We start from the raw sequence: 144179 nt of genomic DNA on the forward strand, positions 1-144179 counted from the left end.
TGGCAATGTTGAGACTCCGTGATAGCATCCACGGGGTAGCTAGCAGGAGCCGTGAAGACAGGCTCCAGCTGTTGAGTCTGCTTGGTGGAAGCCACACCGCTTCTCCGCTGAGATGGCAGGGTAGCTTCAAGGGAAGCTTCGGCAGGTCGTTTGCTACGATCTACTTCTCGTTCCTTTAGCCCTTGTACCCTTTCATGCAGCGCCTGCAGTTGGCTATGCTCCACTTTCTTCCTCCTCTCCTGACTTTTGTAACCCGCTGCATCCGGAAACCCAGAATTCCATGGAATGGAGCCTGGCGTTCCTCGTGTCCGTCCAGGGTGCTCAGGATTCCCGGGGGCCATTGTGAGCTCGTCCTTCTCTCTGTCTAGAACGAACGTCCCTTGTTGCGCTTTTTCGATATACTCCTGAAGCCTCTTGACGGGTATTCGCAGTTGCTTTTCCGTCCAAACACACTTCCCTGTTACAGGGTCCAAGGTTCCGCCAACCCCGAAGAACCAAGTCCGGAAACGGTCTGGCCAATTCAATGTCTCTAGTTCGACCCCTTTAGCAATCAGGTCATTCTCAGCCTTGTCCCACAAAGGTCGGGCTTTGAGGTAGCCACCTGACCCCGTGCGATGGTGATGCTTCTTCTTCGCAGCATTTATCTTGTTTGTCGCTGACATCTTCTTACTCTTTTTCGATGTCTTGTGGGCCACAAATGCGGGCCATTGATCTCTGATCTTCTCATACTTTCCGATGAATTCTGGTGTCTTTTCTTTGTCGACAAAATCTGTTTTCAGCTCATTCTTCCACCTCCTGACTAGTTCTGCCATCTTCTAAAGAGCATGAGACTTTATCAATTGCTCTTTAACTGGCTTCTCCGGATCCTCCTCTGGCGGTAGGGTGAAATTTTCATTAAGCGTTTTTCAAAGATCTTATTTCTGCATATCGGAGACATAAGACACCTCAGGGTCTTCTTTCTTAGGCTTTAACCATTGGTGGATACTGATCGGGATCTTGTCCCTAACAAGAACCCCGCACTGAGCACGAAATGCATCCCTTGTCCGGATGGGTTCAATCGGCTTGCCATCACGCGCGATTGCTGTGATCTCAAACCTTTCATCCGAGCGCAACTTTTTCTTCGGGCCTCGTTTCTTTACCGAAGTTGAGCTCGATCCGGAGGGCTAGAGAAAAGAAGAAAGACGAGAGTTAATTAATATGTGTACATATGAAAACAATGAATGCATCAATTATCTAGTCAGCACGGGCTTAACTAATATATATATATATATATATATATATATATATATATATATATATATATATATATATACCTGGCCGGACTCAGTTCGGTCACCGGAGCCGTCATCACGGTCTCCTTCTTGTACCTCCATTGGGTCACCGGAGCCATCATAATCATAGCCCTCTTCTTGTACCGGCATTAATGGGTCACCGGAGCCATCATAATCATAGCCTTCTTCACTACCCCGTCCTTCCAGACCATCGGTGTCGTTGAGAAACGACGCAATGACATCACTTCCTTTTGCGATTATGTCCCCCAACATCGCTTCTGTTGCTTCGTCTCGGGGGTGCTCCATAATTTCTGCAAATATTTACAACATGTCAATTATTATTCAAACATGACAGATGGATATATATTAGTGGCAAACATAGGACTAGCTAGCTAATCACAATAAGGAATCATATTAGTGGCCTCGAGGCTGCTACTCTAGGGTTTGGGGTGGCCTCGACAATGCTTCAAGGGTTTGGCGTGGCCTCGACACAACGCTTCAAGGGTTTTGGGTGGCCTCGACGACAATGCTCTTTTAACTTAGTAAATTTGGGTGGCCTCGAGAGAGTTCGTCGGGTAGGGGCGCGGAGGGAGGGGGTAGGAGACCAACATCGTTTTTTCTCCAGGGTTTGGGTGTCCTCGAGAGTTCTGGCGAGCGAGAGGGTCGGGGGGGGGGGGGAGGGGTGCTCCTGTGGTATAAGTTATCACGGTCGAGAGGGTGACCCTCGACCCTCTGCCCTAGTTCCCGACCCTCGACCCTCTGCCCTAGTTCGCGATAAAAAATAAGAAGAAAAAAAAGAGGAGAAGAAGAAGGAATAGAGGAGTAGAAGAAACAATTCTTAGACTCCTCTATTCCTTCTTCTTCTCCTCTTTTTTTTCTACTTCCTCTTCTTATTTTTTCCGACGCCCCCCTCATGTAAATGCAGTGGAAACACTTTATGAAAATGCGGTGGTGGCCGAGCCGGGCGGTTTTCTTTTCCTTCTTCATTTTTACCTTTGTTTTTTCTTATATGTTTGTTTTCGTGTTCACTCTACATTTTCGTACATATGAAAAAAATAAAGTTTCTATACAAAAATGCACAATTTTATGAACAAATTACAACATCTAAATTAACTACACATATAAATAAATATAATTACACATCTGAAATTTTCCTAATCTTAATACTGAACTAAACATAAACTAAAATAATCTATATATATGAACATATACATAAATTGACAAAAAAATACATTTATGAAAAAAAATCTATATATATGAACATATACATAAATTGACAAAAAAATACATTTATGAAAAAAAAATACTATGAACATGTACACACATATATACACATACAAACACATATACACAAAAAAATACATTTATGAAAAAAATGCTACGAAAAAATGTAGGGCAGGGGCGGCGGGGCGGCGCGCGGCGCTAGCGCGGGGCAGGGGCGGCGGCGCGGCGGCTGCGCAGGGCAGGGCGACGACGTGGCGGCCACGCAGGACAGGGCGCAGGGGCACGAGACAGGGGAGGGGCACGGGAGCAGGCTGGTGCTCACAGGGGGCGGCGGGGCAGGATGGGCGGCGCGTCGGGGCCGGCAGGGGCGTCGGTGGCGGCGGCGACGATGAAGGCGAGCAGCCTGACAGCGTCAGTGGCGGTGGCAACGGCAAGGTGGAGCAGGCGCGTCGGGCGATGACGGCAACGAGGAGGAGCAGGGGGCGTCGGGGGAGAAGTGGTGTATTTGGTCGAAACTACTAAGTGTTGCCTATATATTAAAGCCTTTAGTCACGGTTGGTGGCATCAGCCGGGATTAATGCCCCCCTTTAGTCCCGGTTGGTGCCATCAACGGGACCAAAGGTCACTTTTCAGCAGCCCAAAGGGCGGGAAGCAGAGGCCTTTGGTCCCGGTTGGTGGCACCAACCGGGACTAAAGGGTGGGCATTGGTCCCTGATGGTGGTGACCTTTGGTCCCGGTTGGTGGCACCAACCGGGACTAACGGATGGGCATTGGTACCGGTTGGTACCACCAACCGGGACCAAAGCACCCCCTTTGGTCCCGGTTGGTGCCACCAACCGGGAACAAAGGCCCCTGTGCTGCCCGCGTCGCGTTCAAAGTTTAGTCCCACCTCGCTAATTGAGAGGGGCGCGCAGTGATTTATAAGCCCCACTGTCGCACCCCTCTCGAGCGCCACCAACCGGGAACAAAGGGCCCTGTGCTGCCCGCATCGCATCCAAAGTTTAGTCCCACCTCGCTAATTGAGAGGGGCGCGCAGTGATTTATAAGCCCCACTGTCGCACCCCTCTCGAGCTCCTCTCCATTCCAGGCTTACGGGCCTAATTGTTACTGCTATGCCTGATGGGCCTTCTGGACCTACTGCGGGCCTGAATCCTGGCCCATGGATGGGTTTCTAGTCGTATTCAGGCCGTGGTGGCCCAGTTGGTGGCAAATTTTTTATTTTTTTCCAGTTTTTTGTTTTCTTTTTTGCTTTATTTATTTTGTTTTGTTTCTACTTACAACAAAATACTTATTTATTTTGTTTTATTTTGTTTATAATTACTTATTAAATTATTTTATGATAATTCTTTTTGCTATTAAAGTTTCTAACAAAAAAATGTTCTTTATGAAAATTCTTTTTGCTTTTAATGATTTTGAACAGAAAATACTTTGATAATTTTAGTTGCATCAATTTTATATAATTTTAGTTTCAATAAAACTAGAGGTTGCTTATAATGTTTTGAATAGAAAATACTTTGATAATTTTAGTTTCATAAATTTTATTTATGTTATTAAACTTTATTTTTTATTTTGTTTCTACTTATCTATTTTATTAAGGTTTATATTATTTTGTTTCAAATTACGTATTTATTTTATTTTATTTTGTTTCTGACTTCATTTGTTATTTTTCATGCATTTACTGATTATTTGGAGCTATAAGACCATGAAATTGAAAAAACATTTGAAATGAACTCTGAAAAGGTTCAAAGTTGGCATGGTATCATCATTTCACCCACATAGCATGTGCAATAAAGTACAGAGGCTTATGGCAAAAACTGGATGCAGTTCATGTACAAAACAGACAATCTCCTTCGAAGTATCATGATTTCATACGGAAACTCGTCTGTTAGAAAGGGATTTCATTTTTTTGAACTTATTTGAACTCCATAGTTTTTCTGTGTTCAAAATGCACCATTCAAAGCCACGTCATCAATTTACAACCCTTTCTGACTTCATTTGTTATTTTTCATGCATTTACTGATTATTTTGAGCTATAAGACCATGAATTGAAAAGCATTTGAAATGAACTCTGAAAAGGTTCCAAGTTGGCATGGTATCATCATTTCACCACATAACATGTGCAAGAAAGTACAGAGGCTTACGACAAAAACTGGATGCACTTCGTGTATAAGACAGACAATCTCCTTCAAAGGGTTTCATACAGAAACTCGTCTGTTAAAAAGGGATTTCATTTTTTTGAACTTATTTGAACTCCATAGTTTTTCTGTGTTCGAAATGCACCATTCAAAGCCACATCATCAATTTACAACCCTTTCTGACTTCATTTGTTATTTTTCATGCATTTACTGATTATTTTGAGCTATAAGACCATGAAATTGAAAAGCATTTGAAATGAACTCTGAAAAGGTTCCAAGTTAGCATGGTATCATCATTTCACCCACATAGCATCTGCAAGAAAGTACAGAGGCTTACGGCAAAAACTGGATGCACTTCGTGTACAAAACAGACAATCTCCTTCGAAGTATCAGGGTTTCATACGGAAACTCGTCTGTTACAAAGGGATTTCACCCACATAGCATGTGCAACATATAGCTCTCCGGAGCATCTAATTAGACCATACATTGAAATTATGAAAAATATTTATATGCAAAAACAAATGCGATAATAATGGCAACCAAGGTAACAACTGATCCAACTGCATAATGATACCACTAGTAGAAAACAGGGCATTTGTCCCGGTTCGTAAGGGCCTTTAGTCCCGGTTCATGAACCGGGACTAATGGGTCGTTACTAATACCTCCCCCCTTTAGTCCCGGTTCAAACACGAACCGGGACAGATGGTCCTCCACGTGGCTGGTGCGCCGAGCCCAGGCAGGGGGGCCTTTGGTCCCGGTTGGTGGCCCCAACCGGGACCAAAAGGCATCCAAGCGTCAGCATTCCAGTGGCTAGGGTTTTTGTTTTTTTTGAGGGGGGGGGGGTTGGGGGTTTTGGGGGGTTAATTTAGGTGTTTCATATATTGTGTTAGCTAGCTAATTAATAGAGAGAAGTGTCCTCTCTTTTGTCCGTGCTTGGTCGACGCTACGTACTATATACATAGAGAGGCCCTCGACACGCTAGCTAGTAAGAAAATGAAGGTAACCATTGAGTACAGAAGTTCGTCATGCATACCGAGAGAAGTGATCGATCGACCTCTCCTTCTCCGAGAGATTGGTCGAACAACAAGTTTTCGTATCATGTATCCGACGCTACTGGCTACATACATGTACAATATGTAAGATCTCTTAATTACAATCCCCTAGCAATTGAAATCAACTTCCACATGGTATTCTCCGGCTTTATTGATGACGTGGTCAGGAAAGAATCCCGCCAATTCCTCTTGAATTGCTTTCATGCCATCTGGTTCTAGGAGTTCATTCCGCATCTGCCACGTCTAATTTGAAGAAGGGGGTTAATTAATACATATATACGAATGAAACTCAACAGAAATGATGGTGTAATAAAATGAAATTGTGAATATTATTGCTTACGCACTTCAAATTGTCTTTTAGAGTAGCCCCGCTTGTTTTTTAAAGTCGCTTTGTGGATGAACTCGCACACGTAGTATCCACAGAAACCATTCCCTTGTTCCTGCCACAAGCACTTTACGAGAAATAGAGGTTAATAAAAATGATAATGAAGCATTATAAATGACATTGATGAAACTATAGCTATAGAATCAACGGGAGATGCGCGCAACTAGCTAGCCAGTAGTACTTACTTTCGGGTATGTTTATCGCAGCTCCTTCGGTAGTCCCGGAACTTCTGCGGCAAACTGTTTCCAAACCCTGCAAGACAAAGAAAATAATTATTATTACTTGAGATATCAGGAAATGAACAAGAAGTTGCCGATATGGTGTGATAATGATCGATTGAACATACTTGTTGAGCAATTCAGTCATGTCCGCATAGGTTTCAGGATCTTTTCATCTTGAGTCTAAGACGGTTACTAGTCCCCGCCCAAGCTTAATCTCCAGAAGAATATAGTGGTACCTGCGCACGCATGCATAACTCATCAATTACATTACTATAACCTCGCTCGAGTAATAAGGGAAACCGAATATGCACAAGACAGTAACACTCACTTGTCGTTGTAAGGAAAGAGTATGGTATCTTTGTTTTGATTTTTGATCAACGATTGTAGCAAGTTGTCCTCGGCCTCTTTGGCGTGCTTTTTAACCAGAAATTCATCTATGATATTTGTGTTAATGAACCCAATATCATAAATTTCTTGTTTTTTGTACTCGACGATCTTCAATTTGCATAATATATTGAGGATAATTAATTATAAATACATGCAATGAAAGAGCCGAGCTATATATAGAGACTTAATGACATAAATAGTATTTACAGGCAGTAGCAGAAGACCGTTAATTTATCGAGGGCCTTTTGATTGAAGAACGCGAAGAACTCATCAAATGGAACACACAACAGATCACTTGAAACGAGGTTATGCTCCTCTTTAATGTTCACATACAAACTATTCGTCCCCTCAAACTCTCTGCAGGTTTTCATGTACCAATTATGGAATCTTCGCATCATCGTTGTTAGAGATTTTTCATCTTTGACGAGAGGCTTCCGGTACTCGTATCTGTGTTCGTCCACCTTCATGAAATCAGGAAGTTGATCGTCAGGCAGGTAATTATGTAGATTGCCATAACCGGCCACCATCCCCGGAGCATTAGCGACGATGTTGCCTCTAGACACATTGAGCGGGGGAACGATTGGTTTGCTTGTTCGCTGAGCTGGTCAATTTTTTTCGGAGCTGCTCGTTCTCTTGACCTTAGATGTCTGACAGTACTTCCCGACCGCTCCGCTTGGAGATATGTCTATTTAGTAATGCGCTCATAGTTGGTTCTCGGTGGAGACTTTGCCGATTTCCTTAGGGCATCGAGAGTGCGCTTTGCTTTCGCCGGATCTACCTTCTCCTCCGGAGGTGGATGTCTCTTTGCTTTCACCCCTTCAAAGAACTCCTTCATGTGGGTCCGCATGATCGTATCGTTTTCCTCCTCGGTCCTCTCATAGTAACTTCTCTAGAGGCTTGAGAGGTGGACCGTATCTATATTGCCTCCCGCCTCTGGTTGTGCTGCTAGACGCCGGAGCAGACGGAGCGGCTGCGGCGTCTGGCTTCTTTCGTTCTTGCTTACGAGGCGGAGGAGAAGGACTACGACGCGCCGGAGCAGCTGGGACGGCGGCGGGTCTCTTCCGTCCTTGCTGGCGAGGCGGAGAAGGAGGAGGCTGCTGGCTGCTCGGGAGCACTGGCATAGGCGGAGAAGGAGGCGGAGTGCCGCCACGCGCCGGAGAAGGAGGCGGAGTGCCGCCATGCGTGCCCTGATCATCACTCGCCGGAGGAGGAGGCGGTGAAGGAGGCGGGGTGCCCTGACTCACCGGAGGAGGAGGAGGAGGCGGAGGCGTCCAGTTCGGAAGGTTGATGAGCTCCTTCCGCCATAGGCATGGAGTCTTCAGAGCATAACCCAGCCTAGTCTCCCCTTCGCCGGTAGGGTGTTCAAGCAGGAGGTCCTCAAATCCCTCTGTTATTTCATCCACCATCACCCTAGCATATCCTTCTGGAATCGGCCGACAGTGATAAGTTGCGCCGGGTCCAGTAGGATAAATAGAGCCAACAGCCGCCTTGACCTTCAAATTGATCCATCGTGTCATAATGTGGCAATTTTGAGAATCCGTGGTAGCATCCACGGGACAGCTGGCAGGAGCCGTCAAGACATGCTCCGGCTGAAGCAGCTCGGTGGAAGCCACGCTGCTTCTCCGCTGAGATGGCGGGGTAGCTTCTGGGGAAGCTTCAGCAGGTCGTTTGCTGTGATCTGCTGCTTCTCGTTCTTCTTCTAGTTCCTCTAGCCCCATTACCCTTTCGTGCAGCGCCTGCAGTTGGCCCTGCTCCAGTTTCTTCCTCCTCTTGTGGGTTTTGTAACCCCCTGCGTCCAGAAAACCAACCTTCCACGGAACGGAGTCTGGCGTGCCTCGTGTCCGTCCAGGGTACTCAGGATTCCCGAGGACCATTGTGAGCTCGTCCTTCTCCCTGTCTGGAACGAACGTCCCTCACTGCGCTGCATTGATATAGTGCCGAAGCTTCTTGACTGGTATTTTCAGTTGCTCGTCCGTCCAATGGCACTTCCCTGATACAGGGTCCAAGGTTCCTGCAGCCCCGAAGAACCAAGTCCGACAACGGTCTGTCCAGATCATTGTCTCTGGTTCGATCCCTTTTTCAAGCAGATCATTCTCAGCCTTGGACCACTTAGGCCGGGCTTTGAGGTAGCCACCTGACCCCGTGCGATGGTGAAGCTTCTTCTTCACAGCATTTTGCTTTTTTGTCGCCGACATCTTCTTACTCTTTTCCGATGTCTTATGGGCCACAAATGTGGGCCAGTGATCTATGATCTTCTCATATTTGCCGATGAATTCTGGTGTCTTTTCTTTGTCGACAAACTTGTTCAGCTCTTTCCTCCACCTCCTGAATAGGGTTGCCATCTTCTTAAGAGCACAAGACTTGATTAATTGCTCTTTAACTGGCTTCTCCGGATCCTCCTCTGGTGGTAGGGTGAAATTTGCCTTCAGCTGAGTCCAAAGATCTTCTTTCTGCATATCATTGACATAAGACACCTTAGGGTCTTCCTCCTTAGGCTTATACCATTGCTGGATGATGATCGGGATCTTGTCCCTAACAAGAACCCCGCACTGAGCAGAAAATGCGTTCTTTGTCCGGATGGGTTCAATCGGTTCACCGTCGGGCGCAATTTCTCTGATCTCAAACCTTTCATCCGAGCTCAACTTTTTCTTTGGGCCTCGTCTCCTTACCGAAGTTGTGCTCGATCCGGAGGGCTAGACATTAAAAGGAAGAAAGACGAGAGTAATTAATATGTGTACATATACCAAAACAATGGATGCATCAATTAACTAGTCAGCATGGGCTTAACTAATATATATATATATACCTGGCCGGACTCGGTTTGGTCACCAGAGCAGTCAGCACGGTCTCCTTCTTGTACCTCCATTGTGTCACCAGAGCCATCATGAACATAGCTCTCTTCTTGTACCAGCATTAATGGGCCGAAGCCATCATGAACATAGCCCTCTTCTTCACCATCGGTGTCATTGAGATATGACGCAACTTCATCAGTTCCTTGTGCGATTATGTCCCCCAACATCGCTTCTGTTGCTTCGTCTCGGGAGTGCTCCATAGTTTCTGCAAATATTCACAACATGTCAATTATTACTCAAATATGGTACAGATGGATATATATTAGTGGAAAACGTAGAAATAGCTAGCTAATCACAATAAGGAATCATGTTAGTGGCCTTGATGTTGCTTCTCTAGGGTTTGGGGTGGCCTCGACACAACGCTTCAAGGGTTTGGGGTGGACTCGACACAACGCTTCAAGGGTTTGGGGTGGCCTCGACGACAACGCTCTTTTAACTTGGTAAATTTGGGTGGCCTTGAGAGAGTTAATTTGTCGGATAGGGGCGCGGCGGGAGGGGGTAGGAGACGACCAACATCGTTTTCTCTCTAGGGTTTGTGTGACCTCGAGAGTTTTGGTCGAGCGAGAGGGCCGAGGGGGCCGGGTGCTGCGGTGGTATAAGTTATCACGGTCGAGAAGGGGTATATATATATCGACCGCCCCCCATGTCGAAGTTATCTCAAGGGGGTTATATCGACAACGACGCGACATACATATACATGGGAAAAGAGGAGAAGAAGAAATGAATAGAGGAGAAGAAGAAAAAATAGTAAAAAGTTTTTATTTTTTTCTTCTTCTCCTCTATTCCTTTCTTCTTCTCCTCTTCTTATTTCCTTTTTCCTCTCATTTATTTTCTTCTTCTTCTTCCTTCTTCCTTCTTCCTCTTTTCTTCCTTTTCCTGATTTTCCTTTCTCCTCTACACTAACCTAAAATGCACTAACCTAAAATTACCAAAAAATCTATGAACAGAAAAAAATCTTAACTTTCCTAAAAATCTATCTTTTGCATATATGAAAACATTAATACACATATGAACAAAAAATACATATATGAACAAAAACATGCTCTGAACATTTTTTTATACATTTTGAACACCTACATACACATAGCCACATACATACACATATACATTATATATATATGTATATATGAAAAAAAATTAAACTAATAAAAATGAAAAAACAGAGCCGGGGCGGTGCGGCGGCTCACAGCGGGGGCGGCTAGTGATGACGATGGCGACGGTGGGGGCGGTGAGGGCGCCGGCCCGCGGGGGCGGGACGGGAGCAGGGGCTTGGGGCGGCACGCGGTGACGGGGACGGCGGTCTCGTGCGGCACACGGCGACAGGGACGAGGAGGGTGGGCTTGGGGAGGCACGTGGCGATGGGGACGAGGACGGCGGGCTCGGGGAGGCCGGCGACGAGGACGGCACGGGCTCAGGGAGGCCGGCGACGGGGACGGCGCGGGCTCGGGAAGGCCGGCGACTAGGATGGCGCGGGCTCAGGGAGGCCGGCGACGAGGACGGCGCGTGCTCGTGGGGGCGACAGCGGCGGCGACGGCGAGGTGGAGCAGCCTGGCGGCGTCGAGGAGGTCGGCATCGTCGGGGGCAACTGACGATGAAATTCTGAATTTTTGCAAAGTGCTTGCTTATATAGCAAAGCCTTTGGTCCAGGTTGGTGGCTCCAACCGGGACTAATGCACCCTTTAGTCCCGGTTGGTGCCACCAACCGGGACCAAAGGCACCAACCTGGACTAAAGGCCAGTATTCGGCAGCCTAAAGGGCGGGAAGCGGCGGCCACCAACCGGGACTAAAGGCCAGTATTCGGCAGCCTAAAGGGCGGGAAGCGGCGGCCTTTGGTCCCGGTTGGTGGCACCAACCGGGACTAAAGGGTGGGCATTGGTCCCGGTTGGTGCCACGAACCGGTACCAATGCCCCCCTTTAGTCCCGGTTGGTGCCACCAACTGGGACCAAAGGCCCCTGTACTGCCCGCGTCGCGGCCAAAGTTTAGTCCCACCTCGCTAGTTGAGAGGGCTCGAGAGTGGTTTATAAGCGCTGTTGCGCCCACCCTCTCGAGCTCCTCTCAACTGCAGGCTTTCGGGCCTAATCTCACACTTTGTTGCTGTGGGCCTATTGGGCCTTCTACGGGCCTGAATCCTGGCCCAGGTTGGGTTTCTAGTCGTATTCAGGCCGTGGTGGCCCAATAGGTGGCAGTTTTTTCCATTTTTTTTGTTTTGTTTTTTGCATTATTTATTTTCTTTTGTTTTTTGCTTTATTTTTTAATTCTTTTTTATTTTAGTTTTAGAAAAATTATAAACTTTCTGTTAGTGCCATTAGTTATCAAATTTGAAAACTTTTTTTTATTTTTTTGTTTCCTTTTTTGCTTTATTTATTTTATTTTGTTTCTACTTACAACGAAATACTTATTGTTGCTATTTTTTTATTTTTCCAGTTTTTTTGTTTTGTTTTCTGCATTATTTATTTTCTTTTGTTTTTTGCTTTATTTTTTAATTATTTTTTGCTTTTATTTTAGAAAAATTATAAACTTTCTGTTAGTGCCATTAGTTTTCAAATTTGAAAACACATTGTTTTGTTTTTTTGTTTTCTTTGTTGCTTTATTTATTTTGTTTTGTTTCTACTTACAACAAAATACTTATTGTTGCTATTTTTATTTTGTTTCCAGTTTTTTGTTTTGTTTTCTGCATTATTTATTTTCTTTTGTTTTTTGCTTTATTTTTTAATTCTTTTTGCTTTTAGGTCAGCAAAATTATAAACTTTTCGTTAGTGCCATTATATTTAGAAAAATTATAAACTTTCTGTTGAGAGTGTTCTTGGTGAGAACATAGTTGGCAAGGAGCGAAACGGGATTAATGGTATTACGAGGGTCGATCCATAATACATTAAAGCATTTCAAATGAACTCTAAAAAAGTTGAAAGTTGGAATGGTATCATAAATTCACCCACATAGCATGTGCATGTACAAAACGGACAATGGTATCATACTCGTCTGTTACAAAGTTAGCATGGTATCATCATAATAGTTGCGGGAGAAAGTCTTCACTTTTTCTTTGCTTGTGTCATTTGCTTATTGCATCGTAACCATGGATAATCTTCATCATTTATCAGGATGCTGGGGTCAGCCTTGACTTTGAAGGGAGGAATTTCATTAAACTTTTCATAATCTTCAGACATGTCTGTCTTGCCCTCCACTCCCACGATATCCCTTTTTCCTGAAAGAACTATGTGGCGCTTTGGCTCATCATATGATGTATTCACTTCCTTATCTTTTCTTTTTCTCGGTCAGGTAGACATGTCCTTCACATAGATAACATGTGCCACATCATTGGCTAGGACAAACGGTTCATCAATGTACCCAAGATTCTTCAGATCCACTGTTGTCATTCCGTACTGTGGGTCTACCTGTACCCCGCCTCCTGACAGATTGACCCATTTGCACTTAAACAAAGGGACCTTAAAATCATGTCCGTAGTCAAGTTCCCATATGTCCACTATGTAACCATAATATGTGTCTTTTCCCCTCTCGGTTGTTGCATCAAAGCGGACACCGCTGTTTTGATTGGTGCTCTTTTGATCTTGGTCAATCGTGTAAAATGTATTTCCATTTATCTCGTATCCTTTTTAAATCAATACAGTCAAAGATGGTCCCCTGGACAACAAGTACAGGTCATCACAAACAGTGTTGTCACCTCTGAGACGTGTTTCCAACCAACTGCTAAAAGTCCTGATGTGTTCACATGTAATCCAGTCGTTGCACTGCTCCGGGTGTTTGGAGCGCAGACTGTTCTTGTGTTCATCGACATACGGGGTCACCAACGTAGAGTTCTGTAGAACTGTGTATTGTGCTTGAGACCAAGAATATCCGTCCCTGCATATTATTGAGTCCCTTCCAAGCGTGCCTTTTCCAGCCAGTCTCCCCTCATACCGCGATTTAGGGAGACCTATCTTCTTAAGGCCAGGAATGAAGTCAACACAAAATCCGATGACATCCTCTGTTTGATGGCCCATGGAGATGCTTCCTTCTGGCCTAGCATGGTTACGGACATATTTCTTTAGAACTCCCATGAACCTCTCAAAGGGGTACATATTGTGTAGAAATACGGGGCCCAGAATGACAATCTCGTCAACTAGATGAACTAGCAGGTTCACGCAAAGGTTCTTCGTCACGTGCATCATGTCGATCGGAGAGCGGACCTCTAGGTCTTTCCAGTAGGGTAGGTCCCAAAATATAGATATCTTCTTCCACATGGGTGCGTGTCCCCCAACGTCACTCGGAACAGCTAGTCCGCCGGGACCCTTTCCAAAGATTATATGTAAATCATTAACCATAGCAAGTACGTGATCACCGGTACGCATGGCGGGCTTCTTCCGGTGATCTGCCTCGCCTTTGAAATGCTTGCCTTTCTTTCGACATTGATGGTTGGTCGGAAGAAATCGACGATGGCCCAGGTACACATTCTTCCTGCAGCTTCCCAGGTATATACTATCGGTGTCAAGTAAACAGTGCGTGCATGCGTGGTATCCCTTGTTTGTCTGTCCTGAAAGGTTACTAACAGCGGGCCAATCGTTGATGGTCACGAATAGCAACGCCTTTAGGTCAAATTCTTCCTGTTTGTGCTCATCCCACGTACATACACCGTTTCCATTCCACAGCTGTAAAAGTTCTTCAACTAATGGCCTTAGGTACACATCAATGTCGTTGTCGGGTTGCTTAGGGCCTTGGATGAGAACTGGCATCATAATGAACTTCCACTTCATGCACATCCAAGGAGGAAGGTCATACATACATAGAGTCACGGGCCAGGTGCTGTGATTGCTGCTCTGCTCCCCGAAAGGGTTAATGCCATCCGCGCTTAAAGCAAACCATACGTTCCTTGGGTCACTTTCAAACTCATCCCAGTACTTTCTCTCGATTTTTCTCCACTGCGACCCGTCAGCGGGTTCTCTCAACTTCCCGTCTTTCTTACGGTCCTCACTGTGCCATCGCATCAACTTGGCATGCTCTCCATTTCTGAACAGATGTTTCAACTGTGGTATTATAGGAGCATACCACATCACCTTCGTAGGAACCCTCTTCCTGGGGGGCTCGCCGTCAATATCACCAGGGTCATCTCATCTGATCTTATACCGTAATGCACCACATACCGGGCATGTGTTCAGATCCTTGTACGCACCGCGGTAGAGGATGCAGTCATTAGGGCATGCATGTATCTTCTGCACCTCCAATCATAGAGGGCATACGACCTTTTTTGCTGTGTATGTACTGTCGGGCAATTCGTTATCCTTTGGAAGCTTCTTCTTCAATATTTCAGTAGCTTCTCAAATCCTTTGTCAGGCACAGTATTCTCTGTCTTCCACTATAGCAATTCCAGTACGGTACCGAGATTTGTGTTGCCATCTTCGCAATTGGGGTACAACCCTTTTTTGTGGTCCTCTAACATGCGATCGAACTTCAGCTTCTCCTTTTGACTTTCGCATTGCGTCCTTGCATCGACAATGACCCGGCGGAGATCATCATCATCGGGCACATCGTATGGTTCCTCTTGATCTTCAGCAGCTTCGCCTGTTGCAGCATCATCGTGCACATCGTCGGGTTCCTCTTGATCTTCAGTAGCATCACCGTATTTAGGTGGCACATAGTTGTCATCGTACTCTTCTTCTTCGCCGTCTTCCATCATAACCCCTATTTCTCCGTGCCTCGTCCAAACATTATAGTGTGGCATGAAACCCTTGTAAAGCAGGTGGGTGTGAAGGATTTTCCGGTCAGAGTAAGACTTCGTATTCCCACATATAGAGCATGGACAACACATAAAACCATTCTGCTTGTTTGCCTCAGCCACTTCGAGAAAATCATGCAAGCCCATAATGTACTCGGAGGTGTGTCTTGAACCGTACATCCATTGTCGGTTCATCTGCGTGCATTATAGAACATCATGAATAGATAAGTGACCAAATTAATAGAAGTTCATCATCACATTAAAACCAAAGTACATACATAGTTCTCATCTAACAACATAAAGCTCTGCAGAGCATCTAAATTAATTAAACCATACATTGAAACTATGTAAAACATTTCAATGCGAAAACAAATGCGATCATAATCTCAACCAATGTAACAACTGATCCAACGGCATAATGATACCAAGCCTCGGTATGAATGTCATATTTTCTAATCTTTCTAATCTTCAAGCGCATTGCATCCATCTTGATCTTGTGATCATCGACGACATCCGCAACATGCAACTCCAATATCATCTTCTCCTCCTCAATTTTTCTTATTTTTTCCTTCAACAAATTGTTTTCTTCTTCAACTAAATTTAACCTCTCGACAATAGGGTCGGTTGGAATTTCCGGTTCAACAACCTCCTAGATAAATAAAATCTATGTCATGTTGGTCGGCATAATTGTCATAAACAATAAATGAACCTATAGTTATGAAAAGATAATATATACCACATCCGAATCATAGACAGGACGAGGGCCGACGGGGGCTGATACCAAAACCATCGCACTATATAAGATGCAATAATAAAAGTAAGAAAATTATACAAGTATCTATATAAACATACAAGTAAGAATTTTTTTCTTTCAGAAAGAAGATAAGAACAAGAGGCTCACCACGGTGGTGCCGACGACGAGATCGGCGCGGGCGATCGACGGCGATGAAGACGGGGACGGGACGTGACGGACCGCTAAAACTAGACAAATATTAAGGAAAATGGAGCTTGGAGGTCGAGCTTGGAGAGGAGAAAGCTTAAGTAGTGTGGCTCGGGCATTCCATCGAACACCTCGTGTGCATAGGAGGTGAGCTAGAGCACCACAAAGCTCTCTCCTCGCCGGCCACGAAAAACAGAGCAGTGGGAGTGCTCTGCTCGCGGGCGAGGGGTATATATAGGCAATTAATTGGTCCCGGTTCGTGGCTTGAACCGAGACTAAAAGGAAGCCTTTGGTTCCGGTTCAGGCCACCAACCGGGACCAATGGTGGTGGGCCAGGAGCAAGGCACATTGGTCCCGGTTCGTCCCACCAACCTGGACCAAAGGTCCAGACGAATCGGGACCAATGGCCCACGTGGCCCGGCCGGCCCCCGGGACTCACGAACCGGGTCAAATGCTCCCATTGGTCCTGGTTCTGGATTGAACCGGGACTAATGGGCTGACCTGACCTGGATCATTGCCCCCTTTTCTACTAGTGTACCAAGCCTCGGTATGAATGACATATTTTCTAATCTTTCTAATCTTTAACCGCATTGCATCCATCTTGATCTTGTGATCATCGACGACATCCGCAACATGCAACTCCAATATCATCTTCTCCTCCTCAATTTTTTTTATTTTTCCTTCAAGTAATTGTTTTCTTCTTCAACTAAATTTAACCTCTCGACAATAGGGTCGGTTGGAATTTCCGGTTCAACCACCTCCTAGATAAATAAAATCTATGCGACGTTGGTCGGCATAATTGTCATAAACAATAAATGAACCAAATAGTTATCAAAAGATAATATATACCACATCTGAATAATAGATAGGACGAGGGCCGACGGGGGCGGATACCAAAACCATCGCACTGTATAATAACAAGAAATAATAAAAGTAAGAAAATTAGACAAGTATCTATCTGAAGTAAGAATTTTTTTCTTTCAGAAAGAAGATAAGAACAAGAGACTCACCACGGTGGTGTCGGCGACGAGATCGGCGTGGGCGATCGACGGCGGTGAAGACGGGGACAGGACATGACGGGCCGCTAAACCTAGACAAATCTCGGGGGAAAATGGAGCTCGGAGGTCGAGTTTCGAGAGGAGAACGATTAACTAGCGTGGCTCAAACATTTCATCAAACACCTCATGTGCATAAGAGGTGAGTTAGAGCACCCAAATGCCCTCCCCTCGCCAGCGAGAAAAAATAGAGTGCTCTGCCGCGGCGATGGGTATATATAGGCAACTTATTGGTCCCGGTTCGTGGCATGAACCGGGACTAAATCCTCCCCTTCTATACCGGTTCATGGCACGAACCGGTACCAATGGCTGTGGGCCAGGAGCGTGGACCATTGGTCCCGGATCTTGCCTAAAACCGGGACAAATGAATCCAGACGAACCGGGACCAATGCCCATGAGGCCCCGGCCGGCTCGCTGGGCTCATGAACTGGGTCTAATGCCCCCCATTGCTCTCGGTTCATGAAGAACCGGGACTATTGGGCTGGCCAGGCCCGAACCAAAGCCCTGTTTTCTACTAGTGACATGTGAGGCTCGACCGCTCCATATTAGTTGACTTGATATTAATACGAAATCAAGAGATCAACAGGGAATGAAAGGTACAAATGAACCACAAAGTCGTCAGTCAGACTCCTTGTGACCAGTGAATCTCTATGGCGCCTTCCGAGATTAAAGATGATCAGTATGCATGCGCATGTCCTCAGCGTTGATCGGCCACTGGCACCCTTGTCACCTCATCTCTAGTTTTTCTTTTCGTTCAGTGAATTGTATTGCCATGAGATGATTATGCATTTCTACCTTGGCGAGTTGCGTGTGTCACCACCCCATCCCCACTCATATCCTACACTCGTAGTACACCAGTAAACACAGCCATATATGTCTAGACAGTAGCCGCAGCGCCGCGACAAACCTCCGATCTCCGGCCGATGAGTTCCTCCACCAAACCGTGACAGGTACCGTCAAAAGAACAACACAAGGAGACGGGGCAACGATCGGTCGAATCTCCCGGCGGCCTAACGCCATGCCGCGCCGCTTGCGGAAAAGACACATCCGAAATGCGGAAGACACTGTTGATGTGTGCGTTTGCCGCTCCACGACCGGGAAGCATACGTATCTGCGTGCTCCGCCACTCGCCGGCATCACGCTCTCGATCGACCGATGCTCTCGCTGGAGGATATCTGCATGCATGCGTGCTGGTCTCCGACTCCACGTGAAAATGTTTCGCGTAGCTTTGCTAGCGTCCTAGGTCCGGTACCGGCATAGTACGCGCGTGCATATGCTGCTACACCCTAGTCTAGTGACACACCATACCAAACATGCTAACAATATGGTCCTAGAGTCTCTACCATTTTGTGTTATCACTTAGAAAAATCCAGGTGGGAAAAGATAATACTACTGCTACGGGTTGGCAACAATTGAGCACTTCAACAGTCTTGTGAAATCACTTGATTCTCACTCTCTATATCTCTCTTCAAATTGTACTAGTACAGTGCTAATCACTTGCTTTGTTGACAGGACAGCTAAATCTCGCTCACCTCCTCACTCTCTCGCCTCCTCGCGCGCCGTACGAAAGGGACTACGGAACAGGCTGGAGCGGAAGGCGGTCCCGGCGCGAGCTCGAATCAATCCGATCGGTCGGAGCTAAACCGGGTGCGGGTTAAGGCGCTGCCGGGCCCATTCAATTCTCTCTCTGCTTGCCTGAAAAGAAAAAGAAGTCCCTGCCTGGCAGCCCTTGCTATGCACACACACATATGGTTACACTCACCATGCTCTTACTAGCTCTAACATGATCACTGAATAATAAAAGCACTTGCTGTGTAATTATATGAGGCTAAGACATTTTTATGTGTATATTCTAGTCCAAGGAAATAACAGCTAACTTCATTTTCTAGGACAATTTTGTTCCTACTAAATTGCGAGTTTAGTTATGGGGTGGTACTGTGGTAACTGGTAAAGAATCCACCAAAGTCATGACAAATAGAATACTGCTACTGTACCCTAAAAAAAAGAATACTGCTACTGTTTGAAAAATACGCCTTTACAGAGGGAGTATAATACAACCGTTTGTCGTTATTTTATGTTGGAACAAGCCGTTATTCATGGCGTGTTTTCTTGTCAACTTTAACCAATGTAACCAGTTACAGATTCGTATTCCCCAAGTTTGCGTCGATTTAGTATGAAAGGGGCGAATTTTAAAATGAGGAAGTAACCCCGTGTACCCGAAGCAGGCTGGCTGAATAGTGCCACATTCCATCCCGAGCAAAGAATCTGTAAAATACAAACCGAGAAAAATAATGGCAAAAGGACCTGTGCAACCCACAACCTCCAGCTCTCCCACTATATAACGAGCCACCGTGGCCGCCTCAGTACAAACGCCTTGTATCTCGAAAGTACCATTCTAAAGCCATGAGCAAATGCTCCTGATGTGAACAGTAAAATCAAAAAAATAAAAATAAAAATCAAAAAATTCTGAATTTTGTTTGTGACATACTTTCACAAGTGTTTCTTGTGCATTAAAATTTTCATCATGAAATCACATTCGTGAAAGTCGTGCCAAAAAAACAAAATCAGAGCTTCAAAATGCTTTTGTAAGTAACATTTTCAGAGCATCGATTTTGTTTTTTTACCACACCTTCCACCAATGTGATTTCGCGATGAAATTTTACGTGCACAACAAATATTTGTATAAGTATGTCACAAAAAAAAATCAATATTTTTTGACATTTTTTCGAATTTTTTATTTTACTGTTCACACCAGGAGCATTTGCTCCTGGGTGTAGAAACTTCACTTCCCTTGTATCCTCTCAACTCTAGTGTCCTCCATCGCCGAGAACCCGCCGCCGCCTCCCGGCCTCCTCTTCCAAGAGTCTCGAGGTCTCCAGCGTCGACCGAAGTAGCAGCAGCATGAAGCGCCTCCTCAGCCGGCTCTCCCGCGTGGCCGCGGCAGACGCCTGCGCCGCCGCCGCGTACCAGCCGCTCCGGCCCGACGCGGCCGCGAAGGACTCCTCCACGGCAGCTACGTCCTCGTCCTCTTTCTTCGGCGCGCGAAGGCTTGGGCGGGGCGCGAGGGTGCCGGAGGGGTACGTGCCGGTGTGCGTCGGCGAGGAGGGCGGCCCCGTGGAGCGCTTCGCCGTGCGGGCCGAGCTCCTGGGCCAGCCGGCGTTCAAGGCCCTGCTCCGGCGCGCCGCACAGGAGTACGGCTACGGCCACCTGGGCGCGCTCCGCATCCCCTGCGCCGTGGCCAACTTCCGCCGCGTCCTCCTCGGCCTCTCCGACCCCGGCTGCCAGGCCACCGACGACGACGACTCTGCGCTCTACTACTAGCCTACCCTAGCCCTTTTCCCCGTTTCACCCTCCTCGTTCGGCTGCCATAGAGGGCGTAGGGCTGCTGTGTTCTGACCAATCTGCCCCTGCGTGGAGTACATAAGGTCACACGTACGGGGTTGGTGGAGGATAGTGCAGCTCAACAATTTTAGGACCTGCTGTCTTGTGGGAACTAGGGCTGTAGTAGTTTTTTTTTCTTCATCTTCTTCTGAGTGTTCTTCTAGTTCTAGCTAGCTCTAGATCTAGCGCTGTAGCTGCAATGGAGCTTCTTCTTCCTCTATTTTGCTAGGGATTTTGAGGTCTTGATAACACATCATGTGAGTGAAATGGATGATTTTGCTACTGCAAAAGCTTGCTCCAAGATCTGCTGGTATACTAACTAAGTAAAAAGCAATGCACTTCCATGGATCTCTAGCAAAGTTTGCTTTTACAGTTCTCGAAGCCTATCATAGAATACAGTGGTGTGCTAGTATGATTGACCATTTGGTAGTATACTAAACTATTTAGGCTTGTGTATATTTTTTTCTGAACGTCTGGGCTTATTAAAAATCTCGGATTTATTGCCAGGTTCAGAATAGCTGACTGCATATAGACTTATAGAGGCATACGTGCGTGTGTATAGGAATTTCCAGACATTTTTTCAAACAATCTTGCTAAGTCCAAGTTGATTTAGACTTCGTTATGTCTCAGTCGGTGCTGTATTCGTTAGATCATACGTTGAGATCCGTGCAATTTTTTTTCCAGATTTCCATTTTCTTTCTTACATAGTATATCATTTGATTGAGATTTGGTTAAAGCTAAGTTGACTAAGACCTAGCCACACCCTTTTTCAAAACAGGAGCAAAATATGTGTCTCGTCCATTAATTAAGCAAAACAGAATTGTCAAGCTAATTAACAAAAAATTAGTTGAGAACTCAGTCCGTTGGACATCGCACACAGGATATTCCACATACTCTGTGAAGAGAGTCTGGTCGAGATAGCACATAGGCACCATCGTCATCACTTCCCTTCAAGCAGGAATCATCGACGTCACCTGCCCTTGCGCAAGGAACCGCTGCAAATTTTGGGACTTCTGAAAGTGTATTGCTTGAACCGATAACTGCCTCCAATTTTTGTTGTGTATGTTCCAGCTAATTGCAGGTAAAGTGGTGAGATGACAGTGTGCTTCTTGATCTTCGCTACTGCCCTAGCTGGCAACCCCGCCACTTGTCAAAAACTCTACACTCCCTCATCGAGGTGTCGCCATGTGCACACCCTAACATCATCATGCTCCGGTTCATTTGTCGAGAGAGGAACAGTAGAGTTTTCAACAATGTGGTGGCGTTGCCGTCTAGGGTAGTAGCGAAGATCAAGGCGGAGTTCAAATTGTGGAAGATAGCTCGAATGCGTGGGTACTTAGAGGTATGTAATAGTATGTGCGAGGGTGGGGTTCCCGCTGAATCTATGGCAGCGGGTTCCATTTTCTGTAACATAAACTCTCTCTTCCTCTCTCTTTTTTGACGTCTCGCTCTCTTCCTCTCTTAACATGTGCACCGGGCATAATAATGAGTCTCTGTTATGACAGTTCTCCATGCACAAAAGTCGTAGATACTGGCTTCAGAACCAGTCATCACATTCTCTTTTTCGTTGTGAAGTCATCACATTCTCTAAGAAATAAACGATTGTGTACCCTAATTCACCATATCTGTCCAGTGTTGTACTTATCAGGATCAACCATTCGGGGTCGGATAGTGTTAGCACCCCAAATACAGATGCATCGAGGAGCAACAGAAACGCTGCCATGGCAGTGAAAGGCACGGCAGCTGCCCTGGGCAGCAAAGACTGACACGTCGACAACAGATTAGCCGCAGGCAGCCAATCACAGAAGAGAGCGCATCATCACCAAGCCACGTAGCATCATGCATCCAAGCTGCCGATTCATGGCCCCCAAGTGGCTGAATGCTATATAAGCAGACTCGACCGAAGGAAAGGCATCCTGGCTTGGATCACGGCATCGACACGACACCGGCTTTCTTTCTTATTTCTTTCGTGTTTCGTATCTGTAAAATGAGACTCCATTAGTCGGTGGTCGTAAACACGGGTGAGGAGAGAAAGTGGATCCGCGTACCTAACATCGTGGTATCAGATAGCCACCTACCACCCTTCGCCGCCGCCACCAGATTGCCGCACTGGAAACTCACCACTAGAAGCAAGCGCGCGACGCCCATCTAGGGCCCAGATCATCATTGGAAGGTCCCTGGACCACATGCGCATTCGGATGCGTGCCACTGGAAATCCACTAGGATACACCGATAGCAGTCGGACGTCTTCCCTCCACTCGGCCCATCCAACAACACTCATACAGAGGAGGCGTACAAACGATGTGGGAGCCGCAATGGTCGAGTAGCTTGATGTCGGACTTCAAGTGTAGTCATAGCTGCCGTTACCTGTAACTGTTGTAGTTATGCTCATTCAACTCCCTTGCGACGTGGCATTGATAGGACGAGGCACACTCTATATAAGCCTCCCCTCAGCTCTATGGCAATGTTTCAACATCTATTGTAATCATGCTCCCCAAGAGAAAACACAAGCCTCCAGGCACGAGATGTAGGGTTGTTACCTGCGGAGAGGGGTTCGAACTCGTAAAATCCGAGTGATACACTTGCGCCGTAGCGCTCTGCCCTTTGTACATACCCCTAGTACTCATTATCAGGTTCGTTGCCTCGACAGGCGCTGCCGGACCCACCCCACCGGCTTCTTGCCCCTTGTACTTTCCGGGTACTCCAACTGTACCCACACTCGTACCTCGCCAATCCATTCAATTGTTTCTCTGCTTGACTTAAAAGAAAAAAGAAGTCCCTCCCTGCCAGCCCTGGCTGTGCACACACACATATGGCTGCACTCACCATGTTCTCAGCTCTAACATGCTCACTGTTGTGGCATAGATGTCATCAAACATGCTTGTGGTGGTCTTGTTCCACGCAACCGAGTGGCGCTTCTTGACGAAGTTGAAGCGAAGTCAAAGTCGTCGGGCCGTGAGTGTGGTGGGTGATGTACGATGACGCCACTTTTGTATGTGTCCCTTCTCTTCGTGGTGTGGTAGGCGCTCGTGTATGCCCTGTTGCGCTCTAGCCCTAGCTTTGCTAGGCGTGGTGCGCCAGTTGTAAAGGTTTTAGCTCGGTTTTCCTTAATTAACCGAGCATCGGTTTCTTCACCGCTTTCTTTTAGTGAATAGTAGCAGCTCTCCTTCTATCTTTCAATAACATGCACACTGCATAAAAAAAGGTACTTGCTATGCAATTACATGAGGATAAGACATTTTTATGTGTATATTCTAGCTAGTTCAACGAAATAACAACTCACTTCATTTTTCTAGCACAATTTTGTTGCTACTAAATTGCAAGTTTACTTGTGGGGGTGGTGTTTCTTAAGCATCTACCAAAATTATTTAAAATACAATACTATAGCTGTTTGAAAAACTCAAATGATAAGTATCATACGTATGGCATGAAGCACTGTGACCCTGACACTGTGGCAAAGTAGTACTCCCTCTGTAAAGAAATATAAAAGTGTTTACTTCACTATTTTAGGAAATCTTCCAGAAAAAAGCTCTGTCGTAAAAAAACTAAAAATGGAAATTGGATTTTCCAGGCAGCCGATAAAGCAAACAAGCTCTGCCGTAGAAAAAACCAGTGAAAAAGTAAACTGAAACAAAGCACCTTGCTAATCACTTGTGTGAATTCAGGTTGTGGCTGCGGCAGTGGCGTTACCACGTCTGTATATTCTGCCCACGCAAATTTCTATTTCATCTTCAGGAGGGGTACATTTTTGTATTCACCGTCATATTGACATTGATTTCCTCCTCTCACTGACGCATGGCGGTGCCCCACTCCCCCGCATGTGGCTCAAAGTCGTGTTCGCACTACCCTTGACATTGCTTGAACTGAGATGATAAGATAAGAAGAATCTCATCAACCTCCGAAAAGCGAAGCATCACCAAACACAGCTAGACCACTGGAGAATCGGTTACCATATCATGATTCACCGTATTCGTCCAGTGTTGTGTTGTCTGTATCACAGAATTCATCAGCCATTCAGGTTCGAATCGGGTAGACGAATGGCAGGCTGGCGGGGGCATGTGCAGCGCAGCCATGCGTAGGCGCCGTGTCGTGCTTGATTTGGTTATAGTTAGTTTAGTTGGTCTGATTCACTCGCTTTCGGTTGGGCTTCAGGACAAGCTTTGCTCCGCGTGTGAGTAGCTAGGCAACCACATGGACATGGGGGGACGTACTGTACGGGGCCCTAAATGATTGGGATTACTGATTAAGACCCAATGATACGGCGTACCATACCGTACGTACCACGGCACCAGCGCTGCCTGTCAGTTACGCGCTTCGTTGACTCGACCACGCTGGCTGGCCTAGCTGGCATCCTACGTGTACAGGTGTGCTACATCGGCGTTCCCATGGAGCTGGAGGCTACAACAAGAGCATGGATGCTGTCAATCAGTCTGGACTTTGGACTTAACTAACTGCCCTATCATCAGAACTAGAAGGGTTGGACGCGCTTTGGTGTGTCGTTGGTGTTGCTGGGTTTCTTAAAAAAAAAATGCACTCTTGTTCAATATATAAAGTTATTTGAAAAGTCAAACATTTACATTTTAAGTTTGATTAAAAATTGTAGAGAAATATATCAAAAATTTGTAATATCAAATTGGTATGATTAGATTTATCATGAAATGAGTTTTTCATACCTTTTATGTGTAATATTGTTGATATCGATTTTTTTTCTCCGAGCTTGGTCAAAGTTAAAGAAAATTGACTTCCCAAAAAACTAATATCCCTTATATTTTGGAATAGATAAAATATTTAGTTTGGCAGGTGGGGAAAATGATGGAGTGTATTTTATTTATATTTATATAATGCGGTGATTTAATGGGCCTTTTGTGGTCTGGTTCTGTTTTATCCACTAACCAACGTATATTTACGTGGGGAAATTTCGGCATCGGTGGCTGCATGAACTATATAGGTGCTACAGTATCACATAGCGGCACTTTTTTCCTAGGTGGTGGGAGGGTGCGAGAGATTGATATGTTTTTATAGGCTGGCTGATTGATTTGAAAAATCGTTAGCCTGGTCAATAGCCAGCTCAGGGACCAGCCTTCATAGCCAGCTCAGGGACTAGCCTTCGACGATGTCGGTGGATCGGTCCGGGGCACTAGTAGAAAACAGGGCTTAATCCAAGCTCGATCTACACATTTGTCCCAGTTGCATTACGGACTAGGACTAATATGAGCATTAGTCCCGGTTCGAGCGGGTAGGGCGTCGGGCAGGCATCGATCCCGGTTCAAATGGACCTTTAGTCCCGGTTGGTGACACCAACCGGGGACTAAAGGGTGTGATGCCCTTTAGTCCCCGTTGATGTCTCCAATCGGGACTAAAGATTAGACCTTTAGCCACCAACCGGGACTAAAGGGGTTGAGGCTTTAGTCCCGATTGGTGCCTCCAACCAGGACTAGAGGTTAGACCTTTAGTCCCGGTTGGAGACACCGACCGGGACTAAAGGTGTTCTGAAATTTGTTTTTTATTTTTTATTTTTTGTTTCTGTTTTACACTACTTATATCTTTTAGGATATTTGATATTTTTGAGTGATTATTTTTGCATTAGATTCAAAATTTTGTCTTGTGTCATTAATTTTAAAATTTAAATGTTTAAAATTTGAATTTTTGCAAATTTGCTTCAAACCCATGATTGTGAATAATTTGAGTTTAAAAATAGTTTTTAATTTAATTCTTTTTGCTCTTAGTCACATGTTAGATTGTTGTCACAGTAAGATTTATTTGGTTATTTTTAGAATAATTTAAAGTAGGATTTTAATTAAAACGGTACTGTTTTGCTTATATAGTTATTTTAGTCCTTTAATTGTTGTTTTCAATTATTTTTAGTTAGTTATTTCTGTAGATTTTAACATGTTGTAGTATGCTTCTGTTAGACAACAGTAGATGAATTTTTATAATTAATTAATTTTAGTTTTATTGTTGTTTTGTATTAATAGTTGTTTAGCCTTTAACAATAGTTGGTAGAATTAGTTTTTTATATTATAAAGTAATTTTTTGCCACTTTAATAGAACATGACTCTGGCTTGGTTAGCCTTAGTTGTGACTCTGGCTGGGACGGTGCTATCATATGTAGTCGATGGTAGGATTGGAAGGACACCATCCCGGACTAAAGGGGCTCTGCAGTTTTCAAACTCTACCCCCCCCCCCCCCCCCCGGAATCGCCATTTCATTTTTTTAAATGATAAAAACTTCAAAAATTAAAATCCTTCGAGATGTAGTTATGTTACTACATCTACTAGTTGAGAAAATTAAAAAACATAAATTTCGACATGTTTTGTAAAAAAGTGTTATGAAAAAGTAAAACAACTATAACTTTTGCATACGATGTCGAAAAAAATGTATAATATATCAAAATGTTCAGCAAGAAAAGCTGGTTCCGATTTCGATGGCCACAGGCCATTTTGCAATTTTTTGAATCATCAAATTATAAAAGGAAAAAATTTATCCGCAAATTTAAGTTTTTTTGAATTTTTGGTCAAACTATATTCAAACTACTAATTCAAGAAATATTAGTGTTACTAAATAATTATTGTTTTTTAGAATAATAGTTTCAAACTCAAACGGTGAAACATGTGACTTCATGCTCAAGTTCAACTCCTAAGGGTTAATAGGATTGACAGCTTACTATTGTCAGGAAAACAACAAGTGCAGACTTTGAAACTAGGGGGAATAGAACTCGAAAGTTAAGCATGCTTACGCTGGAGTAGTGAGAGGATGGGTGACCGGCCGGAAAGTTAGACAATTTGGAATGAGTGCTCTGCACTTGAGCAGTAACGAGGGCTGATTAGAGATTAAATTGTCACATAATTCAGAAAATTGAAAAATCAGGAAAAAAATAAAAACAAAAATTCAAAAAAAATTCCTTTAGTCCCGGCTCCAGGCCCGCTATAGAGAGCGGTCATGTGGAGCTCCTTTAGACCCGGTTCGTAAGCCAATCGGGTCTAAAAATAATGGGCATTAGTCCCAATCATTTTGTTCCGGTTGTAGAACCGGGATTAAATGCCCATTTTCTACTAGTGAGGTACATGTAACATGCACGACAAGTCCAAGGCAGTTGCTTAATTAGACAGAGTACGAGGTTGAAAGTGGATATATAGGACGAAACTGGAAGCAGAATACACAACTACATCCTCCGTCTGATGATATAAAATGATTTTTCACACTAAAAATATAATAAAATATCATTTTCAAGCGAAAAACGATCTTATAATATTGTGGGATGGAGGGAGCAGTGTGCGCCACAAACATCATCATTGCATGAATGTCGGTAAAACCCTACAAGTGATGAAACTGAAAATCCAGTCGTCGTAGTGTCTATAGTTAGTTCCTCTTGATTACCAACTTTGGCTTGTCTATAATTGGGTGCGAACGCACTGCTCACTAGTAGAAAACAGGGCTTTGGTTCAGGCGGGCCATCCCATTAGACCCGGTTCATCACAGAACCGGGACACATGGGGGCATTGGTCCCGGTTCGTGAGGCCAAGGGGCCGGCCGGGCCATCGTGGGGCATTGGTCCCGGTTCACCTGGCACCTTTGGTCCCAATTCGAGGCTCGAACCGGGACCAATGTGCCTCGTTTCGGGCCCACCACCATTGGTCCCGGTTGGTGGCTTGAAGCGAGACCAAAGGGTGTCCTTTATTCCCCGTTTCAACCACGAACCGGGACCAATGAGATGCCTATATATACCCCTTGCCCGCGAGCAGAGCAGTGGAGTGCTCTGTTTTTTTGTGAGAGGTGTGGTGTGCTCTAGCTCACCTCCTATGCTCATGAGGTGTTCGATGAAATGCCCGAGCCACACTTAAGCTTTCTCCTCTCGAAGCTCCTTGTCCAAGCTCCATTTTCCTCTAGATTTGTCTAGGTTTGGCGGTCCATCCTGTCCCCTCCCCGTCCTCACCATCGTTGATCGCCCACGCTGATCTCGTCGCCTGCACCACCGTGGTGAGCCTCTTGATCTTATCTTCTTTCTAAAATAAAAACAGTTCTTACTTGTATCATTTAGATAGATACGTGTGTAGTTTTCTTACTTATTATTGTTTGTTATTATATAGTGCAATGGTTTTGGTATCCACCTCCGTCGGCCCTCGTCCTGTCTATGATTCAGATGTGGTGTATATATATATATATATATATATATATATATATATATATATATATTCTTTTATAACTATTATTTCATTTAGTGTTTATGACAATTATGCCGAGCAATGTGACATCGATTTTTTTTATCTAGGAGGTATGTGAACCACAAATTCCAAACGACCCTATTGTCGAGAGGTTAAATTTAGTTGAAGAAGAAAAAACAATTACTTGAAGGAAAAATTGAAAAAAAATTGAGGAGGAGAAGATGATATTGGAGTTGCATGTTGCGGATGTCGTCGATGATCACAAGATCAAGATGGATGCAATGCGCTTGAAGATTAGAAAGATTAGAAAATATGCCATTCATACTGAGGCTTGGTATCATTATGCCGTTGGATCAATTGTTATCTTGGTTGCGGTTATGATCGCATTTGTTGTTGCATTGAAATGTTTTACATAGTTTCAATGTATGGTTTAATTAGATGCTCTGGAGAGCTATATGTTGGTCAATGAGAACTATATACGGTTTAGTTAGACGAACTTCTATTAATTTGGTCAATTATCTATTCATGATGATGTATGCAAAGATGAACCGACAATGGATGTACGGTAACAGATGCACCTGCGAGTACATTAAGGGCATGAATAATTTTCTCGCAGTGGCTGGGGCAAACAAGCAGAATGGTTTTATGTGTTGTCCATGCCCTATATGTGGGAATACGAGGTCTTACTCTGACTCGAAAACCTTTCACACCCACCTTCTTTATAAGGGTTTCATGCCACACTATAATGTTTGGACAAAGCACGGAGAAAGAGGGGTTATGATGGAAAACAGCAAAGAAGAAGAAGATGATGACAACTATGTGCCCCCTGAATATGGTGATGCTGCAACGGGGGAAGCTGAAGATGCTGCAACGGGGGAAGCTGAAGATCAAGAGGAACCAAACGATGTACCCGATGATGATCTTCGCCGGGTTATTGTTGATGCAAAGAGACAGTGCGAAAGTGAAAAGGAGAAGCTGAAGTTCGATCTCATGTTAGAGGATCAAAAAAAGGGGTTGTACCACAATTGCGAAGATGGCAACACAAAGTTCGGTACTGTACTGGAATTGCTGCTGTGGAAGGCAGAGAATGATGTGACTGACAAAGGATTTGAGAAGCTACTGAAAATATTGAAGAAGAAGCTTCCAAAGGAAAACGAATTGCCCGACAGTACGTATGCAGCAAACAAGGTTGTATGCCCTCTAGGATTGGAGGTGCGGAAGATACATGCATGCCCTAATGACTGCATCCTCTACCGTGGTGCGTATGAGGATTTGAACGCATGCCCCGTATGCGGTGCATTCCGGTACAAGATCAGACGAGATGACCCTGGTGATGTTGACCGCGAGCGCCTGGGGAAGAGGGTTCCTGCCCAGGTGATGTGGTATGCTCCTTTAATACCATGGTTGAAACGCCTGTTCAGAAACAAAGAGCATGCCAAGTTGATGCGGTGGCACAGAGAGGACCGTAAGAAAGACGAGAAGTTGAGAGCACCCGTTGACGGGTCGCAGTGGAGAAAAATCGAGAGAACGTACTGGGATGAGTTTGCAGGTGACGCAAGGAACATATGGTTTGCTGATGGCATTAATCCTTTTGGGGAGCAAAGCAGCAATCAGAGCATTTGGCCCGTGACTCTATGTATCTATAACCTTCCTCCTTGGTTGTGCATGAAGCGGAAGTTCATTATGATGCCAGTTCTCATCCAAGACCCTAAGCAACCCCGTAACGACATTGCTATGTACCTAAGGCCATTAGTTGAAGAACTTCTACAGCTTTGGATTGGAAATGGTGTACGTGTGTGAGATGAGCACAAACAGGAGGAATTTAACCTGCATGCGTTGCTGTTTGTAACCATCAATGATTGGTCTACTCTCAGTAACCTTTCAGGACAGACAAACAAGGGATACCACGCATGCACACACTGTTTAGATGACACCGAAAGTATATACCTGGACAAATGCAGGAAGAATGTGTACCTGGGACATCGTCCATTTCTTCCGACCAATCATCAATGTCGAAAGAAAGGCAAGCATATTAAAGGCGAGGAAGATCACCGGAAGAAGCCCGACATGCGTACCGGTGATCACGTACTTGCTATGGTCAATGATTTAAAAGTAATCTTCAGAAAGGGTCCCGACGGACTATCTGTTCCGAATGACGCTGAGGGACGCACACCCATGTGGAAGAAGAAATCTATATTTTGGGACCTACCCTACTGGAAAGACCTAGAGGTCCGCTCTTCAATCGACGTGATGCACATGACGAAGAACCTTTGTGTGAACCTGCAAGGCTTCTTGGGCATGTATGGGAAGACAAAAGATACACCAGAGGCATGGGAGGACCTACAACATTTGCACAAAAAAGATGGCATGCCTCCAAAGCAGTATGAAGGTCCTGCCAGCTACGCCCTTACCAACGAAGAGAAGGAAATCTTCTTTGAATGCCTGCTCAGGATGAAGGTCCCGTCTGGCTACTCGTCGAATATAAAGGGAATAATAAATATGGCAGATAAAAAGTTCCAGAGCCTTAAAGTCTCATGACTGCCACGTGATTATGACGCAACTGCTTCCGGTTGCATTGAGGGGGCTTCTACCGAAAAACGTTCGATTAGCCATTGTGAAGCTATGTTCATTCCTCAATGCAATCTCTCAGAAGATGATCGATCCAGAAATCCTACCAAGGTTAAGGAATGATGTGGCGCAATGTCTTTTCAGTTTCGAGTTGGTGTTCCCACCATCATTCTTCAATACGATGACGCACGTCCTAGTTCATCTAGTCGACGAGATTGTCATTCTAGGACTTGTATTTCTACACAATATGTTCCCCTTTGAGAGGTTCATGGGAGTCCTAAATAAATATGTTTGTAACCGTGCTAGGCCAGAAGGAACCATCTCCATGGGACATCAAACAGATGATGTCATTGGGTTTTGTGTTGACTTCATTCTTGACCTTAAGAAGATAGGTCTCCCCAAATCGCGTATGAGGGGAGACTGAGTGGAAAAGGCATGCTAGAACGTGACTCAATAATATGTAGGGATGGGCATTCTTGGTCTCAAGCACACTACATAGTTCTACATAATTCTACCTTGGTGACCCCGTATGTCGATGAACACAAGAACATTCTGCAGTTTACACGATCGGACTAGTGTGACGACTCGATTACATGTGAACACATCAGGAGTTTCGGCAGTTGGTTGCAAACACGTCTCAGGGGTGACAACACTATTTCTGATGAGCTGTACTTGTTGGCCAGGGAACCATCTTCGACTGTAATGACTTACAAAGGGTTTGAGATAAATGGGAATACATTTTAAACGATCGCCCAAGATCAAAACAGCACCAACCAAAACTGTGGTGTCCGCTTTGATGCGGCAACCAAGAGGGGAAATGACACATATTATGGTTACATAGTGGCCATATGGGAACTTGTCTATGGACATGATTTTAAGGTCCCTTTGTTTAAGTGCAAATGGGTCAATCTGTCAAGAGGCGGGGTACAGGTAGACCCACAGTACAGAATGAGAACATTGGATCTGAACAATCTATGGTACACAGACCAACCATTCGTCCTAGCCAATGATGTGGCACGGGTTTTCTATGTGAATGACATGTCTACCAAACCGAGAAAAAGAAAAGATAAGGAAGCGGGTACATCATACGATGAGCCAAAGCGCCACATAGTTCTTACAGGAAAAAGAGACATCGTGGGATTGGAGGGCAAGACAGACATGTCTGAAGATTATGAAAAGTTTCATGAAATTCCTCCCTTCAAAGTCAAGGCTTACCCAAGCACCCAGTTAAACGATGAAGATTATCCATGGTTATGGCGCAATAAGCAAAGGACACAAGCAAAGAAAAAGTGAAGACTTTCTATCCACAACCATTATGATGATGCCTTTGATCTAGAATATCACTGCAGTTACATGTGACCAAATGAAATCCCTTTGTAACAGATGAGTTTTCGTCCGAAACCCTGATACTTCCGAAGAGATTGTCTGTTTTGTACACAAAGTGCATTCAATTTTTGTCGTAACCCTCTCAACTTCTTAGCACATGCTATGTGGGTGAAATGATGATACCATGCCAACTTTCAACCATTTCAGAGTTCATTTGTAGTGATTTTCAATTTAAAGTTCATTTAGCTGAAATATTGAACTAATAGCAAAAAGTATGAACTAATAGAAAAAAGAATGAACTAAAAAAATCAATTAAAATATTCTGTTATGACCAACTGAAACAACACTATAATATCCTTCAATAGCAAAAAGAATCAACTGAAAAGCTTTTATAAAACTCCAATAGCAAAAGGAATCAACTCAAAAAACTTTTATAAACCTCTAGTATTATTGAAACTAAAATTATATAAAATTTATGCAACCAAAATTATCAAAGTATTTTTTGTTCAAAACATTAAAAGCAAAAAGAATTTTAATAAATATTTTTTTTGTTAGAAACTTTAATAGCAACAAGAATTATCATAAAGAATTTTTTTGTTAGAAACTAAAATAAAAAAATCTATTTCTAAATATAATGATAAAACACAGTAATATTAAATAGCAGCAAAAAATCACTCAAAAAATCTATTTTTATAGTAAAGTTATTCAAAAACTAGTGATTCACACAAATTTCAAAAAATTCAAATTTATACTATTCAAATTGGAAAACAAATGGCACTAACAGAAAGTTTAAAATTTTTATTACCTAAAAGCAAAAAGAATTACATGGAAAACTAGTAAGTATTTTGCTGTAAGTAGAAACAAAATAAAATAAATAAAGAAAAAAGAAAAAAAAGAAAAAAAGTGCCACCTACTGGGCCACCAAGCCGTGAATATGACTAGAAACCCAACCATGGGTCAAGATTCAGGCCCGCAGCAGGCCCAGTTGCCCACACACACAACGTTACACAAATTAGGCGAAAAATCCTGCAGTTAAGAGGAGCTCAAGAGGGTGGGCGCAGCAGCGCTTATAAACCAACCTCGAGCTCTGTCAACTAGCAAGGTGAGACTAAACTTTGGCCGCGACGCGGGCAGCACAGGGCCTTTTGTCCCGGTTGGTGGCACCAATCGGGACTAAAGGGGTGCATTGGTACCGGTTCGTGGTACCAACCGGGACCAATGCCACCCCTTTAGTCTCGGTTGGTGCCACCAACCGGGAATAAAGGCCCGTGCTTCCCGCCCTTTGAGCTGCCAAAAAGAGACCTTTGGTCCCGGTTAGTGGCACCAACCGGGACAAAAGGGGGGCATTGGTCCCGGTTGGTGCCTCGAACTGGGACCAAATCTTAGTGTATATAAGCAAGACTTGTGAAAATTTTCAGTTTTCATCGCAGTCCCCCCTCCCACCCCCCGACGGCCCCGACCTCCTCGACACTGTCAGGCTGCCCGACGCCGTTGCCATCGCCCGTGCCTACGCCGCCCCCGAGCCCACGCTGACGCCGTCCGCCGCCCACACCTCGTCGCCGTCGCCGTTGCCAACTCCTCTGCGCCCCAATGGCGCCTGCTCCTCGTCGTTGTCGCCGCCCCCGTTGTCGCACCCTCGCTGTTGTCGCCCTGCCTCTGCGACCTCTCCATCATCTATTGCCTCCCTGACCTTGTCATAGCCTCCGCCTTCCTGTGCCGGCCCCTGCCCTGCCCCGCGCGCGCCGCCTCTGCCTTAGGCCAACCCCGACCTCGCCGTCGCCGATGCCGCCCCTAGTAAGCCCCCGCGCCCCTGCCCTGCCCCCCTGCCGCCGCCGCCGCCGTGGATATATGATTTTTTTTGCATATATATATGATGTTTTTTTCATGTATGTTGATGTAATGTTGATGTATATATATATATGATGTTTTTTTTGTTCATAGATGATCGTATGAATTTTTGTTCACAGATGTGATTTTTTGTTCATATATCATATGATGTTTTTATTGTTCATAGATGATCGATCATATTTCATATGTATGCAAGCGAAGTCATTGTCGTTAGTTGTACTGTTTAGGGTTAGGGTCGTCGAGGAAGAAGGAAAATAAGGAAAAAGAAGAAAAGAGGAAGAAGGAAGAAGGAAGAAGGAAGAAGAAGAAAAAGAAGGAGAGGAAAAAGGAAAATAAGAAGAGGAAGAAGGATAAGAAGCAGGGGAGAAGAGGACAGGAAGAAAAGGAGAAAAAAATAAGAAGAGGTAGAAGAAGAAAAAAAGAGGAGAAGAAGAGGGAATAGAGGAGAAGAAGAAAAAATAGAAAATTTTATATTTTTTATACTTCTCCTCTATTCCTTCTTCTTATCCTCTTTTTTCTTCTTCTTTTTTTCCTCTATTTTTTTCTTATTCTTCTCCTCTATTTTTTCTTCTTCTTCCTCTTCTTATTTTTTATCAGGAACGAGGGTGTCGGGAACTATGGTGTAGGAAACTAGGGTAGAGGGTCGAGGGTCCTCGAGGGGTCGAGGGTCCTCGAGGGTTGAGTGTCGTCGAGGGGTCGAGGGTCATCGAGGGTTGAGGGTCGAGGGTCGAGGGTCGTCGAGGGGTCGAGGGTCGAGGGGTCAAGGGTTGAGGATCGCCGAGGGTCAAGGGTCGCCGTTTAACAAGAATGCCCCCATTATGGATGTGCCCAAGTTGATCAATTTTTTTTATTCTGATCTCATATATATATATTCTTCTATACATCATGTTGCTTGTCAAAGTATTGAAGAAATCCATGGCTACATCATTTGCTGGAAGTAACAGGCGTATGACGCTACGAAGCTCTACAAAGTTGTTTTGTAACGGAGTTCCTGATAGAATGATTCGCTTTTTGGTACTAATTTTAGCAAAGGCCTTCCAAATAGCGATATTTAGAAGGCTCTTGCTGAACTTCATACCAAAAAGCTAATTATCCTATCCGGGACTCCGTTCCAAAACAATTTGGAGAGCTTCGTACCGTTATGCGCCTGTTACTTTCGGCAAATGATGAAGCAATGGTTTTCTTGAATCCTTTGACACTAAACAACATGACATATAGAACGGTAGATGAGATCAGGAAAAATATGGACCATTTTCTACACATATAGAATGGCGCCATCTTGTTAAATCCCTTAAAGGTTTAGAGAATCCGAGCGGTCGAGGATTAGAACTAGCTAGGGTAGGGGCTCAAGGGTCACCGAGGGGATGAGGGTCGAGTGTCGTCGAGGGGTCGACAGGGGGACGTCGATCAACCCCTTCTCACTCGACCAACAAACGAGGACACCCAAACCATAGAAAAAAATGTTGTCGATATCGTACTCCCTCCCGCCCCTACCCGACAAACTCTCTCGAGATTTATAAGAGATTTATCAAGAATGCCCCCATTATGGATGTGCATAATTATGTTGATCCCTATTTTTTTTCTGATCTCATCTACCATTCTATATGCGGACATTCTCTTGTGTCAAAGTATTGAATCCTTTGACACTAGACAACGTGACATATAAAAGGGAAGATGAGATTAGGAAAAATAGGGACCATTTTTTCTGCACATCCAAAATGGTGCCATCTTGTTATATCCCTTGTTTGACATGCATGAGAGAGGCGGTCCGGACGTCGGACATTCATGAGAGAGGCGGTCCGGGCAAAACCCTAGAAGCATTGCCGAGGCCACCCCAAACCCTAGAAGCGTCGAGGCCACCCAAATTTACCAAGTTAAAAGAGCATTGTCGAGGCCACCCCAAACCCTAGAAGTGTTGTGATTAGCTAGCTAGGTCTATGTTTGCCACCATTAATATATCCATCTCTCATGTTTGTATATTAATTGCCATGTTGTAATATTTGCAAAAACTATGGATCAACAAAGAGACTTCGACCAAGAAGATATATTGGGGGACATAATCCACGACGGAGGTGATGTCTTGTCGTTTCTCAACGACATTGATGGTCTGGAAGGAGAGGAAGTAGGCTACGGTGATCGAACAATGGAGGAGGAAAGTCATGATCATGATGGTGGCTCCGGCGACCGTGATGACGGCTCCGGTGACCGAACGGAGTCAGGATCTGCTGTTCCAAAGTCCGGCGAGGTATATATATATATTAAGCCTGTGTTGACTAGCTAATTGATGCAATAATTGTTTTGGTATGTACATATATTAACTCTTCCTTTTCTTTTATAGCCCTCCGGATGGAGCAAAATTTCGGAAACGAGATGAGGCCCGAAGAAAAAGTTGCGCCAGGATGAAAGGTTCATGATCACAGAAACCCCGTGCGATGGCCGACGAATTGAACCCCTCCGGACCAAGGAAGCGTTTTCTGCTCAGTGTGGGGTTCTTTTTAGGGACATGATCTCGATCGCATCCACCAATGGTATAAGATTAAGAAGGAAGACCCTCAAGTTTCTTATGTCGAAGATAGACAGAAAGATGATCTTTGGACCGTGCTAAAGGAAAATTTCACCCTACCGGCAAAGGAGGATCCGGATAAGCAGTTATAGAGCCATTGGTCAAGGCTCATGCTCTCAAGAAGATGGCAGGTCTATTCAGGACGTGGAAGGAGGAGTTGAAATCAACGTATGTCGACAAAAACAAGACTCCAGAATTCACCGGCCGATTTGAGAAGATAAGAGATCACTGGGACGAATTTGTGGCCCATAAGACATCGGAGAAGAGTACGAAGATGTCAACGACAAACAAGATAAATGCTGCAAAGAAGGAGCATCACCATGGCACGGGGTTAGGTGGCTACCTCAAAGCCCGACCATTGTGGGACAAGGCTGAGAGTGACCTGATTGCTAAAGTGGTCGAACCAGAGATTGCACTGGCCAGACCGTTCAAGGACTTGGTTCTTCGGTGTTGGGGGAACTTTGGACCCTGAAAAAGGGAAGTGTTGTTGGACGAACGAGCAACTTGCAACACCCATGATGAAGCTTTAGGAAGCAATCAAGGCAGCGCAGGAAGGGACATTCGTTCCAGACAAAGAGAACGATGAGCTCAGACAGGCCCTCGGGAATCCTGAGCACCCTAAATGAACACAAGGCACGCCAGGCTCTGTTGCGTGGAAGGTTGGGTTTCCCAACGCAGGAGGTTGCAAAACCCAAGAGAGGAGGAGGAAAGTGGAGCTGAGCGAACTACAGAAGCTTCAGGCAAGGGTACAAAAGCTAGAGGAACGACAAGATGTTGAGAACCAGTGAGATCCTGCCCAAGCTACCCCACCATCTCAGTGGAGAAGCAGCATGGCTTCCACCGAGCTCGTTCAGCAGCCTAACTTCACGGATCCTAGCTACCCCATCGATGCTATCACGGAGTCACACCAGTGTCAGCTTATGATGCAATGGTAGAACCTCAAAGTCAAGGCGGTTGTTGGCTCTGTGTTCCCTCCTGAACCCGACGCAACTTTTCACTGCCTTTCGATTCCACAAGGCTATGCTGTTGTGATGGTGCGTGAAATAACGGAGGGATTTGAGGACCTCCATCTTGACCACCCTACAGGTGAAGGGGAGACTCTGCTGGACTTTGCTCTGAAGACTCCATGTCTATAGCGGAAGTAGCACATCAAGCTTCTGAACTTCACGCCTCCGGTGAGTCAGCTAGGCACTCCGCCTCCTCTGCCTCATCCTCCTCCTCCGGTGAGTGATTAGGGCACTCCGCCTCCTTCTCTGGCGCGTGAGGTCGGCAGTATTCCGCCTCCTTGAAAGGATCAAGAAGAGGTGTCTAGAGGGGGGTGATTAGACCCCCAACAAACAAAGTTGGCAGTTTTAAAGTTTTTCAAGTTGAGGTGGTAGATTAACACAATTTCAAGCATACACAATACAATTCAAGCAAGCATGCAAAGAGTATATGAGCAGCGGAAAGTAAAGCATGCAACTTGCAAGAAAGTAAAGGGATGGGATTGGAGTGTGCAAACGCAATTGGAGACACGGAGATTTTTGGCGTGCTTCCGATAGGTGGTGCTATCATACATCCACGTTGATGGATACTTCAACCCACGGAGGGTAACGGTTGTGCGAGTACACGGAGGGCTCCACCCACCAAGGGTCCATGAATAAGAAACCTTGTCTATCCCGTCATGGTCATCGCCCACAAAGTACTTGCCTCACTAGGGTAGATCTTCACCAAGTAGGCGATCTCCTTGCTCTTACAAACTCCTTGGTTCAACTCCACAATCTTGACGGAGGCTCCCAAGTGACACCTAACCAATCTAGGAGACACCACTCTCCAAAAGGTAATATATGGTGTGTTTAATGAACTCCTTGCTCTTGTGCTTCAAATGATAGTATCCCCAACACTCAACTCTCTCACACAGATTTGGCTATGGTGGAAAGATGATTTGAGTGGAAAGAAACTTGGGGAAGGCTAGAGATCAAGATTCATATGGTAGGATTGGAATATCTTGGTCTCAACACATGAGTAGGTGGTTCTCTCTCAGAAAATGAGTAGTGGAAGTGTAGGTTTGTTCTGATGGCTCTCTCCACGAATGAAGAGTGGGTGGAGGTGTATATATAGCCTCCACACAAAATCTAACCATTACACATAGATTCCCAAACTCGATGGGACCGAATGAACAAACTCGGTCAGACCGATCCAGGTAAAAATCTGAATGTTAGAGTTTTCAATGGGATCGATATAGTCATCTCGGAGAGACCGATATGCTAGGGTTAGGGCATAACGCAATCTCGGTGTGACTGCTCGCATAAACTCGGTGGGACCAATTTCAGCAATAGGTACACAGAGTGTTGGTCAGGCAAACTCGGTGGGACCAATTCGTTCACTTCGGTGGGACCGAAGTGTTACGAGAAGGAAACACGGAGTTTGCAATGCAGACTCGGTGGGATTGATTTGCTCATTACGGTTAGACCGAAATGTTACAAAAAGGAAAAGGAGAGTTTGCAATCCCATCTCGGTGATATCGAGATCCCTATTGGTGAGACCGAAGTAACTAGGGTTTGTGGCAGTGGCTATGTCAAATGAAACTCGGTGGCGCCGGATAGATCAAAGTCGGTGGGGCCGAGTTTGACATTTAGGTTTAGGACATATGTGGATCTGAGAAAGTGGCTGAGGGTTTTGGAGCATATCACTAAGCACTTTGAGCAAGAAAGCCATTAAGCAACACCTCATCCCCTTTTAATAGTATTGGCTTTCCTATGGACTCAATATGATCTTGGATCACTAAAATAGAAAATGTAGAGTCTTGAGCTTTTGCCAATATTTGTCCTTAACATCTTGAAGGTGTTCCACATCCTCTTGTCCATGTCCATGCCACTCCAATGTTGAACTTATCTAAAATGCACTAGGTAGAAGTATTAGTACAACAAGATATATGTTGTCATGAATTACCAAAATCACCCAGGGAGTACTTGTGCTTTCAATCTCCCCCTTTTTGGTAATTGATGACAACATACATCAAAGCTTTAGATGAAGATCTAAGTAAATAGCAAGTAAAGTTGTGGAAAGACAAGCAACATGCATTGGCTCCCCCTACATGTATGCAATCATGTGATGATAGATCATAAGAGTATGAGAATGCATAAACATGTCAGAGCAAGCAATGAGTTACATGTGTCTTGGCTATATGCATCATAGAAAATGATATACATACTGGAAATATACCTTCATGTTATGAGTCTCTCTTTCAAACAATATGTACCATAGGAAGAGATCTTCATGCACATGAGTGTGATTCATATACTTACCTTGTGGTCTTGAGCTAGCTTGAAGAAGTTGTACCTGGGTAAGCAAGGTTAGATAACACAAGAACATCTACTAGACAGAGCAAGAACTAACGAACACAAGAATACCAAGACTGGGATGATATGTAGAGTGTGAGTACTAGGTACTCTATTTGGATATTGACATGTTCCCAAGAATAAAGATATGCAATGAATTCCAAAGATTTTCTTCCCTTAGATGTCTTTCTCCCCCTGAATCTGACATGGGATAATGGGAGTAGATAGGGTAGTAGAAAATCAGAACAAACAAGAAAGTAACCAGAGCAGATAAAGTCATAACATATACTATCATGTCTTTCCCCTCTTGAAGACATGAGACAACTTCCCTATTAAGAATAAGAGCATCAGGAGAAGCTCTTATGAGTGAATTCTCTCTTATGTGATAAGCTTTGATGTTCTCTCTCTCTCTCTCTCCCTTCGACATCAATTTGCAAGAAGGGACTTTTGGAGCATGAGTCAAGTAGGTTTGGTCCTGGAGTCACATTTCAAAGCCACGTGTAATATTGATGCTGGTAGAGGACAAGTTACAAAGAGTGGAGCTGGGACAAATATGCAGAATGCAAGTGAACTAGATTTTGTTTTGGGACTGAAATCGGTAGCACCAAGTGGTTGCAATCGGTGGCAGCGAGTTTATTCGGCTCAGCCAAAGTAATCAATCCGGTGAGACCGAGTTTAACCCAGAGAGTGACTTCTTGTCACCTCAGCTCACTAGGCAAATAAGATCTCACAAGGATATGCAAGGAATTAATTGAATGATTTGCAATGAATTGGATGCTGGGAAATGCATAAAATAACAGGAAAAAAGAGAAATCTAGATGATTTTTTTGAATAAGGGGAACTAGCATGCATGAGACAAATGCAAGGGCACAAAGACACAACAGAGAACTTCATCAAGAATTGGTCGGCAACAAAGTCACCTATGTTAGAGTATATTGACTTAGGAGTCAAGTGAAGACACTTGATCATAGGTCATACTCATTGTTTCAGCTCAAAATGGGATTGCCATTTTTCATTTAAGCATTTTGATCTATTATCATCTTCTTGAGTTGCTTTGAACCATGTCTTGGGGTTACGCTTCTCTAAGATGGAATGACATACCTTGGGTGGTGGGGATGAACTTGGTCATGTAGTTGAACTTGTGTAGGGTGCTCAAGTTGATGTATATCATCAAGAGTTGGGAGCACCACTAGTAGTTGAGGTTCATCTTCCTACATCGGTTAATCTTGCAAGGAAGAGCACTTGTGTATCCAAAGTGACAATCATGAAATTTGATATAGGAATTTATGAAAGGATATATTGAATGGATTTGCACTTCCTTGTCTTCATCTACCATTGTAGAGACTTAGAGATGTAGAGATTTCTTAAAATGTGATTGAGTTGCAATCTCATAGAATTGGGCTTATCCAAGTACCTACAAGGGTTAGATAGCATGCAAGAGTACAAGAGTATCCAAGACATATGATCATCATCCTAAGAGAATGGTCAAGGACTAGTCATAGTAAGGCTCATGCCCTTCATGCATCCACATGGATTTTCTACTCCAAATTTGAGGCATCAATGATGTTCAATTCACCTCTCAACCTGTAAAACACTTTCTCATCAAGTGGTTTAGTGAATATATCCACCAATTGCTTGTCGGTACGAACATGCTTAAGTTTGATATCTCCCTTAGAAACATGATCTCGAATGAAATGATGACGAACTTCAATATGCTTAGTTCGAGAATGTTGCACGGGATTATGAGCAATCTTAATAGCACTCTCATTATCGCAAAGCAATGGAACATGTTTCACATATATCCCATAATCTTTAAGAGTTTGGGTCATCCAAAGTAATTGAGCACAACATGAACCAGCGGCAATGTATTCTGCTTCGGCGGTGGATAAGAATACTGAGTTTTGTTTCTTGGAGGACCAAGACACAAGAGATCTAACAAGAAATTGAAAAGTACCCGAAGTGGACTTTCTATCAACCTTCTCACCGGCATAGTCCAAGTCGGATTAGCCAACAAAGATCAAAAGAAGACCTCTTAGGATACTAAATGCCAAAATTTAGTGTATGTATTAAGTATCTCACTATCCTTTTCATAGCCTTAAGATGACACTCTTTGGGGGCTGCTTGATATCGTGCACACATGCACACACTTAGCATGATATCGGGACGGGAGGCACATAGATATAACAATGAACCAATCATAGAGCAGTAAACCTTTTGGTCAACCGGTTCGCCATCCTTTGTCAAGTCAAGATGTCCACTAGTAGGCATGGGAGTATTTATACCTTTGCATTCTTGCATGTTGAACTTCTTGAATAAGTCCTTGGTATACTTTGTTTGAGAGATAAAGATTCCCTCCTTAGTTTGCTTGATTTGTAAACCAAGAAATAACTTGAGTTCACTCATCATAGACATCTCAAACTTCTCCGACATAAGCTTCCCAAAATTCTCACTAAAATGAGGGTTAGTTGATCCAAATATGATATCATCAACATAAATTTGGCACACAAATAATTCTCCATTAACCCTTTTGGTGAAGAGTGTAGAATCAATTTTACCAATTTCAAACCCTTTATCAAGAATAAACTTAGTGAAGCATTTATACCAAGCTCTAGGAGATAGCTTAGGACCATAAAGAGCTTTGTGAAGTTTGTAAACATGGTTGGGTTTATTAGCATTAACAAAGCCGGGAGGTTGTTTAACATAAACTTCATCCTCAATTTCACCATTAAGAAAAGCACTTTTGATGTCCATTTGATATAAGGTAATGTCATGATGATTGGCATACGCAAGTAAGATGCGAATGGACTCAAGTCTAGCAATGGGGCATAAGTCTCACCATAGTCCATACCTTCGACTTGAGTGTAGAGTTGAGCAACGAGACGAGCCTTCTTGCGTACAACTTGTCCATCATCATCTTACTTGTTCTGAAACACCCATTTGGTTCCAATGACATTGTGCTTCTCATCGGGCTTCTCAACCATTGTCCATACTTGGTTCCTCTCAAAGTTGTGTAGCTCTTCGTGAATGGCATTTATCCAATCTGTATCTTCCAATGCTTCTTTAACCTTCATAGGTTCAATGCTTGAAATGAATGAGTAATGTTCACAAAAGTTAGCCAAACGAGTTTTAGAGCGAGCAATTCTCCCGGTTTGAATGTCATCAAAGATCTGTTCGACGGGATGATCTCTTGAGACTCTTGCTCAAACTCATGATAGCTTTTGTTTGGGTCAGGGTGGAACATCCTCTTCTTCGTCTTCTTCTTGTCCTTCTTCGTTGTTGTTGGCGTGGTTGTTCTCCCATGGAGGTGGAGAAGGAGGTCGTTGAGGTTCATCTTGTTGTACATCCTCGTTCTCATTGTCTTGACGTGTCCCGCTTGTGGATGCCTCCAAGTCAACTCGTGGTTCACCTTGGCGTGAGGTTCAGGCTTCCACTTGGATAGACGAGGTACTTTCCTTCACCTCCGTTGGGTGAATCTTGCTGATAGACAAGTCTTGGATTGCTTTCGAAGGATCTTCGTCGCCTATATCAATTGGCAATTTCTCTACTTGCGAGCCGTTAGATTCATGAAACATCACATCTACCATCTCTTCAACCTTTTGGGTGAAATTGTTGTAGACACGGTAAGTGTGAGAGTTTGAGCCATAACCGAGTAGGAAACCTTCATGAGACTTAGGAGCAAATTTCGAACGATGTTGCTTGTCAAGAATGTAACACTTTGAGCCAAATACCCAAAAGTATCTAACTTGGGGTTTGTTACAGATGAGGAGTTTGTATGCCGTCTTGCTGAGTAGCTTGTGAAGATATAGATGATTCTTGCATGACAAGCTGTCTCAACCGCTTCTACCCAAAAGTAATTTGGCGTCTTGTACTGATCAAGTATTGTTCTCGCCATTTCAATGAGCATCCGGTTCTTCCTCTCAACAACTCCATTTTGTTGAGGTATGTACGTAGCCGAGAACTCATATGACATCCCTTCTTCGTCAAGAAAGGTGTCCACATTGGCGCTCTTGAACTCCGTTTCATTGTCGTTGTGAACCTTCTTGATCTTCACTTCAGATTGGTTTTGGGCCTTCCTAGCGAAGTTTTTGAAGATCTTTTGAACCTGCGATTTATCATTGAGAAAGAACACCCATGTAAATCTTGAAAAATCATCAACGATGACTAGTCCAAACGAGTTACCACCGAGCCTTTTGTAAGTGTTGGGACCAAAGAGATCCATGTGAAGTAGCTCGAGCGGTCTTCTCGTGGTCATGATGTTCTTCATGGGGTGGCTTCCTCCAACCTATTTTCCTTCTTGGCAAGCGCTGCAGAGTCTATCCTTATCAAATATGACATCTTTAACACCAAGGATATGATCACCTTTAATAAGATTGTCAAGGTTTTGCATGCCCACATGACCTAACCATCTATGCCACAACCAGCCTTTGGAAGATTTAGCAATTCAGCAAGTTCTAGGTTGATCCTTTTTAGTGGAGTCAACAATGTGTAGATCACCTCTACATACGCGGTAAAGACCATTTTATGATTATCTCTTCGAAACACTTGGCAATCTACTCTAGTAAATAGGACATTGAAACCAAATTCAGCTAGTCTAGATACAGAAAGTAGATTATAGCCAACAAATTCAACGAGCGTAACATTTTGTATGGAGTTGTCATGTGAGATGGCCACCTTACCGAGGCCAACCACCTTACCCTTTGAGTTATCACCAGAAGTGACATACTTTCGAGGGCCGTCGTTTTCAGCAAGCTCACGAAACATATCTTTATCTCCGGTCATGTGATCGGTACATCCACTATCAAGGACCCATTCCTTTCCTCCAACCATGTAGCCGTGAAGATTAGCCATAAGACCAAAGTGTCTCATAGACTCTACAAGATCAAATTCATTATCATCATCTTCATCATAGTATCCATGTTCAACATCATCTTGCAAATGATCATTTCCTAGAGAGAGTGATTCATTAGATATATGATTTTAAAAATGTTCATCTCTATGAATTCTAATAGCTTCGGAAATAATATTGCTAATGATTCCAACATCTCCTTTGGCACGCATAAGATTGGTAACCTCAAATAAACAATCTCCAAACTTAGGATCATTGGGATTCATCTTATTCAAAGCAATAGACTTGTGAAGAATCTCATCTAAGTTTTTCAAGGAATAGTTAGGAAATCGTTCCTCAAGAAATCTCCATATAGTATAAGCACAATCAAGAGTAGGCAAGTGACCAATCAAATTTCTAGGCAATCCTCTAATGATAAGATTGATAGTTCTAAGATTGCGAATCATGTCAAGAGACTCATCATGGGTAGGATGCAAGGGATCAACAAGGGGTTCACAAGGGGTAGTAATGTACTTGTTCAAGTGATATTCATGAAAGATTCCAAGCATCTCATTTTTCACTCACTAAAGAACTCTCCATCAAGCATAGGCACTCTATGTCTAAGACTCCCCAATGTAGACTCATCCATCTTCCTCCAATGGTGATTAAACCAAATCAATGTAGATCAATGCTCTGATACCAATTGAAAGGATCAAGAAGAGGTGTCTAGAGGGGGTGACTAGACCCTCAACAAACAAAGTTGGCAGTTTTTAAGTTTTTTGAGTTGAGGTGGTAGATTAACACAATTTCAAGCATACACAATAGAATTCAAGCAAGCATGCAAAGAGTATATGAGCATCGGGAAGTAAAGCATGCAACTTGCAAGAAAGTAAAGGGATGGGATTGGACTGTGCAAAGGCAATTGGAGACATGGAGAATTTTGGCGTGGTTCCGATAGGTGGTGCTACCATACATCCACGCTGATGGAGACTTCAACCCACGGAGGGTAACGGTTGCGCGAGTCCACGGAGGGGTCCACCCACGAAGGTCCACGAAGAAGAAACCTTGTCTATCCCATCATGGCCATCGCCCACAAAGGACTTGCCTCACTAGGGTAGATCTTCACGAAGTAGGCGATCTCCTTGCCCTTACAAACTTCTTGGTTCAACTCCACAATCTTGACGGAAGCTCCCAAGTGACACCTAACCAATCTAGGAGACACCACTCTTGAAAAGGTAATAGATGATGTGTTGTTGATGAACTCCTTGCTCTTGTGCTTCAAATGATAGTCTCCCCAACACGCAACTCTCTCACACAGATTTGGCTATGCTGGAAAGATGATTTGAGTGGAAAGCAACTTGGGGAAGGTTAGAGGTCAAGATTCATATTGTAGGATTGGAATATCTTGGTCTCAACACATGAGTAGGTAGTTCTCTCTCAGAAAATGAGTAGTGGAAGTGTAGGTTTGTTCTGATGGCTCTCTCCACGAATGAAGAGTGGGTGGAGGGGTATATATAGCTTCCACACAAAATCTAACCGTTACACACAGATTCCCAAATTTGGTGGACCGAATCAACAAACTCGGTCAGACTGATCCAGGTAAAAATATGAACGTTAGAGTTTTCGGTGGGACCGATATAGTCATCTCGGAGAGACCGACATGCTAGGGTTACGGCATAACGTAATCTCGGTGTGACTGATCGCATAAACTCAATGGGACCAATTTCAGCAATAGGTAGACAGAGGGTTGGTCAGGCAAACTCGGTGGGACCGATTCGCTCACTTTGATGGGACCGAAGTGTTACAAAAAGGAAACACGGAGTTTGCAATGCAGACTCGGTAGGACCGATTTTCTCATTTCGGCGAGACTGAAATGTTGCAAAAAGGAAAAAAAAGAGTTTATAATCCCATCTCGGTGATACCGAGATCTCTATCGGTGAGACCGAAGTAACTAGGGTTTGTGGCAGTGTCTATGTCAAATGAAACTCGTGGCGCCAGATAGATCAAAGTCGGTGGGGCCAAGTTTGACATTTAGGTTTAGGACATATGTCGATGTGAGAAAGTGGCTGAGAGTTTTGGAGCATATCACTAAGCACTTTAAGCAAGCAAGCCATTAAGCAGCACATTGTCCCCTTCTATCAAACCTCTAGAGAAGTTACCATACGAGATGAGCGACGAGGAAAACAAGAAGACATGTGAAGCCCAAGTGAAGGACTTCTGTGAAACGCAAAAAGCTAAGGAACATCCTCTTCCGGAGGAGAAGATAGATCCAGTGACAGCGAAGTGCACTTTGGATGCCCTCAAGGAAGCACCAGCGCCTCCGTCGCAAACGAACTATGACCGCATTATTGAAAGTACATATAAGGAAGCGGAGCGGTCGGGAAGTACTTGAAGTGATCGAAGATTAGCAGAAAGAAGAAGTGGAAAAAAATTCCCCACCTCGGAGAACAAGCAAAGCAATCGGGCTTCCCGCTCAAGGTGTCTAGCGATATCGTCGCTAATCATCCGGGGATGGTGCCCGGTACCAATCCTAGAGATTACATGCCCGACAATGCACTTTTTGATACAATGGAGGTGGACAGATTCAAATACCGGCACGGGAAGCCTCTCGTCAAACCTGGTCATCCTCCTCTAACAACGATGATGCGAAGATTCCATGATTGGTACATGGACATCTGCAGCAAGCCTGGGAAGGATAATTTGATGCTGAGAGTTAAAGAGGAGCACGACCTTGTTGGAATTGATCTGTTGTCTGTTCCATATCAGGAGTTCTTCCAGTTTTTTAATCAAAAGGCCCTGGACAAAGTAATCATCACTTGCTACTGTCTATAAGTACTACTTCTGTAATTAAGTCTTTCTATATAGCTCAGCTCTTTCATTGCATGTATATATAAGTATCCTCACTATATTATGTAGATTAAAGATCGCCGAATGCAAGAAAAGACAAATCGGTGCTACTGGGTTCATTAACACAAATCTCATAGATGAATGGAATGTTAAACATGATGCCAAACAAACCGAGGCCACTTCGAAATCAAAATAAAGATACAATACTCTTTCCTTACAAATTCAAGTGACTGTTACTGTCTTGTCCATATTCGGTTTCCCTTATTACTCGAGGTTATAGTAATGTAATTGCTGAGTTATGCATGCGTGCACAGCTTCCACTTTATTCTGCTAGAGATTAAGCTTGAGCAAGGACTAGTAACCGTCATAGACTCGAGACGGAAAGAACCCTAGGAGTATGCGACCATGACTAAAATGCTCGAGAAGTAAGTTTAATCAATCATTATCGCACCATATCGGCAACTTTGTTCATTTCCTGATATCAAGTAATTGTTTTCTTTGTCTGGCAGGATTTGGTAAAAGTTCACCGCAGAAGCTCCGGGACTGCCGGGGGAGCTGCGATTTAAACACCCGAAAGTAAGTACTACTAGCTAGTTCCGCGCATCTCACATTGATTCTAGCTAGTTTCATCAATACCATTAAGCATGCTTGCTTATCAGTTTGATTGACCTCTATTTCTTGTAAAGTGGTTGTGGGAGGAACCCGGGAATAATTACTGTGGATACTACATTTCCGAGTTCATCCGCCACACGATCTGTGAGTGGGGCTACTCTAAAAACAATATGAAGTGCGTAAGCAATAATATTCACAATTTTATTTTATTACCATCATTTGTGTTGAGTTTCATTCATATATATGTATTGACCCCCTTCTTCAAATTAGATGTTTCAGATGCGGGATGTGTAAATATTGGAGGAAGCGTTGAACCCTTTGGTCTCGGGCCGCTGTATATATTGATAATCTGTCGTGGGTTACAAGTTTGGGAGATCGCTAGGACTCTCCAGAATTCCACGAGAGAGAGAGAGATAGAAGACTGCACGAGAGAGAGAAGAGATAGAAGTTTGAATACAACATATAACTCTAATCTTCTATCTAACATCCTCCCTCAATCTAAACCTATGAAACTCTGTCAAGATTTAGATTGTATATGAACTCGTTCATCCTCCTCATGGACAGTGGCTTAGTAAACCCATCAGCAAGTTGATCTCATGTTGGAATAAACCTGATGTCAAGTAGCTTCCGAGCGACTCGTTCTCTGACAAAATGGAAATCAACTTCTATATGTTTTGTTCGTGCATGGAAAACAGGATTTGCTGAAAGATAGGTTGCACCAATGTTGTCACACCATAACCTTGCAGCTTGTGGAAATTTTATCCCAAGTTCACATAACAAAGTCTGAATCCACATGACTTCAGCAGTTGCATTTGTCAGTGCTTTATACTCCTCTTCAGTACTGGATCTAGAGACAGTCGCCTGTTTTCTTGCACTCCATGATATAAGATTTGGGCCTAAGAATACAGCAAATCCACCTGTGGATCTTCTATCATCAACACATCCTGCCCAATCTGCATCAGAATATGCACTCACTAGCATAGCTGGTGACTTAGTAATCTTAACTCCAAGCCCCATTGTATACTTGAGATACCTCACAATCCGCTTAACAGCTGTCCAATAAACTGTACTAGGAGCATGCAAATACTGACATAACTTGTTCACATAATATGAAATATCTGGACGAGTTAAAGTCAAATACTGAAGCGCGCCAACAATGCTTCTGTAATTTGTTGCATCCTCTGGACCAAGTACCTGTCCTCCCTCAACTGAAAGTTTTTCTGAAGTTGAGAGTGGTGTACTTACAAGCTTGCAGTACTCCAGACCAATCCTCTTTATAATATCAGAAGTATATTTTTCTTGCGTCAAAAGTATTCCATCTTTCACCTGTTTTACTTCAATACCAAGAAAATAGTGAAGATTGCCCAAATCCTTCAATGCAAAGTCCATATAAAGATCATGAAGAAGACTTGTAGTGGCATCTGGATTGGAACTAGCAACAATAATAACATCAACATAAACAAGAACAAATATTGTTATACTGCCTTTGTTATAGAAGAAGTGAGGTATCTGCCTTTGATGAGTAAACCCAAGTCGTTGTAACTGAGTACTTAACCTTGAGTACCAGGCTCTATGTGCCTACTTTAATCCATACAAGGCTTTATCTAGCTTGCAAACATGATGTGGCATGTTTTTGTTTTCATGCCCTGGTGGTTGCCGCATGAACACTTCTTCCTCAAGAACACCATGAAGAAACGCGTTCTGTACATCTAGCTGTCGTAAACTCCAACCTCTAGAAATAGCAATAGACAGTACACGTCTGATGGTTGCTGACTTAATAACATGACTGAATGTATCCTCATAATCAATTCCAAATCTCTGCTTAAAACCCTTTGCAACTAGCCTAGCCTTGTATCTGTCTATGCTTCCATCTGCCTTTCTTTTGATCTTGTAAACCCATTTGCAATCAATCACATTTTTACCTTTCCCTGGTGGAACTAAGTGCCAGGTTTTATTTTTCATGAGTGCTACATATTCTCCATCCATAGCCTCTTTCCACTCTTTATGTGCTAGTGCATCACTAAGATTTTCTGGTTCACCAACACTAGTAAGAAAAGCATATTTGCGTTTGTCATACCTTATCACTACAAAAAAAAGACACATCCATGACATTTTGGGCCGAACGAAAAAAAATTATGTCATACATATGACACTTCTATGGCGATAATTGTGACAAAACCCGGTATAATCATAGATGTGGTGGGCTCCTACTTCTATGACAAAAAATGATGACAGAAAATGGGCTTTTTATCCTGGGCGGCCGGAGACGCAGCTGCATGACATTCTTTGGGCCGTCCATGACGGAAAAAACCGTGGTAGAAGCGACGACGAGGAAAATTTCGGGGAGTTCCCGGTTATGGTGGGAGGTCCGGGGCCGAGCGATGCGCGTTTCTCTTGTACACGTACATGCGTGTGTGTGAGGCGTTGGCTCTAACTAAACCCAAGCGAGGCGTTGGGCTCTAACTGAACCCGATCGATTGCACTATAGGCTACGCGTTACTGAACCCGAGCGATCAATCGATGGGTGTTAACTGAACCCGATCGAGCGATTCCTTCGCTACTGCTGCTAACTGAAGCCGATCGATTGGATGAACAGTGAGTGTTGCGGGGGGGTGGATGAACAGTGAGTGGTGCCGTTGCCTCTGGATGGACAGGACCCCGCGGTGTGGAGGGCTGGATGAACAGTAGACGGTGGAGGGGTGCCCATGGAGGGGTGGATGAATAGGACCCCGTGGTGTGGAGGGCTGGATGAACAGTAGACGGTGGAGGGGTGCCCGTGGAGGGGTGGTTGAACAGGACCCCGTGGCGTGGAGGGCTGGATGAACAGTAGACGGTGGAGGGGTGCCCGTGGAGGGGTGGTTGAACAGTAGCCGGTGGAGTAGCGCACGGTGGAGGCTGGATGATTAGGAGCCCGTGGATGAACAGGAGCCCGTGGAGGCTGGAGGAGATCGACGGTGGATGAACAGTAGCCCGTGGAGGCTGGAGGAGGTCGACGGTGGAGATGAACAGTATCCTGTGGAGTCCCGTTTTGCGGTACGCCACACCCCTCCCGATGAACAGGACCCCTGTTTCAACCGTAGCACTCCAACACAAGTCTGTTTCGTCCGTTTTCCGGTACGCCACACCCCTCCCGATCAACAGGACCCCCGTTTCAACCATAGGAGGTCCGTTTCCTCCGTTTTGCGGTACGCCAGACCCCTCCCAATGAACACGACCCCCGTTTTGAACGTGGCCTGTCGAACACAAGGCCGTTTCCTTCATTCTGCGGTACGCCAGGCCTCGTTTCCATCGCCTGTTCCGTCCAAGCCCTCCCGATGAACACGACCACGCATTCTGTTTCGACCCAGCCGTTTGGCTCCCACGCGTTCCGTTGCCTCCCGATGAACACGACGCATTCCGTTGCCTCCCCATGAACATGACGCATTCCGTTGCCTCCCTATGAACACTACGCGTTCTGTTGCCTCCCCATGAACACGACGACGACATTGTTTCTCCGTTCCGACCCAGCCATGTTCACGAGCCCTAGCCATACGTATGCGCGAGTAGGCGTTCGAGACCCCGCCCATATGTACGTACGTGGCCGTATTTTCTTTCTTGCATCCTGGCCATTATGCGTACATGTACATGCTACATGTGCGCCTCTACTACGACACGTGCGCGCCTCTACTACGACACGTGCGCGCCTCTACATCCACCAGTATGTATGTACATGTTCGCGACCAGAATGACAATGCTACGTACGCTTCGACCAGGTGGGTCCCGACTGTCAGGCAATTCCTTGCGTGCGAAGATGTAGCTGGTGGGTCCCAGCAGTCAGGGGTGTGAATCGTTTTGTTTTTTTGCCCGGACGCACTTCCTTGCGTGCGAACGTGTAGCTGGTGGGTCCCAGCAGTCAGCTGGCGAATTATTTTTTTGTTTTTTTTGCCCGTATGCACTTCCTTGCGTGAGAAGGTGTAGCTGGTAGGTCCCAGCAGTCAGGGGGGAAACATTTTTTTTGCGAAATATGGTGGCCCGTCCGGTGGGTCCCCGCTGTCAGGTGGAGGAATAATTATTTTGCACGCAATAAGGAGGCACTTCCTTGCGGCCGCCGTGGACCCAGCTGTCAGCCTCTCCATGTATAGTATTCTTCCGATGGAAGTTAGTCGTTGACCACATTGACCACGCTGCGCCGAGAGCACCAGGGCGGTGGACGACGGCGAGGCCTAGGAAGGGTACGACGCAGAGCCGGGGAAGATGCGGTAGTGGATGCCCACGCGGAGAGGAGTACGACTGTACGAGGGTTTACTGGTTCGTCTGCCATCGCCAGAGAATAACAGCAGGTGTGGGTCAGTAGAGGGATGGCTAGGCTAGTGATGGGAGTACGGTGGGGCGGTGAGGCCTGCGCGGTAGCACAGCCGGCCGCAGGGAGGAGGGAGCACGCAGTCCCGCTGGCGCTTGTTTGAGCGGCTGGAGTAGGAAGAGCAGAGATTGAAGAAGCATGACGGCCGTTGGATGGACATCCAACAGTCACTGCTTGTGCGTCAACCTTCTTTTTAGGAAAGCCTCAAATCTGTGGAAAACAACATACAGCCCATCTGCCATTATTTCTAATAATTTACAGCCCATTTGCTAATTCTTAAGGTTTTTTTGTAGCCCATATTCTTTTTGTTAGCATTATAGCCCATATTGTGGCCACGGTTAAAAAATTATACGAAATTTTGCATATTTCGGTGCAGTCCGAACTGTTTTTAATCCCGAAATTTCGACTCACATTCGAACTGATTTTAAAAATAAATGTATATCAATATAAGATCCAACAAATTCTCCATGCATAAAAATTAATGTAATTTAAAATCTCGAAATGCAACAAAGGATATTTGAAACTAATTGCCGGTTTGATGTGTTTTAAAAATGTACAGCCCATTTCTCATTACTGATGGGCCATTTTCTCGGCCAACCAGATGAAAGCTCTCCTCGTCTTGAAAGATTTGCAGCCCAACAGGCCTGACAAAGCGACTTACTTCGCAAATCACAAAAAAACTGGGCTGTGGCCGTGGACCCAGTTGTCAGCCTCTCCACATACAGTACTCTTCCGATGGAATGTTGTTGACCACATTGACCACGCCGCGCCGAGAGCACCAAGGCGCTGGACGACGGCGAGGCCTAGAAAAGGGACGACATGGAGCCGGGGAAGACGTGACAGTGGATGCCCACGCGGAGAGGAGTACGACGGTACGAGGGTTTACTGGTTCGTCTACCATCACCGGAGAATAACAACATGTGTGGGTCAGTAGAGGGATGGCTAGGCCAGCGATGGGACTACGGTGGGGCGGTGAGGCTTGCGCGGTAGCACAGCCGGCCGCGGGAAGGAGGGAGCAGGCAGTCCCGCGGGTGCTTGTTTGAGTGGCTGGAGCATGAAGAGCAAAGATTGAAGAAGCACGACAGCCGTTGGATGGACATCCAACAGTCACTGCTCTCGTGTGTTGACTAAGTTGACAGGGCGTTGCGTGTGTGTCAACCTTTTTTTTATGAAAGCATACGCGTCAACCTGTAGTAGGCTCACAAGTCAGCCTCAAATCTATGGAAAACAGCAGACAACCCATCTTCCATTATTTCTAATAATGTACAACCCATTTGCTAATTCTTAAGAATTTTTTTGGAGCCCATCTTATTTTTGTTAGCATTACACCCCATATTGTGGCCACGGTTAAAAAGTATACGAAATTTTGCATATTTCGGTGCGGTCAACTATTTTTAATCCAGAAATATCGATTCACATTCAAACTATTTTGAAAAATAATTTATATAAATATAAAATCCAAATAATTGTCCACGCATAAAAATCAATGGAATTGAAAATCTTGTAATGAAAAAAATTGAAACTAATTCCCAGGTTGATGTGTTTTAAAAATGTACAGCCCATTGCTGGGCAAACCGAATGAAACTCTCCTCGTCTTGAAAGATTTGCAGCCCAGCAGGGCCGATAAAGCAAGTAGGCCTTGTTTGGGTATTTCTTAAAAAAATAGAACTGCGCTAGCCATTTTCAGCAAGAAAAAAACACAACTGGTCTCATGCTGTGGTAAACATAAATAAAACCCTGGCTAGACAGGCCACGGCCCCCGCACAGCCCCGTTGTTACCCTGATTCGTCGCTAAAACTAGTATAAATAACAACTACTTGTTCCTAAAAAAAAACTGCGCGACCTGCTGGGTCCCTGGTGTCAGCCGCTCGTAGTGTAATTCTCTCGTTTATTGACTACGTTGACAATGGTGTGAGCCCCAGATGTCCAACCATTAGGAGGAACCATATTTTTGGGCTTGTAATACAGAGGCACTTGCTTGCGTACTGCCATGACGCTGGTGGGTCCCGACTGTCATCCTCTCCACGTACAGTCATCTCCTTGTTCCTCTTGGTTGTTGACGACGTTGACAACGCAAGAGGGAGGCACACCGCGCACGGCTAGAGAACCAAGGTCGCAAGCCGGAGGACGATGGCGAGGCCTCGGACGGAATGAACAGGAGCCGTGGAAGATGCGCCGGTCCAGTCGCAGGTGGAGGGGAGTATGAGGGTTGACTGGTTCGGGTGCGGGTGTGTGTTGGGGCTGACATCGCCGGAGAATAACAAGACGTGTGGGGGAATAGAGGGAGGGAATGGCCAACGTTGGAGGGTATGTACGGTAGGGGGCGGAGGCGCAGCCAGCCATGGGATGCGGGAGCAGGTGAAGCCGACGGGGTGGTTGGGTTTGGGAGGCTGGAGGAAGAAGACAAGAGATACAAGATACACGACATATGTTGGATGTCAATCCAACGACTGGTAGGCAGAATCGTTTGTTGACTGGCTAGGCTATTTCCTCGCGGGTCACAAATGTCAGAATCCAAGTCTGTCACGGTCAGGCAGCCTTTCCTATGAAAATTTATAGCCCATTTGATGTGCTATTTCGAAATAAGTTTGTGGGTGCTGGTGGGGGCTAATCGCTTGGCTTCTGTAATGCACAGTGAGCTCAAGCAGCCGGCGAGAGTGATGTTATGTCCCTTGGTTGGGATTTGTTACAATATTTCACTCTAAATTAAATGAATGGCAAGCCATGCCTTGTTTCAAAGAAAATATGACAGTCACAGCCGAGTTGAAAAGGGTAGGAACATCTAATTCCATCTTACAAACTGTACAAAAGCACGAGGGTTAATTGTTCATCACGTTTACAAAAAACCCAGGTTGAAAAGGGCAACAACATCTAACTCCAGCACTGTTTTTGGTAGTCATAGTCAAATGGATCGGTCAGGTCCATAGAATGAACATCCTGGGTCGTAAAATTTACTGGATTATGACCACAATATGTTGTAAATAGAAGCCCGGCATGTTTAGATGCTCTTTTTCCCACCTGAAACTCCTTTTTTTTGCTCTTTGACATACCCATCCGTCAAAACCATGTTGCTGATAAACTTAAGCCTGATGGACAATAGTAACCTCGCATTCAGCAGGAAGAATGTGACAAATCTAGTGTTTGCACGGTTGGCTACATATCGTTCTAGCGTTATTGTCTTCAATCGAATCTCATGAGAAGTGAGAAAATCCCGATGCTTACGAATCCACCGATTGGTTATAACTTTCTTACCCCGTCCTGTTGCCTAAATAGACATGAAGATTGAAAACAGTTAAGGTCTAAAAAAAGAGTGTCGAAAGAGCAACAGCTGAACGGTTAATTCTAGTACACTATATGCGGGCTTCCAATGTGCGTGTGAAATTATCACCTTTATATACAACTTCTCCAGACATGGAAAGCATTGCAGCAAGCCAATAATCTTGTTCAGATCAAAACTAATCATTTGGATATATAAGATCTTGACAGAATCCAGCACCATTGATAGGCCATCCATGGAGAAACTCTTCATTGAGCATAGAACATAATATTAGTACAAAATGTGTACTCCAAGATGATATATAACTTATGGGCAGAAATTTAAAATGCAGCTTATGGTTACAAGTGTAGATGATAATATAAAGTACCTGAAGAACTGTGGAGCCAAACACCATATTGAAATGAGCACAGAGATCATGTATTACACCCAAGGTCTCCAGTTTAGGCGCAGAGAGGACGGTTATTTGCAACGGTGAATAACTAGAATCAAGGATCAACCTTTGAAGTGAAGGGGCATCTTGGATGATGAGCTGCCTTCCGTCAAAAGAAATTCCAATTCTTACAAGGTTAGGCGACTTTATTTGGAGACAACCGATTCTAACTGTGAAAACAAGCACCAAGCACTCTAGGGCAGGGCAACTGGAGTGGATGATGTTGTGCAATGAGGCCTCCGATATACGAACCCGCACAAGTGAAAGTTTCTTGAGAAATGGGAGTCGAAGGTTTAGTACCAGATTGTCTGGTAGGTAGCACAGTGCAAAGGTGGTAGTGTGGAGAGAGGAGGAAAACCGCGAGATGGACATCGGTGCTGAGGGCACAAGTTCATGGCGTTCGGTATGTGGTATGTGATTTCCAAGCGAATAGTACACCTCAAGCAGCTGTAGTTCTGTGAATTTAGGGGATTTCAGCCGGGCGTCCACCGTGCAGGGCATGGTATGCTTGCTCAGGTAGCATGACGGGATGCAGAGGATTTGAACGGAGCCCTAGTGGGAGGAGATGATGGCTCTGGGGATTTCAAAATCATTGAAGAGAGATAGCTAACGACAGTCAAGATTAAGGGGCACGGCGTGCCATAGAGGGCGCCACCGAATTGAGAGGACTTGGGTGCGTCAGCAATCCTTGGTGGGGAGAAGCGAGATGATCTCCCCAAGGACGGCGTTCGGGAGATCGCTGATGCGGTCCACCCGAGATTCTACGGGTTCCTGGGATCCGGTGGGGGCGGGGTCGCCGCTTCTCCCCGCGCTGCGGGTGCGGGATCTACAACAGGCGTCACCGCTGGCAGGAGCCTCGTCTTCTTGTCGCTGGGGTCAGTCGACTCCATTTTCCTCAAGGGCGTCGCGTCGTGCTCATGGATTTGAGCAGAGTAACGAATGACGAGCCTAGTTGTAGTGCGAGTGAAGAAGAAGGGGGGCTGAGGTTTTTTCTGTAGTAGTGAGGAAGAAGGGGAGCTGGGGTTTTCTGTAGGAGTGAGGTGAGGAATTTGGGGGTATGAGTGGAGCGAGCTGACATGAGGTGGGTGCGAGCGAGGGGGAAGAAGAGCACCCAGGGTTTTTTGGGGGGCGGTGTGCTGGGTGTGGGTAGCACCTCTCATTCAGTAAATATAGGGCTTTTGAATTGATTTTACTATTTACCTAGTGTAGATGGGCTGTTTTGTCTTGGGCCCAGTGAAACAATTACTACTAGTACAGTGGAGACACTCTACAACTACCCAGAAAAACAATTACTACTAGTACAGTGGAGACACTCTACTGCTTCTGGCTCCTCCTAGGTCATTGAAATGTCTCCCTCTACTGAATGTCGTTATACTTTTGTTCACCGACATGCGGGCCATGCAGCGCGCGCGCTCTCCACCAAATTAGAAGGCAGTATGCAGGTGGAGAGTAAACCCGGTGGTAGCACGGCAGTAACGAGCCATCGAATCACAACCCCCCCCCCCCTGTAGTCTAAGTTTGACGGACGAAGCAACCATCATTTCACTCTTCGTTGAATCCCCTTCTCACTCACCGTCTTCAAGAAAGGCAACACTCGCATCTGCCACTTTTCTTCTCTCCCAACGAAGGGATGGTAAGCGGATCCGTGATGTTGGTATATTTTCGGTCAGAGAAAAAAAAGAACTTTTTCAAAGCAGTAACCGATCCTCACTCTCTTTTTTGTTTCATTGTCATTGCGATTGTGTTTTCCTTTCAGTGGTCTCCTAGTATTCGTCAGTTTCATGATGGACCAAGGAGAACCAGGCAAAGATCTGCCGATATTGGAGCAGACGCGGGAGGCTGAACCCCACGAGACAGAGAGCTCCAAGAAGATGGAGGCAGCCACCGAGCCAACCCCAGATACGCTCACAGCCACTACTGAGATGGCCAACGCCCCGTTTGAGGTTACAACCCCCGTGGCACTGCAGGAGCAGTTTTCCCCCTTCGAGGATGTGTCCCCCCCCCCCCGCTGAGCTGCCCAAGATGATTTTCTTCTTTGCCGATCTCGATTGTGGTTTTTCATCTAAGTATGTGGTGATTAATAAGGCAAAATTTTATTACCTTCGATGCCATGCGATACATAGTGGTTTAAATAACTTCTGGTTCTTATACTGAAAAGTAATTCAGAATTTGTTTATGTTTCAATTAGAACCCTGATGCAGACAAGGATTATGTGGTTGTACATGTCACTCGCTATGAGGCGGATGACCTGAATATACGCACTGGGAAAACAAAGTTCTTACGCTGTTGGATCCTGGAAGGTTTTTTCGGTTATACCAATGAAGAGTTGTATTCCAGCCTCACCGTTGTCAGGCGTGTTGTCTAGGGTGTACTGAAGCACAAGAATTTCAAAGCTACTCCTTCGTTTGTGAGGCATACTGTTCTTGTCAAGCTTACGCAGAAAGATGACGTGGCATGCCTCCACAAACAAGTTTATCAGTGGCAAGGCCACAAGGTTGTCTTCATGAAGGTTCACTGGATTGAGCTGCTGCCGGACGTCCTCGATGATGTTCATGGCAAGGTCCGTCTTGTGTCCAGCCCAAATTAGATCGAGGCATGAAATAGTTGCCCCAGCTAGTGTTTAGTAGTAGTTTGGATTGTGTCTAATTATCCGAACCTTGCCTGTTATCGACCCCTCTGGGGCTAGTACTCTGTTTGAATCCGTCTATGGGAACTGCTGCTACTTTTGTGTGCCCGTGAATCATGTGAGAACCATCGTAATTCTTGCCGAAACAGATGCGTCCTCACTAGTTTTTTCATGAATATGGCATGGTAAGACATAAGTTGTCACGGTTTATCATACGAGCAGTGTGTGTTTTGATGAAATAGAGCACTCATTCGAGAACTGTGCGCCGACGTATACATAAGTACTTGTAAACACCGTTGGTGCTACCCCACTTGTAAGCAGTTGTGCAAAACATGGCACATTGGCTCAGCTCGCTTCAACACTAGGCTATCGACCAGCTAACAATCAACAATCTGCTGTCTGCGTTTCAAAAAAAACAATGTGATGTCTGACATATAAGCAACTAGGTATCTTGTTACAGTGATTCATGCAGTTAATTGAGGCCACAATGTAATAAATTGCAAACATTCACACGCTAGTCCAGCGCTCATGTGGAACACTCACATTAAACTCGTCTTCATAAAAAACTTGAAAAGCATAAGTTAAGCAATTTTATACATCTCAATGATTCATAGAACATAAGAAACATATACTAGTTCACAGCAAAAGACAAAGTTGTGAGAAGGTTGACAAATCAGGAAAAAACAAGCAAGGCTTCTCTGAGCAAAGGGCCTCCCGGCAGGCTTAAATTTCCTGGAGTTCACTCTGGTTTTTTCTTGTTGCCACCATCCAGGGTTAGGTTCTCTCATTCCAGAATAACCAATTATAATTGTGGTCTTAGCTGGAATGCTGAACTGAACCATGCAGTGTACTGACCAGTTGAAATGCTTGTGCATTCCACTAAATTTAAGCACCATTATTTGCAGAAATAAGCAGACCACAATGCCTCTTGTCTGCGCACCTGTCCAAAAAACCGCCGTGCAGCCGTGCCAGCTAGTCCTCGGTCCGTGGAAGAACTGGCATAAAGTGCATTCCAGACTAGGATGCAGTTGTTTTTGCTCGTCCCTGCACTGCAACCAGGAAGTAAAACGTTACGAATTAGCTTCTTTTAGATTGCGTTGGTCATTCTACCTTAGTTACTACCAATGTAGGAATACCTTGAAGACTGGAGGTTAGACGATAGCAACAAGGGATGGCCATCTCATTTTGCGCAGTTGTACTAAAACTGAGGTGTGTTCTTTTGATTGCGCGGATAGAAACGATACAGATACAGACATCCCGAAACGATATGGAGACAGACATCCCTGTTTGCGCAAATACGAAATACGGTTATTTAAACAGTGACAGATATTTGCAGTGGCATATGATTAACAGCAGCATCTATTGTGTTATAATTGGCACTAGATTGACAGTGTGAAGAGTCCTTAAGTAAGTAGCATCACATCACATCAACAATGCCACCAGATTAACATGCAGAACAATAGCATTAATATTATTGTCATGAGAGTAGAACATGGTCAGTAAATGTGCAATCAAATTTGTGCAGTTCCACTAGGATGAAGCAATGTTAGCGGTGTGAGAGTTAAGTGTAACTGCAAAAACACAATTCATGGGAAATAAAGCAAGATAGAAGGACTTCATAAAATGGTGGTGGCATTGCTTCAATTTATCGACGGCACTAGACCATACTTATAGTGACATTAGGTGGCATTGCTTAATGCTTCATGTGATTTTACATTAACGGTAGCAATATGGGCGTAGGGACAGCAAGGGCATAAAGTGGTGAGGCAGATGTGGCTGCCAAGAGCGGCAAACACTCAGGCAGCATGTTTGCATTTGTCCCATTTTTTATCTCCTCGGCGACATTTTCCTATGTGAGCACAGGAAATCTAGACCTGCTCATTCTCATTTGCGTTGTCCCCGAACACCCGTCACTTTCTTTCCTTTTTCAACCAAGAGATAGGTCCACTTCCCCCACCCCTCGCCATCCACCATGCTTTCTTCATCTTTTCAACCAAGAGACCGGTTGGGTAGCCAGTATCTACTACTTTCCCCCGTTTCCTCTTAGAACCAAGTCCTAGATTCATACTACAGCTTTCCCACTTTCTTCCCTGTTTGAACCAACTCTTAGAGTCGATTGTATGAACTAGCTTTACCTCTAATAATAGTAAAAGTCTAGGTGGCTTTGGAACAGCGAACGGAAGTAGAAAAAGATCCACACGAAGGGAGCTGGGGAAGTAGAGCAAGGCAGGTTTCGAAGGAATATATACCTGAGGGTCGTCGGCATGTGGCAAAGACGGCGTCGGGAGGCTGCATCTTGGCAACGATACCGCAGGGAGGAAGAAGGGGTCGGAGGCACTCCCGAGCCGGCGCTCTCTCCGAGAGAACGGCACGGCCGCCGATCGGGACGCGCGGGAAGCCGTTGGTCTCCTCCCTCGCCACCGACGACAGCGTGAACGATGCACCTACACCCCTGCCCCGGTCGAGGTTGTCCGGCCGGATTTGTGACCAGCCGTGAGCTGCGAGAGAGTGTGGCCACCGATGTATTGCTTAGATGTGGAGAGCATGAGCGAGTGAACGAGAGGAACCCTAGTAAAGCAAGCGCTAAGGCTCCTGCTTATATATATAGTGGAGTGATTTTATTGTACCAGCTTCAAAAAAATGTGCTCCTACATGTACTAGTGAGTGGGTGTGAGAGAAATAGTGCGTGCGAGCACCACTTCTCTTCATGAGAGTACAATATTCTATGCCCAAAGAACGTTCGCCGCAAGAGTAATAGTATAAGTGTGTGACGTGTGAGCTAAAATAAAATGTGCGCGATGTCTTTTGTTTTTTAGAAGTTCTGAGGGTAGGGTGTGAAGAGCACATATGTGTGTGACGTCTACCTGCAGATAGACGGTGGGTGTGACGTGCGAGTCTGTGAGAGGACTCGGGAGAGTCGTGACTCGTGAGGGTGCGTGTGCATGAGAGGGAGGGGCACGTATCAATGCAATGCATGTGTCCATAAATCATTATCCGACAAACATTCGCCACAAGCCTTTTCCTGACGAACCAGTGCATATAGCTTTATTGAAAATTCAAACCTCGCAAACTTTTACCGAGTTTTCATGTACCAAATTACACATGTAGAATACCCTGTATATATCATTTCATTCATCTTCGAGAGGTAACTATAAATATGGGGGAGGAGTCAACAAAATAAGACCATCATATCACCCGAATCAATTTCAACCATCCTTTGGTGTCGAGGAATATCATAGGAACTCTATATGATACAATTTTTATAGGATTTTTTCCTTTAGAGCCAATTGGTTCATAGGAATAGATTCATATACTCCACATTTCAAAGGAAATAAACATGATATCATTTCTATAGCTTTAGAGCCACTTGGTTCAAATGAATGGATTCCTATACTCCCTTAGTTTCAAAGAAAAATAAACATTAGCGTATATTCAATAGAAAAGTTCCTATGGTCTGAACCAAATTACATATCTTTTCTAATCCCTCCTCATAGGAATTGAGATACATGTCATCTCTAGATTCAATAGAAAAGTTCCTATGATGTGACCAAATGACATCTCTTTTCCAATCCCTACTCATAGGAATTGAGATGCTCCATGTCATCTCTTTCCCTACAACTTCCATGTATACATCTTCTATTCCTAAATAGATAGTACAACCCACTAGTAGCTTTTTTCCAAAACATGCAACTATGGCACAAGAACTATATAGTGTGCCAATAACTTTGAAAGATGGTCGCTGGATGAAGCTAATTCGATAGTGCACAGATGGCGAATCCGAGCACTACTGGCCGTTGGATATCATCAACATTCCACCAGATCTGCCACATGTACAATTTCGAAGACTCCATGGTTGAACTTAAGCATAATGCGCAAACCTCAAAACACAAGCACTTCTCCTTTGTTCTAGAATCTTCTGTATCATAATTGTTTTTTTTCTAAATGAATTGCCATTATTTGTTTTTTACTTTATGCTTTACAATGCACAACCCCATGAATCTTAACTTTTTTATAAAACTAATTGATTTTAAATGAGATGAAATATAAGAACTAAACAAACATCTACATCATGCATATATGACTCAAAGCTTTACATGCTATAGTGTGTATTTACTCATAATTTGGTTTCAAAATCTCATGCGTTCAATGCATCATTGCCTTTCGGTCGAACCTACGTCCACAATTTTTTGTACGTACTATATCTCCACTGATCCCTAAACACAAAATGCTGCCTCGTTCCCGTAAAACCAAGCGGCCCACACATGTGTCGACTCGAACCCGTTTACTATGACATGGCCCCGCACGCCGTAGTAGTCCTACAAATCCTACCGCCGCACTCATCATCGGTTTTCTTCAAGAGGACGAGGGAGAAGCCGATTTGTAGTGGAGGCGCTTTCAAAAAAAGGATATGTAGTGGAGACCCCTACCCTAGGATGCCCTAGGTAGCTGCCGCAGGCATCATTGTTTTCTATTTTCTTTATGCTCTTGCGCCCTAGAGTGAAATGATGGTTGCTTCATCCGTCCAGCTTAATGTGGGCCCTAGAGTGAAATGATGGTTGCTTCGTCCGTCCAGCTTAATGCGGGAAAGGTGGGGCTTTGTGATTTGACCCCTCGTCGCTCATTTTCTACTACTGCATCGCTATGACAGGGGTGCCCCCAGTTCCAACCGCTGCTCTGAACTATAATTTCGTGCATCGCACGTGGAATAAGACGGTGGATGAGCCACATGTCGGCCAAAGGGGTCCTGTTAAGTGTGTCGCCATTTCGTGTGCGGACTGACCCTGCTTGAGTTGCTACGCCAACACGACTGGAGCAGCCTACCACTTGGTTTTGCTCCTTGGTGAACCCCGACTATATTGATCTAAAAAGATACGTGCTGAACTACCCTCTCCGTCTCGTTTTTTTATTTTTAGGCGTCTCAGTTTATAGGGCGTGCACGTAGTTCTAGGTCATCCATTTGACTAACTAAATATGAGTTACTAGTATGTCACAAAAAGTACTACCATATCATTGGATTCTTAAGCGGATGTAGTTGTATTTAAAAGTCGAGGGCGGGGCTTTTCTTGCGCGGTAGGCGGGGCAGTTCCACCTAGTCGGTTCGACGGAGACGCGGGAAGACGAGGGAGCAGGCTGCTGCAAATGTAGGGCCGTGTGATTTGACAGTGAGCTACTGCTGGACAGGTGGGGCCTCCTGATTTGACTTGCCATTATAATTTTAACTGCAGCGCTACAACCGGCGTGAGTCTCCCGATTCCTTACCACCTCCATACAGGTGCCTCTCCCAATGCTCCACCATGTAGTAGAGGTTGGCTCTTGCATGAAAGCCCACTTCTCCACTTTTTCCTTGCCTCTATTTCCTCCACATATGCAAAAATGCCATGTAAAGCGCACTATTGTACTTACTTTTACTTGCTCCTACAGGTGCTAAGCTTGCCACATAGGCATAAAGTCTGATGTGGCAAGTTAACAAGAAGAGAGAGACTAGTTTGGTGACCCAAGGAAGAAACAGTGCTAAGCGCGTGTACCTAGGTGAAAAGACAATTTTGAGTCTATAGCTAATTAAATGAAGCAAACTTAGCAACACCATTTCATTGGAAGAGGTCACTCCTTGGCAAATGCAATAAATACTAGTACTCCCTGTGTTCTAGTGTCAAAAACATTCTAATATTATGGGACGGAGGGAGTACGAAGAAAGAGATAGAGAGGAGTAAAAAATATACACTTATAGCCAACCTTATAGCTAACCTTGTTGTAGTATGAGTGACTAAGTGATGACTATGTATGACATGCCAACATCAGATAGCCTAACGCACCATGTTAAATCTCCAAAGGCGCGACCGCACGAGCGACGCGAGGGTCGTGGTAGGCGCGGACATGATACGGGCATTTGGCAGCCTTGGATCTGAGATCAAATGGTCGCATGCTAAGTTGCTGAAAATTTGCAGCATAACCCTCCAGGATAGGATATTCACCCATAGGTCTAGAATCACGCCATGCAACTGTTCGATCTCAGATCCAAGGGCTCTCGGAAGCCCGTATCATGCGAGAATGGAAAGCCACTACCCTGCCATTCGCACGCTGGCAGTTTGCTCTGGAGGACCTGTTCTGCCGGGGACACTTCCCTCTGGGAAGGGGAAATCATCACCAACGATCCTCTCATCGGAAGGGGGTCAATCTCCATCGACATCTTCACCAGCACCATCTCCTCTCAAAACCCTAGTTCATCTCTTGTATCCAATCTTGTATCAAAACCACAAATTGGTACCTATGGGTTGCTAGTAGTGTTGATTACTCCTTGTAGTTGATACTAATTGGTTTACTTGGTGGAAGATCATATGTTCAGATCCTTTATGCATATTATTACTCCTCTAATTATGAACATGAATATGCTTTGTGAGTAGTTACGTTTGTTCCTGAGGACATGGGTGAAGTCTTGCTATTAGTAGTCATGTGAATCTGGTATTCGTTCGATATTTTGATGAGATGTATGTTGTATTTCCTCTAGTGGTGTTATGTGAACGTCGACTACATGACACTTCACCATTATTTGGGCCTAGAGGATGGCATAGGGAAGTAATAAGTAGATGATGGGTTGCTAGAGTGACAGAAGCTTAAACCCTAGTTTATGCGTTGCTTCGTTAGGGGTTGATATGGACCCATATGTTTAATGATGTGGTTAGGATTACCTTAATCCTCCTTTTTGTAGTTGCGGATGCTTGCAATAGGGGTTAATCATAAGTGGGATGCTTGTCCAAGTTAGGGCAGTACCCAAGTGTCGGTCCACCCACATATCAAATTATCAAAGTACCGAACGCGAATCTTATGAACGTGATGAAAACTAGCTTGACGATAATTCCCAATGTGTCCTCGGGAGCTCCTTTCTCATTATTAGATTTTTCCAGGCTTATCCTTTGCTACATAAAGGATTGGGCCACCTTGCTGCACTTTATTTACTTTATTTAGTTTTTGCTCGTTACTATTTATCTTATCACAAAACTATCTATCACCTACCATTTCAGTGCTAGAAGAGAAAACCTTACTGAAAACCGCTTATCATTTCCTTCTGCTCCTCGTTGGGTTCGACACTCTTACTTATCGAAAGGACTACGATAGATCCCCTACACTTGTGGGTCATCAAGACTCTTTTCTGGCGCCATTGCCGGGGAGTGTAGCGCTTTTCGTGAGTGGAACTTGGTAAGGAAACATTTATATAGTGTGCTGAAATTTTTGTTACTTGTTACTATGGAAACTAATCCTTTGAGGGGCTTGTTCGGGGCATCTTCGCCCCGACCAGTAGAGCAAAGAGTTGCACCTATTACAGTCGAAGAAAAGACTATTACATATGGTGATCCTATTATTCCTACTGCTTATGTTGAAAAACCTCCTTTTCCTGTTAGGATAAAAGATCATGTTAAAGCTTCGACTGTTGTTTGTAAGAGTAATACTAGGACCTATACACCTCCTGAGCAAATTAATGTTGAACCTGATATTGCTATGATTAAAGATCTCTTGGATGAGGACTTAGATGGGCATGTTATCTCTTTCTTGGGTGAAACTGCTAATATTGCTAGACCCGATACTAAGACACGTAGACCTGTTGTAGGCGCGCCTGTTATTTCTGTTAAAATAGGAGATCATTGTTATCATGGCTTATGTGATATGGGTGCTAGTGCTAATGCGATACCTTATGATCTTTATAAAGACATTATGCACGATATTGCACCTGTTGAATTAGAAGACACTGATGTTACTATTAAGCTTGCTAATAGGGACACCATTAAACCTATTGGGATTGTTAGAGATGTTGAAGTCTTGTGTGGGAAGATTAAATACCCTGCTGATTTTCTTGTTCTTGGTTCCCCACAAGATGATTTTTGTCCCATTATTTTGGGTAGACCCTTCTTGAATACTGCTAGTGCTAAGATTAATTGTGAAAATAATATTGTCACTGTTGGCATAGATGGTATGTCTCATGAGTTTAATTCCGCTAAGTTTAGTAGACAACCTCGTGAAAGGGAACCACCTAGTAATGATGAAATTATTGGTCTTTCTTCCATTTCTATTCCTCCAACTGATCCAATAGAACAATATTTGTTAGACCATGAAAACGATATGTTTATGAAGGAAAGGGAAGAAATAGATGAAGTGTTCCTTAAATAAGAACCTATGCTAAAACATAACCCTCCCGTTGAAATTCTTGGGGATCCCCCTCCACCCAAGGGTGATCCAGTGTTCGAACTCAAACCCTTACCTGATAATCTCAAGTATGCTTATCTTGATGAAAAAGAAATATATCTTGTTATTATTAGTGCTAAACTTTCAGAGAAAGAAGAAGAAAGATTATTGAAAACTCTGGAGAAGCACCGAGCTGCTATTGGATATACTCTGGATGATCTTAAGGGCATTAGTCCCACATTATGTCAACACAAAATTTCAGTGGAGAAAGATGTTAAACTAGTTAGAGATCCTCAAAGATGATTAAAATCCTAAAATGAAGGAGGTGGTAAGAAAGGAGAATCTAAAACTCCTTGAGGCAGGTATTATTTATCCCGTTGCTGATAGTGAATGGGTAAGCCCTGTCCATTGTGTCCCTAAAAAGGGAGGTATTACCGTTGTTCCTAATGATAAAGATGAATTGATCCCACAAAGAATTATTACAGGATATAGGATGGTAATTGATTTTCGTAAGTTAAATAAAGCTACTAAGAAAGATCATTACCCTTTACCTTTTATTGATCAAATGCTAGAAAGGCTATCCAAACACACACATTTTTGCTTTCTAGATGGTTATTCTGGCTTCTCTCAAATACCTGTGGCCGCGAAGGATCAATCTAAAACTACTTTTACTTGCCGTTTTGGTACTTTTGCTAATAGACATATGCCTTTTGGTTTATCTAATGCACCTGCTACCTTTCAAAGATGCATGATGGCTATATTCTCTGATTTTTGTGAAAATATTTGTGAGGTATTCATGGATGACTTCTCCGTCTATGGGTACTCTTTTGATGATTGTTTGAGCAACCTTGATCGAGTTTTGCAGAGATGTGAAGACACTAGTCTCGTCCTGAATTGGGAAAAGTGTCACTTTTTGGTTAATGAAGGCTTTGTCTTGGGGCACAAGATCTCCGAGAGAGATACTGAAGTTGATAAAGCTAAAGTTGATGCTATTGAAAAGATGCCATGTCCCAAGGACATAAAAGGTATAAGAAGTTCCCTTGGTCATGCCGGTTTTTATAGGAGGTTCATTAAAGACTTTTATAAAATCCCTAGGCCTCTGACTAATTTATTGCAAAAAGATATTACTTTTGTCTTTGATGATGATTGTGTAGAAGCATTTGAAACACTTAAGAAAGCTTTGATCACAGCACCTATTGTTCAGCCACCTGATTGGAATTTACCTTTTGAAATTATGTGTGATGCTAGTGATTATGCTGTAGGTGCTGTTTTAGGGCAAAGAGTCGATAAGAAATTGAATGTTATCCAGTATGCTAGTAAGACTCTTGATTCTACCTAGAGAAATTATGCTACTACTGAAAAAGAGTTCTTAGCAGTTGTATTTGCATGTGATAAGTTTAGACCTTATATTGTTGATTCCAAAGTTACTTTTCACACTGATCATGCTGCTATTAAATATCGTATGGAAAAGAAAGATGCTAAGCCTAGACTCATTAGATGGGTTCTCTTGCTCCAATAATTTGACTTGCATATTATTGATAGAAATGGAGCTGAGAACCCCATTGCAGACAACTTGTCTAGGTTAGAGAATGTTCTTGATGACCCACTGCCTATTAATGATAGTTTTCCTGATGAACAATTAGCGGTTGTCAATGCTTCTCGTACTGCTCCTTGGTATGCTGATTATGCTAATTACATTGTTGCTAAATATATACCGCCTAGTTTCACATACCAGCAAAAGAAAAAGTTCTTTTATGATTTAAGACATTACTGCTGGGATGATCCACACCTTTCTAAAGAAGGAGTAGATGGTATTATTAGACGTTGTGTGCCTGAGCATGAACAGGAACGAATCCTACGCAAGTGTCACTCTGAATCTTATGGAGGACACCACACTGGAGATAGAATTGTACACAAGGTACTACAATCTGGTTTTTATTGGCCTACTCTCTTCAAAGATGCTCGAAAGTTTGTCTTATCTTGTGATGAATGTCAAAGAATAGGTAACATTAGTAGATGTCAAGAAATGCCTATGAATTATTCTCTTGTTATTGAACCGTTTGATGTTTGGGGCTTTGATTATATGTGACCTTTTCCTGCCTCTAATGGTTATGCACATATTTTAGTTGTTGTTGATTACATTACTAAGTGGGTAGAAGCTATTCCAACTTATAGTGCTGATCATAACACTTCTATTAAAATGCTTAAAGAAGTTATTTTTCTGAGGTTTGGAGTCCCTAGATATCTTATGGCTGATGGTGGTTCACACTTTATTCATGGTGCTTTCCATAAGATGCTTGCTAAGTATGATGTCAATCATAGAATTGCATCTCCTTATCACCCGCGGTCTAGTGGTCAAGTAGAATTGAGCAATAGAGAGCTCATATTAATTTTGCAAAAGACTGTGAATAGATCTAGAAAGAATTGGTCCAAAAAACTTGATGATGCATTATGGGCCTATAGAACTGCATACAAAAATCCTATGGGTATGTCTCCATATAAGATGGTTTATGGAAAAGTATGTCATTTACCTCTTGAACTTGAACATAAAGCATATTGGGCTATTAAAGAGCTCAATTATGACTTCAAACTTGCCGGTGAGAAGAGGTTGTTTGATATTAGCTCACTTGATGAATGGAGAACCCAAGCATATGAGAATGCCAAGCTTTTCAAAGAAAAAGTCAAATGCTGGCATGATAAGAGGATACAAAAGCGTGAGTTTAACGTAGGAGATTATGTGTTATTATTCAACTCTCGTTTAAGATTTTTTACAGGAAAACTTCTCTGAAAATGGGAAGGTCCCTACGTTATCGAGGAGGTCTATCGTTCTGGTGCTATAAAAATCAACAACTTCAAAGGCACAAATCCGAGGGTGGTAAACGGTCAAAGAATTAAACATTATATTTCAGGTAATCCTATCAATGTTGAAACTAATATTGTTGAAACCATAACCCCCGAGGAATACATAAGAGACACTTTCTAGAACGTTCCAGACTCCAAAAAGGCATAGGTACGTGGTACGGTAAGTAAACCGACTCCAAAACAACTCTAATGGCAATTTTTATCAGTTTTGGATTATTTAAGATTTTTAGGAAGAAAGAAGTAGTCCGAAAGGGACACGAGGCTCCCACGAGAGAGGAGGCCGCCCCCCCCCCTGTAGGGCGCGCCCCCTGTCTCGTGGGCACCTCGTGTGCCTCCCGGACTCCATTTTCTTGTATGTTATGTATGTTGGTTGGTAAAAATTCATTATATATACTCCCGAAGGTTTTTACCACCGTATCATGCAAATATCCTTTGTTTTCATTTCGAGTTGTTTCTGTTGCAGATTTAGAGCACCATGACTTCTCCCTCCTCCAACAACGAAGACAAGGATGCTTGGCTATTGAAGATAGAGTTGAAAAGAGAGGAACCAGAAGAAATCAACAAGGATGAAGGGATCAAGAAGGCTATGGAGGTTCAATCTCCGGTGGTGAAAGAAGAAGACATCCCTCAACCTTTACCTAACCTTTTCACTCCAATAGAGATTGAAGCTTTCAAGATGATTGAGTTAGCCCACATACAGAACAAGTATCTCACACAGGAGAATATTTTGTTGAAGGATCATATTGCTGGGCTCAAGGGCATTATCCGTAAGTTGGAGGAGCTTTTATGCTCGATGTGCGATTATCCACCATCATCATCACCACCTCCATCACCTCCGAAGAAATAATCACATGGGTATGGGCACTCCCCTTGGCAACTGCCAAGCTTGGGGGAGGTGCCCCGGTATAGTATCACCATCACACTCCTATCTTTACCGCTTTATTTCGTTTGATCCTTTTAGTAGTATCTTGATCTAATAGATTGAAGTTTTGATATCAAGTAGTTTTGAGTTTTGCATTGTGATGTCTTTATGTAAGCGAGTCCGTGTGCTATCTATAATAAAGATTAGTGTTGAGTCAACGGCTTTGCTATGTTGCTATGATCTTGAGAAACTAGAAAGAACAAAAGATTTCATATTGATCTTATGGATAGTGATAACTTCACACATAGAAAGTATGAGGCATAAAAATTGTTGAGAGTTGATGAACGTAGCCTTGGTCATCGTTGCAATTAAGAGGAAGTGATAAGGAAAGAGGGGTTCACATATAGATATATTATCTTGGACATCTTTTATGATTGTGAAGCACTCATTAAGTATGACATGCTAAAAGAGTTGATGTTGGACAAGGAAGACAACGTAATGGTTTATGTTTTCCGACATCTCAGTTAAAGTATATTGTCATTGACCTTCCAAACATGTTGAGCTTGCCTTTCCCCCTCTTGCTAGCCAAATTCCTTGCACCAAGTAGATATACTACTTGTGCTTCCAAATATCCTCAAACCCAGTTTTGCCATGAGAGTCCACTATACCTACCTATGGATTGAGTAAGATCCTTCAAGTAAGTTGTCATCGGTGCAAGCAATAAAAATTGCTCTCTAAATATGTATGACTTATTAGTGCAGAGAAAATAAGTTTTGTACGAACTTGTTGTGGAAGTAATAAAAGCGACAAATTGCATAATAAAGGTCCACATACAAGGGGCAATATAAAGTGACGTTCTTTTGCATTAAGATTTCGTGCATCAACCCTAAATGCGCATGACAACCTCTGCTTCCCTCTGCGAAGGGACTATCTTTTACTTTTTGCTTGAGTCAAGGTGATCTTCACCTTTCGCTTTTTCATTTTATCCTTTGGCAAGCTCCTCGTGTTTGAAAGATCATGATACATATATCCAATTGGATGTAAGTTGGCATAGGCTATTATTGTTGACATCACCTAAAGGTGAATACACTGGGAGGCAACACAATAAGACCCTATCTTTCTCATTGTCCGTCTGAAACTCTATAACCACAAGTATTGCGTGAGTGTTAGCAATTATGGGAGACTACGAGATAATTGAGTATGTGAGCTTGTTGAAAAGCTTTATTATTGACTCTTTCTGATATTACGATAAATTGCAATTGCTTCAATGACTGAGATTATAGTTTGTTAGTTCCCAATGAAGTTTATGAACCATACTTGACATTGTGAATTGCTTATTACTTGACCATAGGAAATCATAGGACAAAATCTATATGTGTTGCTGTTATTAGAATGATCATGATGCCCTCATGTCCGTATTTTATTTTTATCGACACCTCTATCTCTAAACATGCGGACATATTTTTCGATTTCGGCTTTCGCTTGAGGACAAGCGAGGTCTAAGTTTGGGGGAGTTGATACGTCCATTTTGCATCATGCTTTTATATCAATATTTATTGCATTATGGGCTGTTATTACACATTATATCTCAATACTTATGGCTATTCTCTCTTATTTTACAAGGTTTACCATGAAGAGGGGGAATGCCGGCAGCTGGAATTTTGCCTGGAAAAGGAGCAAACGTTGGAAACCTATTCTGCACAACTCCAAAAGTCCAGAAACTCCATGAAACAACTTTTTGGATTTATTAAGAATTTATGAGCGAAAGAAATAGGCCAGGGGGCCCACACCCTGTACAGGAGACAGGCGGGTGCGGCCCCCTGGTGGGCCTCCGGCATCCATCTTCTGCTCTATCATCACTCTTTCCCTGGAAAAAATCGTGGGCAAGCTTACGGGACGAAACTCCGCCGCCACGAGGCGGAACCTTGGTGGAATCAATCTAGGGCTCTGGAGGACCTGTTCTGCCGGGGACACTTCCCTCCGGGAGGGGGAAATCATCACCAATGATCCTCTCATCGGAAGGGGGTCAATCTCCATCGACATCTTCACCAGCACCATCTCCTCTCAAAACCCTAGTTCATCTCTTGTATCCAATCTTGTATCAAAACCACAAATTGGTACCTATGGGTTGCTAGTAGTGTTGATTACTCCTTGTAGTTGATACTAATTGGTTTACTTGGTGGAAGATCATATGTTCAGATCCTTTATGCATATTATTACTCCTCTAATTATGAACATGAATATGCTTTGTGAGTAGTTACGTTTGTTCCTGAGGACATGGGTGAAGTATTGCTATTAGTAGTCATGTGAATTTGGTATTCGTTCGATATTTTGATGAGATGTATGTTGTCTTTCCTCTAGTGGTGTTATGTGAACATCGATTACATGACACTTCACCATTATTTGGGCCTACAGGAAAGCATAGGGAAGTAATAAGTAGATGATGGGTTGCTAGAGTGACAGAAGCTTAAACCCTAGTTTATGCGTTGCTTCGTTAGGGGTTGATATGGACCCATATGTTTAATGTTGTGGTTAGGTTTACCTTAATACTCCCTTTTGTAGTTGCGGATGCTTGGAATAGGGGTCAATCATAAGTGGGAGGCTTGTCCAAGTTAGGGCAGTACCCAAGTGTCGGTCCACCCACATATCAAATTATCAAAGTACCGAACGCGAATCTTATGAACGTGATGAAAACTAGCTTGACGATAATTCCCAATGTGTCCTCGGGAGCTCCTCTCTCATTATTAGATTTGTCCAGGCTTATCCTTTGCTACATAAAGGATTGGGCCACCTTGCTACACTTTATTTACTTTATTTAGTTTTTGCTCGTTACTATTTATCTTATCACAAAACTATCTATCACCTACTATTTCAGTGCTTGAAGAGAAAACCTTAGTGAAAACCGCTTATCATTTGCTTCTGCTCCTCGTTGGGTTCGACACTCCTACTTATCGAAAGGACTACGATAGATCCCCTACACTTGTGGGTCATCAAGTACAAGGTTAGAACCATCACCGGCGATGAGTTCGACGTCATCTACACCCGTTCTTCCGCGATGGTGAAAGGATGCCTTTCTCGCTTCAGACGCATGTTCGAAGACTCAGATGATGAGCGGGTTGCTGGGCTAGATGTTGAGTACACCACAGTCTTGGGACGAGAGAAGGATCTAAAGGACGAAGAGAGGAAGAAGCACGCCGTGATCCAGGTTTGCGTGCATGACTTATGCTTGGTCTACCACATATGCCATGCGGACGTTGAATGCCTGGATTTTAAGGACTTCCTCGAGAGCAACCTAGTCAAATTCGTTACTGTAGACTTTGGTAACGACAAAGAAGTCCTGTGTCGGATAGGCCTCGTTGTAGGCAACACCTTCGACCTCCAGAAGAATCGCTGGTGTCCTCTCGTCAGCCTTCAATGCTGACCCTGGCAGGAGCCATGGTTCATCCTTCGTATGGTAAACTAGAGAAACCTCATTACACGTTTCATCGTTATGCATGGCAGCAAAATGTACTAGATATAGACCACATCCACTACGCTGCAATGGATGGCTACCTTTGTTTCAATATCTACAAGGGTTGGATGAAGAGCAAGAGCCAAGTGTGTGGTTCAAGCAAAGATGTATCGGCCAAGAGGAAGAGGGACAAGGACGGAGTCGAGGACGTGGACGAGGACTCCTCCGAGTGAGTAAGGTCTCAGTATCGTTGCTCATGGTGGTTCTAATGCAGTGTCTATCGGATTAGTTGCATAGTTTAATTTTGGGTGTGCTTAGTTGAATTTGAGGGGTGTGTTGTGCTGAGCCCCAGCAGAACTATGTTATGTTTCTTCTCGTTACTTTAACTCCTCACTATGATACATACTACTAGTATTTCTTTAATAGAATTTAGCACCCCAATTAAGCACGTACTAGCTTTTTTAATAGTACCATACGCATAATTTGGCGACGAGCGCTCTCTATATGTACCACCTTTTTTTTAATTTCAATTTTTGCTCCACGGCGCAATCCATCGATAATACTACTGTACAAAAGTATACATTTTTTAAAAGGCTGGAGTACTGTTCATCACATATATAGCCAGTTAAATTATCAACCTAGAACGACGTGCATGCCATGTAGTAAACCGATATGGAGGAAGTATTATAAAAATGAGGTGATTTTACCGAGCGATCAGCAGGGGAGCATGGCTTGTCATGCGGTCCCATGTGTCATGATGTACCAAGGCGATGCGCGTGTCCCTCTTGAGGCAGAAGCAATACTACGTGGTTTGAGATGATGGCGAACTGAAGTGTGAAATAATGGTTTCTTCGTCCGTCTGGGAAGGTGCGGCATTGTGATTTGACGTCTCATTGCTCATTACTACTACTGGTCCAGTACGAGTGGGGTGCGTCCCCTTGCTGTTCTGCACTGTTATTTGGTGCTTAACACGTCGACCCGGTTACTATATGTCCCACATGTCGGCGACGGGAAGTACAGAATTCATGAAAGGGAGCATCGACGGAGGAGTATACTACAGAATTCATGAAAGGGAGCGACTTAGTTTTGGAAAAATATGTTTTTACGGAGTACGTACCCACTAGGGTTTATAGGGCTCATCTAAAAAACATTCGTTTTTCCGTTTGATAAGTCTCAATTCTACTATACTAGTAGTAATACCATTACATGTTGGATTTCTAGGTGCGTTAGATCACGCGACGCAAGCAGTGTCAAGAGGAAACTAACCAATGCATGTACAAGTTCATGGAAATTTAGTGGTCATTCATGCATTCGTTCTAATTAATGCCTCGGTAAACATAACTTCTTGAGAAAAACAAGCGTACTAATTACTTGTGCACACTACGAAATTAATTCGACCACTCACCGTCTACCTTGGTTGGAGAAATTTTGAAATTGAGCCATAAGGCTGGTCATAGTGGGGAGTAACTTAGACTAGTAACATGCATATGTTACTAGTCTATGTTACTACTTCTATAGTGCATAGTATCATAGTAACATAATAAATGTGATGCTACTATGTGTCATGCATAGTATCATATGTGGTCTCATTTATTGTCATGCATGACACATAGTAGCATCACATTTATTATGTTACGGTATCTACCTATGTTACTATAACCATCTCTCTCTTCTTTAATTGCCTTCCACATAAGCATGTTTGCGAGTCCCAAGTACATGATACTAATTATGTTACCCCCACTATGGCCAGCCTAAACTGGAAAGGGGGAGTAGTAACTTTTGTCTCGATTACTATTTGTGGCCTTGTATAGATGCAAAATGTATTTTTTTATAGTGGCCTTGTATAAGTAAATGGAGGGAGTGCTAACCAAGGTATGTAGTAGGGACGAGGAGTAAACGGAGGGAGTAGTACTCCCTCCGTCTAGGTGTGTGGTCGTCTTGAGAAAACCAAATAAGCCCAAAACACTTAGGTGCGGTACATTAAATTCTACCTCGTTCTTGTTTCTTGACATATCAACCAATAAGAGATGTGGGGTGTGCATGCTTTTAATGACTTGAGACTACCAAACACGACATGCAGTGGTTAGTTCATTGTGTGCAATGCTATTAATGAGCAAATGAACATTAAGTTCTCTCGTTTTCTCCTCCTCCTTGGTCACGGTGCACAACCTAAGATGACTTACTCACCTAGATGGAAGGAGTAAAATTTTCTCCTCGTGCTGCGAGCCACCGCGCACGTGGGTGAGGGAGCGGGCGTAAGGCGTACAGTAGTAGGAGTACTACTACTATTACTGCTCGTAAGCAAGCTTCACCTCATCCTGCGAGCCACCGCGCCCGTGGGCGGGGGAGACAGCGTACTAAGCAAGCTTCTCCTCGTTCTGCGAGTTGGCGGGACACATCAAAGTACTCCAATGTATAGAGCCTTGCCTCTAAGGTAGGCCCCACATGGTTTGTCTCTTTTTTAACATAACACATCAAGTCGCAATTTGTTTGTTCACCCGTGGTAGACGATCCTCCCTCCACCAAGTGGACAGCCAGTACACGTGCCAAATTACCACGTGGGCTGCCTTTTTCGTACAAAAATGAGCTCCACCGTGTACCCATGCCGGTGTGGTTGGGAAAGAGAAGGGAGTACGTGCACCGTGCGTGCACCTCTTCTCTTGGTGCATGTCCCCCACCTATGTAGTGTGTGTGAGAGAGATACAAACCTAGACATAATGCGCCGTCCACCCCCATGCCTCCGCCCAGTCGAGCACCAGTCACGGCCACGCCCCACTCCTCCTCACCTTATCTCTCATCTTTCCCCCTCCATTTTTATATACAAGGGGCCACTATCAAAATTACAATTTGTAGATATACAAGGCCACTAACACTAATCGATGCAATATTAATGGTGTTTGCCTCGTGGTACTAGCAAAGGAGGACATTAATTATCCCTTGCATGCATGCGGGAGTTTGTAAAAAATGCATCTTGATGTTCCGTGCAATGCACGGGCATCTTGCTAGTCCATGAAAACAACACATGGCCAAATTCCACAGCGAACAAGGGATTTGAATCTGTTGGGAGGGGTTGTTTCGATCTTGCCCGGGGTAGCCAAAATATTGGCGACCCTTTTGTCCACCGGTGCCTTTGCCACCGATGAACGAGGAATGGCTCGGGTGCTCATGCTGTCATGCATCCTCCAGCGCGCACGTTGGGGACAAGCTCGCATGAGCTGTGTCTTTTTGTCCCACAACGCTGCCTGAGCCGCCCGCAGATCGATCGGTGACCCGAAAATTACGCCATCCAACCGGACGAAATTCATGCAAAGACGTAGACAAACTGATATTTCATATAAACAACGACGGAAATCATATAAAATACCGGATTTTCATAGAAACATGACGATTTTATTACATTTCAAAAACGCGGTGCTAGTTCTGGACAGCACAGGTATATAATACCTGGCTAAATGGTCGCCTGCCGATCGATTTGTGTTCCTCATGTCCGGCAGCACGATCACCGGACTATCGGTAGCCCCTACTCCCGTGTTCTACTTCTCCTCCATGATGGCGACGGACGCGGAGGCGCTGGCCACCAACTCGTCGCTCTCCGCGCACCTGGCTTCTATCGCTGCTTGCATGGCGCGGCCGCCGGCATGGGAGTCTCGGCCACAGAAACGGGACATGCGGTACGAGGCAGCGGCGTGGACGGCAGCAACGACGCCCGTGCGCTGCTCCTCGTCGAGCTGGTCTGGAGCGGCGAGTTGCTGAAGCGCGCGCCGGCTTGGGGCGGCAACTGGCTCCGTCGGGCGAGGGGAGGGAGGTGGACAGCGAGCTGCATAGCTCGTATCCGGTGGGCTACCCAGCCGGCTTGGATGCGGAATAACTACTCTCCGTAAGCCACTGTAAGAGTGGACAGAATGGTGGAGGAGATAGGGGAGCGGCGGAGGTGTGCGATTCTTGGCTGGTGTTTGGCCTCGTTTAAATAGAAGATTAAATAGACGGAGAACGGGAGGAGCTCGGCCGGTGTTGCGTTTAACGCCAGCCCGGTCATGAACGGACGTGTGTCCAGAGTGGGTTTCTCGGCTTCCACATGGGCGGGTTTCATGGAGGCGTTTCAATGCGGCACGGAGGCGTGTTCAGCCAAGCGTGCAGCGAGTGGCGCCCTCGACTCTGACCTAGGACACCGCGCTGTTCTTCCACTGACGTGTGGGCTCTTTGGGTGCATGGCCTGCATGTCAGTGACCCAACGGAGGCAGCGCACAGCAGAGGAACCTTTGGTGGGCCAGGACGGTCAGAAGCGGCCATTCATAAACCGATGATTGTTCATTGAGTGTGACGTCATCTTTTTCATGTAGATAAGCCTGCTATGTTGATAGCCCGTTCGATACGTTGTGATTAATAAAGACCGCTGGAAACATCAATGTTTTTCTTATCACAGATAAGATTGATTAATACACGTAACAATCCATGTCCTTAACAAAGGGTGCATGCACGTATAGGTTGAGCGTGTGTCTTGCATCATGTTCTGTGTGCACGCAGGCGTGCGAGTGTTGTGTGCATGCATGGGTACATTTCAGTGTCGCATTCATGGGTGCGGATGTGCGTGTGTTCGTGAGTGCATGTGTACGTCTCAGTGTTGCACTCCAGCATGCATGCGTGTGTACGTGTCAGTGTTGCACGCCTGCATGCGTGCGTGTCTTGCGTGCGTGCATGTGTACATTATGTATACGTGTCAGTGTTGCACACTTGCATGCGTGCGTGTCTTGCAGGCGTGCATGTGTACGTGCGGGGTGACGCTACACGTCAGTCGACTGACTTTTTCATCTCTGGTCATTAGAGTTTCCCGCTGTTGGATACAAAATCAAGGGCCTCCAGTTTATCATCAAACTCCACCCTCCCAGAGCCGCCAGCCCCCATCGCCCGCGGCCGGCCCGCCCTCCCCAAAACCACTCCCCACCGCCGGTCCGCCACCGCACCGGCCATCCCTCTAGCAGCCCCCCCCCCTGCGCCGAGCTTTTTCTCCGGTGATCCCCACCCCACCGCCCAATGAACGCCCCCCAACCGCCGGTGACTACCAACCAGAGGTCTCACGACTTCGAATACCCACCGACCACTAATTTATTACCATTTATGTCCTTCTTATATGAACTGATGGGTGGGCCCTATGGTAATGTGCGCTGCTGAATGTGGACCGTTTGACTGGTCAATTGATCGTGTTATCAACAAATTACGGAGCTGTATGGTGAGCCAGTGACCGTATGATCACCCTAAAATGTACTCCTATTTTATTAAGACAGTACAAACTCAAACTACCATTTCTTTCTTTCATATACGGCTGACAGGTGGGCCCCACGGTTACGCGCCCGGATGGTGCAACACTAGTTGCGTCGCGTGGAACGTTTGACTGGTCAATTGATTGTGTCATCAACAAAATGCGGAGTTGTACGGGTGAGCTAGTGACCGTATAATCATGACATGTATTTGTTTAACACGGTACAGACGCAAGGGCTCATATATACGCGCAAGCACTCACCGCTATAAGCGCACACACGCAAACCCTACCCCTATGAGCACCTTCGAGAGAGTGGGCCAGCATATATGATCTTGAGATTTTAGGAAGTCACCATAGGTGCCTCGTAGTCGAGTGGAACGTCTCCTCCCACTGAACGTGCATCGCCGGAAAATACTGAAATTAACACAAGATAAATGCGAGCACCGGGACTTTAACCTTGGTGGGCTCGAGAAACCACTGTCCTCCTAACCATCCAACCACATGTTGGTTAGCACGACAAAATGTATGTGGTGACCGTGATGAGCTTATTCTGAAGTCCAGTGACCATATCGTGCTTTCGCTTCAAATACAATGACCGTAAGTGTCGTCAACAAAATACGGAGCACGCATCAAATGCAAAGTCCGTCAGTGTCATCAACAAAATATGGAGACGTATCGTGAGCTAGATACCGTTGTACTATTGTATATGCTTATTTTCTTAGTGGCCGATTGCGTGTGTGGTGTGGTGGGCACATCATTTCTAGTTGTGGTGGGTCAACATGAAGACTCATGGGTCGGTTCCATCCTGCGCCACATATAGGTTGGACCGAGACGTGTTATACGAAGACCCATGTGGAGGACTCGGCGTACAACACGAAGCTACCAGAGTCGCGGAGGACTCTATCCCCACTGGTGATAAGCCGACTATATATGATTTGTAACCCTAGGCCCTTAGTATGTTATACAAGCTTGGGGGCTAGTTCGTCGATAGTATACACACACGCACAATGCCTGGTATTCACGTGTACTTTGTACACACCCCTATCACTAATATACAGTAACAGGAGTAGGCTCTTTCTTCAACTGCAAGGGTCCGATCCGAACTAGGGTAAAACTTTGCCTCGTATTACCATCCAGCCTAACAGCCAGGGATATCCTTCCGAATGATATGATGAAATCATATCTGCCAACTACTAAGAGAGAGGTGTGTCGGGGGGGGGGCAATGTGTGCGAGAGAGGCCTAAAGATAATGTGCGTGCGGGAGACACGTAGGCACATATATGTGCGTATAGAGGGCTAGTAGAGACCGTGCGTGTGTATATATGCATGCGAGAGAAATAGTGTTTTCCAACTGAGATTAGTGAAAAGAGTGGTACATAGTAGTCAGAAAGAGAGAGAGAGAAACAGAGAGAGCATGTGCGTGAGACACCTCGACACCCTGAGAGAGATTGTGAGCATGTGTGAAAGAGAAATGCCGATGCATATAAAGTGTGTGCACTTATGCGTTAGATAGAGAGATATATAACGCGTTTGTGAGAACGGGGCGAGGCATAGTGCATCTACGTGTAAAAGGCGGTTCTACGCATTAAATTAAAATATAAATGGCATTATTATTTTTGGATGAGATCATGAATTTTGCAAATTGCGTATGGACGAAAATCGGTCTATCAGACACCCATACTCTATTGAATTCTAGCATGTGCATGTGTTTATTTCATATTATCGATCCATAGAGTGAGAGCGGTTTGAAATACAGGCAATGGATGCTTTTGCAATTCATATATAAACATTAATTAGTGCACTCCATGTTGTTAGTGTGAAGCACTTTATACATTTGTCACTTGCATGGATACATTCCAAATTGCTAGCTACGAAATAGAATACATGTCGAATTCAACATAAAGGGGGTTTCGAAGATTCGAATTCATAGGAAGTGCATTCATCTATTTGAACCCGAGATAATGGCATTTGTAAATCAGATGTAAAAGGGGGCATCAATCTTTGTTGTGAGTTTGAACATGCTATATATATTCATACGCATATCTAACTTTTTATTTTTTGCAACCAAGGAGATTATATCTGGAACCATGCATGAACTGAGGTAAGTTGCATATTTTTTAATATATACTCGTGTACAATGTATATTCAAATGTACCCCCTCCATTCCAAAATAATCGTAGCTTTAGGATTTTCAAGAGTAAAGATTTGTGAAGTTTGACAAATCCTGAAAGTTCAATTCAAGAGAACCGAAAACGTTAATGCTTCTGCTCCCAAATATTGAACGAAGCGCCAAATAGGCCTCTGGTCACCCGAAACCGCGCGAGACTAATGTTTGGTGGTAGGAAATTACTGTCCTGACTCTGGCCCGTGTAGCCTATCGGCCCGATGTCCAAAGGTCTAAACCGGGGTAGGTTTGTAACTTCACCAAGACTCCAGTCTCAGCCGCCTCCAAGAAGCATTCATACGCCATGGGCGCCTAAACACCCATGCGCTCGGCCGAAATCTACCCCGCCCACATTTGGGACACCTGACATGACTGTCCTACCCCCAACCCGCAATATGTCCGAAATTTTAGATGGGGGCAAAGTTTGTAACTTTCCCCAAATTTCAAACAAGCGCCTCTCAAACCGAAACATTGTTCCCCCTTAGTTCCCCGCCTCCCTCCGTTTCCCCATTCATACTCCGTGGGCGCGAAAACACCCTCTCCACCAGCCGCGAAACCCCAGCCTCCTCCGTCCTCCACCCCATAGCGGCCAATCCACCGCCGCCCTCCTCCATCACGCCGGAGCCGGTACCCCGACGTCGTCGTCCAACGCAACCGCAACCGCAACGCCCTCAAGGACTTAGCAGCTGAAGCCGAGGCAGAGCTGCCTCCACGACGCCGACGCCGACGTGCGCCGTACCAGAACCACTCCGACCACGCCGTCCTGCGCCTCACTGCTGCGGCTCCACTGTCGCAACCGTCCACCGCACCGGAGCTGTTCCCGCTACGCCGTCGTTCGCCGCCTCGGATCTGCTTCCCCGCCACCGACAGACGGCCACCGCACCACACTCAACAACTTGGCCATGGGTTCGTCCAAGGCTGCACCGTCCTCCACAACTTCTGGTTTCCGGCGAACAACAAGAAGATCGTCGGAAAAACAGAAGGAGGACACAGCACTGCCAGCAGAAAGAGGTACTCCTCTTCCCTTATTCGTGCAAATCTTACATCTCCGCTCACACCGTAGAAACTAGTAGAGCGCTTCTTACTGCATCTTCTTCGTGATACTAAATGCACAAGGTTTCCTCCCTTTTACTATTTCACCTTTGCTAGAGGTTAGTAGCCCGCCTGGATTTCAATTCAGGGTCAGTCGAACCGCAATTAAAAGAAGCAGCACCCGCTTAGGCGCGCAGAGCACCTAGTATGCCTAGTTCCCGGGGAAGCGGCACATCGGTGTCTCTCATAGGGGTGTGGGGTGCAGGAGATGCTTGCGCCTTATCTGGAGGTCGGCAGGGCTTGAATGGATGGCCAGGGGCGGTGCCAAGCACGGCGGTGCGGTGAGGTCGAGGGGAGGGCGCAGGCAGGGGAGGAATACTGGGCCGGTGGTCGCTGGCGTTTCGAGGAAGATCGTCAACACTGACTGGCTGGAGGTAGATGAAGGCGATCTGCCCGTTCTTTGTACATCGGACGGTGCAGAAAAAATGGACTGACCTATTTGCTTTCAGTCGACTGTTATTTTCATAGAATCCTGTAGTAATTTAGTGTGTCGTGCATGTTGTAGAGCTATCATATGTCTACCATCATTTATTTCTCACCGACCTGCTATCTGCTACCTTTACACTGTACTAATTGTGCACACACTTCACCCATACTCACACTATTGTTTTTTATGCATGGGTATTTCAGACTCTGACGCAGTGTTGATGAATGCAGAAAAGAAAAGACAGAAGTCGCTCCAGTGTAATTCGAAGATAAGCACTAAGCGTTTCAGCGCTCTAATGGGTGCAGTGTCAGCAGTTGGAGAAAGTAAACGTAGCTGTGCAGTTGATGATCTCAATTGCCACCCACAACCATCCCAGGTGCTTGCTTTAACTTCGCGCTGTCAAATGTGGTTGCATGTTGCATATGGTGTCTAGCTTGTATTGCTTCCAATTTGGTTAAATTGCATCTGCTTACTTTACACATTATACCTTTCATAATGACATGCCTTCCTGTTTTTGATACATACTACATATGTCTATTAACCATGTTCGTACATCAAACTAATGCTCTTTTGTATCCCTCGTCAATCACTTATGATGAGACAGTCACCCGGGTGGGTTACTGTGAGACGCCCTACTCGTTTAAAGAGTGCAGTGTCATCCTCCCCACATGATTCTCAAGAAACAGCAAGGCTAAATGAAGATAGTCAACGTAGCTCTCTAGTTGATCACCGCAATTCCCCCACACCACCATCGCAGGTGCTTGCTCTTACTTGGCAGTGTGATATGTGGTTGCATGTTGCATATGGTGTCTACCTTGTAATGCTTCTAATTAGGGTAAATTGCATCTGCTTAGTTAACACATTATACCTGTGAATATGACATGCCTTCCTGTTTTTGGTACATACTACGTCTTTCTATTAACCATGTTCTTACATCAAACTACTTTTCTTGTGTATCCCTCATCAATGCTCCTAATTTGTTAAATTGCATCTCCTTAGCTTACACATTATACATGTGAATATGACACGCCTTCCTGTTTTTGGTACATACTACATCTGCCTATCACACCATGTTCTTACATCAAACTACTGTTCTTGTGTATCCTGCATCTATCGCTTATGATGAGACAGTCACGCGCGTGGGTTAATATGAGACGCAATACTCTTATAAAGAATGCAATTTCATCCTCTCCACATGATTCTCAAGAAACAGCAAGCCTAAATGAAGATATTGAACGTAGCTCTGTACCTGAAGACCGCACTTCCCCTACACCACCATCACAGGTGCTTGCTCTAACTTCGCAGTGTGATATGTGGTTGCATGTTGCATACGGTGTCTAGCTTGTAATGCTTCTAATTAGGGTAAATTGCATCTGCTTAGTTTACACACTATACCTGTGAATATGACATGCCTTCCTATTTTTGGTACACACTGCATCTATGTGTTAACCTTGTTCTTACATGAAACTACCTCTCTTCTGTATCCTGCATCAATCACTTACGATGAGTCACCTTTATTCGTTGCATATTGCATATTATTTCTAGCCTGTTGCCATGTATTGCTTCTAATTTGGTCAAATACATTTGTTAGGGCACCCTTTTAATTTGGCAGAGTGATATTGGTTTCATCTTTCATATGGTTTCTAGCTTGCATCGATTCTAACAAGTTCAAGCACCTTGTGCTTAGTTTACACTTTATACATCATACATGTCAATATGTCACGCCGTCCTGTTTTTCATACATATTCCATCCTCCTATCATGCGGCTGCCTTACATGAAAGTAGTGTTCGTCAGTATCATGCATCAATGAGTTCTGAAGAGCAAATTTTATTCCTTTTTCTTGTGGGTTTGACTTGACAAGGCAAAATCAAGAAAGAGGAAGGAAAAGAGTAAGGAAGGCGATGATGGTGGTCCTCTGCAGCAACGTAAACGGAGCATCTGTACCGATTCTCCTTGTACTGATAGTGCATTACAAGGTCCAAGTCTCCGCTCCCCTACTCCACCATCCAAGGTGCTTGCTCTAACTTGGCAGTGTGATATCTGGTTGCATGTTGCATATGGTGTCTAGCTCGTATTGCTCCTAATTAGTGTAAACTGCATCTGCTTAGCTTACACATGATACATGTGAATATGACACGCTTTCCTGTTTTTGGTACATACTATATCTGTCTATCACACCATGTTCTTACATGAAACTACTCTTCTTGTGTATCCTGCATCAGTCACTTATGATGGGACACCTTTAAGTTGGCAGTGTGATATTGGTTTGCGTCTTGAATATGATTTCTAGCATGTATTGCTTCTAGTTTGATGAACGCCACCTATGACGAGACAGTTTTAACTTGGCAGAGTGATATTGATTGCACCTTCCATATGGTGTCTTGCAGTGTTTCTAATTTGTTGAAGTGCCTTCTGCTTAGTTACCACATCATAGGTGTGAATATGTCAAGCCGTCCATTTTTTCGTACATATTCCATCCTCGTATCATGACTTTGCCTTTCATCAGAGTAGTGTTTGTCAGTATCATGCATGAATGAGTTCTGAAGAGCGAATGATATTCCTTTTTCTTGTCGGTATGACCTCACAATGCAAAATCAATAAAGCTGAAGGAAATTGGCAAGGCATTGGATGATGGTGGTCCTTCCGAGCAACTGAAACAGAGGTTCTCTACAGATTCTACTCCGCCATCCTCCCAACAAGATTCGCAAGACAACGCAAGGCTAGAGAGTCAACGTAGCTGTGTAGATGATGAGCACATCTCCCCTACTCCACCATCACAGGTGCTTGCTCTAACTTGGCACTATTATATGTGGTTGCATGTTGCGTATGATGTCTAGCTTGTATTGCTTCTAACTTGATTTGCATCCGCTTACTTTACACATAATGCCTGTGAATATGACACGTGTTCCTGTTTCTAGAACATACGTGTACATGATGAGCACATCTCCCCTACTCCACCATCACAGGTGCTTGCTCTTACTTGGAACTGTTATATGTGGTTGCGTTTTCTGTATGATGTCTAGTTTGTATTGCTTCTGATTATGTTGAATTGCATCTGCGTAGCTTACAACTTATACCTGCAACGATCACTTACCCATAAGACACATTTAACTTGGGACTGTGATGTAGGTTGCATCTTGCATTGTCTTCTAGCTTGTACTGCTTCTAATTTCTTGAAATGGCACTTACGACGAGACACTTTTTACCTGATAGAGTGATATTGGTTGCGTGTTCATATGGTGCCTAGCTTTCATTTCTTCTAATTTTGTTGAAATGCCTTCAGCTTACTGTTTTTCATACATATTCCATCCTCCTATCGTACGTGTGAATATGAAATGCTGTCTTTTTTGTATATATTCCATCCTCCTATCCTGCGCTTGCCTTACATCAAAATAGTATTCGTCTGTATCATGCATCAACCAGTTATGCAGAGCTAATTTTATTCATCTTCTTGTGGTTTTGACTTCATAAGGCAATATCAGAAAATAGGAAGGAAAAGAGTAAGTTAGGGATGTCGGTGGTCCTCCGCACTGACGCAAACAGAGACTCTCTAGATTTTCCACTACTACTGCTAATGAAGTTGAAGTCCCAAGTCTACATGATGAGTTCATCTCCCGTACTCCACCATCGCAGGTGCTTGCTCTAAGTTGACAGTGTGATAATTGGTTTCATGTTGCCTATGTTGTCTAGCCTGTATTTCTTCTATTTTGATTAAATTGCACCTGCCGAGTTTATACGTTATACATGTGCATATGACATGGCTTTCTGTGTCTAGAATACACTGCATCTATCTATCATACCATGTTCTTACATCAAAGTACTGCTGTTGTGTATCCCGCATCAGTCACTCATGATTGGACGCTTTTAACATGGCAGTTTGATAGTGGTTGCATCTTGCATTGATTTCTATGTTGTACTGCTTCTAATTTTTCGAATTGCCACTTATGACAAGACACTTTTAACTTGGCAGAGTAATATTGGTTGCATCTTTCATATGGTGTCTAGCTTGCATTACTTCTATTTTCTTGAAAATCCTTCTGCTTAGTTTGCACATCGTAGCTGTGAATATGTCATGTCGTCCTGTTTTTCTTACATATTCCATCCTCATACGGTTGTCTTACATCAAAGTATTGCTTGTCTGTATCATGCATCAATGAGTTCTGAAGAGTGATTTTATTCTTTTGTGTTGTGGGTACAGCTTGACATGGCAAAGTCAAAAAAGAGCAAGGAAAATAATATAGTAGGGAGTGCTGTTACTCGTCGGGTGAAACGGAAAAGGATCTGCCGTCGAGATTCTGCTGGTACTTATAGTGCAGTAGAAGGTCCAAGTCCACCGGCTAAATCTACAAACACAGTATCACCTGCTCCACCAGCTGCAGCATCCGCTTCAATTGTACCAGCATCTCAACCAGTTACTCGTTCGTTTGCTCCGGAACTGGCCAGTTCCCAAGCTGCCTTCACACCTAACACTACTTCTGAAGCACTGCTGACACAACAGGACTTGGCAAGATCAGATGAACCTCATGAGCATCAACACCAAGACGGTACCTGACCGAGTCAAGTTGCAGTTGCATGCTCCTTTATATGTACTCTCACAGTTTGATGTACACTAACACTTTCCATATTCGTTGTTGAACTAGCACCACGGCGCAAGCGGAAACAGACATCAGGGATAATGCTTGACAGATTAACAAAATCTAAAGGAGGAAGAATGGAGATCCATTTTGAGGCAGGTTTAAAAAGGCCACGTGATGCTACAGAGTCAGCCAAGTTAGTATCAGAGGCAGCCGTTGCCGTTAGGTGTCATGCACGTATCCTCCCAACGTGGATCCAGTACAGGAATGAGAAAGACAATACCCAGTTTAACACCTTCCTTGACCATTTATCCGTAAGTAATGTTATTCATCGCAATTAGTAATATTGTCTTGCTCTGTCCCATACTTTCTAGCTTCCTCCTAATAAGACTCACATTCTTTTTTCAACAGATGAGGTTCAAGTTGGATCCGAAAGATGATGCAACTAAACAAGCATGCACTCATGTTTTTCAGTCTGCTCTGCGACAGTATCGGTACCACCTTAGAAAATCTCACTTTGAAGGCAAGGCTAACAATGAAATCGCCCAAACATCTCCAGTGGAATATATTACAGATGAAGACTGGACAACCCTCGTTAAACACTGGTCTGATCCAAAGTATCAGGTAGGCTATATGTATTTGATCAGACCACATATTGAACTTGTATTTATGTATGTGCCTTACAAGTGTATCTTGTTCTAGGCTAACTGTTTGAAGAACAAAACCAACCGTTCTAAAGTGAAATTCCAACAGACAACAGGATCTCGTAGCTATATTGCACACTGCGAGGCTCTTGTAAATAGCTGCTACTTCCTTCTTTTTTGTGTGCCATATTATCGTATCTATATTGACTTGTTCCAAATACAGAGGAAAGCCCGTGCGGACCAAAAAGAACCTGAACCGAATGCAGTGCAAATCTTCAAGGATTGCCACACCAGCAAGATGAAGGGCATGAGCACACCAGTTCAAGCCGCTGTTGTAAGTCCTTACTCCTCCTGCCTTGAACTGATTGGTACTGCGATGTGTTCATTTAACTACTTGGTTTGCAGCCAATGTCAGTTACTCTGTTCACTTTTATACACAGTTGTCTTAACGTATCATTTCACCTTACATGGTTTAAAAGAGATGAAGGATATTCTTTTGGTCTTGATCTGTAATCTAGTTGTTATGTTCACGTGCGCACACAATGATAAAATAGCCTGTTTGTTTTATATCTGTTTGCCCATGATATGAATGATGTCATACTATGTTCATCCTACTTTAAACCATGTCTCTTTATCCTTAGATGTCAACGAATGTGAGGAAATAGACAATACAGTAGGCATGCTACATGGACATATGTTCCGAAAGTGATTTTATTATGTAGTTGGCACTACAATACATGCTAATGTATTACAGTAGTTCACCAAAATAAGTTATGTATAAACGTTTAACCTACTTTGTTTGTTTTTGTCTCATTAGTAAATTATCTGGTACACTAATCTACAAGTTCAAACTTTCAGGAAGCTATGGAACAAATGATTGAACAGCCACAACCACCTGAAGGTGACGAGGCTACGACAGGCACAATGTCACCTCTTGCTGCAGTGCGTCAGTATCTCTCCACTAACAGTGCAAAAAGCACCTTCCTGCGTAATTCTGGGTTGGTTGTCAAGGTAACCTCGTCCAAATCGCCTTCTGAACAAAATCTTCCTGCTAGACAGAGTGATATATCTGTGCTCCAGACACAAGTCCAATCCCTAATGGACGTTGTTTCGGAAACAAGAATAGTGGTTGAGAAATGTCGTCAAGATATGAATGGTTTTGAAACCAGACTATCAGACATTCGCTTCGTTGTTCAAGAGCAATGGCGGAAAAAAGGTGGAGATCGTGCTGCTCCATCAGATTCTACAGCCTGAAACATTAGCACTCAGGTCAAATGATCTGTGCTTCTATACATCTGATGGTGCTTTTATCTGGAAGGACTGTAAACTTTATACCAATAGGCCTTTTGTTGTATGGTTGGAATTTATTTTGTTGTGATACAACTTTTATGATGTTGCCACAGGCTGCAGTAATTACGACACAATTTTTGTATAGTGTAGGTTTATCTTAGTAATGTATTCGGCCGAAAGCTTCGTAGGAGCCCAACATGCCAACATTCGTCGGGCCCATTCCAATTGGGCTAAAAATGATTACGGGCCGAAATTGGCATGTAGCCCACTAAAAATATCTAGGCCTAAATCAGCATAAGCTTTCATATTTTTCTAGTAAGCCTGTGCCCATAGTGAGCCTTTAGCAGGCCTAAACATAATTTGGGCCCTCAGTAAAATTAGGCCTTTTACGGGTGCAAATATCTCGAGCCCATAAAAAAATGGGCCTTTAATAGACCGAAAGTGAGATTGGGCCCTGATTGTGCCAAATAACCCACTGGACTTAGCAGGCCGAAATGGTGGCCCATTTACGATGCGGATCTTTGACAGGCCGAAATTCGGACAGGCCGTAAATGCGCCGACCTAATACACGGGCCTTTAACGGGCCGGAACTTTGGTCGGGCTAGATTATCGCCATTTTTAAATGGGCCGTTAATCGGCCCGATATGACGTTGGACCACATATGGCCCATGGTTTACGTCCGGCGTTAACAGGACGGAAATGACAACAGGCCGAAAGTGGCCCAAATCTATAGTGGGCCTCTAACAGGCCGAATGTCAGACATGACCGAATATGACCCAAATAGTTTACGGTCGTTTATGGGCCTGATGGTCTGTAAATGGGCCCAAATGAAGCTGGACCTTTAACAGGCCGGAAATACACCGGGCCGTAATTCGGCCCAATTACTTAGCGGACAGTTAACGGGCCAGAAGTGACCATGGGCCACATTGATGACAAGTTTAGGACAGGCCATTGACGGGCCGATTTGACAAAGAATGTTGGGCCTTTAGCTGGGCCGGCCCATTATGGTCTATAGAATCTTGCGGGTCTTTAGCTGGGCCGGCCCATTGTGGTCCGCAAAATCTTGTGGGCCTTTAGCTGGGCCGGCCCATTATGGTCTGCAAATTCGTGTGGGCCTTTAGCTGGGCCGGCCCATTATGGTCCGCTAAATTTTGTGGGTCTTTAGCTGGGCCGGCCCATTATGTCCTGCTAAACCTTATGGGCCTTCGGTTGGGCCAGCCCATTTAGACTTTGTGGGCCATTTTTGGGCCGGTCCACATGTCAACATATCATAGGTCATCTCGACCATTGGATGAATGACACCTGTGCCAACGCAGAGCCGACACATGTTTCCTCCAGCCAATGATGATTTTACACGTGGAAAATCCCCATTGGTCGGGGCTGTTAACGGGTTATCGGATCCAAAACCCGACCCGATAGCCTAACGGCGTTCCATTACGGTGGATGCCACGTGTCGGTCACTCTTGACGAAAGCACTTCTGTGACGCGCCATTTATCATCATGGAAGTGGACACTTCCGTGATGATAATTTTGGTAATGTCATGGAACACTTCTACGACAGCACAGGTATGACTATCTTGATTCTATTATAAATTTGTCATCGATGTACATGCATGACAGAAAACGTGACCTACTGTGTCAAACACGTATCATCACGGAAGTGTAATTTTTTGTAGTGTATGGTGCCATCTTTGTATTCCTTCGGCTTGAATATCCTAGATTGAGACCTGGTAGTTCGCTGAGACACCTGAGGTACAACAATTATAGCAGCAGAATTGTTATTTTCAGAACCACATGCCACTGATGTAGCAGATCCTGACACCGTAAGATGTGCCACAGAAAATCCAGGCACATTACACGGAGAAGATCGGCCGCCCTGGCGCTCCAGATCCGAGAAATCCAAAACAGCAGAAGGAATCATTCTCGTATCGGGCGTCAACCTCGTACCGGACGACCCAACAGGAGAGCTCCACGTGGCGTCCACTGTGCCCATCCGCTCAGGTGTGCGGCAGGCCGCCTCGTGTGTGGGCCCCGCCCCGGACGGCTTGTCTCCCGTGGGCCTGGCTAGCCCACGCGTGGCGGCTGGCGACTCGCGGCGACCGCCCGCATCAAGGCCCGCGCCCAGGCTAGCGGGCCACCTACTGCTGGCGCTGACACTACGGCAGGATCCTCCTCGGATCGCGCACCCCAGAAGCTGCCGCACTGCGCCAAATCGTCATAGGATCCAGCGCCAGTTTCGTCTTGTTCTGCACACATAAAATCATGCCTAAAAACTGCATTGCTGCCATTAGATGCACTGTTTTCATCTGAATCTTTTCTGGTTGGATTAATCTCATGATCAGTTTCAATTAATTCACCCCCGTGATCAGGAGAAATCAAAGGATCAGAAAGAAGAGAAATTTCTTGACGAAGGAGAGCACCTGCATTTGGTTGAAGTTGAGCAAACGGAAAAAGAGTTTCATCAAAAATGACATCACGAGATATATAGACTCGTCCTGTGGAAACTTCAAGACACTTGTAGCATTTGTGGAGATTGCTATAGCCAATGAACACACACTGAGTTGACCTAAAATCAAGTTTGTGACGATTGTATGGTCGAAGATTTGGGTAACAAGCACACCCAAATATTTTGAGGGAATTGTAATCAGGTTTTTGATGATACAGGCGCTCTAAAGGAGTTGAATTTCCAATTACTTATGAGATATGTGGCAGCAATAAAAGCCTCATCCCAATATTTGAGAGGCATAGAAGCATGAGCAAGTAGTGACAACCCTACTTCGATAATATGACGGGGTTTGCGCTCGGCAGAACTGTTCTGTTGATGGGCATGAGGACAAGAGACATGATGTTCAATGCCTATACTTCGAAAGAAGGAATTGAGTTTTTCATACTCCCCGCCCCAATCACTTTGGACGGCAAGAATTTTTCAGTCAAAGTGACGTTCAACAAGCTTTTGAAATTCTTGAAAAACATCAAAAACTTCAGATTTATGTTTAAGAAGATATATCCATGTAAACTTGCTGTAATCATCAATGAAACTAACATAATGTTTCTTTCTTCCAAAAGAATCTCTTGCATGACCCCATACATCACTAAATATAAGCTCTAAAGGAGCATGAGAAACACTACTAGACTTCAGATAGGGAAGTTGGTGACTCTTGGCACATTGACAAGCTTCACAAACAGACTCACTATTTTCTCTACCTGACAATGGAAGATTGTCTTTATTAACTACTTGCTCAACTATAATAGAAGACGGATGTCCTAATCTTTGATGCCATCTATCCAAGGAGGGCTTAACGACGGAGTAAACTTGACGACGATGCTTGCTTCTAAGAAACTTTGATGTAATGGGGTAGAGACCACCGATGCATCTACCGTGATGAAGAAGTTCCCTCATTGCCCGATCCTTGATGAAAAAAAAATTTGGATGAGTTTCAAAAAAGACATTATTATCGGCGGATAAACGAGACATAGATGCAAGATTTTTGTTAGCTTGGGGAACATGAAGGACATCTTCAAGAACAAGATCACGTTTAGATGTGGGGGAATTAATGAAAGCACGACCAATATGATGTATATCCATACCTCCAGCGGTTGCAGCAGTGTTCACTTGATCGTTGCCATAGTATCTTTCACGATTTGCAAGTTTCTCAAGCTCACTTGTGATATGATCGGTTGCACCAGCGTCAGCGTACCACACGGTTTCTCCTTCTCCTGCTTGTTCTCTCAAGGCAGCAAGGACATGTCGCTCTTCAAGCACAAAGTCCTCATCATACCTATGCCAGCACTCCAATACTTCATGACTCGGCTTCTTGCAGAGTTGACAGTGGGGTCGAGGCCGTCCACCAGATCGGCCTCCATTGTTGTTGGAGCATGCACCGTTGTTGTTGTTGCTGGAGAGCCCGCACCCATAGCCGTTGTTGTTTCCACCTCGGCCACGCCCTTGCTGACCTTGGTGACCACGGCCTCCGCCACCATAGCCACGAGCACGAGTCAGAGCATTTGCCGAAGATTGACACATATTTCCCTGTTGGAGCAGATTAATGCGGGCTTCAAAACTAAGAAGCTGGTTGTAGAGCTCGGTGACGGTGATGGGCTCGACGCGGGCAGAGAGGGCCGAGACAACTGCATTGTACTCCATGTCCAAGCCCTTCAGAACGAAGGAGATGATCTCGCCTTCGCCAAGTGGAGATCTGGTGCAGGCAATTTCATCCGCCAGAGCTTTGATCTTGGCGAGGTACTCTGGCATCCCCGAGTTGCCCTTCTGGAGGTTTGCAAGGGCGATGCGAGTATTGACGATCTGCGACTGTGTATGCGCAGCGAAGAAGGCGTGGATGGCGCTCCACACCTCGGCCGGTGTCTAGAGAGTTACGACCCGCGCAAGAACCTCACGAGATAGAGATCCCATGAGATAGCCTTGAAGTTGCTGCTGCTGGGCATACCAGATTGTCCTAGCGTAGTTGAAGACCTGCTCTTCCTTCTCATCCTTGGTGATGGTGATGGTGGCAGGAGGCTCCATGCTTGTCGCGTCCAGGAAGTGCTCCATCTGTGCCCCCTTGATCTGGGGTAGCACGATGGCCTTCCAGAGGAGAAAATTTGTCCTCGTCAGCTTCTCTGACGGAGGCGACCCGATGGAGCTAGCGTCGTTGCTGGAAGAGGAGGCGTAGGAGGAACCGGCGAATTGGGTGGTCACGATGCCTGCGGTGGATGTGCTAAGGGTGGAGAAGGTAGAGGCGGAGGCGGTGGATGCATCGGTTCCTGCCATGGCTTCGATCTACAGTGGCTAGCTTGGTTTTCCTCTCGGGGTTGAAAGCGTTCTCGTGGATTTCTAGATGCGATGAGGATTGGCTCTGATGACCATGTAAAGATTGGAGGAAGCGTTGAACCCTTTGGTCTCGGGCCGCTGTATATATTGATAATCTGTCGTGGGTTACAAGTTTGGGAGATTGCTAGGACTCTCCAGAATTACACGAGAGAGAGAGAGACAGAAGACTACACGAGAGGGAGAAGAGATAGAAGTTTGAATACAACATATAACTCTACTCTTCTATCTAACAAGATGAACTCCTACCACAAGATTGCATACGAGCAATTCAAGAGGAATTGGCGGGATTCTTACCACGACATCGATAAAGACGGAGAATACCATGTGAAACTTGAGTTCAGATGTTAGGGATTGTAAGAGATCTTATATTGCATATATGTAGCCAGTAGCGTCGGATAGATATACGAAAACTTGTTGTTCGACCAATCTCTCGGAGAAGGAGAGGTCGATCACTTCTCTTTGTATATGTTCATGACGATCTTCTGTACTTAATGGTTTCCTTCATTTGCTTAGTAGTTAGCTAGCGTGTCGAGTCATCTCTATATGTATAGTACGTAGCATCGACCGAGCACGGAGATAAGAGAGGACAGTTCTCTCTATTAGCTAGCTAACACAATATATGAAACCCCTAAATTAACCCTACAAAATCCTCAAAAACCCCAACCCCCCCCCCCCCCTTCAAAAAAAAAACAAAAACCCCAGACCCTGAACTGCCGATGCGTGGATGCCTTTTGGTCCCGGTTGGTGCTACCAACCGGGACAAAAGGCCTTCCTGTCTGGGCAAGCCGCATTGGCCATGTGGAGCCACATATGTCCCGGTTCATAGGCGAACCGGGACTAAAAGTATTGGGCTTTAGTACCGACACTTTAATCCCGGTTCGGGAATCGGGACAAATGGGCCTTATGAACCGGAACAAATGAGCCTTTGTCTACTAGTGGCTTTTCACCTGTTAAATTTGCATATATGTGCAAGTTCTTGGACCTACAGACCAACACTTCCTTAGGCTAGCTACATCAAGAATTAGGCAAATCTCCACACGGTCACATGCTAGTCCAAAGCATTCACTCTCATCCGACCCAGCCGAGCTCATCTCCTTCTCCTCAATGGTCGCTGCGTGCATGTGAACGGGGAGAAATGCTTGATCAGCGCAGGTGCCGTAAAAGGACAAAACTGCGAGAAAGCAAAGGCAAAATCGTTGATTAATTCGACAGGATTGGCTAACTGGGATGAAGATATCTGGATCTTTTTTAAATGGCCCAAGTCTATCATCCAATCCAACCTGTGAACTTCATCCAATCATCAATTCAACCCGTAGGTTCAGTTTCTTGCCTTGAGTGCAACATGATTCATTTGCTTAGGTCATTAGTCGGACTGCATTATGTTGCGTTTAGCAAGAATGTCTTGATAATATAATTGTCATGACCAATAATTGCGTCCTAATTGCGTGCGGTGAATGTGGTTTTAGTTTCAATCAATATCTTCAGCAGAACATTTGAGAACCTGATCAGAACGACGTGGGGGACCGGGGAGAAAGAAAAAGACCCCCGCGTCGCTCCGCTCGGGCGACTCGGGGGGAACTTCGCCAGTCGCCGACGGCCCCCTCTCCTACGCCTCCTCTCCTCCGCCACTGCCGCTGGCCTTGCCGCGGTGGCGGCGGCCCCCTGCCTCCGAAGGTGGCTCGGGGAGATCCCGCGGCGGACGTGTGGTGGCCGGGTGGCCGCGGTCGTCTTGGTGGCGAGCTCTGCCGAGCTCAAAGACGTGGGGTGCGGGGTGCGCGTGGGGAGCAGGGTGGCGTCGAGGTGTCGCGAGACCTACTCGCCGGCGTCGGGGGGTGGCGCGCGCGCGTTTCCCTCTGCTGCGGATCTGACCGGCGCGCTGGATCTGGGTCGGCGGGCGGCTGTGGCGTTGGGGGCTTCGGTCCCTTGCGTCGATGTGGTGGTTGCGCCGTCTGCGGCCGCACGGGCGACGTGGGGCGCGGGGCCAGGCCACTGGCTTGCCACTTCCTCTCTTCCCGGCCAGACCCAGGTCAGGGGCGGCTAGGTTTCCTCCTTTGCTCTCGACCTCCGTCGGATCTTTTGCACCCCCTGTCGCTGCCTTGCTCAGTTCCACCTCCTGCTGATTCGGCGGTCTGGTGGTTCGACTGGCGGGCCCTTGGTCTCTGTCGCCACTCAAGGTTTTGCCCCTGTGCGGTGGTGGATCCGGTCTCAGCAGTGCTGCGGCTCAGCAGAAGGGTGGTGAGGATGATGGGTATGGGCGAAAGCTCTGTGTCAGCCTCTGTCAGCACCGGCCGCAGCTACGCACTGTTGTGTCGGATCGCTCCTTGGAGGTGCCGTCGTACGATGCCTTGGTTCCTCGCTCACTCTGTTTGTTCTCCGGGTGAAAGCCTTAGATCTAGCTCCTGGATCGGACAGCGGCGGTGTCCTCGACGTCGTTACCATCTTGGTGGCGCCTGTCTTTGGAGACGCTGCTCAATGCTGCTTCCCTAAGGGTTGGGGTGGTGCTTGGCTGGTTTGAGGTTGCTGGTCGGTGGTGGTGGTGCGGCCAGTCTGGGGTCGACGGTGGTGTGTGTCGTGGTTGAGTGCTCTCTTGGTGCGTCTCTGCTAGGCGGTGCCCTACAGCTACGCCAATGGCACATAGGTGCCGTGGCGTCGTCTCGGCCTCGTGCAACCTTTCGAATGTACCTCCGACACAGGTGGTGCCGTGGCGTTGTGCAGTCTCGGTTGTGTGGAGCCTTTCGATTGCGTCGACGGTGCAATGTCGTGGTGTGGTCTGTTTGGCGATGCCCTTCGACTACGCTGGTGGCACACAGGTGCCGTGGCGTCGTCTCGGATCCGCGTGTCCCTTCGAATGTGCCTCGTGACACAGGTGGTGTCACGGCGTTGTGTAGTCTCGGATGAGCGGAGCCTTTCGATTGCGTCGACGGTGCAGTGTCGTGGTTTGGTCTTGGCTGGCCGATGCCGTTCGCCTCCAGCCTATGGTGCTCTTTGTTGTGTCTCCCTCCCTGTACCCCATGTCTGTGTGTTGTGGCGTGTGTTTTTTTGCTTTTCTCTTCTTCTCTGTGCCTCCTGTAATTCTGGTTCACTTGAACCTATCCTGCGACAGGCTGCAAAGTCTTATAGGCAAATGAATACAATTCAGGTGGGGAAATCCCCTCCCCCCCCCTCCCCCTTTGAAAAATTCAAAAAAAAAGAACCTGATCAGAACACGGCCATCGCATGCACGAGCACGTGTGTCCATCGACGGCTAGCCTACCTAACAACTGGGCGATTTTCGTCAAAGTCTAACGGTGTCCGACTACTTTCATGTTTTCATCGCTATGAATTTATCTATAGATAGAGAGTTTCTTTTTTCTGATTGAAGAGGGTTTTCCCTCTGATTTCATTTATAGAAATCATCGAACCAGTACCATAAGATAGAGAGGTTGTGAAGACAGATCGGGCTTAATTCTCTACTGCTGGCTGCTGGCTGGCTAAAAAAAATCCACTTACACGTGAATACTACCACGTACGTACACCACTGTGCATGTGCCAACAAACTTCAGCACATAGTAACATCATTGTTAAGAGAGCATCATTGTACGGACCAGTAGCTGCACTGTGCGATAATAGCACGTCCATTAAACATCTATTTAGCGTTTGGCGAGAGTGGTTAGTTTAACAGGAACGATCATCTACACTCAAAGGCAAGTGGGGAATGGAGACTGACATCAGGCAGAGTAGAACCAAAACACGCATCAACACAGACAGTGACAAGGAAAGAAGGAGGACTAAAATATGGTTGGGCTGACAACGGAGTTCACAAGAACGGAAAACTTGAACATGACCCCCGGGCCACTCCTGCCGCACTGCCCGTGATTCCGGACTGTACGGCACGGGCCCCTGCATGGCGAGATGGGACAGTTATGGCATAAACTAGGCAAAATGCCGTTGGTACGTATATAAGAGTACAATATAGTTACGGTCCGCCCGTACCGTACCGTAGCAGCTGGGTGGAGCATCTCTGCACCTGCGGCGACCTGGTTTTGTTTACTGAAGACTCGAGTACTACTGTCTACAGGTGGGGAGAGGAGAGTTGAGCTCCCATGTGATCCAGCATAATGCGTGCATGCATGGTGCAGAGCGACGGACTCGGTCGTGCCAGAATTAAGAGTAACTCGAACCAACTGCCGAACGCGGCATGAAACCGCCTTGTTAGCTCCTAGCTGGCTGGCAGGCTCATGTGATGCTAATTACTTCTTCTATCCCATAATATAAGCTTTTTTGACACTGGTGTAGTGTAGTGTCAAAAACGCTTATATTAGGACGGAGGGAGTACATTTGTTTATGTGTGGCAGTACGGACGCAGAACTTTGCATTACTAGTTATGGGTGTGGGCACAAATAATAGAGTATCGCCCCCCAACAACGTACGTACGCGCTTTGCACAAGATACAACTTGGACGACTAGAGTATAACTAACGAACAGGCTAGTGCGAACAGCTGCGGCCATTGCAAAAGATATAAAAAATTCACTGACAAAATAATGCCCAGGGAGAGAACGAAAAGGTCCATTGATTGAGTGCATACGCAGCTCATTTTTCCACGAGAAAGAGTGTGTGCTGCCACCGATGGAAGCACTGGCAGCACGGGAAAATGCCAACGAAGGCCGAGCTCCAATGAGCTCGTATTCAACTTTTATTCTTTTGGAGTGCGAAAAATTCCAAATTTATTTTGTGAACACACATGCCCAGCATATTACGTATATGCAAAATTTCGCAGGATTATAAGCTTACATGTGGCATATAGAAGAAAAACAAATACGCATTTTTAAATCAGCCTTTATTTTTATTATTGGGCCGGAAATTTGTTATTTTTGTACAGCCTACAAATCACAACATTTTTTGATGAAATTTAACACGTTCTTGCGGATTACATACATGTTTTCATGGATTTTTTCAGATTTTTTTTGCAGTACAGACTACAGTTGGGAGGTAGTACGTGATGATCATGCACGCGTGCGACGGAGAGACGCTCGATGGGTCGGCCGGTCGAGCAAGTGGTCGACAGACGGGTGTGCGCGCGGCGCGGCGGAAGATAGTATTTCCTCCGTTCTAAATTACTCGTCGCTGAAATGGATATATCTAAAACTAAAATATATCTAGATACAACCATACATGCAAAAAATAATTCGAAACGGAGGGAGTAGGTAGGTGGACAGCGCCGTATGGGAGCCTGGGGCCGATCGAGAGATCTTGTGGCGGCGATCGAGCTGAACGCGCGCGCGTACTCCGGCTCGGCGGTGCTCTTTCGGTCGGCGCTCCTGTATGGTGCTCCTACTTGACTCTGACTGTTACGTCATATCTTTCCGTACGGCGCCCTGATATACAACGAGACATGCACTAGAATGGTGCAACTTGCACGGCAAGTGACGCGCTCCGATTTAGGTGCGCCCGGGGCGGGCCTGCGGCCTGCGGGCCAACACGTACGTGCCGTGCAGGACCCGGAGCGATGCATGAGGGGGCAAGGGCCGGCCGGACCATCGTGGGGCTCATCCCACATGGACGTGCATGGCTCAACAGCTGGACAAACACGCGCCCCGTTCACTCCTGTCGGGTTGCCATGCCACCTTTCTCGTTATCTCTGCCCTGGCTTGCTTGCCCTAATCACTATCTGACCGACGCTACCAGGCGCATAGTACTATGCGCTTCCTGCATGGATGCACTTGCATGACTTAAAAACGGTAGGTGCACCACGTAGAGACCATACAGTACTCCGTACGCCTACGTGATACGGTACAGCAAAGTGGCGGAAACCATGGCACGGATCGAGCACCGCTACCACTTGGATCCATTCAAGCATCGTATCCGACTCAAATGAGATCTTGCGCGCACGATGGCCTCGGAAGCCGCGACGACCCTTTCCGAGTCCTTGGTCTCGATCACATGGAATGGGAGACTGTGCATGCATGCATGCATGCCATCGCCATGCCAGGTTCTCCAAACGAGCACACCACGTGGACCGCATCATTGGACTAGAGGAGCAACTGTCCATCGACCCAACTCGCCGTTTCGGACACATCCACGCGCCCCGTGACTGAAGCCCAGCTAGGCCCCGACAACCTATATATACCTACCTAGGAGTAGGCTGTTGTAGGTCAGTTACCGTGTCGCTGTCTCACTGGATGCCTCCCTCTATCGCTTTGTTTGGTTTAATTTCTGTTTCACTTACTCATGGGTCCACCATCAGCGAGGTGTAGTCTCTGAGGCCAACTGCATCGCGTGACCCCATCCTGTCCGGACCCGTCCGTTTGGGGTAAAACGGATAAACCGGGCGACCCAGCGCGCGGGAGCAAACGGATTTTTGTTCGTTTTGTGTCCGCTTTCGACCCATCCGCGGCCCAACTTTGCGCCGCTTTTTGGGTGAAACGGACACCACGCGGACGCGCCGGCCGTATGCGCGTGTCCTCCCCTGGCCCGCCCATCGATGGCACAGGACGGGTCTTTTTCTATCCGCCCCCTCCCTCCCTGCGGCCGCACCCCACTCCACTCTTCTCCACTCTTTTCCTCGCCGTCGCTGCCGCCGCTGCTGAATATTACAGCCGTGCAACTCGGACGCGCGCTCGCCCAGCCCCTTCCCCTCGTCGCCGCCGAGCTACCCAACCACGGCCACCTGGTTGGTGCACCCGCCGGCTGGATTTGGGGCGGATCCGGTCGGTCTTGAGCTCGCCCAGCTGTGGGAGGCCGGGCCGCGCCATGGACTGGCCGGACACCTCGCCGGAAGGCCCTGGCAGGGTCGCAAGGCCACATGCAGGCAGTGGCTTGTCCTCTAGCCGCTCGGATCTGCACCGTCGGTGGTCCGCCGACAGATACACGAATTGCGGCCGGCCGGGCTCGGTGCTTGCCAAAAAACTCGTTGGCGCACCATTGCCCCTCATCAAGTGCGACCACTGCCCAAGGATGGTCGTGCACCACGTGTCTATAACGCTCGAACATCCCGGATGGGTGTTCATCAAGTGCTTAAACGATGGGGTATGTGCTCTTTTTAGCTTCGGATTGTGCTATCGGATTAGACTAGTTATGCTAACTTTAATTTTATTTATGTAGAATGGATGCAAGTTTTGGTATTGGGAAGAAGATTACATCGATATATTGATAGAGCGAAATTTAGTACATGTTCGTGCACTTTTATCTAGCCTAGAGGTTGTAGATGAGACAAGTGCACTTGTTGCTAGATTAGAGGCTAGGCACAATACTACGTGTGAGGAAGCAACATCGACTTCTGGCTTGAAGAAGAAAGGATGGTGCAACGTCGAGCCTCCTCTACAGATCAACAATGAGTGCATCGAGAAGGCCCTAACCCAACTCAAGGGAGCAGATATGGAAGTTGGGTATCTTCTCAAATGTATTCTTGTGGTTCTTGTTTTCTTTGGCCTTACTTTACTAGTCAAAATGTGATGATGTATTGTTATGTACGAAAAATGAATGACGAAAAAAGTTTAAGGACTTGCAAAGAAATGTGCACACGGACAAGATGCGGCCGGGATGCGGCCGCGCGCTGGGCGCACGACCACTGCATCCCGAAAACGACCCCATTGCCCTACCCAAACGGACAGAATCCGGACAAAACCGATGTCCGTTTGGGATCGCGCGGTGGAGTTGGCCTGACCGGTGTTCACCACGTACAGACGAAAGAGGAGATAGGCGGCCCCGGACAACCTGCCATAGCCTGTGGCTACCAAAGTCACGACGAATGGCCCCTCCGTGACCTGTTTTTGGCAAAAGTGTTAGGTCGGAGCGTCTGTCCACTACTAGGAAAAGGCCTACTAATGGCGCACCAGTTTTGCCTACTAATGGCGCATCACTGGTGCGCCATTACTAGCACGCCATTAGTAATTTTTACTAATGGCGCACCACTGATGCGCCATTAGTATCTGGTATACTAATGGCGCACCACTGGTGCGCCATTAGTATAGGCCACTGATGCGCCATTAGTATAGGCCACGGTGCGCCATTAGTATTTTTGAATTTTGAAGGCGGGAAAATAGTAGTGGCGCACTGTCTAACCCCCACCGTGCGCCATTGCTATTTTTGAATTTTGAATTTGGATCTGGATCGTGATTTTTTTGCCCATTTTTTGCTAGTTTTTTTTGTTCGTTTTTTGGCACGATATTATTTCAAATTTTGTTCTTGTTTTTGGATCTTGTATGTTCTTTTGTCGTGTTCTTTTGTCGGAGAGGAGTTCGCCGGAGAGGAGGAGGAGGAGGTCACCGGAGAGGCGCTCGCCTACATCGCCGGAGAGGAGGAGGAGGTCGCCGGAGAGGAGTTCACCGAAGCATCGGAGAGGAGAAAGGAGAAACCATGAGGGAATGGGAGGAGAGGAGGGAGGAGGAGCTCACCGGAGGGGAGGGAGGAGAAACCGTGAGGGGAGGGAAGGGGAGGAGAGGAGGGACGAGGAGGTTCCCGGAGAGGAGGAGGTTGCTGGAGAGGAGGAGGAGGTCGCCGGAGAGGAGGAGGAGGTCGCCGGAGAGGAGAAGGAGGTCGTCGGAGAGGAGGAGAAGGAGTGGAGGAGAGGAGAGGAGGAGATGGAATGGACGAGAGGAGAGGAGGAGATGGAGTGGAGGAGGTGCGCCCAGCCATATATACGACATAGTAATGGCGCACCGTGGGCAGGTGCGCCATTACTAACTTTTTTTTTATTTTTTTGACTTATTTTGAATTTTGAAGGCGGGAAGATACTAATGGCGCACCATGGGCCGGTGCGCCATTAGTAACTTTTTTTTTGTTTTTTTGACTTATTTTGAATGTTGAAGGCGGGAAGGTACTAATGGCGCACCATAGGCAGGTGCGCCATTAGTAACTTTTTTATTTTTATTTTGTTGACTTATTTTAAATTTTGAAGGCGGGAAGATACTAATGGCGCACCATGGGCAGGTGCGCCATTAGTAAGTTTGAATTTTTTTGCCTCTCCAGATCTTAAAAGCCCCGTATCTTTTTTTCTGTTAGATTTTTGAGGATTTTGAAAATGTTTAACGGGGTTCCCCCAGTTAAATTCGGATGTAACTTTTCGAGTAGATGATTTTTCATATAAAAAACTTTTTCATCCGAGTTAGTATGCAAAAGTTATGCCCATTTTTACAAATTCTCGAGAGATTTTGCAAATGAAGTCGAAATTCATATTTGCAAATTTTCCCAACAACTAGACCACATATCACATGGGAAACTTATTTTTTTTTTATTTTTTTGACATTTTCATTATTTTTTTTTATTTTTTTAAAAACTGAAAAGGCGATCCACCGGGGGGGTGCATTCGGTGGAAGTGATGGCCAAGTTACTAATGGCGCACCGTGGCATGGTGCGCCATTACTAGTTCAACTAGTAATGGCGCACCACTCCCACGGTGCGCCATTAGTAGTTTTTACAAAAATTAAAAAAAAATTACTAATGGCGCACCCGCGATGTGGTGCGCCATTAGTATTTGGACACTAATGGCGTACCAACACATGGTGCGTCATTAGTATATAGTAATGGCGCACCACATGTCTGGTGCGCCATTAGTGTCAATTCCATCTATAGCCCTTTTTCTAGTAGTGGTCGGTGCAGTTCAGCAGGCTCAGTGGAACCTCCCGGTCGTCGTGGGTGTCCTTTGTCTGTATGGTCACGAGCACGGTTTACGTGGAGGAGGAGCACATTCTTGCTGCCGGGTTCGCACTGTTGGTTATTCATCTCAACTAGGACGAGTAATTTACATGGGACAGTTAAGATTAGTGTGAGCTCCCCTTCCGATCTACTCTCCTACGCCATGGATTCGAGGAACTCAAGCTAGAATTTTGAATTTGGTAGAGGAATCCCTCCCAACAACCCACACCACTATTCGATTACAAACAAACAAGTCACGGCCATAGCCGTCCAGATCCTACCCGAAGGAACACGCAACAAACACAACGGCTATAAGTACAACTATCAAACCCAGCTTGGGCTGTCCAACCACTACGGTGGTTTCTAGGTCGGATAGACTTGGGTCGGCCTTCCTCTCTTGTAGATGAGTTGTCGACAACAGCTGGACCGGTAACAGTTGCTTCAGTAGCGTCACTTCGCTTCATAACATGAACTGCTGGAAGTTTCGGACTCACCAACTGTAACAGACTCGAGTTGCTCAATCAATTCTTGGACAAAATGCAACTGAACAGTGGACTTACACACATGTTCTTTGGAACATTCCTCACCACAAAAAAAACATACACCTTTAGACTTCCTATAATTCCTGAGGGCAGACCATTTTTCATCGGTGTTTACAAGTTTAGGAGTTCCGGCAACCCTGTGGTCGTCCACACTATGCCCCTTATAAGAAGAAGACAGAGTAATTCCTATAGTTTTCCAAGGATAAGTCGTCTTCATGGGAGTAAGCCCTTCTCCAAGCTCCTCATGCAACAATGCAACCTCATAAGCTGCATCTAAATCTTTAGGTTTCTGTAATGCAACAGCAATACGAACTCCATGCTTAAGACCATCCAACTTGAGCAATGCAATATAATTTTCTGAGTAACGTTTGATGTTTATTTGAGCCAAACCTGCAGCTGAAGCGCTGAACAAAATTCAGACCAACTAGTAGAAGGCATACGGCACTGTACTGAATTGAGCGAACAAGCAGCAGGGCCTCTGAATTGAGCAGTGGCCAGAGTGATCCAACGATGAATAGGAGTCCTCCATAGCTTGAATTGATCCTCGCAATGATTTTGCGAGAGAGCGGGTCATTTCCATCGAATTTGGGCATTTCCAGATGCAGAGGAAAAGACTGGTTCAGAAACATGCATTGCACAGGGAGAATTCAATCAGGAAGAAGGATTAGATTCCCGCTCACCTCTGACCAGAGGAGGCACATACACGTTATGAGCCTTCCCCCGGAGTTCCTGTTCAATGCCAATGATGCTGGAGGTGGGCTTGCCGCGGCCAAACCTAGCGGTGCACGAAGTCGAACTCCCATCAACCTTGAGTTAGTCTCTCTGGTTGAAACTACTATCATTTGAATTGAAGTTGACGGACCTATATGATATTTACACCTTCTGGTGTGTATTTGTAGGATTGAAAGTATGTATAGAGGGGGGGTGATTAGATTACTTGACGAAATAAAAATCAAGAATTTTTCCAATTTTAAGTCTTGGCAGATTTTACCAACTTTACACAAGTCAAGCAATCAACCTACACATGCAAGTCTAAGAGTATAGTAGCGGAATGTAAAACATTGCACATGAAGGTAAAGGGAGGAGTTTGGAGGGAGCAAACGCAATGTAGACACGAAGATTTTTGGCGTGGTTCTGATAGGTGGTGCTATCGTACATCCACGTTGATGGAAACTTTAACCCACGAAAGGTAACGGTTGCGTGAGTCCACGGAGGGCTCCACCCACGAAGAGTCCGCGAAGAAGCAACCTTGTCAATCCCACCACAGCCATCGCCCACGAAGGACTTGCCTCACTAGGGTAGATCTTCACGAAGTAGGCGATCTCCTTGCCCATACAAACTCCTTGGTTCAACTCCACAATCTTGACGGAGGCTCCCAAGTAACACCTAACCAATCTAGGAGACACCACTCTCCAAAAGGTGATAGATGGTGTGTTGATGATGAACTCCTTGCTCTTGTGCTTCAAATGATAGTCTCCCCAACACTCAACTCTATCTCACAGGATTGGATTTGGTGAAAAGATGATTTGAGTGGAAAGCAACTTGAGGAAGGCTAGAGATCAAGATTTATGTGGTTGGAATGGAATATCTTGACCTCAATACATGAGTAGGTCGTTCTCTCTCAGAAAATGAATGCTGGAAGTTTAGGCACATTCTGATGGCTTTCTTAATGAATGAAGAAAGGGTGGAGGGGTATATATAGCCTCCACACAAAATCTAACCGTTACACACAATTTACCAAACTTGGTGAGACCGAATCATGAAACTCGGTCCGACCGATTTAGTTCATAATGTGACCGTTAGGCATTTCGGTGGGACCGACATGTCACCTCGCTGGGACTGATTTCTTTATGGTTAGGGTATAACGTAATCTCAGTGAGACCGATTACACAAACTCGGTGGGACCGACTTTGCTAATATGCTAACCAGAGAGTTCGTCAGTCAAACTTGGAAGGACCGATTCGCTCATCTAGGTGAGACCGAAACGATACGAAGGGGTAACAGAGAGTTTGCATTGCAAACTCGGTGGGACCGATCGCTCATTTCGGTTAGACCAAAACGCTACGAAGGGAAATAGAGAGTTTGCAATCCCATCTCGGTGAGACCGAGATCCCTATCGGTGAGACCGAAGTGACTAGGGTTTCTGACAGTGGCTATGTCAAATAAACTCGGTGGCGCCGGATAGATCAAATTGGTGGGGCCGAGTTTGACTTTTGGTTTGGGACATATGTGGATATAAGAAAGTGGTTGAGGGTTTTTGGAGCATATCACTAAGCATTTTGAGCAGGCAAGCCAATAAGCAACACCTCATGCCCTTTTGATAGTATTGGCTTTTCCTATGCACTCAATGTGATCTTGGATCACTAAAAGTAAAATGTAGAGTCTTGAGCTTTAGAGCTTGAGCCAATCATTTGTCCTTAGCATTTTGAGGGGTCCACAATCCTAATCCATGCCATGCCAATCATTGAACTTTCCTAAAATATTCCTCTTGAAATAGCATTAGTTGAATGAGCTATATGTTGTTAATAATTACCAAAACCACCTAGGGATAGTTGCACTCTCAATCTCCCCCTTTTTGGTAATTGGTGACAACATATAGATCAAAGCTTCGACAAATGATAATAAGATTGAAATACATCGTCTCTTTGAGAAGTATGTGATAAGCAAGAGCCCCCCCTAAATTTGTGCATTATTTAAGATTTGCTTTTGAATGCAAATGCACAATCGATTAGTATCATGGGTTACTCTTCCATGTCACATACATCTTGGTGGAGCTCTCAAAATGATAGCAACTAAAAGCATGCACTCATCACCAAGCAAAGTGAATGATCATATATGGATATAAGAGATAATATCATCCAAGCAAACATTAAAGTAGCTCGCGATAAAACACATGATCATACAATTATCTCACACAAGGACATAGGGTATCAAACAAGCACAAAATAAAGTTCAATCAAACAAATAGCAAGAGAGACAAAAAGCAACACTCTCTCTTGAAGCCTATGATCTATACATGTTTCTCCCCCTTTGTCAACAAGTTACCAAAAAGTTCAAATATGCATAGTGCTATGCATCTCTCAGGCTTGGTCACCGGGAGGTGGCGTAGAGAGAACTCCAAGGATGAAGGCATCAGTCGATGTAGCTAGAGTTGGCGGAGTGGCTGCTGGAGGTGGCACTAAAGCTGTAGCTGCTGATGCTGATGTGGTAGCTCTAGTATCTGGTACTGGCACTGCAGCTGACATATGACCTCTTGGCACTCGTGAAAAAGCATTTGTAGTTGCCTTCCCTTTCTTCTCCTCTGCATCCTCCTGGAGCTGCTCAACTGTTGTTTGCATCTCAGTCACTTTCAGATCAAGATCATAGAATTTTTGTTCAATGATCCTCTCCAAGCTCTTCTAATTCTGAGTCAGGCTGGCCAAGCCCTTCTCAATCCTCAAAGTTGATTGGATCAGATATCCAAGTCGATCTTGTTTTCTCTTCAAGAACACTTGAGATGCCTCTTCAACACTTGGCATCTTTGCAGCTTTTTTTGTCTTTGCCTTATCTCTCTTCTTTTTTGCTTGCACTGATGACGAATCATTCTCATCCATTAAAACTGTGTTGTCTTCTAATTCTGGGTAGAGAGGTAAATGCTCCTTGTCCAACAAGTAAGTGTTTGTGCCAATATTTGAGTTGATAAGCACCTGAATGTGTGGAGCATACCCATAAGATCTTTTCTGTCAGCAGTTGTCCTCTTGATTATCTCTACAATCGGACTCATGACCTTGAATTTTTTAGGCACATCAAAAATATGCAGCAAGTTGATTGAATGTCCTCTTATCATCTTATGATCTCCAGATTTGGGCAACAAAGTATGCCTTAAGATGGTGTTGATAGTAGGTAGACCAGAAAACAAATATTTCACTGAGCCCAACTTATGAGTTTCCAGGGCTTCATCAGTAATTTCCTTATACATATTTGCCATGGAGTTGTGGTCTTTATTCTTCTTGGCATACACATCCAAATCATCCTCATGGTCTTCTGGAGCATTGATCAACTTTGCCCATTCTTCAAAAGTTGACTGGTACCTTGTACCTTCAGACATCCACACTATCCTTCCATCTGGATAGAAATGAGCAGTGGAGTAGAATTGCATGATTAGCTCACTATTCCATTTGGTGAGCTTTTGTCCAACGAGCTTGTCAACTCCACAAGATTTGAAGTTGTCATGTACACCTGGAAAGTGATCTTCATTCTCTCTGATATATTCCCAATCAACCCATCTCATATCACATACAATTGGCTTCTTGTGAAGCAGAATGGTCTCATAGAAATCTTGCTATTCTTTGGTGTGGAACCTATAGTCCACAACAGTTCTCCTTCTCATAGCATATGGATCAGACTGTCTGCAAAGTCTCAATCCTGCATTCTTTCTGATGTTCATGTCCTCTGCCACTGGATGAGTATCATTGCAGTGTAGAATTTTTGGTTTAAGCTTTCCGAGCACTTGGGCTTCAACATCTTCTCCTTCATCCCTTTCAGGCACTGGGGCCTTGTTCTTCTCCTCAGCAGGAATATTTTTGGTGCTTCTCTTGGTTGCAGACTTGGTGGCTTGAGCAGTAGCTTTGGGAGCAGGTTTGGGATTAGAAGTAGCAGCCCCTGACTTGATTGCATCTCCCATAAGCTTTTGTGACTTGGGTGCTGGTGCAGCATCCTCTTTCTCTTCATCATCAGATGGATCTCTCATCATGGAGGGCTTGCCAATGACTCTGGCAATGGTCTTCCTGACCCTTTCCTTTCTCTTCTTGCCATCTCCAGTCTCTTTGGGTTCAAGAGTGAACTCCATAGTTTCTCCTGTTGGAACTTTCCTTGGCTTTGACATTGGGACTCTCCTTGTTGGTACATTCCTGTTCATACCAGGCTTTGTTGCAGCAGAAGTGCCATACTCTTTCTTAAGCACTTTCTTTTTGGAGGTGGCCTCATCCTCAACAACCACATAATCCTCATCCTCAGAGTTTGAGGTTTCTCTTCTTCCTTGATCTGGTGGCTGCTTTGGGCAAATTACTTGGTGTGCTCCTGCTGCCCTCATCATAGCTGCTTGGGGGACTAGTTCCCTCACTCATTTGCACTTGCTCTTGAGATTTATTCTGGCTATCACTCTGGTCAGACATCTTGGCAAGCGAACTGACAGAAAACCCTGTGAATAGATATACATGAGGTAGAGTAGATGAGCATCACAAAGTGCAGAGATTTTTGCAAAACAAATGAGTCAAAAACTTAGTTTTAGTTCTCTACTGAAATGATTTCGGAGCTACCGAATTGATAGACTTGGTGATATCTAAGCAACATTTCGGAACCTAAACTAGTGAACTCGGTCAGACCAAGTCACAGTTCGGCGGCACCGAGATTGCTAGGGTTTCACAAAGAATTGAACTCGGTCACACCGATTTGCAGTTTTTGGTTAGACTGAAAAGCACATGTGCAATGGCCTAAGCCAAATCGGTGACACCGCTTTCTACAATTTGGTCGGTCCGAGATGAGTTTAGCAGAGACCAAACCCTAAATTTTCGAATCAAACTTAACCTAAAGGAAGTTTTCTCTGGATAGATTGATTTCATACGTGGCAAAGATCATGGCATTGAACTTGTGCTTAGAATCGGAGGAAAAAAGAGAGCACAAGGGGTCGAACTCATACCCTATTTCGACGGGAGTTCGCTATGGCGGCAACGGCGGAGCAGATTCCCGTTGACGGCGACAAAAACCAGCGGTGGGAGGTCGCTGGCGGCAGGGAGACGATCTGGAGACCCGAGGAGGCAGAGCAGGATATGCGCGGGCTGAGGGCTTTTGAAGAAATTTCCAATATATATATATATATATATATATATATATATATATATATATATATATATATATATATATATATATCCCGATCTTGTTGGTGTGACCGAGTGGAACAACTTGATGGCACTGAGATGCAGAATTGCAAGCGGTTACTTCAACTCGGTGTGACCAAAATGTTCAAATTGGTTCCACTGATATGAAAACCTAGATCAACTTAGTGAACTCGGTGTGACCGAAATGGATGACTCGATCATACCGAAATGCACAAAGTGGTTTTGGAATTTTAAGTCTATGACAAATCGGGGACTCCGAGTGCTCCTCACACAGAGTGGTTCGAATCTGACTTAATCAAACTTTGGGATGTAGCATGAATAGAGTTTGAGACGAGAAAAGCATAGATAGCTAGAGAAGGTTCTTAGGCATTCTTGTCCATCCACTTGTCAAAAGAGAAAGAGCCAAACAATCAAAGCAACAAGTGGATGTCCTCAAATGAGTAAAATATGCAACCAACATGCTCACACAATAAAATGGCAAATGAAATATGTGGCAAAGCATGCACAAACACTCTAGCATCTATCAAGCAATTTGCGATGACTAGGTCATCTATATATGAGTATATTGACTTAGGAGTCAAATGAGAACATTTGATCATATGTCATACTCATCGTTTAAGCACAAATGGGGTTACCACTTTTACATAAAGCATTGTTGTGTTCACACCGTTAGAGTTGCTTTAGCTCAATTCTTAGAGTAAAGCTCCCCCTAGATGTGATATCCCCCCTAAGAGGGATGAACTAACCTTGGGTTTTGTCGATGATGACTTCATGTTGGTGTTGAAGATGTGGACGCTCGATGTTGATGTAGATCATTCGGAGCAATCCATTGGAGTGAGTTGCACTTACAATACCTACACGGGTTAGTCCCACAAGGAACAATCAAGGATATCCATAGACATAGAGTGATGTACACACAAGATGACGTCCATGAAAGCGTTATGTTACCTTGTCCCTTGTCTTACCAACAAGAGGGTTTGTGACTCCTTGAACTAGTGCAAGGTATGAAAGTTGTTTCCACTTGTTCTTGCCAAAAAGATATGAGTAAAGTGTGTTGGCGGAGTCACCCTCAAGAACTCTCTAGTTCTTCCTCTTCGAGATCCACATCATCTTGATGGGAATCCTTGGGGTTGTAGTCATACTTTATGAAGTAGAACTTGATTTAGTCTTGGGAACCCACTTGACCAAGGCCTTGGGAGCTTCTTCAAATGCATCAATCTCCTCTTGAAGTTTATCCTTGCCTTTTTGCTTGTGGTCTTGTGGTGGAAGATCATCTTGAGCTTGTGTCCCTTGGAAAGAAGTAGGATCATACTTCTCTTGTTGAGGAACAAACTTTGTCTTGGGGTATTGATCTTCTTCCCACTCAACTCCATTGGCATTGAACTTTCGTTCAAAACCAACACCCTGGTTCTTCCGGTGCCTTCCTTGCTTGCGTACAATTTCCTCAAATTGCTTACTTCCGGCAAGGCTCTTGTAAACACCTTTCTCTATAATTCCCTTCAATAAGCTATTTTCTTGCTCAAGTGTAACTTGGCTAAGAGAATCATTAGTGGAATCAAGAGAACTACTAGAAGCAACAATATTTGATTTAGCATGATTATTGTTACTACTAGAGGAAGAATATTTCTTACTTGTGTTGCTAGATTTAACTTGTGGCACGTAAGTAGACAAGAGTAAACGCTTGGCAATGTAAGAAGAACTTTTCTTGCGAAGATCATCATTGATTACCTTTAGAAACTCATGCTCTTGCTAGATTGAGCTTTTCAAAGCGTAGCCTCTTACGAGTCTTTAAAAGTTCTCAATGATCTTCCAAGTTAGTTTCATGAGCTAACTTAAGAGTATTTAGTTCTTTAGTTAGACGATCAATCTCCTTCTTATAATCGTCATTCATTTTATCTTGATTAGCATGATTAATAGAAAATTCACCATAGTTTTCATAACTAGAGTTGTCAACAAGTAAATCATCATCACCTAGAAAATCATCTTCATCACTATTGAAATCAACATACTCGGGGTGTGATACCATTGGGCCTTTAGCTATGAAGCATCTTCCAATTCTTTCATCTGGTGAGTCAAATATGTCATAGGAGTTGGTTGACACAAGTGCTAGACCGGCAACACCTTCATCTTGAGTATATTTGGAGTCGGAGTGATAACTTCTTTCAGAGTGATGGTCGGAATCGGAGCCGGATACCCATTCACCAACATGAGCTTGATGTCTTCATTTTGTGTACCTCTTTGATGATTTCTCCTTCCTTTCTGAATCCTTGCTTCTCCGAGAGGTTCTTCGTTCATAATGATCATCTCTACTCCTTCTCTCTCTTGGTGGTGATTCTTCTCTTCTAGTTCTTTTAGGTGAATCTTCTCTTCTTTTGTGGGGAGCCGTACACTCATTTGAGTAATGTCCGGGTCTTCCACAATTGTAGCAATTACGTTCACGACTTGAAGATCTTTTATCATTGTAGGACCTTGACTTGGAACTTCTTTCCTTGCTTCTACTCTTGTAGAACTTGTTGAAGTTCTTCACCATTAGTCTCAATTCTTCATTGAAGGTTTGTTGCTCACTTGTTGATGTAGGAGCATCACATGAGGCTTTATAAGCACCACTTGACTTGTTGTGAAGCTCTTCTTTATCCTTGAGTGACATCTCATTAGCAACAATTCTTCCAATGACTTCCGTTGGCTTGAGATCTTTGTAGTTGGGCATCATTTGGATCAATGTGCACACAATATCATATTTTCCACCCAAGGCTCTTAGGATCTTCTTGATGATGAATCTATCGGCCATCTCTTCACTTCCTAAGCCGGCAATCTCATTTGTGATGAGAGCAAGCCTAGAGTACATTTCAGCGACACGTTCACCATCCTTCATTTTGAACTTGTCAAGCTGACTTTGAAGCACATCCAATTTGGATTCCTTGACGGAGTCAGTACCTTCGTGCATATCAATCAAAGTATCCCAAATTTTCTTTGCATTCTCAAGACGGCTGATTTTGTTGAATTCTTCGGGGCACAATCCGTTGAAGAGAGTATCACAATCTTGAGCATTGTATTGCAGTATTTTCAACTCTTCCACGGTAGCTTCACGGTTTGGTTCTCTCCCATCGAAGAACTCACCTTGCAAGCCAATACACACAATAGCCCAAACGGTGGGGTTATGTCCAAGAATATGCATTTTCATCTTATGCTTCCAACTAGCAAAATTAGTACCATCAAAGTAAGGACCTCTATGGTTGTAATTTCCCTCACTAGACGCCATACTCTCCTAAGTTGTGAAACCAAGGCTATGATGACCAAAAGCTATGGAAATCAAGGCAAATGGAGACCGTAGCTCTGATACCACTTGTAGGATCGAAAGTTTCACTAGTAGAAAAAGGACCTAATATGAGACACATTAGTGCCGGTTTGATTTTGAGCCGGCACTAATGTGTCCATTAGTGTCGGTTCCAACGGCTAGCCAGCCGTTCTCATTAGTACCAGTTCGTGGCGAACCTTTAGCACCGGTTCGTGCCACGAACCGGTACTAAAGAGAGTGGTGGCAGGGTGTTGTTAGTCTGGGGCCCCTCCAGCACCTTTAGTACCGGTTCGTGGCACGAACCGGTACTAAAGGTCGACCTACATAAACCCTTCGTCCACCCGAGCCACTCTGTTCTTCCCCTTTCCCCTCACTTCCTCTGTTCTTCCCCTCTCTTCCTCGAGCTCCTCACAAATTTTGCCCAAATTTTTTGAAGATTTGAAGGCCCCCATCCATTCAAATGATCACAAAGATTAGCAACTTTGTCCTTTCAACTCTCATTGCTAGATTAGCTCTTGCAATGCTTTGTATAGTGATTAATTTGGGAGGAATTATATTTGCTAGTATTTGATTTATATGCAATTTGAGGTAAAAATAACACTTAGTTTGCATATGTAGGTGTGGTTTACTTAGTGCCTTCTAAATCTCCATCGTAACCACCGTCGATCGCCCGCATCGTCCCGTCGCCGACACCACCTTGTGGTGAGGCTCTTGTTCATGAATGTTTTACATTACCAAATTGATGTTTGTGTGATTTGGATATATAGTTACTCGTATAATTATCTTACCCGTATGTTGTTTGTTATACATAGTGCCATGGTTTTGATATCCGTCCCCGTCGGCCCTCGTCCTTGTTATGATTCGGATGAGGTATATTCTCTTTTAAAACTAGTTATTGTTGGGGAACGTTGCAGAAAATAAAATTTTTCCTATGGTTTCACCAAGATCCATCTATGAGTTCATCTAAGCAACGAGTGAAAGGGGAGATGCATCTACATACCACTTTGTAGATCGCGAGCGGAAGCGTTCAAAAGAACGGGGTTGAAGTAGTCGTTCTCGTCGTGATCCTATCACCGGAGATCCTAGCGCCGAACGGACGGCACCTCCGCGTTCAACACACGTACGGTCAGCGTGACGTCTCCTCCGTCTTGATCCAGCAAGGGGGTAGGAGAGGTTGATGATGATCCAGCAGCACGACGGCGTGGTGGTGGATGCAGCAGAACTCCGGCAGGGCTTCGCCAAGCTGCTGCGGGAGGAGGACGAGGTGTAGCAGGGGGAGGGAGGCACCAAGACTTGGGGTGCGGCTGCCCTCCCCTTTTCCCTCCTTTATATAGGCCCCCAGGGGGGCGCCGGACCTGGGAGATGCAATCTCCCAAGGGGGGTGGCGGCCAGGGGGGTGGAGTGCCCCCCAAGGCAAGTGGTGCGCCCCCCACCTAGGGTTTCCAACCCTAGGTGCAGGGGGGGCTAAGGGGGGTGCACCAGCCCACTAGGGGCTGGTTCCCCTCCCACTTCAGCCCACCTGTCCCTCCGGGATAGGTGGCCCCACCCGGTGGACCCCCGGGACCCTTCCGGTGGTCCCGGTACAATACCGGGTGACCCCAAAACTTTCCCGATGGCCGAAACAGCACTTCCTATATAGTTTTCTTTACCTCCGGAACATTCTGGAACTCCTCGTGACGTCCGGGATCTCATCCGGGACTCCGAACAACATTCAGTTTGCCGCATACTCATATTCATACAACCCCAGCGTCACCGAACCTTAACTGTGTAGACCCTACGGGTTCAGGAGACATGCAGACATGACCGAGACAGCTCTCCGGTCAATAACCAACAGCGCGATCTGGATACTCATGTTGGCTCCCACATACTCCTCGATGATCTCATCGGATGAACCACGATGTCGAGGGTTCAAGCAACCCCGTATACTATTCCCTTTGTCAGACGGTATGTTACTTGCCCGAGACTCGATCGTCGGTATCCCAATACCTCGTTCAGTCTCGTTACCGGCAAGTCACTTTACTCGTACCGTAATGCATGATCCCGTGACCAGACACTTGGTCACCTTGAGCTCATTATGATGATGCACTACCGAGTGGGCCCAGTGATACCTCTCCATTATCCGGAGTGACAAATCCTAGTCTCGATCCATGTCAACCCAACAGACACTTTCGGAGATACCTGTAGTGCACCTTTATAGCCACCCAGTTACGTTGTGACGTTTGGTACACCCAAAGCACTCCTACGGTATCCGGGAGTTACACGATCTCATGGTCTAAGGAAAAGATACTTGACATTGGAAAAGCTCTAGCAAAACGAACTACACGATCTTGTGCTATGCTTAGGATTGGGTCTTGTCCATCACATCATTCTCCTAATGATGTGATCCCCTTGTCAATGACATCTAATGTCCATAGTCAGGAAACCATGACTATCTGTTGACCAACGAGCTAGTCAACTAGAGGCTTACTAGGGACGTATTGTGGTCTATGTATTCACACGTGTATTATGATTTCTAGATAATACAATTATAGCATGAATAAAAGACAATTATCATGAACAAGGAAATATAATAATAATCCTTTTATTATTGCCTCTAGGGCATATTTCCAACAGTCTCCCACTTGCACTAGAGTCAATAATCTAGTTACATTGGGATGAATCGAACACCCATAGAGTTCTGGTGTTGATCATGTTTTGCTCGCGAGAGAGGTTTAGTCAACGGATCTACGACATTCAGATCAGTATGCACTTTGCAAATTTCTATGTCTCCATCTTGAACATTTTCACGGATGGAGTTGAAACGACGCTTGATGTGCCTGGTCTTCTTGTGAAACCTGTGCTCCTTGGCAAGGGCAATAGCTCCAGTGTTGTCACAGAAGAGTTTGATCGGCCCCGACGCATTGGGTATGACTCCTAGGTTGGTGATGAACTCCTTCACCCAAATTGCTTCATGCGCTGCCTCCGAGGCTGCCATGTACTCCGCTTCACATGTAGATCCCGCCACGACGCTCTGCTTGCAGCTGCACCAGCTTACTGCTCCACCATTCAACATATACACGCATCCGGTTTGTGACTTAGAGTCATCCAGATCTGTGTCGAAGCTAGCGTCAACGTAACCCTTTACGACGAGCTCTTCGTCACCTCCATAAACGAGAAACATGTCATTTGTCCTTTTCAGGTACTTCAGGATATTCTTGACCGCTGTCCAGTGTTCCTTGCCGGGATTACTTTGGTACCTTCCTACCAAACTTACGGCAAGATTTACATCAGGTCTGGTACACAGCATGGCATACATAATAGATCCTATGGCTGAGGCATAGGGGATGACGCTCATCTCTTCTTTCTCTTTTGCCGTGGTCGGGCATTGAGCCGAGCTCAATCTCACACCTTGCAGTACAGGCAAGAACCCTTTCTTGGACTGATCCATTTTGAACTTCTTTAAAATCTTATCAAGGTATGTGCTTTGTGAAAGACCTATGAGGCGTCTCGATCTATCCCTATAGATCTTGATGCCTAATATGTAAGCAGCTTCTCCAAGGTCCTTCATTGAAAAACACTTATTCAAGCAGGCCTTAATGCTGTCCAAGAATTCTATATCATTTCCCATCAAAAGTATGTCATCTACATATAATATGAGAAATTCTACAGAGCTCCCATTCACTTTCTTGTAAGCGCAGGCTTCTCCATAAGTCTAAGTAAACCCAAATGCTTTGATCATCTCATCAAAGCAAATGTTCCAACTCCGAGATGCTTGCACCAGCCCATAAATGGATCGCTCGAGCTTGCACACTTTGTTAGCATTCTTAGGATCGACAAAACCTTCCGGCTGCATCATATACAACTCTTCCTTAAGATAGCCGTTAAGGAATGCCATTTTGATGTCCATCTGCCATATCTCATAACCATAGTATGCGGCAATTGCTAACATGATTCAGACGGACTTAAGCTTCGCTACGGGAGAGAAAGTCTCATCGTAGTCAATCCCTTGAACTTGCCGATAACCCTTAGCGACAAGTCGAGCTTTATAGATGGTGACACTACCATCCGCGTCCGTCTTCTTCTTAAAGATCCATTTGTTTTCTATCGCTCGCCGATCATCGGGCTAGTCAGTCAAAGTCCATACTTTGTTTTCATACATGGATTCTATCTCAGATTGCATGGCTTCTAGCCATTTGTTGGAATCTAGGCCCGCCATCGCTTCTTCATAGTTCGAAGGTTCACCGTTGTCTAACAACATGATTTCCAGGACAGGGTTGCCATACCAATCTGGTGTGGAACGTGTCCTTGTGGACCTACGAAGTTCAGTAGCAACTTGATCCGAAGTACCTTGATCATCATCATTAATTTCCTCTCCAGTTGGTGTAGGCACCATAGGAACATTTTCCTGAGCTGCACTACTTTCCGGTTCAAGAGGTAGTAGTTCATCGAGTTCTACTTTCCTCCCACTTACTCCTTTCGAGAGAAACTCTTTTTCCAGAAAGGATCCGTTCTTGGCAACAAAGATCTTGCCTTCGGATCTAAGGTAGAAGGTATACCCAATGGTTTCTTTGGGGTATCCTATGAAGACGCATTTTTCCAACTTGGGTTCGAGCTTTTCAGGTTGAAGTTTCTTGACATAAGCATCGCATCCCCAAACTTTTAGAAACGACAGCTTAGGTTTCTTCCCAAACCATAATTCATACGGTGCCCTATTTAAAGTGAATGTAGCTGTCTCTAGAGCGTATCCCCAAAATGATAGCGATAAATCGGTAAGAGACATCATAGATCGCACCATATCCAATAGAGTGCGATTACGATGTTCGGACACACCGTTACGCTGAGGTGTTCCAGGCGGCGTGAGTTGTGAAACGATTCCACATTTTCTTAAGTGTGTACCAAATTCGTGACTTAAATATTCTCCTCCACGATCCGATCGTAAGAATTTTATCTTTCGGTCACGTTGATTCTCTACTTCATTCTGAAATTCCTTGAACTTTTCAAAGGTCTCAGACTTGTGTTTCATCAAGTAGACATACCCATATCTACTCAAGTCATCAGTGAGAGTGAGAACATAATGATATCCTCCGCGAGCCTCAACGCTCATTGGACTGCACACATTGGTATGTATGATTTCCAATAAGTTGGTTGCTCGCTCCATTGTTCCGGAGAACGAAGTCTTGGTCATTTTACCCATGAGGCATGGTTCACACGTGTCAAATGATTCATAATCGAGAGACTCTAAAAGTCCATCAGTATGGAGCTTCTTCATGCGCTTGACACCTATGTGACCAAGGCGGCAGTGCCACAAGTATGTGGGACTATCGTTATCAACTTTACATCTTTTGGTATTCACACTATGAATATGTGTAACATTACGTTCGAGATTCATTAAGAATAAACCATTGACCATCGGGGCATGACCATAAAACATATCTCTCATATAAATAGAACAACCATTATTCTCGGATTTAAATGAGTAGCCATCTCGTATCAAACGAGATCCAGATACAATGTTCATGCTCAAACTTGGCACTAAATAACAATTATTGAGCTTTAAAACTAATCCCGTAGGTAAATGTAGAGGTAGCGTGCCAACGGCGATCACATCGACCTTGGAACCATTCCCGACACGCATCGTCACCTCGTCCTTCGCCAGTCTCCGCTTATTCCGCAGCTCCTGCTGTGAGTTACAAATGTGAGCAACGGCACTGGTATCAAATACCCAGGAGTTACTACGAGTACTGGTAAGGTACACATCAATTACATGTATATCAAATATACCTTTAGTGTTGCCGACATTCTTGTCCGCTAAGTATTTGGGGCAGTTCCGCTTCCAGTGACCCTTCCCTTTGCAATAAAAGCACTCAGTCTCAGGCTTGGGTCCATTCTTTGACTTCTTCCCGGACACTGGCTTACCGGGCACGGCAACATCTTTGCCATCCTTCTTGAAGTTCTTCTTACCCTTGCCCTTCTTGAACTTAGTGGTCTTATTGACCATCAACACTTGATGTTCTTTCTCGATTTCAACCTCTGCTCACTTCAGCATTGAGAATACTTCAGGAATGGTCTTCACCATCCCTTGCATATTGTAGTTCAACACAAAGCTCTTGTAGCTCGGTGGGAGCGACTGAAGGATTCTGTCAATGACAGCCTCGTCCGGGAGGTTGATCTCCAGCTGGGACAGGCGGTTGTGCAACCCAGACATTTTGAGTATGTGCTCACTGACAGAACTGTTTTCCTCCATCTTACCACTATAGAACTTGTCGAAGACTTCATATCTCTCGAACCGGGCATGAGCTTGGAAAACCATTTTCAGCTCCTCGAACATCTCATATGCTCTGTGTTTCTCAAAACGCTTTTGGAGCCCCGGTTCTAAGCTGTAAAGCATGCCGCACTGAATGAGGGAGTAATCATCAACACGTGATTGCCAAGTGTTCATAACGTCTTGGTTCTCTGGGACGGGTGCTTCACCTAGCGGTGCATCTAGGACATAATCTTTCTTGGCTGCTATGAGGATGATCCTCAGGTTCCGGACCCAGTCCGAATAGTTGCTGCCATCATCTTTCAGCTTGGTTTTCTCTAGGAACGCGTTGAAGTTCATGTTGACCTGAGCATTGGCCATTTGATCTACAAGACATATTTTGCAAAAGTTTTAGACTAAGTTCATGATAATTAAGTTCATCTAATCAAATTATTTAATGAGCTCCCACTCAGATTAGACATCCGTCTAGTCATCTAAGTGTTACACGATCCGAGTCGACTAGGTTGTGTCCGATCATCACGTGAGACGGACTAGTCATCATCGGTGAACATCTCCATGTTGATCGTATCTTCCATACGACTCATGTTCGACCTTTCGGTCTCTGTGTTCCGAGGCCATGTCTGTACATGCTAGGCTCGTCAAGTTAACCCTAAGTGTTCTGCATGTGTAAATTTGTCTTACACCCGTTGTATGTGAACGTAAGGATCTATCACACCCGATCATCACGTGGTGCTTCGAAACGACGAACTTTATCAACGGTGCACAGTTAGGGGGAACACTTTCTTGAAATTATTATAAGGGATCATCTTATTTACTACCGCCATTCTAAGTAAACAAGATGCATAAAATATAATAAACATCACATGCAATTATATAGTAGTGACATGATATGGCCAATATCATATAGCTCCTTCGATCTCCATCTTCGGGGCTCCATGATCATCTTCATCACCGGCATGACACCATGGTCTCCATCATCATGATCTCCATCATTGTGTCTTCATGAAGTTGTCACGCCAACGACTACTTCTACTTCTATGGCTAATGCAATTAGCAATAAAGTAAAGTAATTTACATGGCGTTCTTCAATGAAATGCAGGTCATATAAAAATAAAGACAACTCCTATGGCTCCCGCCGGTTGTCATACTCATCGACATGCAAGTCATGATTCCTATTACAAGAACATGATCTCATACATCACAATATATCATTCATCATTCATCACAACTTCTGGCCATATCACATCACATGACAATTGCTGCAAAAACAAGTTAGACGTCCTCTAATTGTTGTTGCATCTTTTACGTGGCTGCAATTGGGTTCTAGCAAGAACATTTTCTTACCTACGAATAACCACAACGTGATTTTGTCAACTTCTATTTACCCTTCATAAGGACCCTTTTCATCTAATCCGCTCCAACTAAAGTAGGAGAGACAAACACCCGCTAGCCACCTTATGCAACTAGTGCATGTCAGTCGGTGGAACCTGTCTCACGTAAGCGTACGTGTAAGGTCGGTCCGGGCCGCTTCATCCCACAATACCGCTGAAGCAAGAAAAGACTAGTAGCGGCAAGCAAGTTGACAAGATCTACGCCCACAAAAAAATGTTGTTCTACTCGTGCAATAGAGAACTTACGCATAGATCTAGCTCTGATACCACTGTTGGGGAACGTTGCAGAAAATAAAAAATTTCCTACGGTTTCACCAAGATCCATCTATGAGTTCATCTAAGCAACGAGTGAAAGGGGACATGCATCTACATACCACTTTGTAGATCGCGAGCGGAAGCGTTCAAAAGAACGGGGTTGAAGTAGTCGTTCTCATCGTGATCCTATCACCGGAGATCCTAGCGCCGAACGGACGACACCTACGCATTCAACACACGTACGGTCAGCGTGACGTCTCCTCCGTCTTGATCCAGCAAGGGGGTAGGAGAGGTTGATGATGATCCAGCAGCACGACGGCGTGGTGGTGGATGCAGCAGAACTCCGGCAGGGCTTTGCCAAGCTGCTGCGGGAGGAGGACGAGGTGTAGCAGGGGGAGGGAGGCGCCAAGACTTGGGGTGCGGCTGCCCTCCCCTTTTCCCTCCTTTATATAGGCCCCCAGGGGGGGCGGCGGCCAGGGGGGTGGAGTGCCCCCCAAGGCAAGTGGTGCCCCCCCACATAGGGTTTCCAACCCTAGGCGTAGGGGGGCCCAAGGGGGGGTGCACCAGCCCACTAGGGGCTGGTTCCCCTCCCACTTCAGCCCACGTGGCCCTCCGGGATAGGTGGCCCCACCCGGTGGACCCCCGGGACCTTTGGTCCCGGTACAATACCGGGTGACCCCGAAACTTTCCCGATGGCCGAAACAGCACTTCCTATATAGTTTTCTTTACCTCCGGACCATTCCGGAACTCCTCGTGACGTCCGGGATCTCATACGGGACTCCGAACAACATTCGGTTTGCTGCATACTCATATTCATACAACCCTAGCGTCACCGAACCTTAAGTGTGTAGACCCTACGGGTTCGGGAGACATGCAGACATGACCGAGACAGCTCTCCGGTCAATAACCAACAGCAGGATCTGGATACCCATGTTGGCTCCCACATACTCCTCGATGATCTCATCGGATGAACCACGATGTCGAGGGTTCAAGCAACCCCGTATACTATTCCCTTTGTCAGACGGTATGTTACTTGCCCGAGACTCAATCGTCGGTATCCCAATACCTCGTTCAGTCTCATTACCGGCAAGTCACTTTACTCGTACCGTAATGCATGATCCTGTGACCAGACACTTGGTCACTTTGAGCTCATTATGATGATGCACTACCGAGTGGGCCCAGTGATACCTCTCCGTTATCCGGAGTGACAAATCCTAGTCTCGATCCGTGTCAACCCAATAGACACTTTCGGAGATACCTGTAGTGCACCTTTATAGTCACCCAGTTACATTGTGACGTTTGGTACACCCAAAGCACTCCTACGGTATCCGGGAGTTACACGATCTCATGGTCTAAGGAAAAGATACTTGACATTGGAAAAGCTCTAGCAAAACGAACTACACGATCTTGTGCTATGCTTAGGATTGGGTCTTGTCCATCACATCATTCTCCTAATGATGTGATCCCGTTGTCAACGAGATCTAATGTCCACAGTCAGGAAACCATGACTATCTGTTGACCAACGAGCTAGTCAACTAGAGGCTTACTAGGGACGTATTGTGGTCTATGTATTCACACGTGTATTACGATTTCCGGATAATACAATTATAGCATGAATAAAAGACAATTATTATGAACAAGGAAATATAATAATAATCCTTTTATTATTGCCTCTTGGGCATATTTCCAACAGTTATTGCATTTCGTGTTTATGACAAATTATGCCCATCAAGTTGACATAGATATTTTTATCTAGGAGGTATGTGAACCGGAAATTCCAACCGACCATATTGTCGAGAGGTTAAATTTAGTTGAAAGAGAAAACGAGTATTTGAAAGAAAAATTGAAAAGAATTGAGGGGGAGAAGATGGAATTGGAGTTGCATGTTGCCGATGTCGTCGATGATCACAAAATCAAGATGGAGAAAATGAGGTTGAAGATTAGAAAGATTAGAAAATATGCCATTGATAGTGTGGCTTGGTATCATTATGTTGTTGGATCAATTGTTACCTTAGTTGCGATCTTCATCGCATTTGTTGTTGCATTTAAATTCTTTAGCTAGAGAGTTATTTGTATGTTGCATTTAATTAAGTGTTGTATATGACCTTTATGTATGAACTTTATGTATGAACTTGTGTTAATTTGGTCTATTCGGTGTTGTGTAATGGAGATGAGCCGACAATGGATGTATGATGACCTATGCTCTCCCGTGTTCATTAATGGAGTGCATACTTTTCTCCTTGCCGCTGAGGAAAACAAGCGGGCGGATGGTTTTATGCCTTGTCCATGTGCTGGCTGTAAGAAGGTTACTCTACGTCAAGAACCATTCACGTCCACCTATTTGAGTCTTGTTTCATGCCCCACTATAATGTTTGGACCAAGCACGGAGAAATAGGGGTTATGATGGAAGACAATGAAGAAGAAGAGGACGAAGATGGCTATCCTGGCCATGGGTTCCCTGAATACGATGATACAACAATGGGGGAAGAAGCTGAGCCGACAATGCAGGAAGAAGCTAAAGAAGAGGCACAAGATGAGCCCGCTGATGATCTAGGTCGGGCGATTGCCGATGCAAAGAGAAACTGCGCAAGTGATCTGGAGAGGACGAAGTTGTAGCGCATGTTAGAGGATCACAAGAAATTGTTGTACCCGAATTGCGAAGTTGACAAAAAAAAGTTGGGCACCACACTTGAATTGCTGCAATGGAAGGCAGATAATGGTGTATCTGACAAGGGATTTGGAAAGTTGCTGGTAATGATAAAGAATATGCTTCCAAAGGACAACGAATTGCCCGAGAGTATGTATGAAGCAAAGAAGGTTGTCTTCCCTCTAGGGTTAGAGGTGCAAAAGATACATGCATGCCCTAATGACTGCATCCTCTACGGCGGTGAGTACGAGGATTTGAACGCTTGCCCGATATGTGGTGCATTGTGTTATAAGATCAGTCGCGATGACCCTGGTGATGTCGAGGGTGAGCGCCCTAGGAAGAAGATTCCTGCCAAGGTGATGTGGTATGCTCCTATAATACCACGGTTGAAACGTTTGTTCCAAAACAAAGAGCATGCGAAGGTGATGCGGTGGCACGCAGAAGACCGTAAGAAAGACGGAAAGTTGAGAGTACCCGCTGACGGTTCGCAGTGGAGAAAAATCGAGAGAAAGTACTGGGAGGAGTTTGTAGGTGACCCAAGGAACGTATGGTTTGGTCTAAGTGCAGATGGCATTAATCCTTTTGGAGAGCAGAGCAGCAACCATAGCACGTGGCCAGTGACTCTATGTTTGTATAACCTTCCTCCTTGGTTGTGCATGAAGCGGAAGTTCATTATGATGCAAGTGCTCATCCAAGGCCCTAAGCAACCCGGCAACGACATTGATGTGTACCTAAGGCCATTAGTTGAAGAACTATTACAGCTATGGAATGGAACAGGTGTACGTGCGTGGGATGAGCACGGACAGGAAGAATTTGACCTAAAGGCGTTGCTGTTCGTGACCATCAATGATTGGCCTGCTCTCAGTAACCTTTCAGGACAGACAAACAAGGGACACCGCGGATGCACGCACTGTTTGGATGATACCGACAGTATATATTTGGATAGTTGTAGGAAGAATGTGTACCTGGGCCATCGTCGATTTCTTCCGACAAGGCATCCCGTAAGAAAGAAAGGCAAGCATTTCAAAGGTGAGGCGGATCATCGGACGAAGCCTCGCCACCGTACTGGTGCTGATGTACATGATATGGTCAAGGATTTGAAGGTAATCTTTGGAAAGGGTCCTGGCGGACAACCTGTTCTGAAGGACGCTGACGGACGCGCACCCATGTGGAAGAAGAGATCTATATTTTGGGACCTGCTGTTGGAAATATGCCCTAGAGGCAATAATAAAAGTATTATTATATTTCATTGTTCATGATAATTGTCTTGTATTCATGCTATAACTGTATTATCCGGAAATCGTAATACACGTGTGAATACTTAGACCACACTATGTCCCTGGTAAGCCTCTAGTTGACCAGCTCGTTGTGATCAACAGATAGTCATGGTTTCCTGACTATGGACATTGGATGTCATTGATAACGGGATCACATCATTAGGAGAATGATGTGATGGACAAGACCCAATCCTAAGCATAGCATAAAAGATCGTGTAGTTCGTTTTGCTAGAGCTTTGCAAGTGTCAAGTATCTCTTCCTTCGACCATGAGATCGTGTAACTCCCGGATACCGTAAGAATGCCTTGGGTGTACCAAACGTCACAACGTAACTGGGTGACTATAAAGGTACATTACAGGTATCTCCGAAAGTAGCTGTTGGGTTGACACGGATCGAGACTGGGATTTGTCACTCCGTATGACGGAGAGGTATCTCTGGGCCCACTCGGTAATGCATCATCATAATGAGCTCAATGTGACCAAGGTGTTGGACACGGGATCATGCATTACGGCACGAGTAAAGTGACTTGCCGGTAACGAGACTGAACAAGGTATTGGGATACCGACGATCGAGTCTCGGGCAAGTAACGTACCGATTGACAAAGGGAATTGCATACAGGGTTTTGATCGAATCCTCGACATAGTGGTTCATCCGATGACAACATCGAGGAGCATGTGGGAGCCATCATGGGTATCCAGATCCCGCTGATGGTTATTGACTAAGAGAGTCTCGGTCATGTCTACATGTCTCCCGAACCCGTAGGGTCTACACACTTAAGGTTCAGTCACGCTAGGGTTGTAGGGATATGTATATGCAGTAACCCAAATGTTGTTCAGAGTCCCGGATGAGATCACGGACGTCACGAGGAGTTCCGGAATGGTCCGGAGGTAAAGATTTATATATGGGAAGTCCTGTTTCGGGCATCGGGACAAGTTTCGGGGTTATCGGTATTGTACCGGGACCACCGGAGGGGTCCCGGGGGCCCACCGGGTGGGGCCACCCATCCGCGGGGGCCACATGGGCTGTAGGGGGTGCGCCTTGGCCTACATGGGCCAAGGGCACCAGCCCCACAAGGCCCATGCGCCTAGGGTTCCAAAGGGGGAGGAGTCCTACTAGTGGAAGGCACCTCCTAGGTGCCTTGGGGGGGAGGGAAACCCCCCTAGGCTGCCGCACCCCCTAGGAGATTGGATCTCCTAGGGCCGGCCACCCCCCCTTGGCACCCCTATATATAGTGGGGGGAGAGGAGGGACTTCATACCTGGTGCCCTGGCCTTTGGTTGCCTCCTTCTCCCTCCCCAACACCTCCTCCAACTCCATAGCGCTTAGCGAAGCTCTGCCGGAGTACTGCAGCTCCATCAACACCACGCCGTCGTGCTGCTGCTGGTGCCATCTCCCTCAACCTCTCCTCCCTTCCTTGCTGGATCAAGAAGGAGGAGACGTGGCTGATCCGTACGTGTGTTGAACGCGGAGGTGCCGTCCGTTCGGCGCAGGTCATCGGTGATTTGGATCACGTCGAGTACGACTACATCATCACCTTACAAGCTTCCGCACGCGATCTACAAGTGGTATGTAGATGCAAACTCTCTCCCTGGACTCGTTGCTTAGATGAACTCATAGATGGATCTTGGTGAAACCGTAGGAAAAATTTTAATTTTCTGCAACGTTCCCCAACAGTGGCATCATGAGCTAGGTCTATGCGTAGTTCTCTTTGCACGAGTAGAACACAATTTTGTTGTGGGCGTGGATTTTGTCATCTTACTTGCCTCTACTAGTCTTTTCTTGCTTCGACGGTATTGTGGGATGAAGCGGCCCGGACCAACCTTACACGTACGCTTACGTGAGACCGGTTCCACCGACTGACATGCACTAGTTGCATAAGGTGGCTGGCGGGTGTCTGTCTCTCCCACTTTAGTTGGAGCGGAATCAATGAACAGGGCCCTTATGAAGGGTAAATAGAAGTTGACAAAATCACGTTGTGGTGATTCGTAGGTAAGAAAACGTTCTTGCTAGAACCCAATTGCAGCCACGTAAAAGATGCAACAACAATTAGAGGACGTCTAACTTGTTTTTGCAGCAATTGATCATGTGATGTGATATGGCCAGAAGTTGTGATGAATGATGAATTGTGATGTATGAGATCATGTTCTTTGTAATAGGATTCTAGACTTGCATGTCGATGAGTATGACAACCGGCAGGAGCCATAGGAGTTGTCATTATTTTTTGTATGACCTGCGTGTCATTGAATTACGTCATGTAAACTACTTTACTTTATTGCTAAACGTTAGTCATAGAAGTAGAAGTAGTCGTTGGCGTGACAACTTCATGAAGACACGATGATGGAGATCATGATGATGGAGATCATGGTGTCAAGCCGGTGACAAGATGATCATGGAGCCCCGAAGATGAAGATCAATGGAGCTATATGATATTGGCCATATCATGTCACAACTATATAATTGCATGTGATGTTTATTATGTATTATGCATCTTGTTTACTTAGGACGACGGTAGTAAATAAGATGATCCCTTATAAAATTTCAAGAAGTGTTCTCCCCTAACTGTGCACCGTTGCTACAGTTCGTCGTTTCTAAGCACCACGTGATGATCGGGTGTGATGGATTCTTACGTTCACATACAACGGGTGTAAGACAGTTTTACACAGCGAAAACACTTAGGGTTAACTTGACGAGCCTAGCATGTACAGACATGGCCTCGGAACACGGAGACCGAAAGGTCGAACACGAATCGTATAGAAGATACGATCAACATGAAAATGTTCACCGACGATGATTAGTCCGTCTCACGTGATGATCGGACACGGGCTAGTCGACTCGGATCGTGTAACACTTAGATGACTAAAGGGATGTCTAATCTAAGTGGGAGTTCATAATTTGATTAGAACTTTATTATCATGAACATAGTCTAAAAACCTTTGCAAATATGTCTTGTAGATCAATGGCCAACGCTAATGTCAACATGAACTTCAACGCGTTCCTAGAGAAAACCAAGCTGAAAGATGATGGCAGCAACTATACAGACTGGGTCCGGAACCTGAGGATCATCCTCATAGCTGCCAGGAAACAATATGTCCTAGAAGGACCGCTAGGTGACGCTCCCGTCCCAGAGAACCAAGACATTATGAATGATTGGCAAACTCGCGCTGATGATTACTCCCTCGTTCAGTGCGGCATGCTTTACAGCTTAGAACCGGGGCTCCAAAAACGTTTTGAGCATCACGGAGCATATGAGATGTTCGAAGAGCTGAAACTAGTTTTTCAAGCTCATGCCCGGGTCGAGAGATATGATGTCTCCGACAAGTTCTACAGTTGTAAGATGGAGGAAAACAGTTCTGTCAGTGAGCACATCCTGAAGATGTCTGGGTTGCACAACCGTATGACCCAGCTAAACATTAACCTCCCAGATGAGGCGGTCATTGACAGAATCCTCCAGTCGCTCCCACCAAGCTACAAGAGCTTTGTGATAAACTACAACATGCAAGGAATGGAAAAGACCATTCCTGAATTGTTCTCGATGCTGAAGTCAGCAGAGGCTGAAATCAAGAAAGAACATCAAGTGTTGATGGTCAATAAGACCACTAAGTTCAAGAAGGGCAAGGGTAAGAAGAACTTCAAGAAGGACGGCAAAGATGTTGCCGCGCCTGGTAAGCCAGTTACCGGGAAGAAGTCAAAGAATGGACCCAAGCCTGAGACTGAGTGCTTTTATTGCAAGGGGAAGGGTCACTGGAAGCGGAACTGCCCCAAATACTTAGCGGATAAGAAGGCCGGCAACACCAAAGCAGGAGCTGCGGAATAAACGGAGACTGGCAAAGGACGAGGTGACGATGCGCGTCGGGAATGGTTCCAAAGTCGATGTGATCGCCGTCGGCACGCTGCCTCTACATTTACCTACGGGATTAGTTTTGAACCTCAATAATTGTTATTTAGTGCCAAGTTTGAGCATGAACATTGTATCTGGATCTCGTTTAATACGAGATGGCTACTCATTTAAGTCTGAGAATAATGGTTGTTCGATTTATATGAGAGATATGTTTTATGGTCATGCTCCGATGGTAAATGGTTTATTCTTAATGAATCTCGAGCGTAATATTACACATGTTCATAGTGTAGATGCCAAAAGATTTAAAGTTGATAACGATAGTCCCACATACTTGTGGCACTGCCGCCTTGGTCACATTGGTGTCAAGCGCATGAAGAAGCTCCATGCAGATGGACTTTTAGAGTCTCTTGATTATGAATCATTTGACACGTGCGAACCATGCCTCTTAGGTAAAATGACCAAGACTCCGTTCTCCGGAACAATGGAGCGAGCAACCAACTTGTTGGAGATCATACATACCGATGTGTGCGGTCCAATGAGCGTTGAGGCTCGCGGAGGATATCGTTATGTTCTCACTCTCACAGATGACTTGAGTAGATATGGGTATGTCTACTTAATGAAACACAAGTCTGAGACCTTTGAAAAGTTCAAGGAATTTCAGAATGAGGTGGAGAATCAACGTGACCGAAAGATAAAATTCTTACGATCAGATCGTGGAGGAGAATACTTAAGTCACGAATTTGGTACACACTTAAAGAAATGTGGAATCGTTTCACAGCTCACGCCGCCTGGAACACCTCAGCGAAACGGTGTGTCCGAACGTCGTAATCGCACTCTATTGGATATGGTGCGGTCTATGATGTCTCTTACCGATTTACCGCTATCATTTTGGGGATACGCTCTAGAGACAGCTACATTCACTTTAAATAGGGCACCGTCTAAATCCGTTGAGACGACACCGTATGAATTATGGTTTGGAAAGAAACCTAAGCTGTCGTTTCTAAAAGTTTGGGGATGCGAAGCTTATGTCAAGAAACTTCAACCTGAAAAGCTCGAAGCCAAGTCGGAAAAATGCGTATTCATAGGATACCCTAAGGAAACTATAGGGTATACCTTCTACTTAAGATCCGAAGGCAAGATCTTTGTTGCCAAGAACGGGTGCTTTCTGGAAAAAGAGTTTCTCTCGAAAGAAGTAAGTGGGAGGAAAGTAGAACTCGATGAAGTACTACCTCTTGAGCGGGATAGTGACGCAGCACAGGAAACCATTCCTGTGATGCCCACACCAACTGAAGAGGAAAACCATGATAATGATCAAGGTACTCCGGATCAAGTTACTGCTGAACTTCGTAGGTCCACAAGGACACGTTCCGCACCAGAGTGGTACGGCAACCCTGTCCTGGAAATCATGTTGTTAGACAACAATGAACCTTCGAACTATGAAGAAGCAATGACGGGCCCGGATTCCAACAAATGGCTTGAAGCCATGAAATCCGAGATAGAATCCATGTATGAAAACAAAGTATGGACTTTGACAGACTTGCCCGATGATCGGCGAGCGATAGAAAACAAATGGATCTTTAAGAAGAAGACGGACGCGGATGGTAATGTTACCATCTATAAAGCTCGACTTGTCGCTAAGGGTTATCGACAGGTTCAAGGGATTGACTACGACGAGACATTCTCTCCCGTAGCGAAGCTAAAGTCCGTCCGAATCATGTTAGCAATTGCCGCATACTATGATTATGAGATATGGCAGATGGACGTCAAAACAGCATTCCTTAACGGGCATCTTAAGGAAGAACTGTATATGATACAGCCGGAAGGTTTTGTCGATCCTCAGAACGCTAACAAAGTATGCAAGCTCCAGCGATCCATTTATGGACTGGTGCAAGCATCTCGGAGTTGGAACATTCGCTTTGATGAGATGATCAAAGCGTTTGGGTTTATGCAGACTTATGGAGAAGCCTGCGTTTACAAGAAAGTGAGTGGGAGCTCTGTAGCATTTCTCATATTATATGTAGATGACATACTCCTGATGGGAAATAATATAGAATTTCTGGACAGCATTAAGGCCTACTTGAATAAGTGTTTTTCAATGAAGGACCTTGGAGAAGCTGCTTATATATTAGGCATCAAGATCTATAGAGATAGATCGAGACGCCTCATAGGTCTTTCACAAAGTACATACCTTGATAAGATTTTGAAGAGATTCAGAATGGATCAGTCCAAGAAGGGGTTCTTGCCTATGTTACAAGGTATGAGACTGAGCTCAGCTCAGTCACCGACCACGGCAAAAGATAAAGAAGAGATGAGTGTCATCCCCTATGCTTCAGCCATAGGATCTATTATGTATGCCATGCTGTGTACCAGACCCGATGTAAACCTTGCCGTAAGTTTGGTAGCAAGATACCAAAGTAATCCCGGCAAGGAACACTGGACAGCGGTCAAGAATATCCTGAAGTACCTGAAAAGGACAAAGGACATGTTTCTCGTTTATGGAGGAGACGAAGAGCTCGTCGTAAAGGGTTACGTCGACGCTAGCTTCGACTCAGATCCGGATGACTCTAAGTCACAAACCGGATACGTGTATATGTTGAATGGTGGAGCAGTAAGCTGGTGCAGCTGCAAGCAGAGCGTCGTGGCGGGATCTACGTGTGAAGCGGAGTACATGGCAGCCTCGGAGGCAGCACATGAAGCGATTTGGGTGAAGGAGTTCATCACCGACCTAGGAGTCATACCCAATGCGTCGGGGCCGATCAAACTCTTCTGTGACAACACTGGAGCTATTGCCCTCGCAAAGGAGCCCAGGTTTCACAAGAAGACCAGGCACATCAAGCGTCGTTTCAACTCCATCCGTGAAAATGTTCAAGATGGAGACATAGAGATTTGCAAAGTGCACACGGATCTGAATGTCGCAGATCCGCTGACTAAACCTCTCTCGCGTGCAAAACATGATCAACACCAGAACTCTATGGGTGTTCGATTCATCACAATGTAACTAGATTAGTGACTCTAGTGCAAGTGGGAGACTGTTGGAAATATGCCCTAGAGGCAATAATAAAAGTATTATTATATTTCATTGTTCATGATAATTGTCTTGTATTCATGCTATAACTGTATTATCCGGAAATCGTAATACACGTGTGAATACTTAGACCACACTATGTCCCTGGTAAGCCTCTAGTTGACCAGCTCGTTGTGATCAACAGATAGTCATGGTTTCCTGACTATGGACATTGGATGTCATTGATAACGGGATCACATCATTAGGAGAATGATGTGATGGACAAGACCCAATCCTAAGCATAGCATAAAAGATCGTGTAGTTCGTTTTGCTAGAGCTTTGCAAGTGTCAAGTATCTCTTCCTTCGACCATGAGATCGTGTAACTCCCGGATACCGTAAGAATGCCTTGGGTGTACCAAACGTCACAACGTAACTGGGTGACTATAAAGGTACATTACAGGTATCTCCGAAAGTAGCTGTTGGGTTGACACGGATCGAGACTGGGATTTGTCACTCCGTATGACGGAGAGGTATCTCTGGGCCCACTCGGTAATGCATCATCATAATGAGCTCAATGTGACCAAGGTGTTGGACACGGGATCATGCATTACGGCACGAGTAAAGTGACTTGCCGGTAACGAGACTGAACAAGGTATTGGGATACCGACGATCGAGTCTCGGGCAAGTAACGTACCGATTGACAAAGGGAATTGCATACAGGGTTTTGATCGAATCCTCGACATAGTGGTTCATCCGATGACAACATCGAGGAGCATGTGGGAGCCATCATGGGTATCCAGATCCCGCTGATGGTTATTGACTAAGAGAGTCTCGGTCATGTCTACATGTCTCCCGAACCCGTAGGGTCTACACACTTAAGGTTCAGTCACGCTAGGGTTGTAGGGATATGTATATGCAGTAACCCGAATGTTGTTCGGAGTCCCGGATGAGATCCCGGACGTCACGAGGAGTTCCGGAATGGTCCGGAGGTAAAGATTTATATATGGGAAGTCCTGTTTCGGGCATCGGGACAAGTTTCGGGGTTATCGGTATTGTACCGGGACCACCGGAGGGGTCCCGGGGGCCCACCGGGTGGGGCCACCCATCCGCGGGGGCCACATGGGCTGTAGGGGGTGCGCCTTGGCCTACATGGGCCAAGGGCACCAGCCCCACAAGGCCCATGCGCCTAGGGTTCCAAAGGGGGAGGAGTCCTACTAGTGGAAGGCACCTCCTAGGTGCCTTGGGGGGGAGGGAAACCCCCCTAGGCTGCCGCACCCCCTAGGAGATTGGATCTCCTAGGGCCGGCCACCCCCCCTTGGCACCCCTATATATAGTGGGGGGAGAGGAGGGACTTCATACCTGGTGCCCTGGCCTTTGGTTGCCTCCTTCTCCCTCCCCAACACCTCCTCCAACTCCATAGCGCTTAGCGAAGCTCTGCCGGAGTACTGCAGCTCCATCAACACCACGCCGTCGTGCTGCTGCTGGTGCCATCTCCCTCAACCTCTCCTCCCTTCCTTGCTGGATCAAGAAGGAGGAGACGTGGCTGATCCGTACGTGTGTTGAACGCGGAGGTGCCGTCCGTTCGGCGCAGGTCATCGGTGATTTGGATCACGTCGAGTACGACTACATCATCACCTTACAAGCTTCCGCACGCGATCTACAAGTGGTATGTAGATGCAAACTCTCTCCCTGGACTCGTTGCTTAGATGAACTCATAGATGGATCTTGGTGAAACCGTAGGAAAAATTTTAATTTTCTGCAACGTTCCCCAACACCTGCCGTATTGGAAAGACCTAGAGGTCCGCTCCGCAATTGACGTGATGCACGTGACAAAGAATCTTTGCGTGACCCTGCTTGGCTTTTTGGGCGTGTATGGGAAGACAAAAGATACACCAGAGGCACGGGAGGACCAGCAATGTATGCACGGAAAAGACGACATACATCAGGGTCAGGCCAGCTACGCTCTTACCAAAGAAGAGAAGGAAATCTTCTTCGAATGACTGCTCAGCTAGAAGGTACCGTCTGGCTTCTCGTCTAATATAAAGGGAATAATAAATATGGCAGAGAAAAATTTCCAGAACCTAAAGTCTCATGACTGCCACGTGATTATGATGCAACTCCTTCCGGTTGCATTGAGGGGGCTTCTACCGGAAAACGTTCGATTAGCCATTGTAAAGCTATGTGCATTCCTCAATGCAATCTCTCAGAAGGTAATCGATCCAGAAATCATACCAAGGTTACAGAATGATTTGGTACAATGTCTTGTCAGTTTCGAGTTGGAGTTCCCACCATCCTTCTTCAACATCATGACGCACGTCCTAGTTCACCTTTGCAAAGAGATTAACGTTTTGGGTCCTGTATTTGTACACAATATGTTCCCCTTTGAAAGGTTCATGGGAGTCTTGAAGAAATATGTTCATAACCGTGCTAGGCCAGAAGGAAGCATCTCGAAGGGCCATGAAAATGAGGAGGTCATTGAGTTTTGTGTTGACTTTATTCCTGACCTTAAGCCTATTGGTGTTCCTGAATCGCGGCATAAGGGCAGACTGGAAGGAAAAGGCATGCTAGGAGGGCATCAAATAATATGTATGGACGGGCATTCTCTCACTGAAGCACACTACACAGTTCTACAGAATTCCGCCTTGGTGGCTCTGTATATGGAGGAACACAAGAATTTTCTATAGTCCAAACACCCGGAGAAGTCTGACGACTGGATTACACGCGAACAAACGAGGACTTTCGCCGGTTGGTTGCAGAAACGTGCCCTGAATGATGGAGATATTCAAAATGACCTGTACTCGCTGTCCCAGTTACCATCTTCAAATATAATGACTTTCAAAGGGTACCAGATAAATGGGAATACATTTTACACGATCGCCCAAGATAAGAAGAGCACCAACCAAAACAGTGGTGTCGGCTTTGATGCAACAACCAACACGGGAAAGGAAACATATTATGGTTACATAGAGGACATATGGGAACTTAACTATGGATCAGGTGATTTGAAGGTCCCTTTGTTTCGGTGCAAATGGGTCAATATGACATGAGGCGGGGTAACGGAAGACCCGCAGTACGGAATGACAATAGTGGATCTCAACAATCTTGCGTATGCAGACGAACCATTCGTCCTAGCCAATGATGTGGCGCAGGTTTTTTATGTGAAAGACATGTCTACCAGGACGAGAAAAAGAAAAGATAAGGAAGCGAATGGATCATACGATGAGCCAAAGCGCCACATAGTTCTTTCAGGAAAAAGAAACATCATGGGAGTGGATGACAAGACAGACATGTCAGAAGATTATGAAAAGTTTGATTAAATTGCTCCATTCACAGTGAATATTGACCCAAGCAACCAGTTAAATGATGAAGATTTTCCATGGCTACTGCGCAAAGGGACACATGCGAAGAAAAAGTTTCACACCCAAAGATCTGGGATGTGATCGGCTTCACTATCATCACTTTCTTCTGTGTTTCACACCCAGGAGGGAATGTCTGTAATAGTTAGGGTAGTTAATTATGTGTTTTGGCATTTGAAACGCGAAGAAATTTTATGTGCAAACAAATTCTTTTCATGCACTTACTGATTTTTTCCAGCTAAATGACCCTGAAATTGAAAATCATTTCAAATGAACTCAGAAAAGGTTGAAAGTTGGCATGGTATCATAATTTAATACAAATAGCATGTGCAAAAAAGTAGAGAGGGTTACGGCAAAACTGGATACACTTCGTGTACAAAATGGACAATCTCTTTCGAAGTATCAGGGTTTCCGACGAAAACTGAACTGTTACAAAGGCATTTCATTTTTTAAATAACCTAAGCATTACCAAATTGAATATAATGATAAAACACACTAATATTAAACATAAGAAAAAAGAATCACTGAAAAAACTTTTTTCAAAGTTAAGTTATTCACAAACTAGTGATTCACACAAATTTCAAATAATTCAAAATTTAAACTATTCAAATTTGAAAACTACCGGCACTAACAGAAAGTTTGTAATTTTTTGTACCTAAAGCAAAAATATTCACAAAGAAACTCTAAATACAGCAAAAAACAACTCAAAAATAAATAAAACAAAAATAAATAAAACAAAAATAAATAAAGCGAAAAAATTAAGAAAATAAAAAAGCCCGCCTGCTGGGCCAAAGCGGCCTGCATATGACTAGGAACACAACTTTTAGTTGGGCCAGGATGCAGGCCCGCAAAGGCCCAGTAGGCCCACATGGTAGAAGAGGACAGGTAGGCCCAGTAGGCCTGCTTAGGAGAGGAGCTCGAGAGAGCTACCGCACTGGGGATTATAAACCAGTGTGGTAGCCCCTCGGGTAGCGAGGTGGAACTAAACTTGCGCACCGCCTGGAGCCAGCGCACCCCCTTTAGTACCGGGTCGTGGCTCCAACCGCTACAAAGACCCCCCCTTTAATACCGGTTGGAGCCACCACCCGATATTAAAGGGGGGGCTTCCCGCCGCTTGCCCTGACCAAAACAGACCTTTAGTATCGGTTGGTGGCTTCAATCGGTACTAAAGGTCCATCATATATATACAACACTTGAAAAAAATTCAGTTTCTCTCTGTTTCTTCCCTCTGTTTCCTCCCTCCGTCGCGCCGCCCTTCCCTGATCGACGTTGTCCCCGTCGACGTCGCCGCCCCCGCCCCTCATCGCTGACCCCAGCCGTCCCCGCCTCTCGTCGCCGCCCCCGTCGACGTCGCCGCCCCGGCCGTCCCCGTCCCCATCATCCCCGTCGTCCCCATCGCCGCGCCCCGGCCGCCCCGCCCCGTCGTCGCCGCCCCGTCCCGTCGCCCCGGCCGCCCCGCCCCGTCGTCGTCGCCGCCCCGTCCCGTCGCCCCGTCATCGCCGCCCCGTCGTCGCCTCGCCGGAGCTCGCCCCGGCCGCCATGTCCACACACACACACTACACACACACACTACACACACACACACATTATTAGTTTGTTTGTTATAAATTTTTTCTGTTTTTTAGTTATAGAAATGTTAGAAATTATTCTTTTTTTAGTTATATAAATATTAGAAATGTTAGTTATATAGAAATGTTATAAATGTTTTCTGTTTTTTAGTTATAGAAATATTTATAGAAATGTTAGCAATTTTTCTGTTTTTTAGTTATAGAAATACTAGAATTGTTATAGAAATGTTAGTTATATTATCAGGAAATTTTAGAATTAGTTTTAGTTAGATGAATTAGATTAATGTAAAATTCTTAGAATTTGCATATATATATATATATATATATATATATATATATATATATATATATATATATATAGAATTTTAGTTATCACAATCCAATCATTTAAAAAATGTTACTTTTTACGGGCATATAGTATTTGTTCTCGACGATATGCCCAGCCCGCATCCTCGCCGTCGACCCGTTCGCAACGACGTCCTGCTTCAGAGGACCCATGTCCGGGACTGGACCCCGCCGGGCTGGCACTGGGAGGTGCTACCTGGAGGGGCGAGCCGCTTGGTGAGGAACCCGACCTTGGGTCCCGTCGTCGACCCTGATCATCTTTGGTGGCGTTCGCGTGGGCCACATTCGGTGCAGAGGCAGCCGGCCCCGCCAGAGGTGGTGCGTCGCCGTGTCAGGGAGGAAGATGAGCACGTCCATCGCTACATGGCTGCTATGGACAATGTCAGGTTCTCCACTATTTGGCGGGTTCTTTGGGCAGATGAGATATGATCCTGTGATGGTTCCTTCTCTTTGGGTGTGCACCGCCCGCGCCCCAGGAACCGCGAGTGGCGCCCTAGATTCTTCTGTAGTACTCAATCTTTATTAGGTACCTAGCCAGTGATGTATCCGATATATAATATTCGAGACGATGTATTTGAGATTATATATATTAAGACGATGATGTATTCGAGATTATATATTCGAGACGATGTATTCGAGATTCAGTTTTTCCTTATTGATTAATTGCATCCATGTATTGTAATTTGAATACTAAATTGTTCTATATTTCTTCTGTATTAATTAGTAAAGTAAAAGCTATGGCGGAAAATACCGGCAGAGAGAGAGAAGAGGAATTGTTCGACATCATACGTAGCCCTCATAGGCAAGATGATCTGAATGAAGATGACGGCTCCCAATATCTGAACAATACCGGAGAGGGTGATGAAAAGATATTCGATCTCGATGACCGAGCTGATGAAGTCATGGACTATGATTATGATGACACAGACAATGTTTATGATGACACATACAATGCTGATTTTCAAATAACAAAGACTTCCAGCGAGGTATATTTATATAAGCATGCATCCTGGTGATCATCACATGTTTTTTTATTGAAGATATATTAACGAATCGATCTTTCTTCTTTCAGCCCTCCGGATGGAGCAAATCTGCTTCTAGAGATAGCAAGACAAAGCGAGGCCCGGGCAGATTGTTGTAGGATGGTGTAAAGTACCACATCGAATCCACCAAACTTAGTGGCGAACCCCTCACGCCTAAGAACGTTGCGGACAAGTGGACTCATCAGTGCGGAGTTCTTGTGAAGGACAAACTCCCGATCTCCATTCAAGAATGGAAAGAGCCAAAGACTAAACGTCCAGGTGTTACTTGGGTCAACGACAGAGCCAAAAAAGACCTGGTGAAATCTCTGATGGAACATTTCACCCTACCAGACCATTTCACTAAAGCAGATGTGGAGAAAGTCAAGGCCGCTGCTCTTAAGAAGATGGCAATTGCATTCAACACCCACAAGAAAACTGTATGGGCCAACTACCTCGCTAATGAAGGGAAGACTCCAGATTTCAAGGGAACACTGGAGAAGCAAAGAGAACACTGGGACGATTTCGTGACCTTCAAGGATTCAGAATTATCTAAGGGACGGTCGATGAAAAACAAGGGAAATACCGCAAGAAAGACGCAGTTCCATAGGCTGGGTCCAGGTGGCTACGCGGTGGGATTGCCTAAGTGGGATAAGTCTGAGCAAGAGATGGAGGATGCAGGGGTCACTCCGATTACTAGGAGCTGGCCCCCAGGTGCAGAACTTGGTTCTATGCGCATGGGGGGGCGTTGGACCCGAAGACATGCCTGGTTTCGAAGAAGGCAAGTCTAAAAGGAGTCAAACAAAAGATACTTGACGCAATAGAAGAAGCTCGAGCGGGGGTGCTCATGCCCAACAGAGAGAACGACGAGCTTACGCGCACCCTGGGAAATCCTGAACACCCGGGAAGAACACGAGGCATGGGCGTTATTCCCTTGTATGAGGGCTTTTCGGACTAGAATGACGACTACAGGTCCCGTGCAAGAAAGAAGATGGAGGAGGAGAAGAAGAGGAAGCTGGAGGAGGAGCAGAGGAAGCAGGACGCAGAACGCCTTGAAGGCCTAGAAGCAAGGCACGCGGACCTGGCACTCAAATTCCAGCAGCAGCAGCAGCAGATCGACTCACTTAGCCAGAAAGGGGGTCTCAGCAGCGGCAGCAGCAAGCGGATGATCGTCCAGCATTGGATAGCACCAACCCATCCATGCCGAGAAGCAGCATTGGTTCTGCCCCGGGCGACACACTACTGGATACATACCCTGTGGATGACATCCTAGAGAACACTAACTGTGAGCTACACTCCAAAATGAAGAACATATCCATGAAGGTGGCGGACGGCGTTGCTTTTCCAGTGACCCCCGAAGCAACCTACCATTGCATCCCGATTACAGAGGGCTATGCTTGTGTCATGGTTGATGAAGTGGTGGACCCATATTCGGGGCTAATGCTTGACATTCCTGGAGGTGAAGACGAACGCACACTGGGAGAGGCCATACATCTTATCATCCTATGGAGGAAGGATTGCATCATCTTTCGAAGTCCACCAACACTGTGTCGTCTGCCGACTCCTCGAAGTCCGCCACCGAGTCAGCAGACTCCCGCTCATCCAAGTCCACGAACGCGTGAGATGACTCCTCCTCGAAGTCCGCCACCTCCTCCAAGTCCCCGAACGCGTGAGTTGACTCCTCCGGTTTCAAGTCCGGCACAGTGTCATGCCACTTCTCCGGTTTCAAGTCCGGCACCGTGTTAGGCCACACCTCCTGCTTCAAGTCCGGCACATCGTCAGGCCACTTCTCCTAGTCCAACTCCACGTCAGCCGTCTCCGCCGTCTCAGCAATCGCAGAAGAGACATGCCGCAACTTTGGCGCGTAGCGGTACGAGTCGAGGTAGTTCAGGAAGTACAGGTGGAGACAAGCGATATAAATATGGTCCAAGCCTCGCTCCTCTTCCTCAGAGGCCTTACGACATGACCGAGGAGCAAAAAGCAACCATAGTGCAAGCCCAAGTGGACGCCCATTTTGGACCGAAACCGGCACCGCCGCCAAAGGAGAAAGTGTCTGAGAAAGTAATTGACCACTTCATTCGTATGGCTAGAGAACTAGCTCCCAAGCCTATTGACTCGGACTATGAGCGCCAAATCAGGAAACTACATCGAGAACGACTAAAGAAGGAAGCAAGCTCGAGCTCGAGGCAACAAGCAGCTGGTGAAAAATGCGGGAAAACCGTTCCCCAGCTGGGAGAACAGGCGGCGCAAGCAATCCCCCCGCTTGGTGTGCCAACAACACATGAGAGGAGTACGCGTGCCAAATATTATTGTGGGCAAACCGTTAGCGTTCCCCAGCAGGGAGATGTGGTAATAACGGAGGAGCATATAATGCAGGCTGAAATGCTCAAGATCTCTGTTGTACAACTCCTCGAAATCGAGCCCATGTCTCCGCTTAAATAATCGGAAATAAAATGAAAATATGCCTGGGGCCAACCTTTGGTCCATCCAGACAAGGTCAAGACCTCCCAACGAGAATGTATGAATTGCATCAATAGTACATGAACATTACCAAGATTTCCAATCGAGTGTTCCTCATGGTGAATGTCAAGAAGGAGCATTATTACCATGAGAAAGCTCTGTCCATTGAGTATACAGAACTTTTTCAGTTATACAATCAAGACGCACTCGACAAGTCTACCGTCAGTTGCTATTATCTGTAAGTGATTTCTTTCTGTAATTTAAGTCTCAAGCTAATTATGTAGTGATAATTTTGATCAATCATTACATGTAATTATCCTCACTATATTCTTTTCTGTGGTATTATATGCAGGATGAAGATGTATGAAATGAAAAAATCTGGACGCTATGGCATTGGGTTCATTGACCCAAATTAATGATGACACATTGAAGTTTCCATTTTGTCAAGAAGGTTTAGAGGAAAGCATGGTAGAGTTCTTGAAGCGCCTCAATAGGAATGAAGATATACTACTTCCTTACAAGTTTCCGTGAGTCACACTGTCTTGTACTACAAATTCTGTTTTTTTGCTTACTAGCTAGCTAGATGTTAATAATTAAGTGTATACGGTTTTCGGTAGTTGATTAATTTTATGCACATGCCCGCTTATTTAAGACATGCAAACGTGTGCGCATGTAGTTGGCACTGGGTCTTGATAGACATTAAAGTTGAGGAAGGAAAAGTTGAAATACTGGACTCACTAACAAAAGAGGAAAGTGACTTCACCATCGTGAAGGGGATAGTCAACAGGTAATTTCAATCATTATTAACTATATATCTCGGCCTATTATTAGTTCGTCATTTCCTGATATGAACTATTTAATAACCCCTTTATTAATTTTCTTTGCCGGCGGGCAGGGCATGGGCAAAGTTCATCGCGGTGACTCCAGGCGAATGGAAACAAAAGTTATTTTGGCATCGACCAAAGGTAAGTAATTAAGTAGTACTAGCTAGCTACCATCTCTTTAATTCTTGTTTCAATATCATTAATTAATTATCATGCTTGAATAATCATTATCTGATTCAATTCCATTCACGTAAAGGCCCTGAAGCAAGCGCCGGGGAATAATCTGTGTGCATTCTAAGTTTGCGAGAACATTCGCATGATGACGTCCGAAAGGAGCAGATCTGATAGACAGGACTGGGTACGTTTGTCAGAATACTATTCACACCATTATCGATATCTAGTCACACAACTAACACATATGCATATTGATCTCCTTCTTAACAGTTCTGAGAGGTGCGGGATAAGCTCCTACCATCGGACCGCATACTAGCACTTTAAGAGGAAATAGCCGGATTTTTGCCCGACCAGGTCATAAATCCCAAAGGAGAATACTATTACCCGCTACCGCCCCCATGAACCACTTGTCATCATGCTCCGGAGGCACCAAGGCAACATATGTAGGAGAAATTGTATATGTATATACATGTGTATGTGTAAATAATGGTGTTGGTTGTGAGACAGTCGATGACATATATATATATATATATATGCAGTTCTATACGTACGAGAAAATCTATTTATATATATGCATAATGTGTACAATTTGTAGTATCGTGAAATACCAGCAAACAAAAAAAATGGAATGGAAAATAAAGCAAAAAACCCCCCAAACATTTAGTACCGGTTGGTGTTACCAACCGGTACTAATGTCCTACGCGCACCCGGGCCTGGCTCGTGCCACGTGTTCGCACTTTAGCGCCGGTTCGTGACGAACCGGTACTAAAGGGGGGGGGGGCTTTAGTCCCCACTCTTTGGTGCCGGTTGGAGAACCGACACTAAAGGCCGTTACGAACCGGCACTAAAGGCCGGTTCTGCACTAGTGTATGTCTAGAGGGGGGGGTGATTAGACTACTTGACCAAATAAAAATCTAGCCTTTTCCCAATTTTAAGTCTTGGCAGATTTTAGCAACTTTACAAAGTCAAGCAATCAACCTACACATGCAAGTCTAAGAGTATAGCAGCGGAATGTAAAACATTGCACATGAAGGTAAATGGGGGAGTTTGGAGGGAGCAAACGCAATGTAGACACAGAGATTTTTGGTGTGGTTCTAATAGGTGGTGCTATCGTACATCCACATTGATGGAGACTTCAACCCACGAAGGGTAACAGCTGCGCGAGTCCACGGAGGGCTCCACCCACGAAGGGTCCACGAAGAAGCAACCTTGTCTATCCCACCATGGCCATTGCCCACGAAGAACTTGCCTCACTAGGGTAGATCTTCACGAAGTAGGCGATCTCCTTGCCCGTACAAACTATTTGGTTCAACTCCATAATCTTGATGGAGGCTCCCAAGTGACACCTAACCAATCTAGGAGACACCACTCTCCAAAAGGTAATAGATGGTGTGTTGATGATGAACTCCTTGCTCTTGTGCTTCAAATGATAGTCTTCCCAACACTCAACTCTCTCTCATAGGATTGGATTTG

At 45.1% G+C, this 144179-nt stretch overlaps 1 protein-coding gene across 1 annotated transcript; it reads left to right on the forward strand.

Annotated features, from left to right (window-relative positions):
* The first annotated feature begins 20131 nt into the window (after window positions 1-20131).
* Window positions 20132-20551, forward strand: LOC123155938 (auxin-responsive protein SAUR71-like). The gene has a single exon (XM_044574088.1). It carries the CDS (start codon window positions 20132-20134, stop codon window positions 20549-20551), a length of 420 nt encoding a protein of 139 aa, XP_044430023.1.
* Window positions 20552-144179: the final 123628 nt, after the last annotated feature.

The sequence above is a fragment of the Triticum aestivum genome, chromosome 7B (assembly GCF_018294505.1).
Source record: "Triticum aestivum cultivar Chinese Spring chromosome 7B, IWGSC CS RefSeq v2.1, whole genome shotgun sequence".
Taxonomy (NCBI): domain Eukaryota; kingdom Viridiplantae; phylum Streptophyta; class Magnoliopsida; order Poales; family Poaceae; genus Triticum; species Triticum aestivum.

What these genes read in the sequence shown, in the direction of transcription:
- LOC123155938 (XM_044574088.1), top strand. Translation starts at nt 20,132, where the DNA reads ATGAAGCGCCTCCTCAGCCGGCTCTCCCGCGTGGCCGCGGCAGACGCC.